This window comes from Peromyscus leucopus, chromosome 9 (assembly GCF_004664715.2).
Source record: "Peromyscus leucopus breed LL Stock chromosome 9, UCI_PerLeu_2.1, whole genome shotgun sequence".
Lineage (NCBI taxonomy): Eukaryota > Metazoa > Chordata > Mammalia > Rodentia > Cricetidae > Peromyscus > Peromyscus leucopus.
In genome coordinates, this window is record NC_051070.1 from 56998471 (window position 1) to 57130700 (window position 132230).

The 132230-nt window shown below is 44.7% G+C and overlaps 2 protein-coding genes across 2 annotated transcripts; both read left to right on the forward strand.

Moving 5' to 3' along the window:
- Positions 1–3516: 3516 nt before the first annotated feature.
- Ephx2 (epoxide hydrolase 2) lies at positions 3517–44073 on the forward strand. The gene is made up of 19 exons (XM_028890021.1): positions 3517–3718; positions 9292–9376; positions 14370–14529; positions 17638–17828; positions 18494–18616; positions 20187–20255; positions 21389–21484; positions 22023–22101; positions 24516–24550; positions 27319–27345; positions 28771–28856; positions 31287–31398; positions 36841–36915; positions 38165–38198; positions 39471–39573; positions 40234–40303; positions 43039–43119; positions 43470–43528; positions 43697–44073. Exons 1-19 carry the CDS (start codon positions 3618–3620, stop codon positions 43773–43775), a joined length of 1665 nt encoding a protein of 554 aa, XP_028745854.1. The 5' UTR covers positions 3517–3617; the 3' UTR covers positions 43776–44073.
- Positions 44074–49171: 5098 nt separating this feature from the next.
- On the forward strand, positions 49172–98846 carry LOC114707322 (disintegrin and metalloproteinase domain-containing protein 2). The gene is made up of 21 exons (XM_028890035.2): positions 49172–49352; positions 49878–49954; positions 54589–54644; positions 56421–56499; positions 61022–61098; positions 61673–61841; positions 64937–64993; positions 65994–66065; positions 66822–66988; positions 68440–68521; positions 71171–71307; positions 76634–76811; positions 79977–80075; positions 81792–81987; positions 84203–84308; positions 86377–86560; positions 90369–90446; positions 90685–90814; positions 96162–96321; positions 97533–97596; positions 98648–98846. Exons 1-20 carry the CDS (start codon positions 49280–49282, stop codon positions 97564–97566), a joined length of 2211 nt encoding a protein of 736 aa, XP_028745868.1. The 5' UTR covers positions 49172–49279; the 3' UTR covers positions 97567–97596; positions 98648–98846.
- Positions 98847–132230: the final 33384 nt, after the last annotated feature.

Below are 132230 nucleotides of genomic sequence, written 5' to 3' on the forward strand. Positions count from 1 at the left end.
CCACCCACATTTTAGGTAGGTCTCCCCACATTAGTTATGAAGATCAAGACAATCCCCCCCCCGGACATGTCCACAGTCCAACCTGATGTAGACAATTCTTCATTGCAACTCTTTTCCAGACGATTCTAAGTTGTGCCAAGTTGACAGTTGAAGCTAACCCTCACACTAACCAAAGATGATTCCCATTTGTAGACAGAAATTCACTTTTCAAGACTTCATATTTTTCTTAAAGAGGTGGTTTGTGGGCCAGGTGGTGGTGGTGGCGCATGCTTTTAATCCCAACACTTGGAAGGCAGAGGCAGATGAATTTCTGTGAGTTCAAGGCCAGCCTGGTCTACAAAGTGAGTTCCAGGACAGGCTCCAAAAGCTACACAGAGAAACCCTGTCTCAAAAAAAAAAAAAAAAAAACCCAAAAAACAAACAAACAAAAAAGAAGTGGTTTGTGAAGCCAATTTTTTTGGTAGCCATGTTTTTCTTCTTTGCTTTGTAACTTTTGTAAACACATTTATGGACTCAGTAACACTCTACCAGTCAGAATGTAGATGTAGGCAACAGAAATCACTGTGCCTCTTTCAAAGAGATGACTTATTAATTATAAGTAACAGGCAGATGTATTAAATATGGATAATGTGTCAGTTGTATTAAATATGGGTGATGGGGCAGGCATATTAAGTATGAGTAATGGGGTGGGCCAACAAAATCTCTGAAAGGATTTGTTTCCAGGCAGCCAAACCTTTAAGAAAGAAACACCACCATGGACCTAGAAGCTACCACCTCCACCCCTGTCAGCTGACCAGTCCCAGAACCAAGTTTCTGAGCACATGGCTCAGTGGGCTGCCAGGGGTCAGCAAGCAACCTGAGGGTCTCTGGATTGAGCAGTTGAGTCAAGGGTTATTGTCACATAGTAACACAGGGACCTCCTGTTTGAGAGCCATCTTTCCACTACCGTAACAAACACCCAAGGTAATTAGCTTAGAAAAGGGAAGGGTCTATTCTGGCTCACAGATTTGGAGGTGTCATTCTATGATTGGTGGGCCCCACTGCCCATAGCAACAGCACATAGCAAAACCAGTCAACTCAGGAACGAGATGCAAAGGAGAGGAAAACTGAGGGGTCAGATTCCCAATATATCCTTGAAGGACATATCTCTAGTGACCAGAAAACCTCTCCTGGGCCTTCAGTTCTTCAAGGTTCTGTCACCTCCTAATAGTGTCATGGATTGGAGACCAAGGCTTTAGAGGAGACTTGACCAAATCATAGGCTCCTGGAAGGAGCAGTTGTTGAAGGTGGGAAGAGAGCAGAGGTCTGCCTTCGTCAGGAGCTGTGGAGGAGCATTACACAGTCAAGCAAAGGTGAGCACTAAGAAGTTAGGTGTGCAAATCTGGAACCCAAAGGGAAGTCTGTCAAGTCAGAGGTTTATGTCTAAGAGTTTGTATACAAGCTGGGCTGCAATCTGATTCATTGGCTTAAAGGAGAAAGTCAACTTTACTTTTGAGATCACTGTATTATTGAGAGTCCTGTATTATAGTCTCTTCATTTTTTTTTTTAATTTTTGTTTTGGGATGTGTGTGTGTGTGTGTGTGTGTGTGTGTGTGTGTGTGTGTGTGTGAGTCTGTGTATGTGTGTCTCTGTGTCTGTCTGTCTGTCTCTTTCTCTGTGTGAATTTATTTCTATATTAGTCAGGCTTCTCTAAAGAAAAAGAATTTAAAGGGGATTTATTAGAATAGCTTACAGACTAGTATTTATCAGAATGACTTATAGGCTAATATTTCTTAGAATGGCTTATAGGGTAGGATTTATTAGAATGGCTTACATTCTAGCTAATCCAACAGTGGCTGCCTATCAATGGAAGGTCCAAGAATCCAATAGTTGTTCAGACCACAAGGCTGGATGTCTCAGTTGGTCTTTGGTATATGCTGGAATCCTGAAGAAGTCGGCTCTAATGCCAGCAAAGGAATGGACTTTATTGGAAAGCAAGGATGCAAAGAGAGCAAGCTTCCTTCTTCCATGTCCTTATACAGAATGCCAGTAGATCAAGATTAAAAAGGTGGAATTTCCCACCTCAAAAGGTCTGGATTAAAGGTTTATCTTCCCACCCCCAAATATCCAGATTAAAAGTCTTCCCACTTCAAATGATTTAATTAAGAAAAAATTCCTCACAGGTATACCCAGGCACTTTGGTTTTATTTAGATGTAGTCAAACTGACACCCGAGAATAACTGTCACTGTCTGTGTGTGTGTGTGTGTGTGTGTGTGTGTGTGTGTGTGTGTTTGTCTTTCTGTCTGTCTCTTTATCTCTCTTTTGTGTGTGTCTGTCTCTCTATATGTCTCTGTGTCTGTTTGTCTCTCTGAATCTCTGTCGGTGTCTGTCTCAGTCCGCATATGTGTTTCCTGTTTGTTTCTTTATCTTGTGAGTCAGGATCTCCTATAACCCTAGTCGGTCTTGAACTTGGTATGTAGCTGAGCCTAATATTGAACCCTGTGTCCAGAATGCTGGGATTACAGGCAGGCAGGACAATACCCAGTTCATATTCTCTTCTTTTTCTGCCTTCAAGCCCAGGTTCATCTCAAATCTTTCTCCAATACTCCACTGCAAGTGCTCCCCAAAGGCCTTTTCTGTTCTCAGGGCAACATCCCACATTTTCAGCCACTTTCTGCTTCTTAAGTATGACTCTCGGAAAATACAAACTGTCCCAGACAAGACCTGAGGCAAGAGGAAGAAGTTCCCGAAGGAATCACGACAATCAACCCACAGAAAGTCAAGGTCCACTATCTAACTGGCAGCCTCTAGAGCAAAGGAAGATGTTAATTTCTCACTGCAATAAGGTAGACAGTGTTTCACAACAGCCTTGGACTAAACGGTGGATTGGTTAATTGAACTCATTAATGGGTGAGGTTTCTGTTTTCCCTCTTAACTAGGGAGAGTACTAGGCCAAGGGGTAGGCAATTTCCAGAAACCTCCAAGAAGCCCAGCTCATTTTTAAGCAGTGTTACTTAAAATACAGTGTACAAAGGGGAAACAGACTGGATTTATTTCTTCTAAGCCTCAAGTGAGAAGGTATTCTGGGTTGGCACACTGTGACTGGAGGGCTGTGTGTATTCTAGAAACACTGCTTGGAGACGCAGGCAAATGCAAGGGCTTTGCAAAGATGTGTACAGCATTCAGAAAAGGGATGTGCCAATCGAGACCAAATACTGGAGGAGAGGAGTTTGCAATGTTCCCTCTCCTTCCCTCCCCCTCTCTCTCCAATCAAGATCAACCCTCTCTCCCCACACCAAGCCTGCCTAAGAAAGGTCAAAGTCTGAGATTGGGGCGGGGCTGGGGGGCAGTGGCGCTTGGCCGTTTAGCTGGGAGGCTTACACACACAGACAGGCAGATCCTAGCTAGGGCTTGGGTTAGGCTAAGACCAGGCTTGACACTTAAGGTGTAACGTCCTGCTGGACTCTACTGGCTAGGCGGGGTGAGTAGGCGGGGCTCGGTCGGTAGTGGGCGTGGCGTGGCGTGGTAGGGGCGGTGCTGAGCCTGTCCCCTGCCACCCTCTCCAGTCCAGGCCGCAGCACTCCAGCTCCTCGTCTCTGTGTGTGCTTGCTTAGCTCTGCAGCCCCGGCCGGTCGCCATGGCGCTGCGTGTGGCAGCATTCGACCTTGACGGAGTGCTGGCCCTTCCCTCTATCGCCAGCGCCCTCGGCCGCACCGAGGAGGCCCTGGCGCTGCCCAGGTAAGAGGGCCCACGCTGGGTCTGTGTCACAGGTTGGGCAGTTCCCAGCCGCCGGGTGCCCTGCCCACACGTCCAGCCCAGGTTTCAAATTGCTTTCCAGGTGAGCCCGGGCAAGATCAAAAATCACTGCCTGGTACTAAAATGCCAGTGGGCACGAGATCCGTTGCCCTTCTAAATGCTAAGTAATTAAACTTTGCTTAAAAACTTCAAAGTTGCCCTTTGCAAAAGGAGGCGATGCTAAGCTATTTGCTACCGAGTTAATTCTATTGAACTGGGCCTTTGAAGAAAGTTCTGTCCAAAGGCCGGCATTACAGGAAAGCTAGTTTAACAGCAATTTAGAGAAATGGCCCACAGCCCGAGGAAATGAGGACCTGGGAGGTAGTCGCTGATACCACCAAGTAGTGGCTCGGCTTCAGATGGGGGAGGGAGGAAGCAGGGACCTGTAGAAAAATGTCTGGAAAAAAATACATCAAAATATCCAGACATCGGGCTGGAGAGTAGGCTGCAGTTTAGCATGTGTTCTTGCAGAGGAACCTACATTTGATTCTCATGTCAGGCAGTTCCAGGGGATCTGACGCCCCTTCCGGCCTCCTAAGGCACCATATGCACAGATACACATACAAACACACATAATATAAAAAGTAATAAAATAAGTATTTTAAAGATCCAGGCGTTACTAATTATATGTGAGCTCATGAATGATTTCCCCTCTATTTTCCCCTTCCCATTTACAAACGTTTTCTAATCAGAAAGGAGGAAAGCGCATTTATTAAAAAAAAAAATTAAAAAGGATGAAAGGCCAGTCTGGAAGGACTCAGGAAAGCAGGAAGGGGTAATTCCAAATTACAACTGAGAGGTAGACTCGTAGTGGCAGCTTGTGATCTGGATATCTGCCGCATCTGAAGATTCTAGTATTCTTATGACTGCAAAGGCCAACAGGGCTTAACCTTTCTTCTATACAAATCATGCAAGCCAACTCAAAGGAGGCGCACAACGTCTAGAATGGCAGTTCTCAACCTGTGGGCCGCGACCATTGGAAAACACAATATTTCCGATGGTCTTAGGACATGAGACACCGCTCAGCAGCAAAATTACAGGTATGAAGTCGCAAAGAAAAGAATTTTATGGTTGGGGGTCACGACCACGTGAAGAACTGTATTAAAGGATTGCAGCCCTCGGAAGGTTGAGAATCACTGCTCTAGAACCAGGCACCTTCTCAGATGGAGAGACTGGGACACGGCGGGGAGATGGCCTTGCTCGATCCCACGGTAGCAGAGGCTCTGAGAGCAGTGTTCCTACACCCAGCGTGGGTTCCTCCCTCTCTGCCTCATTGTGGCTTTGTTCTTCCTCAGCCGCTGCTCTAGAAAAGTATCTGTGCAGGGTAAATCAATAAAATACACCAGCAACCGAGAAACAAAAATAAGACAGTGCCTACGAAGTCCACCATCAAGTGGCCACACTGCAGCTAAGTCGAAGTTGACGGAGAACCGTATTTGAAAATGGAAAGCTGCCTACCTCCCAGCTTGCCCAATAGGAGCCACGAGGAATGAATGATGAGCTTGTTCCAAGAAGTGTGTGTGTCCACTCCATTTTTATGTGAGGGTAGGGATGGATGTGTGGATGTTTATGTGGTGCATGCTTCACCTGTCTTTTTAGTCATCTGTCCTGTAAAGTAAGACATTGCCTTTCACTAGGAATTTTGGGTGAAGATTAAATTAGCTTATATGTAGAGTGGATGGGCAGCCACGTTCTTGATGCATGCCATTCATTGTTTACAGAAGTTCTTCATGTCTCCAGAGTATGCTCATCTGATGGTAGCCTCACCCAGTTCCTTTGTGACCAGGGTTGGAGTTGTTTCCAGGTGCCATCATATAGACTTCGGCAAACTAGCTGAGCACAGGAAGTCAGAGTGCAGACTCTGAGTCTGTCCCCCCTTCAGATGTGTGAGCCCGGAAAGTGACGGGAAAGCATCTTCCAGCACTGGGTGTTTTCAGCACGCTTGCCGGCTGCTAGAACAACTCGACCCGCACAAGGGACCGAAGCTCAGGCTGAAGCAGTGCCCTGAGAAGTACAAAGCTCTTGGAAATTTTCCTGTGTCTCTTGTTATTTGTTCGTGCTTTGTTTTCATTGTGTGTCTGTGGGGGGGGGGGTGTTTTGTTGGTGTGTGTATCTCTGTACCATGTGTATGCCTGGTGCCCATGGAAGCCAGAAGAGGGTGTCAGATCCTTTAGAACTGGATTTCCAGATGGTTCTGAGCCATCGTGTGGGTGCTGAGAATCTAACCCAGGTCCTCTGGAGGAGCAGCTGGTGCTCTCCTGCCCCTCTTGCTTCGCTGGTTTTGTTTTCTGTCACAGCCCTTTCATTCTTCACTGCCTTTATGAAGCATTCTTAAAATACAGTTCTCAGGGGCCAGCAAGAGGACTAAGCTGGCAGACGTGCTTGCTGCCAAACACAGCCTCCTGAATTCCATCTCCAGGGCCCATATGGTGGAGGGAGAGAACTGACCTCCTCGGGTTGCCCTCTGACCCATACGTGTGCACTGTGGCGTGTGTGTGGGTGTGTGTGTGTGTGTGTGTGCATGTGTACACACATATACATAAATAAATATAATAAAATTAGATGCGTGTTTTCCAACAGCGAGAATACTCTTGTTATGTCAAATTGCTTCTCCTTCAAAATAACCCCTGCCTGCTCTTGCTGTATAAATGTAACAATGTCCTCTTGCAACCATGCTATTCCTATGTGTTCTTCTGTCGTCAATCCCCATTTTCCAGGCAGAAACAAGTAATCTCCTTGGTTTCCCCGTCTCACTCTTATACTACAACTATCTGCTTACTTGTCAATGTGAGTCTCCTAAGGATGGGACCATTGTTTCCCCCATCTTTTACACCACAAGTTGTAGCACACAGCCTTGCACACCTTAGGTGTCTAATAAAAGCTTCTGGCATCTAACTGCACCCCCGATTCTTAAAACCTGGGCAGCTTCTAAAGAGCCTGAGGACCCTCACTGAGGAGACAGCAGCGTTCTGTTGTGTACTGTGGTGGCGTTTGCGTGGTTCTGACTTTACTGTGAATTATTGGCTGGCACATTGAAAACATGTGAATTCGATGTCAACCGTACTTTAATAAGATTGTTCAGGAAATACTGAAGGCAAAAATGTAATAAAACCATTACTAACACGAGAAAGCTGGGCAAGGCCACAAATCTCAGGTACATGTCTTTTATAGATGCGCTGAGCTGATGATTTTACTTGAAAGAGGGTTAGTCTGTTTAAAAAAAAAATACTCTACTATAGTCAAAAACAAGATTCCCAAGTAGAAGATAATTGTTCTCATAGATGGGGATGGTAAATAGTTGCAAGGGCTTGGTAGTTGCCGCTGATAATAGGCAAGGCCTGTCCAATAACCAGGGCTGCCAACAGCACAGGCTGGCTGGTTTAGCAGGAGAGTACTCCCGGAAGGTAGAAGGCCAAGATCAAGTTTCAGCAAAGTTGATCTTCCAGTTGCTTGTCTTTTGCTGTGATAAACACCATGGCAACAAGCAACCTGGGGAGGAAAGAGTTTGTTTGACTGATAGGTTACAGCTCCTCAACTAGGAGAGCCAGGGCAGGACTCAAAGCAGGAACCTGGAGGCAGGAACTGGAGCAGAAACAATGGAGGAATGCTGCTTACTGGCTCTCGATTCTCGACTTTCTCAGCTACTGTTATTGTACAACCCAGGGATGGCTCTGCCCACGGTAGGCTGTACTCTCATACATCAATCAATCATCAAGAAAATGTTCCACAGACATGGCTGCAAGTCAGTCTGATGGAGACAATTCCTCAACTGAAATGTTCTCTACCCAAATGTGTCTAGATTTGTGCCAACTTGACAAAAAAAAAATAATTATGACAGGACAGTCTACCCCATGTCAATGTTGATACACAAGCATGTCACTTTAAGTAATACCCATTTCATTGCTTGTACCCAAGATCTCCATGTTTATATTACAGTAGAAAATGTAGTCTGACTTTTAAAAGTCCCATAGTCTATAAGTGGAAGTTTCTGTCCTGCCAGCTGTTCCCAAATAAACACACAGAGGCTTAATATTAATTATAAATGCTTGGCTGATAGCTCAGGCTTATTACTAACTAGCTCTTACAACTTAAATTAACCCATTTCTATTAGTCTACATTCTGCCACATGACTCGTGCCTTTACCTGTTCTCCAGCATGTCCTGCTCCCTCTGTGGCTCCTGACAACTCCTCTTACTCCACCCTTCTTTTTCCCGGCATCCTTAGTTTGTTGTCCCACCTATATTTCCTGCCTAACTACAGGCCAATCAGCTTTTTATTAACAATGAGAGCAACACATTTTCACAGTGTATAGGATTATTCCACAGCAAAGGTCTTTAAAATTTTTCAACACTTAAAAGTTCAAGATCTCTTTAAAAATCAAAAGCTGCTTAACTGTGAGCTCCTGTAAAGTTAAGAACAAGTTACATGTTTTCTTATTCCTGGAGAGAAGAACCAGAGTACAGTAACCATCAGATCAAAGAAAACACAAACCCCAGCAGTGTAAATAGCTTGGTGCCTGACATCTGGGACTCACTCATGATCTTCTGGGCTCCCTAAGGCTTCAGCACTCTACTTTCCCAGTGCCGCCAGCTGCAGCACAGTGTGTCTCATAGACTCAGGTGGCTCCACTCGACCCCTATCACTGTCCTAGGTGGATGTACCATGGTCCTGGTACTTCTATTATGTTGAGGTCTCCGCTACAACAGAGGCTGGTCTCTCTGCTGACCCGGCCACACAGTACTGAGGCTCAGTTGTTTTCTATGACCCCTTTAATCCTGCAGCTTTCATGACATCAAAACTAATACCATCTGGGAGACTCTAACGCATTGCCAAGCTTGGCTGCCAGTTTGAGATGCAGCCTTGACCTTCCTTGCCCCCTACCAAAGCTTCAGAGTGCTGACCCTGATGAAGTACCTTCCCGAAGACTTAACCTAAGTGATTCTGGTCTCTTGTTAACCACATCTGATTCTTCAGTCCCAGCTGACCAGAAACCACCGATTCTTAATCCAAATAGCATACTGTATTTGTGACAGTTGGTTTCCTCCAACAAATCTCTCCTTGACTTGAGGCTAGCACCATCTCGGTGTGTCCAACCATGTCCTGTGCTCTCTGTGTGTCTGTGTCTAAATAGCCTCTTTTTATTAGAGTATCAGTTGTGTTAAATTAGGACCTCATTAACTTCATTATCATTTTAAAGATCCCATCTCCAAATATAGCCCCATTGTGAAGTACTGGAAGGTAGAACTTCAGTGTGGGGATTTTGAAAGAGAGATATTTCAGTCCTTAACATGGGAAATATTTTTAGAAATCAGAGATTAAGATAAAATGGAAATTATGTGCATAATATATATCAGAAAAAAGTGTTCATTTTGAAGAATGTGAGCTCCATGTGGACAAACTTGGTCTTGGCTTACATATTCCTGTCCTTTCCAGCAGCAGTTTGTCTGTCCCTGCCATGGGACATATGATGAAGCCATCAGAAAGCTGGTGATGGTGATGTTCCTTATGTCTTCCAGAGGCTTCCTGACCAGTGCTTTCCAGAAGGAATGTCCAGAGGGACCCAATGAGCAACTCATGAAAGGGAAGATCACATTTTCCCAGGTGAGGAGACACTATGTGGACCCCTTGGGGAGGTTCTCTGCTTTATTACCTTTCCACCCTGACCTTCAACTCGCTGTGGACAAGATCATGTCTTCTTGAGTCATGCACCTTTACCCCCCATAATTTACAAAGCAGCAAGATATTGTATGGTGTGTTTAGGACTGGGTTGTCGTCTGTCTGTGTCAATCTGAGGGACATTTAAGCCCTGAGGAACTGTGACAGTAAACATGACAAGTGTGGCTATTTCAAGACAGGGCCACTGGAACCATTAACTCAATAACTGTAGAGCAGGGGACTTCGGAGTCTGGGACTGGGTTTGAATCTATAGACCCCACTTACATATCAAGAGCACAGCAAGTTACTTAACTTCTCAAAAGCTCCGTTGTGTTATCAGTAAGGTGGGTGATGACACCACCTGTGTCTGAGTGGTTGTGACACCTGGGAACGCTTAGTGCGGTGTTTCACTTAGTCAGTGCTCAGCAAAAGAGTTGGCCCTGGTAATGAACTCTCAATTGCTTTCTAATAAGGTAGTCAGGAGGTAATACCATTTGGATTCTCCATTAGTGTGTCTATAAAGAATCTGGTTATAAGCCCACAGATCTTTTTTTAAATCTACTTTTTGAAAAACTCTATTTTCATAGAAACTTATTCTCCTAACAGAGAATTTGGGGACCACCTTGTTAAAAAGAAAGATCATAAGAGACAGAGGACCAGGGTGTCTGCCGCAAGATAGTGTCGTCTATATACGACAGGGAAGCTGCAGGCATGACGTCTCAACATGGCGGCCTGAACAAGACCATGGCAATGCTATCATTGTTGATGTGCCAATGTGGATGAGGCAAATCTCACAAGACCCCACCCCTAGATGAAAAACTATACACAATGAATAGCTGCCGAGAGAGGGAGAATCAGTTTTTTTCCTGAGAGGAAGCCCCTCATAGATTATCCAATCTCTGGTGGTCAGCCCTAAACATACATACAGATACACACACATATAAACAAGCTATGCTAAATTAGAGGGAATGGAAGAAGCAGGAAGAGTTGGGGGAGTGAGGGGCGTGGAAATGCTGTAAATACAGTACTCTAATATGAAATTTAAAAAATAGAATTTTAGAAAACACACAGAGCATTATGAAAACCCCATAATGAAACCCATGTCTGAGGACTTCCAAATTAATAAAAATAAAAAAGAAAGAAAGAGAGAGAGAAAGAAAATTCTCACCCTTATGTGGTAATCCTGACAACATTGTAGTCACTTTATCACACACACACACACACACACACACACACACACACACACACACCACGACGACAAACAGTGAAGGGCAGTTGTGTCAATGCCGTGGGGAACAACTTTCTCTGAAACATTAACAGTAAAAACCGCCTTTAGCAGCATTGTTCAGGATGAGGAGGGATGCTGTGTATCTCCAGTGACATGGGCTGGTTTTAGAGTGAATTTCTGGTGAGCGGTATGACTGCATGTGAGTCAGACCACCTGAGCAGTTTCTGCTAATCTAGAAAGTCATTGGGTTAGAAGTCTGAGAAAGTGAATTATACTAGGACAAAGACGCCTAAAGCATGAATCGTCTTTTAAAAACTTACCTTTGCAAGCTGTCCTGCTTTGCTTTCTATTACTGGGATAAGCACCATGACTAAAAGCAACTTGGGGAAGAAAGGGTTTATTTGGCTTACGGGTAACAGTCCATCACTGAGGAAAAGTCCAGGGCAGAAACTCAAGCACAGCTGGGAACCGAAGCAGAGACTATGAGGGAGTACTGCTTATGGACTTGTTCTCTGGGCTTACACAGCTACCTTTCCTGCAGACCTAGGACCACCTGTCCAGAGGGGGTGTAGCAGGAATCTTAAAAGTTCTTATTAATAAAATCAAACCTGAGGCCAGTTATTGGGGTGAATGCTGGAAGATCAGAGAGACAGAACAAGCCACAGCTAACCTCACCTGGCCAACTTCTCAGCTGATCCTGTTTCCTCAGACTGGAAGCCTCTGTGTCCTCATATCCGAATGGCTCTCAGCTGAACTGTGCTGCTCAAAACCTAAAAGCTTAACCAGCCAAATGCTTCTAGTTTCTGGTCCTCACGCCTTATATACCTTTCTGCTTTCTACCACCACTTCCTGGGATTAAAGGCGTGAGTCACCATGCCAGGCTGTTTCCAATGTGGCCTTGAATTCACAGAGATCCAGAGGGATTTCTGTCTCTGGAATGCTAGGATTAAAGGTGTGAGTGTCACCATTTTCTAGCCTTTGTGGCTGTTCTGTCTCTGACCCCAGATAAGTTTATTAGGGTGCACAATATCTTGGGGAACACAATACCACCACAAGGGGGCACTGCCTGCAGTAGGCAGGACCCTCTCACATCAATCAAAATATGCCCCACAGATGTGTCCACAGGCGAGCCTGATGGAGGGATTTTCTTACTGAGGTTCCTTCTTCCCAGACCACCTGGTTTGTCTCAAGTTGACCAAAAAACTAACCAACACAGAAGTGAACTTTGACTCTTCACTCCATTTTTGTGCAGGATAAAAACAGAAGGGTGCACACAGTTTGGTCTGGACAAGATTTCCAAACTGAACACACTCGTGTCTGAGCACCAGGTCAAAAAACACGGCGAGCGTGAGGGGACCCTCCCTCCATGTTCCTGTGGACATGACCTTCCCACAAGCAACTGCTGCCTCATCCTTAATCTCCATCATTCTTGCCTGTGTTAGCATTTCTAGAAGGGGAGCTTTGCTGTTTGGCGTCTTGTGCTTGGCTTTGTGTATGTGGTGTTCATAGACGCTATTGCAGGCATTAGCAATAGTTTGTTCTTATGGCTCCTGGGGGTCCATTGTATGAATGCACCATGCTCTGTGTATCTTGAGACTGATGGGCTTCTGGGTAGCTTCTAGTTGGAGAGTCTTATGAATAGTGTTACAGTGGGGTCTGTGTGCTATGATCCATTCTGCAGCGAGCTTTGCTTGGGCTTTGTCATAGCTTAGGCTGCTATTGTAAAGATACTACAGAAGGCTGGGTGACACAAATATCAGGCATTGGTTTCTCACTCTTCTGTAGGCTAGAGAACCCAAGGTGTCTAGGGAGGGTACTCCTCCTGGATTCCAGTCAGCCCTCTTCCTCCTGTATCCTCGTAGGAGACAAATCACGCTCTCCTGTCTTTTTATAAAGATTCTAGTTCCATGCATGGTGACTCCACTCTCATGACTCAGCCATCTCCCAAAGCCCCCGCCTTCAACATAGTCATCTGTAGTGGGATTTAGTCCATTGTAAGCCACCATAGTAAAACACCACAGGCTGAGTAGCTTAAACAGAAACGGCAAGTTCTAGATTACAGTCTCAGAGGGGTTGGTTTCTTCTGAGGTTTCTCTTGCACACAGTCAGTTCTCACTGTGTCAATACATGGTTTTCCCTCTGTCTATGTACATTATGTTGCTAGAATAAAATGTCTGAGGCAATTCATTTATGAAGGGAAGCATTTATTTAGCCGTCCAACTGGACAGCTCCATAGTGTTGGGCATCCTTACCTCTGGAAAGGTAAAGCCTCCTCCCATGGGGAGTCAGCAGAGCCTGGTACATTCAGTTGAGGCAGGTCCGAGCCCCACCCCTTTATCAAGGTTGTGCAAGGTGTCCCACCAGAGGTAATAGGCTCCAAAAGCCAGCTCATGCACCAGGGATAGATCCTGATCCTACTGCCAGGGGGCCCCTTAAGCAGACCAAGCTACAAAACGGTCTTGCTTATGTAGAGCACCTGGTCCAGTCCCATGGAGGCTCCACAGCTGTTGGTTTAAAGTTCACTAGCTTGATGCAGAGACCCATAGAGATTCACAGCCAAGCACCAGGCCGAGGTCCAGGAGTACAGTCGAAGAGAGGAAAGAGGGATTCTATTAGCAAGGGGCATCAAGATCATGATGCAGGCTTTCTTTGGGCCACCAACCAGCTCTCAAATTATGACACAGAGACTTCTTATTAGTTATGAATGCTCGGCCTAGCTTAGGCTTGTTTCTGGCTAGCTCTTCTAAGTTAAATTAACCTATTTCTCTTTAGCTACCGTTTGCCTTGGGGCTTTTTACCTTTCTTTCTGTATGTCCTACTTTCCTTTTATTTCCAGTGTCTGGCTGGCTGGCAGCTGCCTGGTTTCTGGCTCTGGGTGTGTCCCTCTCTTTCTCCCTCAATCTCTTCTTCTTCTTCTTCTTCTTCTTCTTCTTCTTCTCCTCCTCCTCCTCCTCCTCCTCCTCCTCCTCTTCTTCTCTCTCTCTCTCTCTCTTTCTCTCTCTCTCTCTCTCTCTCTCTCTCAAACCTAAATTTCTCCTCCTACTTATTCTATCTGCCTGTCAGCCCCATCTATCCCTTTTCTGCCTAGCTACTGGCCATTCAGCTTTGTATTAGACCAATCAGGTGCCTTAGGCAGGGAAGGTGAAACAGCAACACATCTTTCCATGATTAAATGCGGCATAAACAAATGTAACAGACCTTTACACAGTTAAAGTAATACTCCGAAGCATAGACAAATGTAACACACCTTTGTCTAGTTAATGTAATATTCCACAACAGTAACCCTTCTCCAATTCAAATGTTAACCTTCTGACCCAGGGCCTTAGGCTATGGAGCCTTCAGGAAGGAACTAAGTCAGGAGAGTATAGCCTTTCAGAATGAGATTAGAGTCTTTGGGAAAGGGACCTAGAGGATTAGTTAGGTTCTTCCCTTTGAGGAAAGTGGGTGAGCATTACCATCTACGAAACAGACACCATCCTGTCTGCATCTTGACTTTGACCTTCACAGACTTCAGAATTGTGGGGAAGGGATTCACCCTGCTTCTGAGCTCCCAGCTTCTGTTATTCTAGTGTGGCTCACCTTTACCCTTTTCTCCCAGGGAGCTTGTTCCCAGGGATGGGACACACACATTCAAACTTAGTGATGCTGCTACACCTTCTCCCAGGTTCCAAGCACGGACCCTCTTACCTCCCACATCTGTTTGCTTTATAGTGGGCACCACTCATGGAAGAAAGCTGCAGGAATCACTCCAAAGCCTCTGGAACCAGCCTGCCTGAGGATTTCTCCATAAGCCAAATATTCAGCCAAGCCATGGCAGCAAGAAGCATCAACCGCCCCATGCTCCAGGCAGCTATTGCTCTCAAGAAGAAAGGTAAGGGTCTCTATGCTGCCCATCCCATGTTTGACCTAATACACCAAAGCCCTTGGGAAACTGAGGGCAGAATACAACTAAGTATGTCTCAACGTCACAGATCTGACACACTCTTAAAGCAAGCCCCTAGAACCAGCTTTACTACATGAGAAAACTCTGTACTGTTAGGATCCCCGGGGAATGATATAATTTTGTATAATAAGGCAATTATCAGTAACTGCTTTATGAACAAAATTCTGTCCTTTTATTGGTGCTAATTACTATCAGTAATTATTCAAATGACCAAACTTCTGTCACAGATTTTATTTTTTTCTTATATCTTTTAATGTGGCTAATGTTTCTACATATATTCTAATATTCTTTATCTAAAAGACCATTGCAAATAAGTGGGATTAAGCATTGAAACTGACTGACTGAATGGCATTTTGGATATAATTTGTGATCAGTGTTTTATAAAATTTTAATGAACTACCAATTTTTTTTGGAAGAAAATGGTTTATTTCACTCACACATTCATAAAATCTGGTGGGCCAATGACATTCTAATTTCTATCCCATACAGTGATTTTGTTAAATTCCTTCAGAGTAAAGGTGAAATGTTTTTCATCATCTCCCTTACATGATTAAAAACAAAGTCATCCCAATATCCCATATACATTTATGTCTAAGTAACTTATTGCAGATCAACAGAGCATGAGCAGACAGAAAGCATCTTTTCATAGACAACTTCCTTGCTGACAGGGCATATACCAGACTACCAAGAAAGAATCAATCATTCTACTGTTTAGCTAGAAAGTTAATCTTACAAAGAACCCTAGAAGAACCACAAACCTAAACTTTTGTACATGAAAGACAGTCAGTCAGCTGTACTTTAGATCTTTAGGATGTATATCTGTTTATCACTAGTTTCTTGTATCAGGAGATTGGGAGCAGGAATGGGTACAAGGAGTTAATCATCATCTTTAATCAACAACCAACCTTAACTGTTGGACGGCTTTGTATTTTTTCGCATTTTTTTTAATTAAGAAATTTTCTACTCACCCTACATACCACCCACAGATCCCACCTCCCCCCTCCTCCCACCCCCCAGCCCTCCTTCCCAAGCCACCCCACATCCCACATCCTCCAAATCAAGGTCTCCCATGGGGAGTCAGCAGAGCCCAGCACACTGAGTCTAGGCAGGTCCAAGCCCCTTCCCACTGCACCAAGGCTGCACAAGGTGTCACACTGCAGGCACCGGGCTCCCAAAATCATGCACCAGGGATGGATCCCAATCCCCCCGCCCGGGTGTCCCCCAAACAGTTCGAGCTAAACAACTGTCTCCCATATCCAGAGGGCCTAGTCCAGTCCCATGGGGGCTCCACAGCCACTAGTACACAGTTCATGGGTCTCCACCAGCTGTCACAGATTTTAAAACAAGGGCTTAAGCAACTCTGATTTTTCCAGTCTTCAGGTGTCAAAGTGACGCTATGAGAGCTGGTGTGAGTTGAGATGATGTCATGTGGTCTAAGATACACAGTCACAACCATCCATTGGAAGGCATTTTATTTTAGTGCCTGCCTCTTCTTCATGGGCATCAATGAAACCATCTGCATCAGACACATCATTGTGGTCAATCCATCTAACTTAGTCCATCTATGCTGCTCTAACAAAAGACCTGAGACTAGAGAGTTTATAAAGGAGCACAAGATTGAGAGGCCTTTGTCCGTGAAGGTCTTCATGCTTTATTTCATCATATTGGAAAAGGGCAGGGCAGAATAGAGTGTGGATGCCGGAAAGACAAGATATTCGGCCTGCAGCTCCCATTATTTTACAATAAGCACTGATTTCCTTCATGAAGGCAGAGTTCTCATGGCCCCTCATTTTGCTAGACCTCTGCCCACTAACACTATGATAGTAGGAATTAAGTTTACAGCACAAGCTTTTAGGAAACACATTCAAGCCTTAGCCCATCCCACACCCATAGCTCTTCACTCACCATAAGCTCATCTATCTCATTTCCATTCTCTCCTGTTTCTTGCCGTGGCTGGCCAAGTAGATAGAGCCAGGGGAGAATGTCATCTCTATCGTTGTTTCTCTAGTCTTGAAATGGGAATTCAGTTCTTGATGGTCATGGCAGGTGTTTGGGTTTGTTTGTTTGTTTTTTAAACAGAGGGCACAAGGTCTTGGTGCTCACAGATAAGCATTAGGGGAACCAGGAATGTTAAACACATAAGGTTGTCTTCTCACAGGAAGATGTGTACCTGTTTTCTGCCTGGGAGTGGATGTAGTTAGTAGCCTGGTGACCTGTCTGTAGGGCCAGGACGTACTTGAATCCCCCAGACAACTATGTTTATCTCAGTCATTCTCCCTTGACCCCATTCTCTTGAGCATTGCTTCTGGGTCAACAGAACTCATCTTTAGGGAAGAGGCCATATGTCCTTTGTAAAGAGTTTCAATGTAAATGTCTCTTAAAATTTGTTGTACATACATTGAGTTAATTATCATCAGGAAATCTTTTCCAAAAGTGTGCTTAAATATGACTGAAATAAACTGCCTGGTATCAGACTCTAGAAGTTTGAACCAACACAGGCTACTGAGTCATGTTAAACTGAATTTCCTTCTTGCCCCATGTTACTCTGCCCACCCTGGTGGTTGCAGAGACCCCCACAGTTTTTAAACATAGAGTTTTCAGTATAGAGTTTTAGTATGGACTGTGTGGGAGCACTGAACTCTACTGTGGGTTCTGAGCAGCGTGGGCCATGTCCATCTGTCAATGTCAGATAGGAAGATCTTCCCTGCCTGCCACAGAAGTGGAGAGGGGCACACGTGCTGATGGAATTTAAGACGCCCTTAAAAAATGAACCGACAGTGTCAAAATACTGCTGTTAAGTGGTAAGGGGTGGAGAGTGGTCTTTAGAAGGCTCCATGCTTTGCTTGCTCGCAGGACAGTGCTCATGGTAAGGATGATTCTTTCTCAACTTTCTCTAATGAAATCTCTGTACACAGAGACTAAAGTTAGTGAGCAGGAGCCACGACGGCAGGGACTTCCCCATTCTCAGGGGCCTCGGGAGGCATCCAGAATATGGCTCTCTATAGCTGGTCCTCTCCCTGGCAAACCCCTGCTCAGGATTCACAACATGCATCATCACCAACAACTGGCTGGACGACAGCGACAAGAGAGGCAGCTTGGCGCAGATGATGTGTGACCTGAGCCAGCACTTCGACTTCCTGATTGAGTCCTGTCAGGTGGGGATGATCAAGCCTGAGCCTCAGATCTACAAGTTTGTACTGGAAACCCTGAAGGCCAAACCCAATGAGGTAAGTAGACACTCCCTTTCAGGGCGTCCCAGAGATCTTGCAACAAGGGACTGACCGAGTTTACAGACTGGGGTGCACTTGAGGCCTGGCAGCGTGGTCCTAGGGCCATTCCTCTTGTGTCAAGAGAGATGTTTTTGACCACAGCCCAGTCTAGAATGTTCCGCTGATGTAGCCCGTTGTGTGCCTGTTGATGTCATTAGATGATAGAGTAGCTACCATGTTTACGGATGAAGAAACAGAGGCCCTGGGAGACTTTGTCAAGAACACAAAGCTAGTGAGAGTCACCCCACCAAAGGGTGATCAGGAGTGGGTCTTCTTCGGCCATAGCCTCCCTGTCCAAGCATCATGTCCCCCTTGAACCCTGTCACCGTTCAGTAAGTGTCCTGAGAGTCACTACACTGAAACACTGTGTTATGATCTCCTCTCATCTTAAAGGTTGACTGGACTAAGGTCCCTCTCCTTCATGTCCTGTCCCTTCCTCCTGCTGGACCCACCTTACCACAAGATGCTCAGAACAGAACCTAGACCCCCATCCCTGAGGACCACGTCCTTCATCTCCTCGCCATAGAACTTCCCCTGGTCCTGTTCTCAGGTGTTTCCTTCTAAAAATGTTCTCCTCACACAAGATGCTTCCTCTGGCTGACACTCATACTGTTTGGGTCCAGATTGTTTTTCTAGATGACTTTGGGAGTAATCTGAAGCCAGCCCGTGACATGGGGATGGTCACCATCCTGGTCCGTGACACAGACACTGCTCTGAGGGAATTGGAGAAGGTCACAGGGACACAGGTAACTTGGGTCTGGGTGGGGTCTGGCTTCCTGACATCCCTCTGTGGTGTAGGAGAAGGCAGTGAGGAGGCCAAGGTGCTCCCTGGCTGCTCTGTGAGTGATTCTGGGGCAGAGGGAGTCCATCGCCTGTGGTTCAGGTAGTCCACGCCCCTGACCAGCATCCATCCATTTCTTTCTATGAAGCCAGTGAGCAAGAGTTTAAATTACCTTTTGGTAAGTCAGGAAACTAAGACAAGAGAAAGTCACGTAAAGGCTGGACAGTGGCTCAGTTGGCAAAGTGTCTGTCATGCACATGTGAGGACTGACTGTGATCTCTAGCACTCACATGGAATCTGGGCTCAGTGGCACATGTGTGTGACAGAAAACAGAGTCAGGAGGGACGGCTTTCTTAGGTGGCCCCATCTGCACTAGAGATGGCAAGTAGAGCAGTGAAGGATGGCCAGCCTGCCCAGTCGGGGCTCAGGTATTAGGAGATTTACCAGAGCATGCGCTCAGTAGCTCATCCTCCGCTAGTGATGCTTTGGGAACCAGCACCAGTAAGGTAAAAGAGGGAGTATTCTGAAACTTTCCTCCTCACCTAGATGTTATCCAAAGACAGGTCAGGGGAAGCCTCTTAGCTCTCCAGAGGCCAAGGCCAAGGCCCAAGACACAGGCTATTAAGGGATGGGCTTTCTGAGATTCATACACTGAAACGGCAAGGCCCAGTATCTCAGGATGTGATTGGATTTGAACACGGGGCCTTCAGAGAGGTGATTAAGGCAACAGAAGACCAGAAGGAGGAAATGGCAGCCTGATATGACTGGTCTCCATGTAAGAAGTGGAAACTAAGCCACAAGCACACAGAGGGACACATGGGGACACAGAGGGAGACAGCTATCTATAAACACAGAGCAAGGCCTCAGGAGAAACTGGCCCAATTAACACCTTCATCCAAGACTTCCATCCTCCCAAACTGAAGAGATAGCTGTCTGTTGTTGAAAGCGCCCCGTCTGTGGGACTCTATATAGTGGGAACTTGAACAGCCAAAGACAGCCACAGAGCTGGGCTGCAGCTGACTGAGGGGAGACCTTCTGACAGAGGCATCACAGAGAGGCAGAAGCTGTGCCTGGCCCGAGCCCGGTGGCCATCTGAGGACTTCTGCGGAGGATGGTCTGAAACCACAAAGATTTATAAGTCTTGCGTTTTTATGGCTCATCTGATGTTCATTTGGTAGCCTCAGGGCCTTTGTGGAACACTGTCAATCATTTAGGGACTTGGGATGACAGAGAACCTACTGTCACCTACTGGAGGCTTCCAAAATCACACAGGATGCCCAGTTGAAGGATGGGAGGTGAGGGTCTGTAGAGAGTCACGTGTGAGTTTTTTTTGGCTTAACCAGGGGGCTGTGTACTCCTGTCTGCATTCCAATGGAGAGAACTCAGTCACAAGACTCCATTGGACGGAGACAGCTGATGGAGTCCAGCCATGCCCGAGCAGGAGGGGTTTGGTTCATGAGGACCGTCAGGACTCACTCAGGAGGGGTGGCCAAGGTGATGTCGGGGATCTCACACCGTGCCCATCATTCTTTCAGTTCCCTGAGGCTCCTCTGCCAGTGCCCTGCAACCCAAATGACGTCAGCCATGGGTATGTGACAGTAAAGGTAAGTCAGCCATGTTCTCTCTGGCCACAGTACATAAAATGGTACGTGAAATGACAAGGACCATCGAGCTGGCAGTCCACAGAGAGGAAAACAGAAGATACCAAAGCTCGGCGGGTGGTCAGAGCCCTTGGTGTATGTTTGGCATCGCAATCATTGGGCAGCAGAAACAGATTCCTGGGGCTTGGTGACCAACAAGAATGGCCTACTTTATGAGTTCCAGGCCAATGAGAGATTCGTCTCAAAAAGAAAATTAAAAATAAAAATAAATAAATAAGGTGGACAGCTCCTAGGACATGTATCTTAGTTACTTTACTATTGCTGTGATGAAATACCACGACTAAGGCAGCTTATAGTAGGAAGAGTTTGTTTGGACTTATGGTTCCAGAGGACTAGAGTTTATGATAGTTGAGCAATGGTATGGCAGCAATTGGCTGGAGCGGCAGTTGAGAGCTCACATCTTGATCCACAAGGAGATGGAGAGAGCATGCTGGGAATAGCACAAACCTCAAAGCTCACCCTCTGTAACACACCTCCTCCAACAAGGCCACACCTCTTAATCCTTCCCAAGGAGTTCCACCTTCTGGAGACCAATTAACTAAATGCATGGGCCTATGGGGGTTGTTCTCATTCAGACCACCACAGAATGATACTCAAAGTTGACCTCTGGGCATCATACATGCATACAAGCACATGTTCCCTCACATGCATGACCTCCCCCACATATATATGCACATGCACACATGCACACGAAGCAAACAGGTTTTCACAACATAGACATAGTATTCTACACATCACAATTTGTTTTATACAAAATCAGGGCCCAGCTGAAAATCATGAGATATTGCCAGTACCAAGTCACTTTACAGAGGAAGCTAAATTGTTTTGATTCTGTTTGCTCCCAACTGCATACTCCTTTCACTTTGTAGTGAAAACTGCCTGGTATGTCACCCACATTGGCCACTGACAGTTCCCAGCCATTGTCAGCTAGCCTTTGGGTCTTGAGCTGAGGTGGCTGGGTCAGGCAAGGTCTGGCTGTCCCCTGCAGTGGCTTGTGGAATGCCACCTACAGAAGTGAGCCCAGTTCTGCGTACACTAGCATCAAGATTGCTGTCACTCCCCTCTCTCTCCCACAGCCAGGGATCCGCCTGCATTTTGTAGAGATGGGCTCTGGCCCTGCCGTGTGCCTCTGCCATGGGTTTCCTGAGAGCTGGTTTTCTTGGAGGTACCAGGTAAGAAAAACTGAGGAAGGCACTCCCAAGGCTGGGTGAGGAGAGAGGGAATTTAGATGCTGGGGGCCAGCCTGGGATGTTATAGACAAATCATTTCCAAATTGTTTAGATGCTGGGGGCCAGCCTGGGATGTTATGGATGAATCATTTCCAAATTGTGACCGCAAGGCCTCAATGATGCTGAGTATAGGAAATACCTTGGGGCTATACTGATCCTCAAGACACCCGTACAAATTATAAGGAGCCTCTTGTTGGGAAATCTTAGTAATGAACCCAGAAATATGCAAAGGCTTTATCAGACAAGATGTTCTATTCAATGTGGCTTTGAGGCAGTGTACAACCCCTCCACTGTCCATGGTGGTCTCATGAGGTGGGCTCCTTGTGAGATGGTCTCCATGGGGATGAGACTAACAAGAACCACCTGGCACTTTAGGTGGAGCCATTTACAAGAAAGAGGGAGGAAGGCATACAAACAAGGACCATCAGCTAAGAACTGGTGAGACCACACTGCCATGCCCTTGAACTGTTTTGTTTTCCAGATCCCAGCTCTGGCCCAGGCAGGCTTCCGGGTTCTAGCTATAGACATGAAAGGCTATGGAGACTCATCTTCCCCTCCCGGTGAGTTGGCTGTCCTATAGATGTCCTGTGTGGTCATGCTTCTCTCTGTTCAGCATCTCTAGTACCCCTGAGCTCTCCCGCCCCCTGAGCTTGCCCTGTCCAGGTTGAGCACCTCTGATGAGACCCTGGTCCTTCCCTTCAGTGTTCCGTATCTTAGGGCTTGGGTTGCTCCTGATCTGTACACTCTGAGTGACCCAGGTGGCCCACAGGCTTGCACCAGAGGAGGCCTCTGCTGGTCATCAGGGATGTCGAGTGTAGGATGTACCATCTATTTCTAGAAAGGTTTTCCTATACTGAGTCAGTTGCTCAGTTTTTCCTCTCCTCGGCCCTGGCCACACCTATTCTTTCTGTGAAGGCAGCTGCTCTCGGTACCTCATGTCAATGGGCTCATTCGACAGTTACCCTTTCATGACTGGCTGATCTTATCTAGTATCATGCCTTCAGTGATTATCCCTGTTGGATTGCCGTACCTCCTCTCTTTCAGGATGAATGCTCTCACAGTGTGCAAACCACCAACTGCCTGTGCATCCATGCCATGCACCAAAGAACACTGGGTTTCCCCATCTTTTGGCTACTTTGAATATCACTGCTCTGGATGTGGGTACACACACACACACCTGTGCATCCCCACTTTCCTATCTTTAGAACTGCTGGATTCTGCAGCACTTGTAGGTTGGATCTAAGCCCTAGATCTCCAGAACCCAAAAGTAAGCTATACGCAGCCTCTCAACCCTGAGGCCATTTGTAGGTTCATGAACCTTTTCCTGGTGGGAAGAGTTCTTCATTTTTATTAGGTTCAAGTGAGTCCTCAGTCCAAGGGTCTTCAGAGCCCAGGTGTGGAGGCAGGGACATGATGCAGCCAGGCATGAACACAGCTCCTCCAAAGGACAGTAATGCTGTTGACAGCTGGGTCCCCTAAGCTGCTTTCCATGCCCCTTAACCCCAGTGATCACATCTGGCGTGTCTGACTCCTGTGACTGCTGACCTAGACTGGGACTTTGGCCACTCCCAGGACCCTCCTCCTGGTCCCTTGACATGTCATGCTGGAGTGCGTGGTGGGTCATTCCCTAAGCATGGCAATGTCTGCTCAGTGACTCCTGCCTCCTGAATGACACCAAACTGAACTTTAGACTTAAGGGCAGCTTTCATATATAAAGCCCTAGGAAGTCAGCTTTCCAGTTTGAGTTATGAGAATACTTGCTTTGAATTCACCTCAGAACAGTCTGCTGAGAATTGCCTGGGAAAATGACATGGCCACATCGCATTCTTGATAGAGCTTATGAAAAGTGAAGGGTTAGGACTTTTATTGAATGATTTTGTTGTTTTTCTTACATTTCCACCATGTGGGTTTTTTGACATTTCTTTCTCTTTATGCTCACCGGAATAACTGTAATTGGTTTTTAAAAGAGTCACTTACTCTCCAAAGCAGTAACATTCTTCAGGTACATTGCAGCCCTCATCAAAATGTCAATGACTCCCTCCCCCCCCCCAGACAGGGATTTACTGTGTATCCTGGCCAGCTTTAAATTCACTCCCTGGCTCTGACTCCCAAGTGTTCAATAGCATACTTTTAGACAGAAATAGAGAAATTCTACAATTCATGCAGAACCACACATATCCACAAAGAATTGAATGCATTCTGAAAAAAAACACAAAGATGTAGGGATTTGAAATCAAATGTTGTGATTTCAAACACTATTCGAAGTTCACAATAGTTGAGTGGTATGGTATGATACCAGAAAGAAGACAGAGATCAGGACAAGTAGAACAGACCAAAGAATTCAGAAGTAAACACACACACACAACACACACACACAATACATACACACACACACACACACACACACACACACAGAGTTAACTGGTCTTTGACAAGGGTGCCAGGAATATACTGCAAGAAGGAGCTAGCTCTTCAATAGAGACAGTAAGGAACACCCAACAAAATCAGATTGGGCCTTTGTCTTATAGCATGTTAACATCCAACTCAAAATAGACTTAAAAAGTAAAAAGAATCAATATATTGAGAGGGTTTGGGCTTTTTGTTTGTTTGTTTGTTTATAAATTTAAAATCACATTATATATCTGTGGTGTGTGTGTGTGTGTGTGTGTTTTAAGACAGGATTTCATCCTTCAATCCCAGCACTTGGGAGGAAGAGGCAGGCGGATCTCTGTGAGTTTGAGGCCAGCCTGGGCTACCAAGTGAGTTTTCCAGGAAAGGTGCAAAGCTACACAGAGAAACCCTGTCTCGAAAAACCAAAAAAAAAAAAAAAGACAGAATTTCATTATATAGATCAGGATAGCCTTGAACTCACAGACATCTGCCTGTCTCTGCCTCCTGAATGCTGGGGATTAAAAGCATGTGCAAACATGCCTGAAATTGATTTATTTGTTCATTCATTCATTTCTAATTACAGAAATAGAAGAATATGCCATGGAAGTGTTATGTAAGGTAAGAAGCCTCTTCAGTACCATCTACAATGTTCCATCCTGAGTTTCTCCCTGATGTAAGCCAGAAGCACAGGTGTCCATTTAAACTGTAAGAAAGCACAGTGCACAGCATTTGGGTGTCGATTCTTGCTGAACAGGATGGTGATAGCTCTAAATGACAGCCAGAGTGTATGAAGCATAAAGTGTGATTCCCAAATAAGACTGGGGAGCCTGAGGTTGCTGCCCAAGGTTGACAACTAGTAGATCCATATTGGAAAGCTTCCATAGTCAACCCATTCTGAGAGTCTTCAACCAGCAGCTCTGCATGTAAACTGAGCCTTCTCTGCCACAAAGCTCAGATAAAAGCCCAGCTTCTAGGTGGGACTGTCCTCCTGCCTCAGTTTTCCAGCAGTGATTCTCCCCCTTTTCCGGATCTTGCTCAGGTTTCCCCACCAAATCCCCAGTAATTCATTGTAGGAGCTTCTCCGCCACCATCCACTCACCTTATTTCTGTTGGAATCTATTCTCAGGATGGGTGCTGCCCACTTATTTCTGTTAGGATCTAGTCTCAGGATGGGTGCATTGGGTTACTTCACAGAACCACACTCCTGCATGGGGTCCTGAGGCCAAAACGAACAAGATGAAGAGAACAGTTCCTATCCTCTGTCTTTGAAGGGTCATTAGTATGTCTACTACTAGGAACTAGCCCAAGAGAACTCATGGTAAGAAAATCCAGACTCCAGTGTTCAAAACAACCCCATCCATAGTATCTAAGAGTGGAAACAGCCCAAACACCACCAGCTAACGAGTAGACGGGTGCTATGCCAAAATCCATGCACCGGAAGGTTACTGGGTCATGAAGAGTAGGGAAACATCGGAGTGTGTCCCCCCATGAGCCAATCTGGAAGCTACAATGTTAAGCAGAAGCCAGTTATGAAAGCCACATACCAAGTAATTCCATTCATGTGGAGTTTTCAGAAGAGGCAGTCCAGAGGGAACTGAGGCTGCCAAGATGCAGGGGAACTAGAGAATAAAGTGATGCCTGATGGGTTAAACCTCAAGGGGAAGTTTGCAAAGTTTGTGGCCATGAAGACTTTCTGATACTGGGTGGTGGTGACAGTTTCACAATTCTGATTGTTCTAAACCCACTGAAGTGTGGACTTTAAAGGGGCTAATTATACCATATGTGACATATTCATAATGCTCTTTTAAAAAATCACCACAATAATTTAAACATAAAATCCTGTTTAAAAAGCTGACATTGGCTTCAAATACAGGGTCAGAAAAAAGTGGAATTTAAGACCCATAACACTGCTTGTCTTCAAGTGCCCATAAAACTTTCTCGTCGTAACTCCCCAAATACCTTGCAAAACAATTTACCTCAACTACAACTCCTAAATTTGTGTGTCAGTTCATCACATAACTCTTAGGTTTTTGTAAAGCTGGGCTCTCCTTTCATTTCATTTTTATTTTTAATTGACAAGTAATGCGTTTTGTCATGCATAGCGAAATGTTTAATATCCTCCGTAGCACGGTCACGTCAAGGTAAATGACAGATGCATGACCTCAGATAGATGCGTGTCAAGATGTTTTGATGTTTAATATAAGTTACTGAATGGTCACATCTAGGTCACTGACAGATGCGTGACCTCACATAGTCATCATTGATGCTGACAGCACGACATTCACCTGACATTTTTCAAGAATCCATCACTGCCAATTACAGTCACTTTGCTATAGAGTAGGTCTCTGCAACTTCTCTCTCCCTCTCGGATTGTAATTATTTATCCCTTGACCAGTCTCGTGCTCACCTTCCTCATGCCCACTGGTTCAGCCTCTGCTATTCTTCAGCTCTGCTTCATGGAAAGCTGTTCTAGACCTCATAAGAATGAGCTCCCTGGCCACTTGTCTGTGTTGTCTTATTTCATTTAGTTTCATGTTCTCCATGTTGCTCCAAATAACTTGATGCCCCCCTTTTGTGTCCAACTAGTATCACCTTGTATATGTACCCCTATTTTTTTGCATCTTTCATCAACTGATGGACACTTAGGTCGATGCCATCTTTTGGCTTCCATGGATATGCTGCAATAAACATGCATGATTTTTACTTTAGGCTAGGAGCCTTTATTCTACCCATAAACCTCCTGTATATTTATAGCCTTGGGATTCCAAACTGAAAATTCTGGATGCAGCACAGCAAAACTATCTTTTCAAGTTCAGTCGTGTTTGGAGATGTGTCTACACCCAGCTGACCCTTAAACTGTGTGTGTGGCTTTTGGCATGGGGTTTAACCTTTGCAGGTCATGTTCTCAGCTGTATGATGCAGTGAATGGCTGGGGCTCTATGTTTTACAAGGTTCCTTAGGATCCAAGTATTGTTCTTAGCTCATGGAGTCTAGAGAGGACATGGAACTCACTATAACTTCTATGTTGAACTAGAATGTGGAAAGGTGTTACATGTAGCTCATCAGGGTGTGTCACCCATGCTGTTGTGAGCTCTTGGGGCCTGTGAGTTCCTAGAAGTGATGACAGAATATGAAGAGGTGTTCATGTGCGCTTCCCCAAGACAAAACTCATGGTTTCTATCAGAGACTGCAAGAGGTCTCAGGAGACAGAGGATGCTGTGGTTCAGGAAAGGGGTGGGAGCTCTCATGACATGATCTGCCCACTAGCACTCTGTCATTTTAAAGTGGAGTTTTTCCTGAGACCCGTCCTGACAGTGTGTGGCATGTGGCAGACTGTTTCTGTCCACCTTACCTCTCTGATGCCGAGTCTGTGTGCTTATTTTTAGGAGATGGTATCATTCCTGGATAAGCTGGTGAGTCATTCCTTCGAGCTGATCTCTTTGGAGAATTCTGTGTGGATCTTGGTAATGAAAGGAGAGCTGGATGCCTTGGAGGGTTGGCTGTTGGTGACTATGAGCAGAGAGGACCAGGGCAGGGGAGACACGAGCTTCAGACAGCAGGGAGAGGGGGATGGTCCCCAAATTAAAGATAACCAAGGGTGAGGGTGGATAGGTGTTTTGCCATTCATTCAAGAAAGTGAAGGGAAATGCCTTTGTTGGCATCCATCCAGGGAGGGGAACCTTGAGTATCAGGGAAAGGTGTGGGGAAATAATCTATAAGCTAGTACTTCACAGTTCATTAAATCTTGAATCTCTTCCAACAAATCTCAGCTCAAACTCAGTCACAGGAATGAAAGTGGCCGTGGTCATCTGCAGAGCGCATGTACTAGACCGCTCTGCCACGCCCTCTGCCTCATGGCATTAGTCTAGAATGGAATGCAAACACTGTAGGTCAGACTGGAGAGGAGGAATGTTCTAGGCCAATGGCAATGGAGCCCCCTGGGACCTAGTGAAGGCGCTTTAGGGCGGTGACTGGTGCAGACCACCATGGGAGGCTTGATAGTAGACAGAAAGGGACAGAGCATGGCAGGGACCTGGGACAAGGAGCTATCTTCAGAGGGGGTGGAAAGGCTGAGGCATCTGAAAAGCCTCAGATGACCAACGGGGCAGCACTGGAGAAGGGAAGAGAGCCTGCTTTAACCTATGTTGGGAGACCCAGTTGGAATTATGACTGTCGCTTTCCACATACATGGTACAGGCAGATCACTTCCCACCTGTGTGGCAGCCATTGCAGGCTACCGGGAGGACTCCAGGCGTGGACATGAACGCCTCCACATGGATGTAATAGGTGTTCAGTCAAGGAAAGCTGCTGTCATCAGCAGCTGTAGCCGAAAGGGAGGAAGAGATGGAAGGTGATTTTGGACTTCTTATGACTAAGTAAGGGGGAAAGGGTCCCAGAAGAGTAAGGGAAGAATTGTAATCACACAGTGAGTGATGTGACCTGGGAGCCTGGAGAGGAAAGTTAACGTTTTAAAGAGAGAAGGTGGGGTGAAACAAAGATGATTTGAGAGAAGGGAGACAGACAGACAGACAGACAGGCAGGCAGAGGAGAGAGAGAGAGGGGGGGGGAGAGAGAGAGAGAGAGAGAGAGAGAGAGAGAGAGAGAGAGAGAGAGAGAGAGAGAAGGAACTCGTGGCTACTGGTCCTGTCTTCAAAGCCCAGTCATTTGTGGAGACTGAAGAGGATGGGGATGTGTGAGAGGTGGAGTTTAGAATGATGCACACCTCAGAGGAGTTTCGGGGGTGCCCGATGGACTCACTAGGCTGTCAAGGAGAGGCCTTTGGCTCGTCTGCAGATCCCAGAAATCCACCCTCATCGTGTCTCTTCTTGTTTCTCTAGGGGATCCCTCAAGCAGTGTTCATTGGCCACGACTGGGCTGGTGTGCTGGTGTGGAACATGGCTCTCTTTTACCCTGAGAGAGTGAGGTAAGCAGCCAGGTGCAGTAAGGATTTGCGAGGTTGGACTTAGAGTCTCCTCCCCACTCCAACAACTCCCCCCCGCAAGCCAGGTACCTCAGCTCTGCAAAACTTCTAGAAAACGTTCAATAGGGAAGGTAATCACACTAAGATGGGCCTACTGAGCTCCTAGGAACAGCCTCTGACTGACAATGAGGCGGCGAGTAATTCAGAGTCAGAGTGTCTTGGAGTACAGGGCTGACTCTGAGTGGAGTGGACAAAGAGGTGATAAAGGTTTATAGTGTCACAGTATTAATCAGAAGGAGAGAGTTCACTCTGGACTAAGAACCAGAAAATGTGTCCTTTAAGTGGGTGTTATAGCACATGCCTATAATCCCAGCACATGGGAGGCTGACGCAGGAGGATTGTGAGTTCAAGGTCATCCTGGACTACAGAAAGAGAGAGTGAGAACAAGAGAGGCCTTCAGTTCTGTCCTGCAGTGACAGTGTGACAAGTGTCACCTCCTAGCCCTTGGTCTCTTCAACTACAAAGCTACAACTGAAACTCGTAGCCAGACCGACACCCTGAAATGCTGTGTGGGTCATGGCATGTCACGGTCACCACCGCAGTATCCACGGTCATTATCAAGGCTCTGGTGGAAGTTTCTGGACAGCCTGGAATCTAGTGGGTGAAGTAGACCTCGTGGCCACACACAGTTAGCTAGAAAGCTGTAGTTAACGCCTCTGTCTTGGTAGGAGAGGGGTATAGGCAGCAGGGTCTGCATGCTCCAGATCATGCAGTCGCGTTTTCAACGGCCGTCTTTGGAAGAACAGAGAGCCCTCTTCACACGGTGAGATGACCTCAGAGACTGAAATTAATCAGGAATTTCCTAAAACATTTTTAAAATATATACCTCATTTGTATTTATTTTTAAACCTATTTTTATTTTGTGTGTGCCTATAGTGTGTGTTGTGGATATATATTGTGCATACATGCCAGTGTATGGGAGGGTGCCCATGTACGGAGGCCACAGCAAGACACCAGGCTTCTTTCTCTGTCTCTGTCTTATTACCTTGAAGCAGGGTATCTCACTGGACCGGCAGCTGGCTTTTTTGACTAGGCTGGCTGAGGAGTGGACTGGGGCTCCGCCTCTCTCTGCTCCTGCAATACAGAGGGTTCCCGGCACTTGCTTCCATGCCTGGCTTTTTATAGGGGTGCTGGAAATTTGAACCCAGGTCCTTAGGTCCTTGTGTTTGTAGAGCGAGTGCTCTTACCCACTAAGCTACCTCTCCCGATCCCTCCTAAAACACTTCTAAAGTGTATGTATTACTGCTCTCCTCCCCCATCCTTACTCATTCCTTTCCTCTTTCTCTTGTTTCACTAAAACTGGAAATCAGAGTTTAATTCTTGTCTTAGTTAGGGTTTCTGTTGCTGTGACGAGAGACCATAACCACAGCAACTCTTATAAAGGAAAGCATTTCATTGGGGCTGGCTTACAGTTCAGAAGTTCAGTCCGTTATTATCATGGCAGGAAGCATGGCGGCCTGCAGGCAGACATGGTGCTTGAGAGGTCGCTGAGAGTTCCACATTGGGATCTGTCATCAGCAGGAAGACAAAGTAAGCCACTAGGCCTGGCTTGACCTTCTGAGACCTCAAAGCCAGCCCCCTGTGACACACTTCCTCCAACAAACCCACATCTACTCCAGTAAGGCCACGCTTCCTAATAGTGCCACTCCCTGAGCCTATGAGACCATTTTCAGTCAAAACCACCACAATTCTTAAACAAATTGTACGGTAACCAAAGAGTTACTCTACAAGCAAATTGCATGCTGCTGAAAATTAAACCAATAGGAATATAGCCATGAGCATGATATGTAGCTTAAAGAAGACCATATATATTGTTTTTCTCAACTTAGTCTCTTCCCAGCAAAAATTTAGAAACATTTTACTGGCCAAACTGAGGTTTTGCCTGAATAGCATCAGACCTGAGACATCCCGGCAAGCCCTAGTCTCCAGCTCCTCTCTTGTTCTATCTCAGGCACCCTAACCCTTAGCAATGTAGTGATCACTTCCAATCACTCCCAGAAAGGTATGTGTGTGTCCACAAAGGTGTGTGTGTGTCCACAAAGGTATGTGTGTGTCCACAAATGTATGTGTGTGTCCACAAAGGTATGTGTGTGTCCACAAAGGTATGTATGTGTCCACATAGGTATGTGTGCGTCCACAAACATATGTGTGTGTCTAAGGCAGGTAAGGTTAAAAAAGAAGCTGCAGTTGAGTCGGGGAAACCCTACTAGGTTAAGACTCCAAACACCTGTGTCCCAGGTCCCCACTCACCGACAAAGTGAAACCGTGCACGTAGTTTCCCACTTCGGCTCCAGTTTCGACCTGAAATGTTCTTTCTGGGTCGTGTCTGTCTCAAGAGGCTCTTTGTTTTAATGCTGCTTATTCTTCTCGCAGAGCCGTGGCCAGCCTGAACACGCCGTTCATGCCACCAAATCCTGAGGTGCCCCCCATGGAAGTTATCAAATCTATCCCAGTTTTTAACTATCAGCTGTACTTCCAGGAACCAGTAAGTGGGGGACACCAAGAGCTATGGAGTCAATGGTGTTGCCTCTCTCCCCTCCCCTCTGCTCCCCTCCCCTCCCCTCCTTTTCCCTTCCCTCCTCTCCCTCTTGTCCCTCTCCCCTGCCCCTTAAATATCCTGAGGCATTAGTTAGAAATGTAAAAATGACTTTGCAAACAGGTTGGGGCATACTGGCCACAGATCCAGTGGGTCCTTTGTGAGTAGGTGAACATTTCTCTGTGTCCGTCTGGGTGGCCACCGGCTGAGGAGCAGGGGACGGGGCCAGGCTGGCTTCTGCTGCTTCTGCGATGTGTGCAGCAGGAGCCAAATGCTCACTTAAAGCTGCCGGTCTCAGGCTCTTGCTAGGGACCTTGTCCTCTGCTCACTGACAACTGAGCCTTGTGAAATGTCACCAACAGCCAAAGAGCCCCACAGCAGGCACTCAAGAGTGTTGAAAGGATGTGGGGTTGTGCGAGGTATCAGCACAAGTCCCACAAAGATGCCTTTCAAAGACATCCCTGGAGTGTATGAGCCTTGTGAGGAGGGTCTGATACCACCTTTGACAGGGACTCTCTGAGAACGTTGTGAGTCCCCTGACCAGAAATAACGAGTCCATCCTCAGTGCACTCTAACCAGTGAGCTACACAGCCCAGCATCAGCTGAGCTGGACTGTGGGAAGACTTCTGAATCAAGCAGGCACTTTCTTTGCTTGCCACTTCCATAGTTTAGCAAATCTGGAGCTGTCCCAGAAGCCATGCCTCCTTCAGGAATCCCCACCCCCTGCTCGGGAAGCCCTCCTCCACCACCAAACAGCTCTGCCCCCTTGATCCCACATCACTGTGTATGTGCTCCTGGCTCACCTTGAGGGCCAGGGCTCACCTTGTTCTTGCAGCATCTGTGGATGCCTGGGGTACAGTAGGACTGAACCAATGCTCTCAGAAAGGGGGATCCTACAGCCGCACGCACAAAGCCATGTGGTGACCATGATCCTGAGCCCTTGGATGTGTGGAGAGGTCTCTTTATGTGGTTCTGCACATTTTGCTCTTTGAGGTGGATTGACACTGGATCTGTGCCCATGCAGGGAAGGAGTGATCATCCCCCCCATGCTGAATTTGCAGTTAAAGATTTTTTGATGAGAGCCATGTTGGCTTGTTAATTACGAGCCCACTCATTTGTAAGATTCGATTCCACGGAGAATCAATGCATGTCTTCTTCAAGGTGATGAATGCCAGGCAAGAAATAGCAACGGGAGCCTGTAGATCCGCAGTGATGGATAAGAGCCTGTCCTGCCTGTGAGTCGGGCTCAGTCAGGATTCTTATTTATTGAGAGCCAACCTCACCCCAGAAGCAGCTGCTGTTGATGAGGCACATTTCAGTGTCTGGAGCCCTGCAGAGGCCTCCACAGAGCTCTGATCTCACGTGGTCCTTAGAAGAGTAAACAGACACCAAGAGGCGGTGAGGCTCAGAGAGCGCATGGGTCAATAGTTCTGAAAGTCCATCATGCCGACAGGGAGGGGGTGTAAAGGTGAGGGCCAGAAAGGAGAGGATAAAAGGGATTGTGCTCTTGGGGACTTAGGGAAAGGCTGCATTTCACAGTGGCAAGTGTCCTGACTGCTCCTTCTGTGCTCCTGAGCCCAGCCTTAGCACCTAACACACATGGTTCAAGCCCCAGTACTGACTCATGACCTTAGCTCTCCAAGACCTGGGTTGATTCATCATCTGTCAGATGGGGTTGGTAAGGATGGAAAGGGATTGTGCATGTTTCTTATCGTGCTGACATGGCACGCAGGCTCGGCAGCATGTGGTGATTATTGTACACACAGGCCGGGTGACACAAGGTGATTCTTACCATCAACATTGTCACTGTTCTTAAAGTTACTGAATGGCACCAAGATCGCCTAGCTTTTTTTTTTATTTTCAATATTATCAGGAGATGTAACCCAATATGGCCAGCTGCAGCCTGAGGAGTTGGGTCTTAGAGACCTCTACACAGGTGATGCCAGGATCTTAGAATTTTTTGCCTAGTCAGAATGAAACAGAGTTGGGATTTATCCAAAAGAGAGAGTACACATTTTAGACATTTACACATTTACACATGGAAGTTGAGAGGGAGACCTCTAAACCCGATATATAGTTACAGGTGTAATTTACAACCAGGCTCAAATATTAAGCAAACTTTAAAAATTGAGTTTCAAGCCAGGTATGGTAGCGCAAGCCTTTAATTCCAGCACTCAGGAGGCAGAGGCAAGTGGATCTCTGTGAGTTCAAGACCAGCCTGGTCTATAGAGTGAGTTCCAGGACCACCAGGGCTATGCAGAGAAACCCTGTCTCAAAAAACAAAACAAACAAACAGAAAATTAAGTTTCAAATGCCTTTGTGAAAATGAGTTAGTCTCCTCCTTTCTCTTATCTTTAACAATTTCCTTCTGTCAATGATGCTGTGAGGTGGTTTGTGTAGTGCATAGTTCATGTTTGTGAATGACAGAGACATCAGCATAGTTCATGTTTGTGAATGACAGAGACATCAGCATAGTTCATGTTTGTGAATGACAGAGACATCAATGAGGTTCAACTCGGAGATTGCATTGAGGCCGTAAGTAGGCAGGGTCCTTTAACTGGTCTTGTTTGGGCTGTCTTTGGAAGAGGAGGGCATCTTCACAGTGGGTTCTAGAGGGTGGCATTGTTTTTGTTTTCTCGGGTGACATTCTTGACTCTCAGTCAAAGAGAATAGAAACCAGGACCTGAAGTGAGAGTCTGTTTCTTCTTTCCTAGCCTCTTCATTTTCTCTGTCTCATCCTGCCTCAGACTGCTCCCCACCCCCACATACACCTTGCCTTCCTCCATCCATATTTTTTCTTCCTACTGAGGAAGCAAGGTATTAATAGGTGCCCAGAAAAGGCTCAATGGATGGAAAAGAGGGTAGGTAGGAGTGGAAACTATATAAGGAAGGAATACCAGGGAGGTGTTGACTACAGCTGGGTTTTCAAAATCTCGTTTTTTGTCATGCCTCTGTCTATCTGGTGGGAAGGTCACTTCCTTTTTCCTGTGCCCGCCCTGGTGGGAAAAGCATTTAGTCATAGGAGTGCCCTTGGTGTTGGTCCTGTTTTGTGCTAGTTTTATTCCTGGGCAGCTGTAGGAAACGTATGATGTCATCAACCGTGCTCAGTGTTGGCCAGTGCTGGGCTATGCCTCTCTGGCCCAGTGTGCCATTTCGCTCCTGTTCTACATCAAGTCTAGACTTCATATTGGACTGAAACTCATGGGTGCGTGGAGTGTAAGCATCACAGATGGGATGCAAAGGTTTCCTGGCAGCTGAAAGCCAAGGAATACCACTAAGTCACACTGCACAACAGACCTCACACAAGAGATTTATTGGGAGGGAAAAAACTAGGAGGGTGGCTGCCTCTGTTCAAGCAAGAAACAGCAGCAAACTGAACAGGATAGAGGGCTTATAGAAAGCTTCTTGGGAAAGGGGTGGAACTTTTCAGGGTAGAGCTTTCCAGGGTGGAGATTGGTGGGATTTCTTGTCCAGAGATTGGGCTTTTTGCTCTGCAGGGTGGGGGTAGGGTTCAGCAGTTAGGGCAGTTAGAGTATTCTGTGGGTAGAACCTGGCAGTTAGAGGTCCTCAGGGGATGGTCCTGGCCACTCGTGTGGTTTGAGGGGCTCACATGGAGGAAACAGTGGCCAGTGGGTGCTGGGTGGTATGTGACGTCCTCTGCACTGGGCAGGCACCCTCATTAGTGCCTGGGGTGCAGGTCTATTGGGGGATGTTGTTAAATGAAGTTTTGTTCCGTGGAGCTGCTGGGGACCTGCATTCTAAGCATCTACCCAGAAGGAGATGCTCCCGGTACCCAAGAGCAACAAGGCCTGTAGTCAAATCTCCACTGAATTATTGAGGATTTAGCAAAAGTTACAGTCTCTTTTCCAGAAAATGTCATGTACATACCCAATTCTGTGGCAATCCCAAGATGTTCTAGAACTTCTTCTGAAAGCTACCCTAAGTATACCTGGCTATTTTATTAGGAGCCCCTCCCTCTCTTCTCATTGGCCTGGGGCTTGCTTACCTAGACCCGACTGGCCAGCCAGAAAGCTCCATGGACCCATCCGCTTCCACCTTGTGATAATTGGGCTTGTGAATGTGTGCCACTGCCCTCGGCTTCTTCGCACAGGCTTTCGATGTCAAACTCAGGTCCCCATTCTTGCAAGACAAATAAATGTTTATCAACTAAACGGTCTCTCTGGTCCTCCTAGGAGAGAGACATTTCACGTGCAAGGCATAACCTTTAACATACATACTATCCGGTCTCTAGTCCAGCAAGTCTGTGTATCCCTGCTCTTTCCTCAAGCCAGAAGAGCCGTCCTCCATCTGCAATGCCAAGTCCCACTCATCTCCAGTCCACCTCCAGTGTTCTCCCCTTTGGTAAAAGCAAGCAAAACTGTCACTTGGGCCATCGTGGTGAACTCTTACTCGCTTTACAGTCCTCGATGCTACTTTATTCTCGGGGTGTTTGCCACCTGCGAGACTCCCCAAGAACTCTTTGGTATGTCTTAGAATTAAACAGTATTCACAAGATGAATTAGTGGACATGAACACTTCCCAGGAAACACCAGGCATCATATTTCCAACATTTGACTATCTCTGTGGTGGCCAACCCCTCATCCGCATTACAGGAACATCTCCACTTTGCCATAAATAAACTTGTATTTTATGTATGCTTGTAATGATGTATGCTAAATTTAAAAGGATGATGCAGAAGGAAAGTAAGTGGAGATACTGGGAGGTGTGGACCTCTGTGCTCCTCTCTACCTATTTAGTCCTCATTCCTGCAGCCTGATGTTCAGAGCACGAGGTGTCTGAGTCCCTGCCGTAGCCTATAATAGATGAGCAATTACCTGTAATAACACTCTCTCAAGACAGAAGAACCTGGTAATTTATCACCACCAAGGACGCGTGTCCCAGATCCTAACAAAGGACATTTGCTGCCCTGTCCTTAGGGAGAGAGCCCTGATAGCATTCCAAAGGTCTGTAATGATTAGGGCCAAGTTGAAGAAGATGGTTGAAGTTACTACAGTCAAATTGAGAACCACAAAGGAAACTGTGAACAGAGACATCTCACCGTGCATCTTTTCAGAGCCTGTCCTTAAATCTGTATTGGCCTCCTTGATTATGCAAGTTGTACCTCATAGCGGGATTCTGGGCAACAAAATAAACAGTGTTATCCTCAAATCCACCTACCTGGAAGCACCCCTGTTAGCATCTTATATTCTATTTAATCTTCTTTAACATACATCTCACAATAAAAAAAAAAAATTCCAGGGAATGTAATTCTAACAAAACGTGGGCTGGATGGGACAGATGCTGAGGGCTCTTGGCCTTTGGCAGTGGGTGGGCTACAGTTTCCAGAGCTTCTTAAAGCGATCTTTAATTTTGCTCCCTTGGCTGTTTTAGGGAGTGGCCGAGGCTGAACTGGAAAAGAATATGAGTCGAACTTTCAAAAGCTTTTTCCGAGCAAGTGATGAGATGGTAAGAGGTGGGAGATGGTGTGTGTGTGTGTGTGTGTGTGTGTGTGTGTGTGTGTGTTTGCTTGCATGTATGTGCATGGGTGTGTGTGCATGCATGCGAGTGTGTGTGCATAGTGCATATGTGCACACAAATGTGTTCGTGTTTGTGCGTGCGTGCGTGTGTGTGTGTGTGTGTGTGTGTGTGTGTGTGTGTGCATGTGTGTGTTATAATTTTGGCTTATGAGCTCATCTTTAGTGACATTGAACCTGCACCAGCCTGCTTGTTTGGACTCTGGACCCACTCTCTTGGGTGATTCATCATTATCTCTGTCCTGCATTCTGCTGGCAGTCCCACCCAGGCTCACTTCTTTGTTTGCCTCATACCACCTGAGTCCCCAGATCACCCAATGGCGTAAATTCAAATGCACGGGGACCTCTTTCCCTTTTCTCTTAGTACCAAGCTGAAGCAAATAAATTTCCCACCTGCCTGTCATGGGTAGACTTTTTCATTTTACCTTTTCATGGATGCTTCTGCACACTGAGGAGCCCTGGGTTGCCAGGTTTCCTCTAGGGCAGGGCAGGGAGCGGCTCGTTCTGATTCTCCACCTTCTGTAGGTCTGAGCTCTCCTCTCTCGTGCTCACACTGACAAGCCCGTTACTTAGATCTGCGAGCGCCTGCAGCAGCAGTGGACGGGAACTTCAGCTCTCTCTCCTCTGGCCCTGAGAGCTCCCTTTGCTGCCTTTTGGGGTCAGCGTGACCCGTCCGCTATTTCAATGCTAGGGTTTCAGTTATTCTTGGTTACCCACGATCGATTAATACCAAAAGGGGAAATTCTGCAGGTAAAACCTAAGTTGTAAAGTGTGTGCCACGCTGAGAGGCATAATGAAATCCCACATCATCCCACTGGTGTGAATCTGCTCTGTCTCAGCATGGGGCAGGGGGGGAGTCTCATTATAACATTGCTGTAATTAACTCTTCTATTTTAGTATTGGCTGTCATTTCTGGTTACGTCATGGTAGTGCCTCATTTATGAATCAAACACTATCACGGGTGTCCGGTACAGGGTGTGCACAGAGTACACAGTGTCCAGGGTCCAGTGCTGTCCTTGGTGGCCAGCTTCCATCCCCTGTGTGTTTTAGCCCATATCCCCACATGAAAGGGTTCTCACATGGCCCTCGTGCGCTTAAGGTCTGCTGTAATGGCGATCTGAGTCACAGTCTTCTGACTTTGCTTCACTCACGACATCCTCCCTAAACTTTTCTTCCCACAGGGTTCACTCAGTGTGCATAAAGCTACTGAACTGGGTAAGCGGTGTCCCTGGGAGGGAAGGGACAGCAGGGCCACATCAGCAGAATGTTAATGGAGTCCTGTTCCCTCTGCCCCTGAAGAAGCCCTCAGCTTGCTTTACTGTTCCGGGCTTTGACTTTGCCCAACCAAGGTCCCCTGATGATTAATGTTAGATTAGTATAGTCTGCCCTAGAGGGAGTTGAGTGTCAAAGTCCTAAGAAGCTCTGAGGACTTGGAGAGGGTATCTGAGGCAACCCACCCTCTTCTGGTGAAGACCCCACCTCAGGACGGAGAGATGGCTGCTGTGGAGTCAACAGTGTGCACAAGGCAGGCCGCACTAGGCCCGCCCAAGTCTCCACCGGCCCTTCCACCCCAAGGTCCTCTTCCGGCCACTCTGGTTCCCATACATCTTGGTCACCACGACAAGTAGGATTTAACTGAAGTCAGATCTGGACTCAGCTCTGAGGCCCCAACCTCCCCCAGCCCTGGCCTCACAGATGCTTCCTTCACACCTGGCACTGCCCCCAGCCATCATTCATCCGACCGAGTCTTAGTAACTGTGGCCACTGACACTCCTAGTGCTGGACCTACGACCTCTCGATCACAAACAGAAGAAGTGGATCTCAGAGGTTGACCCGTGTCGACAGGCTGAGCTGGAGTCTGATCCTAGCGGCCTTCACCTCTGAGGATATCTGCCTCCTTACACCCCCACCCCCACCCCCCCCCCACCCCCGCCCGCTTCTTTTCTTTCCAGCCCCTTGTTAGTTTATTGGTTCCATGTTCTGAGTACCTGTCATCGAGGAGTCCAGGGGTAGGATGCTGCCCACAGAGAGCTTGGGGTGGTACAGGGAAGCAGATCAGCAGTAAAGAAGTGCAATTGGGGATGGGATGGGCCTAGGGCCCAGCAGGGCGGGAGCACCAGCTGGGTGTCAGATTCCCTTGACATTGGCCTTGAAGCCTGGAGCGATGGTGCCCTTTACTGTGAGGACTGTAGAATGAAAACAATGTGTTCGTTCCTGATGAGCCTTTAAGGGAACTGCCAGGACGCTGCATGCCTCTGAAGACAATATGGCATTTTATAATGAGAACCCCACAGTAGGGAAGATCCCAGCCCCATGGCTTGGTGCTCCTCCTGGCCAAGAGGAAGTCAATGAGGAGAGGGCAGAGGGACAGACACAAAGTCTCATGGGCCCTTCACTCCAAGTCCAGACGGGGCAACCTCAGGAGGGAAGGCCAGCTTTAGAACCATCCGGCCTGCAGCGGGAGAGCACACAGGTGTCTTTTTGCAGGGGGAATCCTTGTGAACGCCCCAGAAAACCCCAGCCTCAGCAGGATTACGACGGAGGAGGAAATTGAGTTTTATGTACAGCAGTTCAAGAAGTCCGGCTTCAGGTAAAAAAGAAGGGGACCCCAGACAGGGTGGATAGGGTGCTCAGCTGTCGGGGATGGGGACGGTTACTTCCACCACAGCCCCTGTGAGCACCACAGTGACCTGTCTGTGCTTGAATGCCCCCCAGTGCCGAGAGGCTCACTACCTCTGCTGGGCAGCTTCCTTTGGGGTATCCAGCTTGTGCTTTCTGGTGTGTATGGGTCCCCCAAAGGGAGAGGCTTTTAATTAATTTGCGGTCATAACTCCTCCAAGGATCAGGGCAGCTCTTTTGTCTTTGGAGAATCGAAAACCACACAAACCCAAACGTGCGTGCACTTCAGTGCCTTCGCACCATCTCTGACCCACCACGGCACTTCTCACTGAGTTTCCTGGGGCAGGAAGGTGGTTTTTAGGTGTGGATGGGGGTAATCTGTAGGGTCAGCTTCTGTTTGCCCCCAGGTCCTCTCAGGGGCACCAGCCCAGGGGCAGAGAGTTCCTGCCCTAGGCCTCGCTGAGGAAGCAGCAGATGTGGCTAGGAATCGTGTGTCTCGGGGCCACACTCCCATGTCCTGCAGCACTCGCCCTCCCTGGCACACTTGTGTCTGGGTAGCACAGGTCCTTGTGGGCCAACAGTGGTCAACTCCTGGAAGCTCACCCTCGTTACCGTCTGATCCTCTCCACAGAGGCCCTCTGAACTGGTATCGGAACGTAGAAAGGAACTGGAAATGGAGCTGTAAGGGACTGGGACGGAAGGTGAGCACTGTGGCCTCCTGTTACACACACACACACACACACACACACACACACCATACACACATACATGCCAGACACACACAGACTCCAGGCACACAGACACCAGGCACACACACACCAGACACACACACACCAGGCACACACACACCAGGCACACACACACACACACACACACACACACACACACACACACACACCAGGCACACACACATACACACACACACACACTAGGCACATATACATACACACACACACACACACACAGACTCCAGGCACACACACCAGACACACACACACACACACACACACCAGACTTACATATACACCCACACCTCATACCCCACACACACTTATACACCAGACATACACACACGTATGCATACAGCACTTACACACACCAGACATACACGCTGCACACACAGACACCAGACACACACACAGACACCAGACACACACACAGACACTAGACACACACATACCAGACTTATACACACACCAGACGCACACACATACACACACACACACACACACACACACACGTATGCTCACATTCTCTCACACACATCAGACATATATATCTTGCACACAGACACCAAATGCGCACACATATGCACCAGACACACACGTGTACACACATACACACACACACTCATCTCACACAGAGGCACCAGACACACACAGGACTCACAGAGCCGCCTTTAAGGCTTCCTGTTGCTCTCACCTGACAGGACCTGGGTCCTACACAGGGACCCTGGCTTCCTCCTTTCCTCTGAGGTTGGGGTGGACTCCACTCAGGGCTTCTTGTTAGAGCCTCCTGCTGGTGAGACCCCCAGAATGGTGGCTTCTGGTGCTGCAGGGGTCCTGTCCAGGTAACGACAGCATTATACGGGATGTGTTCATCTCCTGGCAGTAGCCCTGGTCAGGGCCACAGATTGGCCAGGGTCACTTGAAGTGGACAATGACACCAAACCACATAGGCATGCTGGCTTCCCAGACAGATGTGACTTTTGCCTCTGCCTCTGTCACCTTGTGGTTTGTCTCTGGGTCTCAGTTTCCTCATTTGTCGGTCAGATGATGGATGGTCTTCAACCTCTGGGTCTATAAAGAGAGTAACGTTGCATCCTAAATGCTAAACATCGAAACTGGCATTTTTTTTTTTTTTTCAAACCATCACAGGAGCAGGCCTTCATCAGCTCCCCTAAGAGCCCAGTCCCCTCCTTCCTTCACTACGGGTAATGCAGGGTTTACAAAGGGGCTTGATCCCACCCCTGTGTGACGCGTGGACGATCACTTCGCCAGGCTGATGCTCTGTTGCCATCTCTGCAGTAAAGACACTGCGGGACCAGTGTCTTCCTCAGAGAGCTGTGTGATCAGGAAGTGACTGGATGAGCTGAAAGCCTTGAGAGAGGGTCCCGGCCGAGCAGTCCTTCAGCTAATGCTCCCCATCACTGTCATTACAGCCGTCTGTGACTGACGCATATGGCAAAGCTACAGTTCCATGAGACCAGAGGGGTCAGGGTGTGGAGGGAAATGAGGAGGACACTGTGGGGTGGACCAGGTCGTGCTAAGGCTGGATTTCTAAGGCTGAAATTAGTTTCAGCCTCGCAATCACTTTTGACCGTCACAGGACCCTGGGGAGATGGGATGAAAAGCATGGTGTTCTCCAGAGTCCTCAGCTAGGTCAGGCTGACATCGCTTAGAAGTGACTTAAAAAGAAATGCCGGGTGTGTGGTGCGTGAATGTAATCCCAGCTACTTCAGAGACTGAGGCAGGGGGGGAGATCGCTACTCAGTAAGACCCTGACTCAGACTAAAGTTAAGAGGGTAGAGGCCACAGTTCCACTTGCCTAGTGTGTATGAGGCTCGGGGTTCTACCCTTTGCTCTGAAAGGAAAGAGACAGGAGAAGAAAAGGAAAAAGACGGAAGAGTGAGGAGAGTGTGGGACTTTCTCCAACTTGCAGCATCCCCGGGATTCCCTTTATTTGTCAGCACACAGACCGGGAGTCATTTCTGTCCCTTCTAGTAACACACAGGTAACTGTCATGGCTGTCCCACTCATGCTCTTGAATCTTGGCTTCTCCTTTAAAAAAAAAAAAAAAGGATTTACTTTCATGTGTGTGAGTGTTTTGCCTGCACGTCTACATGTACAACAAATGTATGCAGTGCTCTCGGAGGCCAGAAGAGATGACACAGCAACTGGAACTGGAGTTACAGATAGTTGCCATGTGGGTGCTGGGAACCAAACCCAAGTCCTTAGAAGAGCACGTGGCTCCTCTGGAAGAGCAGCAAATGCTCTTAACCACTAAGCCATCTCTCCAGCTCTTGGCATATCCTTTTAAATCAAAAGGAATCTTGTCCTTCAATGATCTCTGTCTTCCTTTAAATTGGTTCTGTGAGCTAAGTGAGATACAAGGTCAGCTCCCCACCCACCCTTCTCTCTCTCTCTCTCTCTCTCTCTCTCTCTCTCTCTCTCTCTCTCTCTCTCTCTCTCTCTCACACACACACACACACACACACACACACACACACACACACACACACCACTGCATTGCTAGATCCAAATTCTGACGACCCCTCCCTGAAAAGCTCGGTAGAGGCAGAGCCAGGCAGGGCAAAGGTCTTCTCATGGGGTGAAGGTGAGAGCTGTTAGTGGCAGACACCCAAGGCTACCTTCCCTAGGCACAGATGGCATCAGGGTGGCTGAGTGACAGCTTCCCTTACTGTTCCCCCCGCCAGATCCTGGTCCCAGCCCTGATGGTCACAGCTGAGAAGGACATCGTACTCCGTCCTCAAATGTCCAAGAACATGGAAAACTGGGTGAGAGAATGGCCCTGCCCATGGGAGAGAACACACGGGCCCAGGAGGGAGGCAGCAGAGGAGGTCATCCCTGAGAGGCTGGATGGGGACCAGCTAAAGCTCTACCCTGACCCAGCTTCATTGCTGACATCGCTATCCCCTCCCATGACACTCACTCCCTTTTCCTACACCGATAAGCTCTGCCATTCCTCATTCCTGTCCTAAATGGCACATGGGTCCTCCAAGGATGGCCTATGGGAGTCATAGAGGAAGGGGTCCCCTCCAAGATGGCCTCTGCTGTGCATTACACTGACTCCACCAGCCCGATTAGCATTCTGCTGCTGACCTTCCTGCATGGGATTTTCTTTCAGATCCCTTACCTGAAAAGGGGACACATTGAGGACTGTGGCCACTGGACACAGATAGAGAAGTAAGGAGACTGGGGTCCCTGGGAGGGAAGAGCATGATTCCCTGGTCACTTGTCTTATGAGCAGGCTTAGCTCTGCCAAGCTCACATCTGCCGGGACTTTTCAATCACACTGCCTTAGTGAGGACAGTGGGTTCAGATAGGTCAACATGTCTTTTGTCTTCCTTCTAGACCTGCTGAGGTGAACCAGATTCTTATCAAGTGGCTGGAGACTGAAGTCAAGAACTCGTCATTGACCTCCAAGATTTAGCCAGTAGCGTGTCCTCTGTTTCCGGACATGGCCTTAATCCAGAAGTAGCAGCATTGTTCTTTGGTCAGCCAGTGATTTTCTTGGGAAAATGATCAGATGTGATGTAATTTTAGATCCAGGAGAAAATGTGTGTGATTAATTCTCTGAGGATGACTGCACCATCAAAGAAAAGATCACAGCCCGTCAGGAAGACATGGGGCAGCCCAATTGGTAGCTTTGCAGCCAAATCCATACCTGTTCTTTTTGAAGCAGCTGATTTGGGGTCTTCATTCAATAAAGCTAACACTTTGGTGCTCCAGTTCTGTGTGCTCTGGAGAAGCCGGGCAACTGCTCAGAGAGGGTACTGCTTTCCAATGAAGAGAAGCCTCCGAGGTGCTGTATGACCTAGACCAACTCTGTTCAGGGAGCCTTCCTGAAGGATGCTATGGGTGGTCCATAACCTTTGTTTCTGTTCAGTGTGTACGCAGGTACTGATGTGGACTATATTTGAAACTTGCCATGGAGTCTGAGGAAGTGATTTCAGCCACCACTCTGCCAGGCTTGAGCTGATCTAGTTTCATGCCCCCACCACACACAGACCTCTCCTTCCCCTTGTCACATCTAGGAAGTCTCCAAGTCTCACTGATCTTGTCTTCTGCAGTTGTCAACCCTCTGTCCTGCTTTGGGCAACAGAGTCTCAGTAGCGACCTCCTAACTGCCTGCACCACCCTTCCAATCCTCCAAGCTTCCCCCAAGATAAAATCCATGCTCTGAGACCCACCCAGCCTGGCCCCATCACTTCACGATTTCTATATAGCTGTCCTCCAGTTCTTCTCTCCTTGAATCTGAACCCATATGAGATAGGCTCTACTGACCCTCTCTGCCCGACCTGTGCATGCTCTCGTATGGAGTCTCCCAGCTGCCTCCTTCTTGACCAAGTCTTGGTCTCAATGGATGTCCTCTCCCCTTGCTGCCCCATCTGGGCACACACACACACACACACACACACACACACTCACACACACACACACTCACTCACTCACTCACTGCAGGTGCAGTCCCTCATTCTGTTAACCTGTCCAGAGGAACTTGGCCAGTTGGGGACTTTAGCCTTTGGTTCCAATGGCTGAGGCCTTTGTATTGATAATCTGCTTCCTGCATCTGGAGCCAGGGCCAGCCAGCTTAGATATCAGATGTGCTGCTTCCTTATTGTGATCTTGAGAATGGGTTCCTGCATCTCAGTTCCCTCAGCTTTAAAGAGAACATCGATAGTAGCTAACAATCAGATGGTGATGGTGGTGGTCAGTATCTATATAGCTATATATAATATAGTATATGATACATATACATACATAACTCTAGACTGGGAGCCACACGGAGGGACAGCTACAGACATGTGGTTGCAAGCTTGTTTATACTAAGATAAGACCTTGGATGGCTTTAGATCCCAGTGACATCAGGATCACCTCCACCCGTTTGGACCTTAGAACAGAAGGGCTTGTTTGCCAGACAAACATACGACCTGGTGGAATGCCTAAATGAGCCAGGAAATAGTATTTTCCTAGCTAGCTACAGGCAAGCTCATTTGTAAGGAAGAAGACTCTGAGAAGGTCCTCCAATAGGAACATCAGAAGGCAATCCATTAGCTCAAGTTCACATTGTCAGCAGTCTCTATAAACCAACAGAATGCCTCAAATATTCCAGAGCCTAATAAAGTAGGGTCATCGCATCACAAATAAAAAAGGAAAAGAGTCTTGCAAGGCTGAAGGTCATAAGTGATGCTAGATGGGCAAAGGTCTCTAGGTTATGTAAGAAAATGCCATCATGTCCAGATGGTCAGCTCTGCAGAGCTTTGGGCCACAGTTAAATGGATGCAGCTTTGGCAGCCAAGGGGTTAACTGAGGCAAAGAGTTGTTCGGGTGCCGTGTTTAAGTAGATCTGCTTGGAGTCTTTCCAAAGTTATTGTACTATAAATGATAGTCTTATTTCATTCCTGCTGCAGGTGTAAGCAGCCTGTCCCGTCGCCTTAAAGAAGCAACCCTTTCCAAAGAGGCAGCCCATAGCCATACTGGGGGAGGGAGTGTGACATGAGTGAGCTGAGATTCCTCACAGGATCCAGGATTTCCAGGAAAAATACCCTCTCCAAAGTGGGTCTGTTAGATTGACAGAGAAGAGGCTATTTCTGTTTTTCTTAAAGTGTGATGAACCCATGGTTTTAGGCCTTGAGAATTGATGATGGAATTTACGTCTTGTCCATGCCAATATTATCATCAGCGCATAAGGAAAGAATATACACTGAAACCTAACTATGGGAACCTAAGAAGGGATATATATGGAGGTCTGTGGATCTGGATCTATACTGGCCAAAGGACATAGCATACAACCATGTTCAAAGATTAAAGTAGAATACTTAAAAAAAATTTAAGACAAAACATGCTCACATACAATGGATCAATGAACTAAAGTTGGCTTTTGGTGAAACATAAAATTTACAAGCTCTTAGCTAGAATAAGAGAGAAAACAAAGAACACTCAAAGGACAGACAACTCAGAGACCAGAAAGAAATCAAGTCATTGACAGCACAGAAAGATGATCGTGCGTAAAGGACTGCTAAGAGCGACTCTATACCAACACAGTGGTTAACCTAGGAGCTGTGAGTAAACTGTGCACAGCAAGAACCCAGGTGAGCCCTGAAGAACCAGAAAACCTAAACAGGCTCACAGTAAGTGATGATTTCAAATCAATAGTAAAAAGTTGCCCAGCAAGAAGAGGCCAGGACCAACCGGCTTCCCTGCTGAAGGCTACCCCAATTTTTAAAATATTAATATCAGTCATTAAACGTGGTGATATTTTATTTGTGCTGAAATGTGGTGATATTTTATTTGTATGTTAATAAATAAAGTTTGCCAGAAGATCAGAGGTAAGAGCAAGCCATTAAACAAAAGTCGGGCAGTGGTAGCACACGCCCTTAATCACTTGGCAAGCAAAGTCTCTGTGTGTTCAAGGACACACTAGGGAACAGCCAACCATGGTGACACACGCCTTTAATCCCAGCACCAACCCTAGGGACCTGGAGGATATTATGAGAGAGGGGGATACTTGAACAACTTTTGCAAATATACTTGAAAAGTCAGGGGGAAAAATGGACAAAACCTTTCAGAAATAAACTGACTCACACTAGCCCGAGTGGAAAGAGACTAACTGGATATTTTTAAGAAATGAGATCCACAGTAAAACAAATCCCCGACAAGGAAAATCACAGCTCCTAACCCCTCTATTGATGAATGCTGGGGGAGGAGGAAGGCAAGAAAATCCTTCACAGTATGACACCAAATTTCACGAAGATTATAGGACTGCACCTCCAGAACTTTCCACGGGACCAGCATGGCTCCGATGGTGAGTTCATTGCAGCAGAAGAAAACTGCAAAAACTCTCATTAAATTTGGAGACAGACTCTAAAAGGAATGTAGGCAAATCAATCCAGAAAAATAAAGAAATGGCAAAACATAACAGGATGCATTTCAGGGACATGAGTTTGCTCCAACAGTTTAACTCAGATCATGAACATAAAGTGAAGAAAGTCTTGTGACTAGCTCATGTATGCAGAAAAGGAATTTCAATGAATTTAAGATCCATGATAAAATTTATATGAAAATCCTATATGGATGAAATAAAAGAAAACTTCTGATTATAACTACTGCTATCAACAACAAGAACAACAAAAACTACTGAAACAAAGTATACACTGACAGTTATTACATCCAACAAAGAGATCCTATTTCGAATATATTTCCAGGTTCCATGTAAAATTAAGGAGAGGCAAAGCAGTCCATTCAGAAAAGAGGGGGGCATCTCAAGGAGGCAACTGCCCAAGAGGAGATTATATATATATACACATAATGTTGCCCATAAATACAGAAAAGCATATAAGATGTTAACATTCATTAGCCACCAGGGATATACAAATTCAAACCAAACCAAAACAAACAAATTAAATGCAGACATTTGTTTTTGTTACATTCTGTTGCAGTGACAAACTGCTATGGGCAAACGGAACTTAGTGGGGAAGGGTTTGTTTGGCATACACTTCTAGGTCACAGTTCATAGGGAATGTCGGGGCAGGAACTCAATTAGACACTCAAAGCAGAAACCATGGAGGAATGCTGCTTGCTAGCTCACTCCGAAGCCTATGTTTAGCCAACTTTCCTATACAGCCCAGGACCACCAGCCCAGGGAGTGGTGCCACCCACAGTAGGCTGTGCCCTCCTACATCAACGAACAAAGAAAATCCTGAATAGACACACCTACAGGCCAGTCTCATCTCAGCAACTCCTCAATTGAAACTCCTCAGCTGACTCTAGGCTGTGTTGGATTGACAGAGGTAACAAGAACAGTGCTGACAGAGAATTCAGAATCTTCATACACTTTTGGTAGGATGTCAATTAGTAGTGCAGTCTTGAAGGATTCTTCAGAAGTATGTACAAGACATACTCTTCAACCCAGCAACTTCCCTCTGGGAATAAACTCAGTAGGAATATCTAAGTATTAAACCGAAATCACACACGAGGAAGTTCATGGACAAATATCAAACACACGGTAATACATTCAATGTGCACTATGCAGCAAAACTGCTGCTGTGTGTGGGACTTACAATTTCTCTCTCTCCTAGATGTGAAGAATACACCTGTTTTGCTTGAGACAGACAAAAGTAGTCTGTGATTATGAGAACTGTCAGGGAGCAAGCTGGTTCTGTCTTCGCTGTTGATCTGAGTGGCAGTTACACTGGCTTGTTTTGTCCCCTTGAATATTAGTCAAGACTGTCCACCTATGATTGACAGTATCTGTATTTATATATATACAGATATATATTATATATGTATATATGTATTATAATATATATTATGCATACACATATACATATGTATGTATGTATATATATCTTTACATATATGTATATGTGTGTAAAGTGTTAAATATCATAAAATATTATTGTTGTTAAGAATTAAAAGTTCCCATCTTGAAAAAAAAATTAAAAGTCCACATAAGTGTATATGCACCTTCCAGCTCCTCAGCTGTTCCACAGATTCTGTCTCTCAGTAGTTTATTTGTTTTTGTTTTGCTGCTTTTTTTGGGGGGGGGGTCTTGTTTTTTTTTTTTTTTTTTTTTTCAAGACAGAGCTTCTCTGTGTAGCTTTGGTGCCTTTCCTGGATCTCACCCTCTAGACCAGGCTGGCCTCGAACTCACAGAGATCCACCTGGCTCTGCCTCCCGAGTGCTGGGATTAAAGGCGTGCGCCACCACCGCCCTGCTTTCAGTATTTTTTTGTTCTCTCCACCGACTACCCCCTCCACCCCTTTTCCTCCTTTGGTCTCAGATAAAAGTCAAACCCAGGCAGTCCTTCCAAAGCGGCCAACCTGCAGAGAGCAGCACACAAGCCTGCCCACCCACAGCTGAGCCGCCCACAGCCCTCCCGCGCGCTCCCAACTGCCCTGTAGCGGGCCAACTGCCACTCCCTGGGGCCAGGCCATGTGGCGCATCTTGTTTCTGCTGAGTGGGCTGAGAGGGCTTTGCGGACTTATCGAGCCCCAAACAAAAGACCGTGAGTAACAACCCACCCTGGGGCCTTTGGGTGCCAGCTCTGCAGGCCTTTCCCTCTTGGTTGCCCAGGGTGTCCTGGGATCGCACCTGCACCAGCCCAGGCCACCAGCTCAGCACAGCTCAAATGCGAACAGGATGCACCAGGCTTCCCCACAGGTCCGAGGACCCTGAGAAATGAGAAATGGGGGCGGGCAGACTTGGCTCCTACTAGCCTCCAGTTGTAGACCCTGTTTCAGGTTAGCGATGCTACATTGATGCCCATGAGTTGGAAGGGGAGGAGGAAGTGAGTCTATTTGTACCAAGGACTAGGGTTTGGTCTCAGAATTTACAAATCCTTCCCACTGGGCAAGACTCCCAAAGCAACAGACATATTTCTCTTGAAAAGCTTCCAGTTCGGGAAAGGAAGGAGAAGTGTGGGTATTTGAGTAGATCGCCATGCTAAGAGTTGATGCCTCATGGGATACAAGGTTCTGGGTGTGTGAGGGGTTTGGCTCTCTGAGAAACAAACGCCTTTTGCACCTTGCAGCTCCCGAGAGATTACACGTGCAAATCATTGTGCCAGAGAAAATCCGGTCCATTCCAAGCGGAGGCTACGAATCACACGTAATTAATTACCAATTTGCTTAAGACTTAGAAGTCACCCAAATATATGCTTGTCGAGAAGTTACTTGTTACTTTGATTTTTTTCATCCATGTGCACTCCCTAGTTTTTGTTTGCTTGTTTGTTTGTTTTGTTTTAATTCCCTGTTTTTGCCAACTTTGACAATACTTACGAAAACACTGCTGATGACTTTGGGTGTCTCAGCCGCAGGTCCTTGGGTGGTTTTGAATACTCACTTGTTGACCTGGTCCACCAAAGGTTTTCTTCCCTTCCACCTAGCCCCCTATGTTTGAAGGACTATTCTGGTGAGGGGTGATGGTTGCCTTTTGATACTTTGATATGTGTAGAACTATTTCTCCAGTTTGCAAATATGTTCCTTATTAAGATTATTCTTTTCAAACTATTTTTGCTTCTCCTTAGCATTATTGTCCTTTGCTTCCTATATTTTTAAAGTAAGTTCTAGAACAGTTTGTAAGCTGTGTTCTTGAAGTAGCAAACCTTTATGGCTGGGTCACAGGTGGTCTGGTCATGAAGTGTCCATGTTTCCTTATCATGTGTCCATTTGCAGCTCTGAAGGGTCAAGCTTGTGTATTTTTATACATCTTTTTAAAAGGAATGTGTGTGTTTATGAAACTTGACTCATGTAGTCAAGAGGGGCATCTTAAAAGTGCTTGTTTTCTTTTTAATTGGAAAACAAACAAGGATTCTGCTTGGAGGGGAACAGCTTCCAGGACTCACCAGGTACCGATTTGCAATAAGCAGAGTAGAAATGAAAAAAAAAAAAGCAGTTGTCTTAACTGTAAAATTCAGAACTCAGATTGTCTCTTTTGTTAATGCCTGCATTCTTGTTCCCTTGTAAGGAACCTGCTAGTGCCCTTGAAACAGTGAGGCTGCTGTAGTTAGGGACTCAGGGGACACTATGCACATTTACAAATAGCGTGCTCAGTAGAAAGTAGAAATCCTAAGAGGAAGATACTTCAAGTGTGGGGGGTGCAACTCATGGGAGAGTAAAACACCAAATGCAAATGCGAACGTGGAGGATCTGTAGAGAATGCACAGCGTGGTATATGAACGGCTGGTGGAAAGGAAAACTCAGCTAGAGGAACTGGGAGCCCTGAGAGGAAGGGTAAGGGGCAAGTTTTTATCAATTGAGAAATGGTTTGCTTGTTTGTTTGTTTGTTTTTTAAACAGAATCCTTGGATCAGTTTTACAAACTGACTTGGGAGGTGAGGGGAGTAACTCTTTGACACATCTGACCGTTTTTGATAAATCTGGTTATACAGTCATTTACTCAAATGAAATGTCCTTCAGAAATGGGCCGCGCTAATGTTTCCAGCCTGAGCCAGCATGGCGGTTCACATCTCTACTCACAGTAGCTATGAGGCTGAGGCAAGGAAGGTCACTGTATGTTGAAGTCAGCCTGGCCTTCGTAGTACATACCAGACCAGCTAGGACTACAGTGTGAGAACTTTTCTCAATAAATAAATAAGCCAACAAAGAAGGAGCAAGGAGTTCACATTAAAAGTGGAGAACATTGTTAAAATCATGTACTTCAGGGGCTGAGAGAAGGTTCAGTGTTTAAGAGTTTGGTTTCCAGCAACCTCATCACTGAACTCAACCATCCACGAGTCTGGCTCTCAGGGGTCTGGCGCTCTCTTCTGGCCTCCCCTGGTATCGCACACATATGAACACACCTCTTAACAGATACACAGAAAATGCAAAAAAATTGTTTAACCTTTTTTAAAAAGAAGATAACTAAACAATGTTATTTTCTGACCATGACCATGCAAATATGCACAGCCAATTTGCAAATATTTTTAATTATTTTGTTCATTATGTATTATTTATTTATTTATTTATTTATTTATTTATTTATTTATTTATTTTTGGAGTACTGGTGATTGATCTCACTACCTTGTACATGTGAGACAAGTACTCAACTACTGAACTATACCCCAAGGCTATGTTTAAATTACAAGTGAAATTGAAAAAGCACTTATTTTGTTAACAAAGCTTCCCTCATACACAGTGTGGTGGTTTGAATGTAACTGGCCCCCATAATCTCATAGGGAATGGCACTATTTGGAGGTGTGGCTTTGTTAGAGTAGGTGTGGCCTTCTTGGAGGAAGTGTGTCACTGTGGGGGTGGGATTTGAGGTTTCTTCTGCTCAGGATATGGCACAATGAGTCATTCGACTTCCTGTTGCCTGCAAGATGAAGTCTCTCAGCTACTACTCCAGCACTCTGCCACGCTCCCCATCATGATGATAATGGACTGAACCTCTGAAGCTGTAAGCGAGCCACCCTAATTAAGCGTTTTTTAGTTTTAGAGTTGCCATGGTCATGGTGTCTCTTCACAGCAATAAAAGCCCTAACTAAGACCTATATAATACATTTATATTTATTATCACATTTATTATCACTTTGCTTCTAATTGTAAAACAAATGACAACCAATTTCCAGTACTAGTATAGATGAATAAACTCTGATATAGTCAGAAAGTGAAATATCATACCAGAGGTGGTAGGAAGTGCTGACGATATTGTAGCTGTAGTAATGATGAACACCCGGGGGTTGCAACCATGTCTACTGTGTCTGAGACCACAATTTAAGCATATAGACTATGTACTTATGGGAAAATAAAATTTATGTAAATCAAAATGAATGCAAAAGAAACCACTGTTTAAGTCAATATCATAACCAGGACGAACATGAATGGTAAACGTGAGATTTCGCATGCTGGCTATCTGGGTTATCAGAGAGGACTCAGCTCTCCTGAGTGAGTGTGACACTGCCTTCAACTACTACCGGTGCTTTATGTTTTAGTATAACTGTGGGTGACATGGTATTTTACCTATTTTTAAGTCTAATATGGCTAAAGTACGTGACAATAAAAGTTAGAATCAAAATGTGTCTTACTTAGGATTTCTATCTCTGTGAAAAGACACTATGACCACAGTAACTCTTTTTTTTTTTCTTTTTAATGTAGTTTTTTTGAGATAGGATTTCTCTGTATAGCTTTGGTGCCTTTCCTGGAACTCACTCTGTAGTCTAGGCTGGCCTCAAACTCACAGAGATCCGCCTGCCTCTGCCTCCCAAGTGCTGGGATTAAAGGCGTGTGACATCAATGCCAGGCTACAGCAACTCTTATAAAGGAAAACATTTCATTGGAGTGGCTCATTTACAGTTTCAGAGGTTCAGTCCATTATCACTATGATGAGGAGCGTGGCAGCAGGCAGGCGTGGTGCTGGAGTAGTAACTGAGAATCCTACATCTTGCAGGCAACAGGAGGTGAACTGAGACACTGGACAGTTTTCTGAGCGTAAGAGACCTCAAAGCCCATGCCCACAGTGACACACTTTCTCCAACAAGGCTGTACCAACTCTAATAAAGCCACACCTCCTAACAGTGCCACTCCCTAAGAGATTGTGGGGGCCAATTACATTCAAACCACCACAAAGCAGCTTACAGAGAATTTACAAGGTCCTTTAAAAATAGCATAAAATTGAACTATTGGAAATATCATATAAGAGAACCTGAAGGAAGTAAAGTTGCCTGTGTTATTTTTTATTTACCATTGTCCTGAAAGTACTTATCAACCCGTGCAAAAAGGAGAGAAAAGAGAAACAATAGCTAAGCACAAGAACTGGAGAGGAAGTGGGGGAAACTATCATTATTTACAGATGAGGCAACTATAAACAAAATCTGTCAGTCAGACCAATATCCAACAGCAGAAAATTGTATAAGCACAAACAAAGTACAAAACACAGTGTGTTTTTATTTTGGCAAAGGCAAAAGTACAAAAGCACAATTTTATAAAAAGGATGTAACTTATATGACATATAGATCTGATTGTAAGTAAATCTCACAAATACATAATCTTCTAATGGAACACAGGAAAATGAGAAGGGAGAGACAGAAGACCTTAATATACTGAGGTATGTTATTAATTATACACTTGTGGACTAAGAGACGTCAAGTCTCTGAGAACTGATAACTGCAGGGAATGTCTCTAAATCTTCATGTTAATATAGTGGTTGGTGAGCTCTGGACCCAAACCATGAGTGAATTTTATAAAACCTACAAATACCGCAGGCTATGCTGTTGGCATTTCGCTCTCCTGTTTGTGAAACTGATTTTGCTATCTCCTGCCATATGAACTATAAATTTTATAGTGATCCCAATCTTTAGCAAGCTAACTCGGTTATTGGATAAAAAGTGATCCATTTTTTAGAAGATCTGTCTGATTGGGTAAGTTAATGGATAATAAATTACAGCCATTTGTTTTTCTGTCCTCTTTTTTTTTTTTTTTTTTTTTTTTGGTTTTTCGAGACAGGGTTTCTCATTGTAGCTTTGCGCCTTTCCTGGGACTCACTTGGTAGTCCAGGCTGGCCTCGAACTCACAGAGATCCACCTGGCTCTGCCTCCCGAGTGCTGGGATTAAAGGCGTGCGCCACCACCGCCCGGCTGTCCTCTTATATTTTTAACATTACATTTCATTGAAGTAAGTCAACATTAGATTATATATTTTCTCTTTTTGTTGTATTATAATTTTGGAATGAAGCATCCCTGTTAAAAGAGTGTTTCCCTTTCTAACTCTCTGTTTTCCTTGTTTTTTAAATATGTTCTCCTTCCAGGTGGCCTACAATATCAAATTTGAAGGGAAAACATACACTCTGAACCTAATGCAAAAGTAGGTGGCTGTCCTATCTCGTCAACTGCCTTTATTTCACTAATCACTATTGTTGGTAACTCCCTACAGTGTGGTGATTTTATGTTTGAAAACGTTCTAGTTTCTCTTTGGTTTTTTTGTTTGTTTGTTTGTTTGTTTCCTTTGGAGACACAGTCTTTCCGTGTAGCCAAGGCTGGTCTGGAACTTGTTACCCCTCCCACAGTCTCCCAGATGTTGGAGTGACAGGCACAGGCCACACTCCTTGATGTGTGCTTCATTTTTCTCCAACTTTATGTCTGAACGACTACGAAGTCTCTGGAACAAATTCCCAGACCTTGTGCTTCTGGGGGCTGAAGCCAGCAGCAGCAGCCAGCATCGTTGGTCTGCTTTCAGCCCTTCCAACCCCCTCCAGTTACCTTTGTGGCTGTTTCGTTTCCAACCTGACCACCAGCATATGACTAAAGAGACTGGCGCTATGTTCATGCTTACCACCACAGGACACTTGTGATGTGTACAGAGCCATTACACCATTACGCAAGTGCCCCGTGAAGCCACGGGATAACTCACTCCACCCACCTCTTTGGGAAGCTGGTGGGCATGCAAAGGGGGGGGGGGGTTGGTTTGCCATGAATTTGAGTGACTGACTCATCCATCTGTCCACTGAAGCCATTCTGATGGGCATGTATTGATCCATGCCCATCTTTCCCATTACGCTTCTTGACTCTATGCTCCATGCGTGGTGATTTCCTTGGATTTTAGCTTTCATTTTACTGTTTCTTTTGGTCCAGTTTTAAAGATTGTTTTCAATGAGCATATGACTGTTTTTCATATTTAAACTTCTGTACAAACACACACCTTAGTGCTCTGCAAATATCTTTTATGACTTCACTTCTATCATTTAATTTTTTAATTTTTATTTTAAATGTTTCCAAAAAGATTTTTATTTTCTGCCTGTGTTTTGTCTGTGTGTATGTGTGTACACTATGAGCACACAGGCCCTGCAAGAGACCAAATGAGGGCATCAGAATCCCTGGAATTGGAGTTACAGAGGTATATGAGTCACCATGTGGGTGCTAAGAATGGACAATGCTTATAATTAATTACAGAACCATCTCTCCAGCCCTATTTTTTTTTTAACTTCTCAACATGAGAAGTTTTTCCTTACACTACATTGCTTATTTAACTGTTGTTTCTTCTCTGTGGAAGATTCGAGCTTTGAACCTACCTTTCCATGTGTGTGTAGCCACTGTTCCAAACCCTGTTTTGTCACTGTTCCTTCCTGTGACCCTTTCCCACCTCTCTGTGGGACACGGAGACCTCTCTTTGGAAATGGCTTATTTCCCATGATCCTCTCCCACCTCTCTGTGGGATGCAGAGGCCTTGGGGATGACACAGTGGCTGTTTCTGTCTGATCCCTTGAGGATCTTTGAGTTGGGCTCAGCATTTACCCTTACCCCTCACTCTTGGCCATGCTGGGGCTGCTTGGCAGTCAGCTGTCAACTGACTGTAGGATACTTTGGGTTGCTGTGTATTCATGTCAAAAGTAGCCGGGGATGGACAGACTCCTCCTGTCCACGGTCCAGGCAGAGCAAGCATCTTTGTCTATTTGGTTTCTGATGGGAAGAGGCTAGAGTGGCTTGCAGGCAATAGCAATGGCGATTTGTGGGAAACTTAACATAGAGGTAAAACATCTAGACACTGAAGAAATCTTCTTCAAACTTATAGATAATGTATATGAAAAGTTAATCATGTGGGAAGCAATTTTCTGTTAAATATATTTTCTCTTGGCTTTTGCAGAGCGTTCTTGCCTCCCAACTTCAGAGTTTACAGTTATGACAATGCAGGAATCATGAGGCCTCTTGATCATCATTTTCAGGTATGAGTTCCGTCTCGCTCTGCCTTGGTGGTGTGGTCCTAGGGTGTGCAGCATTGATGTCCTCTTCTGTTGTGACATAAACTTAATAATTTCCTTCTGGTGAGATGTGCTTATCTCATTGGAAGGTGATTACTAAACCAAATCAGACTGTAGTGTTTCCAAGCTATTGATTTCCCCGATGGTGTGTGTGCGCACGTGTGTAAACCATAATTTGAATAGGGGAAGCTGTATCTGGGAAAACAAGGGGACCCCAAGGTGTCCTCTGAAGTTTGCCCAAGGACCAAATGAGAACACATAAAATGTCATGAACAATTAAGAAAATAGGACATTTCACACATTTGAAACACGTGGAGCTTTGTTGAATGATATCTGCACTGGGGTGGGGAGCAACTGAGAAATGTGGGTAGAGCTGCAGAGCTCACCCATGTCTGAAGCGCACTTTGTATTTTTGTCATTGCCCTGCCCTGTGTTTGCTGCTTCCTCGTCCCCTCCTCTCCTCCAACTCTCCCTCCTCCTCTCTCTTTTTTCTCCTTTGAATTTTCATTTTCTAAATAATGATTTTGTAGGGACCAAGATTTGAACAAAATGAAGTAACAGACATGGTCCTTGTGTCTTGATTTCTTTCCCTGTTGCCGGGATAAGAACACCCTGGCAAAGGCAACTTAAGGGAGAAGGAGTCTGTTCTGGTTCCATAGTCTGAGTTCATCATGGTGAGGGAAGCAAGGTGGCTGGAGCTTGAAGCAGCTGTTCACATCGTGCCTATGGTTAGGAACAAAGAGTGATGAATGCATCCTGCAACTCAGCTTCCTTTCTTCATGTATAAAGTCCTGAATCCCAGGCAGGGAGTGGTGCTAACCCACAGCAGATGGCTATTTCCAACTCAATGAACAAAATCATGATAATTCCCAGAGACCCATCTCCCAGGTGATTCTAGATTTTGTCAAGTTGACAACTGACACTATCACACCTTGCTTTAACTGTTGTCCAACAGAGAAAGCAGACACATATGAGTCGATATTAGTATATAAATAATGCATATGGTTTAATGATGTCATAGTGTTACACACACACACACACAGAGAGAGAGAGAGAGAGAGAGAGAGAGAGAGAGAGAGAGAGAGAGATTTGCATGTGTTTATGTATATATGAGAGAAAGAAAGACAGACAAGAGACCACAATAGCCCACACTTGAACATGAAGACATATGCCTGTAATCTCAGCACACAGGAGGTAGAAGCAGGAAGTTTAGGAGTTTAAGGTCACCCTCAGCTACATAGGGAGTTCACCAGCCTGGGCTATATCAAGAAATAAGCAATGAGAACAGCAACAAAATCCTATGAAGCAAAAGCCTACATGGTAACACATATCTATAATCTCAATTCAGGAGGCTGAGGCAGCAGAGTTGGGAGTTCAAGGGCAACCGGGACACAGAGAGTATGGTTAGACTCTGTCTCCTTGTCCCAAAGGTACAACTTTTGCTTTGTTTTGTTTTTCGAGACAGGGTTTCTCTGTGTAGCTTTGAGCCTTTCCTGGAACTCGCTTTGTAGACCAGGCTGTCATTTTCTCTCTCTTATTTTATTTATTTATTTTGGGTTTTTGGTGTTTGAAGACAAGGTTTCTCTGTGTAACAGCTCTAGCTTTCCTGGAACTCACTTTGTAGACCAAACTGGCCTTGAACTCAGAGAGATCTGCCTGCCTTTGCCACCAAACTGCTGGGATTGAAGACATGCACCACCACTGCCTTGGCCCATGCTCCATCTCTTGATCCCATCACATGAGGGATCGGGGGCTCACCAAATGCGTTTTCAGGGAATCTAAGCATGCAGCCTCTAGAAAATGGGGAGATAGTGTTAAGTACCTCCTTTCCCAGTTATGTCATGCTTGTTTGTTTCTTTACAGATCTTGCAATGTTTTGTTTGAAATTAGACATTTTGCATAATGTCGTGTCACCAATCTGAGTATTGTCTCCATCGCTTGACCTTTGTAATTGTTAGAAGTTTTATTAATTGTCTAGTAACTGTCTGGATTATCCTGGCGGTCTGTCCTCTCTTCCTGCCCACCCTGTGTTTAAAGGTTAGGACTATGCCCATGGTCAGCCCTAGAGAAAGTGGACATGCTGGGTTCTTTATGTCCTGTCCCTCTGGTCACATCACCGTCCAACTCTGTTTCCTGTTGGCTGGTTGCTGCCTTTTCTTAAGAATGTCCCAAGACACACGTTGTTTAGTGTACTGCAATCCAGTGTGTCTGCCTTGGAGGGACAGCTCTGGAGGTCAAGTTTCCATGTCTGCTGTGACCCAGGACACATCTTCTATCCATCTGCTTCCTACCTGTCCCTCACAAACTAGCCAGCTACTTGGAAGCTGAACACAGAGTTCACAAATCTAGCACAGCTCTCTCCCTACAATCTGTACCTTTCTTGTTGTTTTTAACACGCCTGTGGGCATGCGCTTCTCTTGTTCTGTTGCAAATAAAATTCCAGAAGAGATTGGTTACTGTCTTCTTGACAGCCTACTTTCTCCAGGGCGACCTGAGTCAGTTCTGTCAATCAGAAAGCACATCCTGCAGACATCAATGTTCACTTTCCGGAGGATGCTCAGCATCCTCATCTTTGCTCTAGGAGGCATCTTCTTGGCTCACTTTGGTCTTTACTAAATGTTGATGCTAATGAAAGGTTTCTGAAGTAAGAGTTGAACCAATTCCTTTGGACTTTTCTACATCAGAGGTGGAGGGATACACCAGTGCTGACTTTGACTTCTGATTACATGAAGCAAGTCCAAACTTTGACACTTCGGAGAATTTGAAGGGGAGGACGATGGCCTCTCAACCTCCATTACTGGGTTGGACAGTCTCCACTTTGCCAAAGTCTCTCTGCTTCTTCCCCCAAGTTGTCCTGTAACTCCACCTCCCGATGTTCTTCTACCATCTCCTCCCACTTCCTAGCCCCTCCCCTGCCGAGTGAGGCCTTCTTGGCAATTCCCATTGGACTGATTTGGAAGGGTTTCTTGACCCTTGCTTGGGCAGTAGAACCTACTTGGTGTATTCTACTTTTTTGTTCTAATTGACTTTTTATGCTCCATAGTTCTCCAGACTTCTTAGTTGATCTTCTATTGTGCCCATTTTTTCCTTGGAATTCTTGATCACGGTTTTAGGATCTGTTTGGGTATTTCGTAATTCAAAATCCTCTCTTTTAAGATTGAATTGTTTTTTAGGTGTGTGTGTGTGTGTGTGTGTGTGTGTGTGTGTGTGTGTGTGTGTTGACTGTGTGCTACTTTTCTCCATTATTTAAGTATCTCTGTGTGTATGTACTTTTTTTGAGATAGGATCTCACTATGTAGACTTGGCTAGCCTAGAACTCTATATGTAGCCTGGATTGGCCTTAAACTCACAGAAATCTGCCTGCCTCTGCCTCCCAATGGCTGGGATTGAAGGCACACAGCACTGTCATCACCACCCGACAAATGTATTTTTAATCATATACTGGCCATGTTCAATGATGCCATCAAAACACTTATGAGCCAGGCAGTGGTGGCGCACGCCTTTAATCCCAGCACTCGGGAGGCAGAGCCAGGCGGATCTCTGTGAGTTTGAAGCCAGCCTGGTCTACAGAGTGAGATCCAGGACAGGCACCAAAACTACACAGAGAAACCCTGTCTCAAAAAAAAAAAAGAAAGAAAGAAAGAAAAAAAGAAAGAAAAAAAGAAAAAAGAAAACAAAACAAAATAAAAAACACTTAAGAAACTTTAAAAAGTTCCCAGCCTTGGGCTGCGGACATAGTTCAGTGGTAGCTAGCACCTTTGCCTAGCATGCAGGAAGTCTTAGGTTCAAGTCCCAGCACTGGAAAAAATCAACTTCAAGCACTTCCAGTCTTGTTTTAGTAACTCATCTGGAGCCAGCATCTGGATTGCCAGCTTTAAGGGTCTTAGTTCCTGCCAGATTCCCCTGTTACCCACAGATTATTGCCCTCGCCCTGGAGAGGTGACTGTTCAGGGCCACAAAGATGGAGCCTAGGCTAAGTTTCACCAGCTCAAGTTTATCAGATAAATTTTCTTATCTACACAGAAAAGCCAGTGCCTGGGTTTTCCCGGAGCCCAGGCACTGGCTCTCTTTGCCCCTTTTATGGTCCAATACTTTCTGTTATGGTGGGTGTGTCACTTAGTACCAAAACTACAGTACTGCTAGAGGTTGTCACGTGGTCGGGCCGGCAGCCATCTTGGATCCAGGTGGATTCAGCCCGCCCTTCCCTGAAAAGGAGCTTCCGGTCTGTAAGCATTCTGTCCTCAAAGGAAAACAAGATGGGAGTGATATAAATACATCCTCCAGAGTTAGGGTAGGTGGGGAGAGGCAGCCACTGGAAAACATTGTCTCTCTGCCATGCCACATCCTGGAGGGGGAGGGGAGGGAGAGAGAGACGGAGACCCTTAGGTCTTATGGATCCACACAAAATAGATAACAGTCCGGGGTATCTGATAATGCTGTCTGTATGACAGGGGATATATTGTGTATTTTATCTTTTGTGTTTCAGAATATCTGCTACTTCCAAGGATCCATTGAAGGTTACCCAAATTCTATGGTGATTGTTAGCACATGTACTGGACTCAGGTTGTAATACATAATTGTATATAAAGTGGTGTGGTTTTCTTTAAATTGTGTGTGTGTGTGTGTGTGTGTGTGTGTGTGTGTGTGTGTGTGTGTGTAAATGTGTGGAACACAATGGATTATAAATGGAAATTATTTTAAATAACAGCTTCTATCCTCATACTGAATTTAAGTTATTCTTAACTTTGGAGTTGATAAAAAGTTTCTCGGGATTTATTATTTTGTTAGTTTTGTGTGTACATGTGTGTGCCCGCATGAGCACTACATGAGCACACTGGAAGTACAGGTGGTTGTGAGCGGCCATACGGAGCTGGGAACCAAACCCTGGTCCTCCACAAGAGCCGGAAGTGATCTCATCCACCCAGCCATTTCGAGGCCCCACAGAAGTCATAAAATATTAATAGCTGGAATATTCCGATTGTATCACTTGTGTGCCTCTCAGTTGGTGGCTCTTCGGTAGCACAGTGGGACTTAGTGAACTTAGGAAAATGCATCAATTACACGGCAATTAACGGACACCTTCATATGCAATGTTTTATTTATAACTTGTATTTTTTGTTTGTTTGTTTCTTGGCAGGGGTTTCCTTCAGATTGGAAATGCTAGCTATGGAATCGAACCTCTAGAATCATCCATTGGTTTTGAACATGTGATCTATAATTTGGAACCCAAGAAAAGTGACGCTTTACTCTATACTGAAAAGGATATTGAACTAAGGAACCTGAAGTACAAGATACAAAGTGTCAAGGTAGGGATTAATTAGATGGTATCAAGTGATTTTCTGATAAACAAATTATTTGTTTACATACTCCCCCCACACACACACACACATAGACATCACAAGGATGTGCCGAAAGTGTATCAGTCACAATCCTAAAAACTAGTTTTGTGATTTTTCCCATTTCTCTCACTTCCTTTATATTGTTAGTGAAGACTCTTCTTTGTTCCTGCTGTTATTCATTTATATAATTTTTATTTTAAATAATTTTATTTATTCTTTGACAACTCCATACGTGTGTGTGTGTGTGTGTGTGTGTGTGTGTGTGTGTGTGTGTGTTTCTCTTTCGAGACAGGGTTTCTCTGTGTAGCTTTCGTGCCTGTTCTGGATCTCGCTCTGTAGACCAGGCTGGCCTCAAACTCACAGAGATCCGCCTGGCTCTGCCTCCTGAGTGCTGGGATTAAAGGAGTGTACCACCACTGCCTGGATTTACATGTATTTTTTAAAAGATTGATTGATTGATTGATTGATTATGCATATAGTGTTCTGCTGGCATGTATGCCTGCATGCCAGAAGAGGGCACCAGATGTCATTACAGACGGTTGGGAGCCACCATGTGGTTGCTGGGAATTGAATTTAGGACCTCTGGAAGAGGTCCATGTCCTTAACCTCTGAGCCATCACTCCAGCGCCATGTTTTCTCTTTTTAAATAACTTTGTTTCTTAATTCCATAATGTATAGAATGTCTGTTGGTCATGTCCACCACCACCCCTCATCTCAGCCCACTCCCACTCCATCTGCAGTCCCTCCCTCTTCCCAATATGTTGCCTCCTCCTTTCATGTCTCTTTTTGGGTGTTTTTGTTTGTTTGTAAGTCACTGAATGTCATCAGAGCTGCTCACATGTGTACAGTGTGAGCATTTTAAAGCTGCAAGTGAAGAACCATGGTTCTTTCAAACAGCATGCTGTTGCTTTTTTTTTGGGTTTTCGAGACAGGGTTTCTCTGTGTAGCTTTGCGCCTTTCCTGGGACTCACTTGGTAGCCCAGGCTGGCCTCGAACTCACAGAGATCCGCCTGCCTCTGCCTCCCGAGTGCTGGGACTAAAGGCGTGCGCCACCACCGCCCGGCTGCTGTTGCTTTTTAATGTGGCAATTTCATATTCCGTCATTCATGGCATCAGTTTTAATGCACACATGTAGAATAATTATGGGTTAAATCTACCACCTTGTCATGTCTCAGTCTTGTTATGTTCTTATTTCTTTATTCTTCCTCTTACGCTCTTATTAATCAAGTGTTTCAAAACAGTCTTATTTTAAAGTTCCCCTAGGGAACTTTAAAATGACATATTGTTTTGTGTATTTTGTATTATATATTATATTAGTCACATTGCGAAATAAATACAAAGCTGACTTGAACAACATAGCAATGTTAGTGGTTGCTAACGAGTGGGTGGCAGACTGCCTGTCCACATCTGTTAGGGTTTACTGAGACACGCACCCCTCGCTGCTGCTCTGTATCGCGTTAGCATTTGCTGTCACAGTTAAATAACAGTGACAGATCTGCCAGCACAGCCTCTATCTCTTCCTGTTTTGCTGCCTTTTCTTGGAAACTACTTACATAATATTTTGTAGCTATAGAATTGCTGACTCGGGACATTATATACAAATGGAATCATCAATTGGGTCTTTTTGTGACATTTTACCCACCAATGTGCTCATAGTTGTAGTATTGTTAAATACCAGTCTCTTTTTATCTTTAAGTAATAGTTCATTTCAGGGATACAGCACATTTAAGTAATCATCAAGTGAGTAACTGGGTGATTCCTACTATTTAAAGAATACAATGCTACCAAGAACGTTTGTAAAGAAATGTCTGTGTTGATACAAGCTTTTTATTTCTCTTCTATATAGTCTAGGACTTGGATTGCCAGGTCATCTGCTAACTGTATTTCACACTTCAAATAGCTCCCCAGATTCTTCTCCAGAGGGGCTGTATTGCCTGCGTTTCCAGTACTCAATCTCTGTCCTGTTTTAGTTACAGATGCCCCAGTCCACTTGGTGTAGTGGGTAGTCAGCCATGAACGTAGAACTCTTTCAAACCTTTACCAGTCTATTTCATGCTGTTAAGATGCTTTTCTTTTCATGTGTATTGCATTCCTCACCTCATGGAACATTACTATGGCTGATACTGCTTTGAAACAGGCAATGTCCATTCTCTTTCTCCTCCTTCCCTTACCCAGTTTTGGTCTATCATCATCTTCAGAAATATAAGTCACAATCATTTAAGGATAAATTTCTACCCTAGTTATAAAATCACAGTTATTCATTTTATAACAATTTAAAAAATTTGTGTAAACCACCCCCCCCCCCCGAATATGCCCCAATGCTTTTAACAGGAGATGTTTACAAAAGTTAGGATGTTCGTCTGGAAGGTGGAACAGTGGAGAATATTCAAAGAAGTGTGTGACAGTGCAGGTGACAGGGGTCATAGGTCTCCACCAGATATGAAGATAGCAGCATGCAGAGCGCAGAACACCACCAGTGCCATAGAAATAAACGTGCAAATGGGACCTTGGGGCCAGAAAGGGAACTTGAAAGGTTTGGAGATGTCTGAATGCTAAATTATTGAATGATAAACTCTAAGTGGAGCAGAGATCTAGTATCTAAAAAACAGTTGAATCAAGAGCAAAATGTGGGCGAATTTTCCTCCACCTGCTCTGGGGAATAACTGTGACTAAATATCCAAGAGAACCACTGCACACACATGGCACACATAGTGCATACAGACACACACGAGTACACATAAGTTGTTTTTATTTAAAAATAAAGATGAAGTTTAAAATGAATACCATTTGGCTGACAGAACTACTTATGAGATCAACCAGAATATGGAGAAAGGGGGAGGGGGATTATCTTCCTGATAAGATAAATGTCTGATAAGGTGCAGAGAAGGAACGGGGAAACAGGTAGAGAAGGGATCTGGAGGATCTGCTTTGGTAATGTTTCTGGTTCTATTTCTGAATATAAAAATCTCACCATATTCATCTCATTAGCAGTAGCGATAAAACTAAAAATATTGAAGTCATTCTTCAATTTTGACATCAAGTCTGTGGATTTTTTTTTTCAGCCACAGCAAAGTGCCCCTCACTTTCTGGAAGTACATGTTGTAGTTGAGAAACAAATGGTAAGTGTATTCCAGTTGTGTTTGTCCTGCTCATTTTTTTTTATGAGCAGTGAAGCATAAGAAAAACAATTCTCTGTCTCACGGAATCAATTTTTGACTTTGCGTAATAACTTGCGGTAGTGGATTTTAATAAACTCTCAATTAGTTGCACTCTTTTTTCCTCTATTATTCCTTTTGTTAAAACCTGGAAGTTTTGGATGCCAGTAGTTTCTCATTTTTTTGTTTACCTACTTATTGAGGCTAGCTAGAGCCTCATACATACTGGCAGGAGAGTGTGCTCATGTAGACACCTGCAATGCTCAGCAGCCTGCACACTGCAGCCCATGCGGTCACGAGACAGGATACTTGAACCCCAACAAGGAACCACAGCATGCTGCTTTCTAGTCTCACACACACCCCTCCCCCAATCCCACTGGCCTTCATAATCCACTAAGGTGTTTATTTCCAAAATGTTGTCTGAATGGAATTGCTCAGTATGTACCATTTGGGGAGCTTTTCACATACAAATTCTGGGAATTTCCCCAGTCTTAAGTGACTTCTTCAGGCTGGAGAGATGACTGTGGTTAAGAGCGCTATCTGTCCTGACAGAGGACCTGAGTTCAGCTCCCAGCACCCACAAGGTGACTCACAACAGCTTCTTAAGTCAAGCCCATGTGATCTGGTGTCCTCTTCTGGCCTCCATGGGCACTGCAATACACACATCACAAGCAAAACACTGAGATTATTCACATCTAAATCATTTAAAGCAAATATTTTCTGTCAGGAACTATTATCCTTAATTTATTAATAGTGGAATTCTATCTTGTAACTTTTTTCAGATCTTTTTATATTTTCCATTTTCACACTATATGGTATGAATAATAAAGTAATGTTGATTAAAATATGTTAGTGATTGAAAACAGTTTGTTATTTTGCTATATTAAACTTATAACAGGAGAGTTGAAGTCATCAATGTCGAGCAAACATATGTGTGTATATATCCGGCAATTTTATTTTACAGTATGAACGTATTGGGGCTGACACAGCCATCGCCACCGAAAAGATTTTCCAGTTGATTGGACTGGCAAATGCTGTGAGTATTTTCTTCTTTGCCTTTTTTAAAACGTTCTTTACACTTATGTCTTAGTCACTTCTCTATCATTGTGATAAAACACCGTATCCAAGGAAACTTATGGAGGGAAGAGTTTATTGAGGCTTATAGTTCCTTTCATGGTAGAGACAGCATGGCCGGGGCAGCAGATAGACCAGCCAGAGCTGGGAGCTGAGAGCACGTGCCTGCGATCCAAAGCACGGAGCAGAGAGTGCACCTGGAGTGGCGTTCAGCTTTGAAACCTCAAAGCCCCACCTCCAGCGACACACTTCCTCCAGCAAGGCCACACCTCCTACCCCTCCCCAAACAGCGCCACCAGCTCGTGACCAGGATCCACATGCCAGTACTTATGAGGGAAATTACCACTCAGGCCATCGCACTTGCTGCTGTTCCTAAGAACCCCCACCCCTTCTTTTGCGGGGCCGCATAAAGATGCCTGCTGAGTGATGGAAGGACCGTTAAGTTGCATTTGAAGCTTCCATTCTCCTACCGGTAAAGTAGGTCATTGTGAGGATTACATCTGAGACTCTCCAGGGGCGGGGAGGGGGCAGTGATTAAGTGCAAGCATTTGACTTTTATGACCAGGGCACTTACTGCTGACTAACCCTTTTAAACACTGAGTCCAGACCCACACTGCAGTTGTTAAATGCACGACCTGAGCTCATTTTCAGAGCTCTTTTGCCCAGTCCCTTTAGATCATGTCATTTGAACAGGTTTTCTGTCTGTGTTCTATTTTAGATTTTTGCCCCCTTTAATCTTACAGTAATTCTGTCTTCCCTGGAATTTTGGGCAGATGAAAACAAAATCTCGACCACTGGCGACGCTAACGAGTTGCTCTACAGGTTCCTGAAGTGGAAACAGTCTTACCTTGTTCTGCGTCCACATGACATGGCATTTTTACTTGTGTATGTACGTTCTCAAGCTACGACAGGTTAGACCAAGAGAAACTGGTCAATCTGACCCCTTTCCCAACAATCCACATGCATTTTAGAGAACAAGCAAGTTCTCTGTGATTTCTGCCCCCTGTACATGCAACAGTATGCAGCTGTTCCTGGAACAGTTGACTTCCGGTGAGAGTATTAAAGTCCCTCACTTGGTCGATCTGTAGTTGTAGTGGGTGCTCAGTTCTTCAGTCTGCTTCCGGGTGCCTTCCTACCACAGTGCACACGTCACTCTACCAAGTGCCCCTGGCTGTACATCACAGGTTCACCACATCTGTTTGGAAGGCCTGTCTGAATTTTATGAATGTAGGCACTTCGTTTTGCTCTTTGAAATAATAATAATGGCAGCAACAACGAGGAGAAACTGAGGAACTGGCCATGTGGGTCACAGCTTGTTGTGCATTTGTGAGAATCCAAGTTCAGAGTCCCAGCACCTGTATCAAAGCCAAGTGGCCAGTGCCCCTGCAACCTGGAGTGGCATTCAGCTTTGAAACCTCAAAGCCCCACCTCCAGGGACACACTTCCTCCAGCAAGGCCATACCTCCTACACCTGTACACAGAAATGAGCACATACACACACTATGCAAAGAAAGAAAAAGAAGAAAAGAGAAAAACCAGAAAGGAGGATACTTCTGAATAGTCTAGCACAGTAGTTCTCAATCTTCTTAATGCTGTGACCCTTTAACACAGTTCCTCATGTTGTGGTGACCCCCAACCATAAAATGATTTTCAATTCTACTTCATAACTGTAATTTTGCTACTGTTAGGAATCGTAATGTAAATAAATATTTTTGGAGATAGAGTTTTGTTAAGGGGTTGCAAAACACAGGTTGAGAACCACTGTTCCAATATACCACGAATGTAGTGTAGCTACACTGGGTTGAAATTTTTAGCATGCAAGCCCTCGTATTTAATAGACTCTTTGCTTTCTGTCATTGGTAATTTGAGAACACGCGTGAACTGCAGCACTTTTAGTGTGCTGTCGCATGCTTGCCTTCGTACGGCTCTGGCAGGCGAACCCCACCAAGGACGAGGAGACGTCACAGCTCTGCCCTGGCCCCACCACTGTGCCAGCTTCATTTTGTCATTTGAAGGGATTTCATTGATTTTCATATTTATTCCAGAGGATATATCCATTTTATTCTAAAATAGTCACTGCACTGAATTAATCTTCATCATGTTTCAGAAACCCATGTGAAAGTATACTTTCTAATGTTTTCTATTTTTTAGTTGGTTTTTATCGTTTTTGGAAAATGCAGGAACATGGGCACATCCTAACCCATGTCACACGAATGTTAGTGGAAAATTTAAGACTCTGAATCAGTGAGCAACACTAAGATCTGTCCTATGAAAATAGAGCATTAAGTATGCTTACTTTTGCAAAATGATATGATTATAATCTGTTTTCAATTTAGTTACAGAGAAACTTCAGACTATGTGGGTGCCACCTATCAAGGGAAGATGTGTGAGCAGAACTATGCAGGAGGCGTCGCTCTGGTATGCTGTGCTTTAATCTGCTTGATTAAAATTCAAAACATGGAGGCTTCTTGTTAGAGAGTGCTTGCTCCTCCTCAGAGGACCTAGGTTCAGTTCCCAGCACCCACCCACATCCTTTAGCTCACAACCAGCTGTGACTCCAGCTCCAGGGGAATCCAATGCCCTCTTGTGGCCTCTGTGGGCACTGCACCCACACAGGCATACACACACACAAGAATAAAAATAAATCTTTAAACAATATATAACATTGCTGTATAAAACAGTAAAAATTAAAGATTCCCTTGATTTATTATCCATTAAAAATTTGCATTATTGTAGGGCTCGTAGGGTATTGACACTGGTGTAGTTCTGACATCATTTCACTTTGGTGCTTCTCACTGTAGAATTTGCTCCTCTCTTTACCTTTGTGTTTATGTGATGTCTGCTGGAGTTTCAGCATTGAATGATCTTACTCTAATAAGCAAAAGGGAGCACAGTGGTGCTGGGAAAGAGAAAATTCATATTTAAAGTTCATTAATCATATTTGGGTAAATGTAGCTTTTATTTTATGGAGAAAGTGATTTCTCTGGTCCCTAAGGATGGGGTGTGGGCCTTAAACATTCATATGCAACACACACACACACACACACACACACACACACACACACACACACACACACCACTAACATGAAGCAAGAACTTTACTGGTTAACAAAGAGGAAGAACCTTCTGTCTAAAGGCAGACTGACTACCAAGGACAGTCCAGCTGTAGAGGATGGGGAAGGCTGAGATGCCTGGGCAGGGAACAGTGGTCCCCCAGGAAGAGCAGTGACTGGCAGAAGCCTTCCCCAGCACTTTCCATTTCCCCCACATTTCTTTAGGACAACCATCACTGATCTTTAGCCAAGAACTGCCAGCAACATCCAGTATCTACAGGAGTGACTGACACATTGAAATGCATAGGTGCAGCTTGGCTCACTAATGTTCCCCCATCACCACCCTCTCTCTCCCATAATCCCTTAGGGCCGTGTAGTGCCAGTAAGGGATTATATCCACTTGTCCTACTTCCTAAAAACCTATATGGAAAAACACAACCCAGCTGTTAGTTGAGAAGCAAGTGAAAATGTTATCCATGTGTAGGCTTTTAAGTTCTAAATATTCAAATGACGAAAATTACATTTATTTATTTATTTAAGCATAGCACTTGCTTTACATGCACAGACTGTGTGATAGTTACTGCAGACAAATTAATGAACAGGGACCAGGAGATGACCCGGTAGAGAAAGTGCCCTCTGTGTGAACATGAGGACCTGATTCCCCAGTCATCATGTAAGAAGGCCAGATATGGTAGTGCACACTGTAACCCCAGTGCTGGGAGGAAGGAGAGGAGAGGGTCTGCAGAGCTCACAGCAGCTAGTCTACCGTCCACCGTGAGCTCCAAGTTGAACTAGAGACCTCATCTCAAAAAACAGAGTGCAAAGAGGAAGCTACCTGAGGTAGACCTCAGGTCTCTGCATGCATGCCCAGATGAGCATGCTCACATATGCATACACACACACACACACACACACACACACACACACACACACACACACACACGGCGTACAGCACAGACACAAAATAATACATGTACACATATGTAAAATGAATGAACGCATTCTTCATCAGACACAGCACTCTGCCCCATGAGTCTGACTATTACAGATTCCATAATGAGTGAAACTGTTTCCTGTGCACACAAAAGTCATTTTTTCCTTCTTGGCCTGTGAGCATTTGTGAGGTAGTTGACTTTAACAACATCGAGTAGAACTGACAAATGGGATGTTTCTGATCTCTGAGAGAAGTGCTCTCTGGCTCTAGTAGATGCTTGCTCTGGGATGTTACTGCCATGAGAAAAGGCTCAGCTCTATTTTGAATTTTCTAATCAGTCATAATTTTAATTGATTTGTTTTATTTATTTATTTATTTATTTATTTATTTATTTATTTATTTATCTATTACATAGCCCCAGCTGTTCTGGAACTCACTCTGTAGACCAGGCTGGCCTTGAACTTACAGAGATCTGCCAGATCCACCTGCCTCTACCTTCCAAGTGCTGGGATTAAAAGCATGAGCCACTACTGCCTGGCTGATTACTTTTTGTTTTATTTTTATTTTGCCTATACGACTGTTTTGCATGCACGGGAGTCTGTACACCACAAGTGCCCTCAGAATCTGGAAGAGGGTGTCAGATCTCCTGAAAGTGGAGTTATAGACAGTTGTGAGAATCTACGTGGGTGCTTGGAATCAAACCTGGATCCTCTGGAAGAGCAGCAAGTGCTCTAAACCAGTAAGCCATCTCTCCAGACCCTACAAATTTATTTTTATTATGCATCTCAATATTCTAACTGGAATTTATCCCATTTAAATTAATTTAAATTATTTTTTTCTGAGTTCTTCACTCACGTTATTAAAAGACACTTATTTTTAGATCACTCCTGTGTTCATAGTGTTGCCTGTAACACAATGTTACAACGTGGGCGGCGCTTCTGTGACTAGCACAATGCCTGCTTCCCCTTTATTTTACTAGGTGGCTATTGTGACTTATCAATCACGTTTTCCTAGCCACGAGTCAGACGGCTCCCACAACGAGTATGCGCACGTTTACGGCCTGATGCGTTTTCTTTTCAGCACTCCAAAGCTGTAAGTCTGGAATCGGTTGCGATTATTTTGGTGCAGCTGCTGAGCCTCAGCATGGGAATAGGGTACGACGATGTGAGCAAGTGCCAGTGCGGAGTTTCCGTCTGTGTGATGAATCCAGAAGCCATGTAAGAGCCTTGGCTTCCGTGCCTCACCTCTAGAGTGTCTGTTAAGCTAATTCCTCCATATTTAGTTAAAGAAAACTAACCCGTTAGAAACTGGGCGTCTTGGGTTTCGATGGCTGTGCTAAAACACCGCGATCAAATGCAACTTGGAGAAGAAAGGGTTTGTTTCATGTCACACTTCCATGTCACAGTCCACCGCTGAGGGGAGGAAGTCTGGGCAGGAGCTGAAGCAGAGGCTGAGGAGGAGTTTGCTTACTGGCCGGCTCCTCATGCCTTTCTCAGCCTGCTTCCTTATTCAGCTCAGGACACACCCCTCAGTGGGCTGGGCCATGCCACACCAACCTGGTTCACAGGCCAAGCTGATGGAGGCATTTTCTGAGTTGAGGTTCCCTCTTCCCAGATGACTCCAGCTTGTGTCAAGTTGGCAAAAACTAATCAACACAGCAGGCAGTCTGCCAACTGAGGCACAGCCCCAAGCCCAATCCAGTATTTCTTAACAATTCAGGGGCCTTAGTGGGAACTCCCTAAGGCCAGTTAGTGGAGAAAAAGAAAATCGTTTTGTGCTGGTGTTTACTTAACATACTGTAGTACAATTACGTTTAGAGCCAAAGACCGTGGGGAATGGTGTGTGTCTCCGTGAGCAGAATTCAACAGTTCCGTAGACTTGGCATCTCTTGTGAGTGGGGTGCCGGGGATCCTGGTGGACACGGATCCCTGTGCTATAACACTGACTTAGGCCTTTGGTCAGGACAGTGACACTGCACATTCAGAGACAAGCAAGCTTCGGGAAGAAGCATCTGGAGTTATTCAGACTGAGCACAAAACCCAGTTGACGCGCTGGGTCACTGAGCCTCAGTCCCACAAATTCAAGCAACACAATTGGATCAAAGTTATTGGGTGGAAATTGTATCCTAGTCCCTACTTCCTGAAGTACAGCATGATGGGTATTTACTCAGCATTGACTTTAGATCTTGAATATCATATAGACGTGATGTCAAGTACACAGAGATGTTCTTAAGTTCATAAGCCCCTCTATCACCCTCTGTGAGGGACCTGAAAACCTGAGAATTTGAATATTCATAGAATATCCTGGAACAGCACCCCCTAGGGCATGAGGAGGCAACTGCATGTGGATGTTTGTGTTTTCATTTCCTACCAGAAAGTACTAAAGATTATTCCAAGGCCTGGCTAACTTTTCAACACATATGAATTCCAACCAGCCTCTTCATCAGGCCACCCATGAAACAAGCCCAAGATGAAAGGCTCATGCTTATCCTCTGCCTACAGGGGGCAATTTTCAGTGCCGTTACCAGGATATGTGCTGACTCAGCAGCTCAGCAGCAGCCAGGGTGCCTGCATTCTCTCTTTGCTCCTGACTACGGGTGTGAAGTGATCGGCTGCACGAGTCCCAGCCATGGCTTCCTTTCACTGACAGACAGTAAACTGGATTGCCCCTTGCTCCCCTGAGTTGCATTTGGTCAAGGCACTTCCTCACCGCACCAGAAATGAAACTGGGAGGCTCCTTGTGGTTGGAAGCCTTCAGAGTACGGTGTTCCCTCATTTTCCCATCCAGAGAAAGTGCTGATGAGAAGAACCATTTGGTCCTCAGCCATGGTCTGTTGCGATGGGACCCCGTGAGGGTTTCCCAACATTGGTGCCATTGCTTTCTAACTTACTTGGTAGAGCTGACCTGTGAGGCCAGCTAGGCTTGGGTTGCTCCTTTTTAGAAAGGAGTTTATTAATTTTGAAATTACAGAGTTGCTGTTTTTTTGGTTTTTTTTTTTTTTTGATCTGGGCTATTTTTCCCAGTATGTATCCATCCTATCAACATTGATGAATTAAAAATCATAAACTTGTTTCTATAAGTGTCATTTATTTGCCCTCTGAGAGATGACAGGATCTGTACAAGGAAATCAACTAAATTCAGAAGCTCTTGAGTGGGAGAAGGAGGAAGAGAGCGCCCGGCGCGTCCATTCAATGATGGGAGCCGTGAAGTGAACCCGCTCACTGCCATTCACACTGTGTTCCAGGAACAGCGTCCATTCCATCCGCACAGAGCAGGCACATACACGACAGCACACTGATGGGGGAAGCCTCCCTTTCATGGCCTGCTCGTGTGTGCATGTGTGCATGCGTGTGTGCGTGCGTGTGTGCGTGCGTGTGTGCATGCATGTGTGTGTGTGCGTGTGTGCGTGTGTGTGCGCACACGGGAGGAGGCACATGCCACGGCATGCATGTGGAGGTCAGAGGACAACTCTTCCTGTCTCCTTTATGTGGGTTGAACTCAGGCTGCCAGGCTTGCGCAGTCAGCAGCTTTAGCCACTGAGCTATCCTGCCAACTCTCTATGGCTTCTTCTCCCTTTGTTCCCTGATGTTTAGATAGAAACCATGCGTGTGAAATGACTCTGTGATAACAGCACTAGCTGTCCCACCTGATGACCTGAGTTCAATCCCTGGATCTGACTCCTGCAAGTTGTCGTCTAAGCTCCTGGGTGCTGTGACCCACATGTGCCCATACACAGACACGAATAGAAATCATGTGACGGTGGTTGGAAATGTAGAACCAATCCCATTATGTGTAGTTAACATACCTGAATGCTGTCCAGCCAGGCAGTGTGCTCACACAAATGTAACACTGGTGATCTGTTCAAAACTCTTCTTTGCTCATCCTCATGTCAATAGTATCTTCATACAGCAACACAGGGGCTAGGCTTTCAGACCATCACGTCTATTGTCTCCCATCTGAATAGCCTTATGTTAGCCATACCCACCACTGAATTATAGATGCTTATGACCATAATAGTGTTATATGGGGTTATTGTTGAGAATAATAAGGAAATATCTAAAAAAAAAAAAAAACACCTATTATTTAAGCAGGTGGCTTCAATCATACTCCCTTTCTGTTTTTCCTCTTTGGTTTATTTATTTATTTAACTATCTTCGAGACAGAGTTTATGCTACCTTCCTGGAACTTGCTGTGTAGACTCAGCTGGTCTTGAACTTGCTGTGATATTCTGCCACTACTTCCCCAAGGTTAGGATGACAGGTAATATGATGCCATGCCTGGCTCGATGCTTCGGTTTTTTTGTTTGTTTGTTTGGTTGGTTGGTTGATTGGTTGATTTTTTTTTTTTTTTTTAGATTTATTTATTTATTATGTGTACAGTGTTCTGTCTGCACATATCCCTGCAGGCCAGAAGAGGGCACCAGATCTCATTACAGATGGTTGTGAGCCACCATGTGGTTGCTGGGAATTGAACTCAGGCAAGCAGTGCTCTTAACCTCTGAGCCATCTCTCCAGCCCACTGCTTCGTTTTTTAAAGACTAATTATAACCCTCTTATCCTGTGCTGGAAGAAAACCAGTTAAACCAGGAGTATTCTGGTTGACAAGTGCCTTAGAGGCAACGTCAGGAAAGAGGGTGAAGACTAGCGAGGGGGTGATATTTGATGTGTGTGCTGAGAAATCATCCCTGCGTTAGCAAGAGAGAGAACCGAGCGTGTACACCCAGCAACAGCTTTTCAGGTCGAGGGTGCGAGCGTTAGGTCTAGGTGTGGCAGAGGAGACAGCAAGGAGGATGTTGAGCAGTGTGAACTGAGTGGGGAGAACAAGGTGACTGGGAAATGTGGGTTGAAGTCACAGAGATTGGGCTCTGATGAGAGACGAGGAGTGATCTATACAAGGGGTCAGACAGAACTGACCGTGTTCCCGGGAAAGCACAGAGGACAAGCATGGACACTCCTGCTCAGCTCGTCTCCTGCCTTAACCTGTAGGAGATGGTGGACTCTGGGAACTAGTGGCCGTCGTGGAGATTGAAAGTATTTCATTACCGACACAGGATTGGTGAGATACAGATGCTTTCAATGTTTTGTCCCGGCCAACTTGAGAGTTGGCACCAAACTTCCATCCCGTTTGGTGCTTTGCATGAGTTATATTTCACAGCCCTAGGAGATAAACGGTGCCTTTGTCTTAGAAAAAGGGATTGAAGCTCCTATTATTTAAGTATCTCTTACTGTCTTACTGTTATCTCTGTTGCTGTGATAAAATTCCCTGAACAAAGCCACTTAAAGGAGAAAGGGCTTATTCAAGCTCACATTTCAGGCTACTGCCTGTCATGGCAGGGAGGTGAAAACAGCCAGAGCTCCAGGCACCGAGCACATCGCATCCACAGTCAAGAGCAGAGAGGAAGTGGTGTCTGTATGCCAGCGCTCAGCTACACTCTCCATTTTACACAGTCCAGGAGCCCTGCTCAGGGGCCAGTCCTGTCCACGATTAAGATGCCATCCCTCATCAGTTAAGACAGCCCTCGTGGATGTGAGGTTTCTCAAGTCCTCAGGTGCCCAGGTCCCTCACAGAGCTGCATATTACTTATGCACATCCCTCTGTGTACCTCACTTCTCCTCTAGATGATGAGTGTGTCAGGACTAAAGTCTGTGTTAGGAAGATGTCTGTTTGGGATGTGCTGTTCAGGAGGCAGGGCCAAGGAAAACGGTCTGTTCTCTTTCGGCAGGTACAAGTTCTCCCCAGTACTTTATTTTGATCCATGGTTGGTCGAATCTAGCAAGGGTGAAGCTCAGTGACCCAGCGCATCAACTGGGTTTTGTGCTCAGTCTAAATAACTCCAGATGCTTCTTCCCGACGCTTGCTTGTCTCTGAATGTGCAGTGTTACTGTTAGAGCATCTACGTCCTGACCAAAGGCCTAAGTCCGTGTTACAGCACAGGAATCCATGTCCACCAGGATCCCTGCCCTGCCTGGCCCCACATAAACCTGAAGTTGACTGCTGTCCTACACACACGCGCACGCACATGCGTGCACGCGCGCTCCTGTATACATATTAATATGCACATACACACATACATGTATACTTGGAGTTGCTTACTAGACTTACGGAGTTCAGATTATAAGGCAGATGATAAGAGATGTAGGAGTTATTTAAAAACTACAAAACCGGCTTGGGGGAAATCACCTCTGACCAAGTGTGGGTAAAGAGAGAGAAAAACTGCTGGCCGTCCTTAAGGTGGGGCTGTTTCAAAGTTCAGCAGTTCTAGGAGCAAAAGGAAGCAACAACTTAAGAAATGAAGTAATATGTAAGGTAGACACTAAACCATGAGACCAACGTCACCCAAAGTTTGCCACATAAACGCCAGTAAAATTTTGTGCTACTTATTCTAATAAAGGATTTAGCAGACGTTCTCGAACAATCGACTTCCTCTGCACAGATCTGAATGCTGCGTGTAGTACTTCCTTCCCGACTAACTGCTGTTATTCTGAGGGTAGATGGCCTGTGGGAGCTCTGAACACGGCCATGTGACACTTGGGCTCTTTCCAGTCATTACAGTGGCATCAAGTCCTTCAGTAACTGCAGCATGGAGGATTTTTCCGATTTTATCTCAAGTCAAAAGTCCCATTGTCTTCAGAACCAGCTGAGGCTCCAACCGACTTACAAGGCGGAAGTCTGTGGGAACGGCGTGTTGGAAGGAGACGAAGTCTGTGACTGTGGAGCGCTGGTTAGTGCTGCTTCAGGAGGGTGTGGCCAGAACCCCGGAAGTGTTCATCTATGTTGTCCCCCTGTCGGGTTGCGTCATTTCTCACAGTCTCTCTTCTACAGAGGCCTTGGCAAGGGACATTCGGACAGGCTCAAGGGTGAACCAATGTCTTGGCATATGGTTCACTGATTGGTAGATTATCCACGCAAATACATTTGCTTTCTAGTCCACCCTTATTGGTATACAGTTGACAGTGAAGAAATGGTGCACAGTTACCATGTGCATGGCATATGAAAGCCACCACAGCCAAGCCTGTCAACTCACATCAGCAGGCTTCCCCCCCCCCCAATACAGGATCTATGTGTAGCACATGCTGGCCTCAAACTCAAAACAACTCTCCCCCTGTTTCAGCTTCCTGAGTGCTGGGATTGCAGGCTTGAGCCATCTTGCCTGGCTTATGAGCTCACTATCTCCCCCCTGCCCCTCCTCACACCCCTCCCCTCCCCTTGTTCCCCGTTCCCTCATCTCCTATTAAGAATTGGGATGTAACTGCTAAGCAATTTTCGAGTGCTTGGCCTGAACATAATTTCTTGCAACAGTACAAAGTAAACAGTCCCTGAAATTCATATTAAGTATCTCTTACAAGGATTTTGTCTTTATTTAATTTCCATTGCTAAGATAAAATGCCCTGACGAAAAGCAACTTAAGGGAGAAAGGGTGAGCTAAAATAAACCCTTCATCTGCAAACCCTCCTAGAGTGGAAAGACTCTCAGAGAGTGGTAAGACTATAATTCCTGCCACACAATCTCTCTTTTCTGTCTCTTCTGTAAGAATTAGGGTGCCACCTCTTAGCAAACTGCAAATGTGCAATACAATCTGTTGACGACAGTCACACTCCTGAACATTAGACCTCCAGAGCATATTCATCGGGCTTATCGGCACGTTACATCCCTGGACCCCTGTGTCTCCATCCCTCCTTCCATGCCCTCTCCATTCTCATTTTTCAAATGAGCCATTTTGAAGGTCATTAAGTTCCATCTTTGAGTGACTTCCCAAGAGGAAGTCCTTCTCTTCCTCCTGGGCACGCCCTTGCCCAGCCTTTCCCTTAAACTCATTTGCTGTTCAGAAAGACAGACTTGAAGCTTTCACTGTGAAGTAAAAAAATATGGGAGGCACATTTGGAGTTTGGTCATGGAATCTTATTGGCTTCTTACCAATATTTAATCACCAATTTAAATTCAATATTTAAATCAAATTTTTTTAAATATACCTATAACCCACAGGGAGTTTTTTTCCAAACCAAATAACTCTTACATAAAACTGTGGGGCTAGAGGGGAAAAGAAAGCTAGAATGAGGGTAAATGAGATAAAATACAGAGATACGTGAAAGGGAAATAAGTTGTTGTCGCGGCTGCTGTGGAACCTGGAAGCAAGTGTTGGCGATTTTCTGTGTATTGGCTGCGGTCACCGGAATGTGCCCCTCGCAATAGAAAACTTGCATTTCTGATGCTTAAATGTGTCCAGTTTCCTCTCCTGGTGCTGTGATAATGTACACTGACGAAGTAACTTAGAAGAGAAGGGTTATTTCCGAGTTAGTCCATCACTGCAGGGAAGTCCATCAAGGCAGCAGGAACCTGCAGGGGCTGGTCATATTCATGGAGAGCAATTGCTCACATGCTTACTCATGCAGTACAGGACCCACACCTCGGGAATGGTGCCACCCACAATGAACAGGTCCTCCCACAATTGAGGTAATCAAGACATTCCTCTACAGATATGCCCACAGGCCAAACTGATCTAGACAATACTTCACTGACACTTTTTTCCCCAGAAGAGTGTGTTTTTAAGAAATCGTTGCCTGATACCTGAGTTTTTGCTTCATTTGGCTTGAGTGGAAACACATTGAAACTCCCCACTCAAATTTGACAACAGTGTGTCTTAGCTTCATGATGTTATGTAATTGAGATCTAACCACTGTGCTATTCCCCTCCATGTAGATGTCAATGTAGTGCAGTACAGGACCCATACCTTGGGATGGTGCAATGTGTGCAAGACACAGAAACATTCCCTTGCCCTAATGAGTGTCTTGCTGGAAGTCATTCCAGACAACTGACCTCCACAGCTGATTCTTGTCTGCTTAAGGAACGTTTTCCCAACTTAACCATTTCAAATCCCTAGGGTTTAAAACTGTGTGTGCGTGTATGTGTGTGTGTATCGTCTAAAAAGACCTCTCCTTTCTTATGTTTACTTACTAACCCTAATTGTCAAAGCTATTAAAACAGACCCATAGAGCATAAAATAGAAGCCATGAGTAAATGACACAAAAGGAACAACTTTAGTCATGTTCAGATACTAATTTTTAAAAATTAAAAATGAAGTAAACTGCTAGATGTGGTGGTATGTGCCTACAATCCCAATACTCCAGGAGGCAGGGATGGAAGCTGCAATATCAGGCATTCAAGGCCAACTTTAGCTGAATGCCTTTGAGGCCAGCATGGACTAATGAGAGTAAGTCTCAAATGAAAAAAATGAAGGGGCCAGAAGAATGGCTCAGCAATTAAGAGTGTTTGCTGCTCTTTGGGGCCCTAAGTTCAGTTCCCAGCACCCACATGGTGACTCACAACCATCTAATTCCAGCTCAAGGGATCTGATGCCCTCTTCTGGCCTCTGTGGGCACTTACACTCATGTGTCATAGGCACAGGCACATGCACACTCTTGTGCAAACATACAGAAACACAGACACACACAGAGAATTTTTTAAAAAAGAAAAAAGTCTTTAAAATGCCTATAATCTATTATTGAGACATGTATTATTAAGGCTCAAACATGTCACATAAGACCTAACCATAGCTTCTGTTTATCCTACATCTGCTATTTATTTAGCCTTTGTCTACAAGAGCCAGAGCCCACCTCACTGACTTCACTGTGATGGACCCTATGGTATCAGAGGATTATATCCCCGACATAGCAAGCTCTGTCCTAGGAATAGAAACAAGTAGGATGTAACGTTAGTCAGCGGATCAATGTCTGCGGGGTTGGAAAGACGTGACTCGGTTTCTTTTTGCTGTTTGTGGATGAGAAAGACAAGCATCTATCTGCAGGCTATATGATATGTTGCCATTAAAATGTCTGTCCAGTGTGAATGGATTCAGGAAGACTTTTCAGGCATGTGGTTTGCCTTTCAGGGCTGTGACGATAACCCTCCACCATGCTGTAATCCTAAGACCTGTGGCCTGTCAGACAATTCAGCTTGTGCTAAGGGACCGTGCTGTGATAATTGTCATGTAAGAGCCTTTTCTTTCTTTTTACTTTTTTAAAAAGATTTTTTTTTCTTAATTTTTATGTGTATAGGTGTTTTGTCTGGGTACCATATGTGTACCTGGTCCCACAGAGGCCAGAAAAGAGTGTAGAATCTCCTGAGACTGGATAACAGATGGTTGTAAGCTGTCCTGTGGGTGCTGGGCTCTGAACTTGGGTTCTCTGGACAAACAGCCAGTGCTCTTAACCATAACCACTGAGCCATCTCTTCAGACCCAAGCTTTTTCTTTTAAAGAGTGTTGACATTAGTATTCTTTTTTTTTACATTTGTCAATGGTTTGTTTTTATATTACAAGTGTTACCTATTATCATTTTCAAAATTAACTTGCAATTTTTTTCCAAATTTACTATATTTCTTTTTTTTATTCTTCTCTCATGCAATACACCCTGCCCGAAGTTTCCCCTCCCTCCATTCCTCCCAGTCCCCTCCCAACACACACACACACACACACACACACACACACACACACACACACACACTTCCCCTCCCCCCAGATCTGCTCCTCTTCCATTTCCCTTCAGAAAAGGGCAGGTTTCATGGGGATCTCAACCAAATACGGCATAACAAGATACAATAAGACCAGGCCCAAACCCTCATATCAGCGTAGGGCAAGGCAACCCAGCGGGAAGAAAGGGGTCCCAAGAGCAGGCAAAACAGTCAGAGACCCCCCTACTCCCACCAAAGCTAACAACCGTGACGTATATGCAAAGGACCCAGTGCAGACCCACGCGGTCTGTGATTACAGCTTCAGTCTCCATGAGCCCACAGGAGCCATGCTTAGTTGAGCCCCGATTGATTCCATGGGCCATGCTCTTCTGGTGCCCTCCACCCCTCTGGCTCCTACAATCCTCCCTCTCTGTCTTCTCGGGGATTCCTTGAGCTCCAAGGGGAGGGACCCAATGGAAGTCTCCAGACATTTCCATTCTTAAGAAAACAATTTTAAGTCTTTCATTCTATTTGCATACATTTTCCACCAGAAATGTCAGAAAATTCTTAGCAAAATCTTTCAACCATGAAATTTTAAGTTTTAATATTTCTATAGTATTCCAAACATTCATTCCTTAAAAATTAAAACAAGAATGTATGGGTTGTATGAAATGGCTGAAATAGAAATATTGTTTCTATTACATGTCATTTATAGTGAAAATGTGCTACAAGCAGCACATTTTAGTTTAATAGTGTGTTTTTATTATTTTTACATTTCATATATATATATATATATATATATATATATATATAAAATATATTTAGATCATTTCTCCCTCCTCTCTCCAACTCCCCCCACAACCATCCCACCCTCTTTCTAATTCATGGCTTCTTTTATTTAATTATTGTTGTTACATCTATATTTACATGTAAATTAATAAATATATACACGCAACATGCTGAGTTCATTTATTGTTGTTTGTATGTATATTGTCAGGGCAGACCACTTGGCGTTGGACAATCCGTTAGGTGGCACATCCATCCCTGGGGCAGGCTGACTCCCCCTCTCTCAGCTGCCATTAGTTGCCTGCAGCTCTTCATCTGGGGCGGCTCCTTAAGAGGTCACCTATCCGTGCTGGTGGGTCAGTAAGAGCATGCATGTCTGCATGACCTCCGCCATGCACAGGAACAGTTTGTAGAGCGCCTCTCTGCTTCTCTGCTGCCTCATTGAGTGTGATTCCCTTCGCCCCATCAGGTGAAGACGAAAGGGCAAGTGTGCAGGCCTGCCACCGGGGAGTGTGACCTCCCGGAGTACTGCAACGGCACGTCGGAGCTGTGTGAGGAAGACTTCTTCGTTCACAACGGGTACCCGTGTGCAAACAGCCGGTGGATCTGTGTCAACGGCTCGTGTCAGAATGGAGCAAAACAGTGCCGCGATATTTTCGGCAGTGGTACTTTCAACCGTTTGGCTTTCCTGCTCAAGCCTTTTCTGGGTGCTGGGAAGAAGTAGATGGGTTTGTGTGGTTTTGTCTGCGGTCCTGAGAATTGCGTTCAGGGCCACGCCTGCCACACATGGTCTCTGCTCTCCACCACTGGCACCCCCAGCCCCCCACTCCCCTTTCTGCTCATTATTTCTGAAGTCGTTGCTTGCTAAGTTTCCTGGGCTAGCCTTGAACTCACTCTACATCCCAGAGAGGCACTGACTTTGTGATTCTCCTGCCTCAGCTCCCCAAGTAGCTGAGGTTACAAATCTGAACCCCCAGACCCAGTTAAGAAATAGATGACAGGTGATACATTTCAAAGTCCAAGGAAGAACACTGAGCAATTCATTCAAGAAATGCCCTCCCTGGACCCAGAATACTTGAAAGGATCCTGAGTGAAAATCCCTCTTCTGAGTAGAGAAAGGAGAGTGATTTTATTGCCAGTTACTAGTGACTCCACAGCCATGGGGTTTCCGTGTTTTCTGAGAAACCAGAACCCACAATGCACTGCTTTTCTCTTTCTTTAGTTTTTGTTTGTTTGGTTGGCTGGTTAGTTGATTTTTTTTTTTTTTGGTTTTGTTTTTCTGTCATCATAGTGTGCGTGAGTACGTGCGTGCATGTGTGCGTGCGTGTGGTGTATTCATACAGGTGTGCGTGTGTCACGTGGGGTTCAGAGAACAGCTTTCAGGATCCAGTTCCCTCTTCCCACTGCAGGTAGGTTCTGAGGATTGAGCTCAGGTCTGATTTGCATGGCCCAACCGTGAACTTCTGTTTAGTGTTCTCTGAGTTTCTTAGAACAATGAACTAAGTGGTGCATTATCACACAGACCTCAAAACTCAAATACATACTTATATCTATTCATCTAGGATCACTTCCATTTCTATTTTTGGTGCTTTTGGGGGACTTATGTATTTTTATTTTATGTGCATGAGTGTTGGGAATCAAACCAAATTCTTTACTATCTCTCCTGCCCGTCTATTTCTGGTACTTTTTTTTTTCTTGTAGATTGCATCCTTTGTGATATTTCCCATGTGTATGTCAAGACACTTGCACTGTTAGGTTAAGACAGCCAGCCGTCTTTGTTCTGTTATTCCTAGTGAAATCGCAGAGTCGTAGCTTTGGTTGAAGGTTGCTGCCCCTGCCTTCCCTCCTCCAGGGCTGCTGTTGAAAAGGCCTGTCTCTGCACTGTGCAGCCTGCAGAGGCCACCAGAGGTTGTACTCCACCAGACCTCAAAGGCGAGGCCCGCTGTCTGGATTCCTTTGCTGTTTGTTAATAATTGATATTCACTGGGCTTCAGTTAGAATTTGGAGAAGGTTGTTCCCATGTGTCTCACCCGTGGGCGTCCCGGGTTTTTCAGCTGTGTGCTTTGAGGTGGCAGATGTGGAGCCATGACGCAACCAAAGCCATCTCTCCATACGCTCATCTCCTATCTTGCCCGGGTTTACTCTCAGGAGGAAGCTGGGAAGAAGCCAACAGTGTGTGTGGAGGATCTAATGGTGTCCCTGCAGCTATGAGATACTCAGATTCTGCCTGCTCTCTGGTCCATAAGCAACAGTTTGCTGCCCCCACCAAGCTCAAAATCCGCATTTCTTACCCACAACAAACTTGGCAAATGACTTCTGAGATAGAATAAACCATTAACTTTGGTTCGGTGGCGTCTCTAGGCAACTCCGATTGAGTGCCTAGTGACCGCACCGGCTGCTGTTGTGACGGGCCACTTTCCTCCCACCAGGCAATGCGGTTGTCAAAAGTCCCAGTCAGAGGTTTCAAAAGAGTAGAGTGGATGGAGGTTGAAAATAGAAACTGTTGTCTAGGTAGTTTGGGTCTTAGGAGAATTGAAGCTAGAAAAATCAGAGGTGAAAGTAGTCGGTGAATAGTTTGGTGAGAAGACATTTATGCAAATAAAAAGCCCACCTTTATCCAGCAGTAAGTCAATTATTTGTTTAAAAAAAAACTGCCTTTCTTGCTTACATGTATGGGGATATTAGCATTACATATTAGGCATCATGTTTGAAATGGTTTTGTGCCTTCGTCCATATGCCTTTACTTTCAGTTTTATGTGATGCTTGTATTTTGTGTGGTATACTCTGAACCATTTCAGAATTTTGAAAGCATTCATGACCCATTCTAATGCAAAGGACTGAACATTCAATGCAGCTAGCACTTTTTTGTTTAACTTCCAGACTCAGACTTCGGCACAAGCGAATGCTACAACGAGCTGAATTCCAAAACGGACATATCTGGGAACTGCGGTATCAGCCCTTCGGGATACAAGGCCTGCGCACCTAAGTATGCCTTAAGACATGTGACCAGACCCTGCCACTTTACCCTTGAAAATGTCACTAGTTACTTTCATATGGAAGCAAAATAACGCCTGACCTGTTTCATCCAGTGACAGATGTCAGGAATGCAGAAAGAGCTCCCTGCCGTTTCCCACACACCCGGGCTCTTGTCACAGTTGAACTAATTTGGCTGTGCCTGAATTGTTCTCTGTCTTTTGCCACTCAGTGTTTTATTTCTATGAAGGTCCACTCATCAGCCATAAGCATTCAACTTTTAAAACTTTGGATGCTGTCTCCTTAATTTTACAAAGAATGGACATGGCATACTTTTGTTACTCTGGTACTGGAGAGCAGTGACAGATGGACCTCAGGGACTCCCTAGGTGAGCTCCAGGTTCATTGGGCAGCCCTGTCTCACAGAACGAGGTGGAGAGGGATAGATAAAAAAAACACCTGTCATTGACCTATGGTCTACTATACACATGCGCACACACAGCTAGACCATCACACACACCAGGTACAAACGCTTATACAACACACGCACAAAGTGGACATTCTTCTTTGGACTTCCCTGTTTGTTTGTTTGATGTGTATGGATATTTTGCCTGCATATGTGTCTGTGCACCACTTGCATGCCTGATGCCTGGGCAGGCTAGAACAGGGGTTACCGTTGTGAGTTACCCATGTGGGTGCTGGGAATCAAACTGAGGTCCTCTGGAGTGCTCGTAACAATTGAGCCATCTCTCCAGCCCCAGGAATGGACATCCTCTATAGAGTTAAAATTAAAATACAAGGAAGGGAAACATCAGTGAAGAACCTCTAAGGCTGGGACCAGGGGCTCACCAGGAATTTAATACACGGTGTTCCTGACATACGGTGACACACGGCAGTAAGCTAGACATCGTACCTCAGGGCCGCCTGAAAGCACCTGGGTTTAGGCACCCTGGAGACTTCCCAAGGATTTGGGCTTGTGGGCGTTTTGTTTTGTTTTGTTTGAAAGACTATCATGAGAAGATCTTTGCTGGAAAAAAAAAAAAAAAAGAATGTTTGCATGAAGTGGTGGTAATTCCGTGTCTATGTGTTTTAATAAATCCTATATGTGAAGAGGGAACATTAAAATGTTAAGGCTAAGGCTGTGATTGGCAGAGAAGCAATGGTCTGTCACACTAGCTGGGTGATGGAGTGATTACTGAATGTGTGGCTTAAACAGTATGCATGCTGTATGTGTGTGTGATTTGCTGGAAGTGCCAGTCTTGATTCCGTCTTTTGTAGTTACAGATTTGCTCTGTAGACCCATGTCTCCCTGTGCTTTTTATCATAGTTGTGCTTCTTCCTGAAGAACTCAACCTAGATCATTTGGGTGACCCCCCTCAGTTATTAGCACCCTCTGCCTCACTGAGATTGCTGGTCTCAAAGTGGTGCCAGCCGAGGCACCATTCCATAGTTCTCTGTCTACATTCTTACTTGTCTGACCAACAATCCTCATTTTTATTATTATTCTTCTGTACCTAATGTCTCTTTATTTATTTATTTTGGGGGGGGAGCTGAGGACGGAACCCAGGGCCTTGCACTTGCTAGGCAAGCGCTCTACCACTGAGCTAAATCCCCAGCCCCTAGTGTCTCATATTGTTTCATTGTGTTTGTGTTTTTCCCTGGGTTTTTCTGCACTGCCATTAGGGTATTATATGCTTTTATTATTTTATTGCAATAATATGCATGACGGACGATGCTTTTTGGATGTGGATTTCATTATCTTATCAGTTGTTAAACCGAAATAGGAAATCCAATTGGACTGGTAAGCAGGCCAATCGCTCATTTTTAAAAGTTAGAATAAGTTTGGATTTGACTGTGTTTAAGGGCCAAATACAGGTGAAGAAATCACAAATGGTAATCTAGCTTCCTGAAGAGTTCATAATTAATTTGTTCATTATTGTTAATAATTCAAGAAAGACTCTGTGTGTATTAGTCAAAATTGATTGCCAACTCCAATGTTTAATTTAAATCTACTTATATCTGAAATGATATTAAAATATTTCTCTATTAAAATAATGGCTTTCATTTATCTGTAAATTATAGTGACCGGAAGTGTGGGAAATTAATATGTAAATACAGAAGTGACAATTTACTTAGAATAAGATCTGCCACTATAATTTATGCCAATATAAGTGGGCAAATCTGCGTTTCCCTGGAATATGCCCCTCATCATAAAGAGAGCCATAATATGTGGGTGAAAGACGGAACTGTCTGCGGCTCCAACAAGGTAGGTGACCTCTCCCCAGCAGCTCCACTGCTGTGTGGTGTGATCTCCTCTCCCCAGCATTCCCAGGGTGGTGTGGTGTGATCTCCTCTCCCCAGCATTCCCAGGGTGGTGTGGTGTGATCTCCTCTCCCCAGCATTCCCAGGGTGGTGTGGTGTGATCTCCTCTCCCCAGCACCCCCACTGTTGTGTGGTATGATCTTTCCTCAGGAACTCCTCAGTGTTGTGTAGTGTGTCCTTATTGATATGTATGCCTGGTAATGTGTTCTCTCAAAATGTAAGTATGCAGTCAACAATGAAGTTTGGAAAATAAGGACAAAACTCAAAGAATGAAATAGAAAAAAGCCACCAATCCTGTGCAGCAGCTGCTGCTATGGATTCTCATTGACTGCTTTGTGCTTTTGTGGAAGTCACACAGATTCCCAGAAGAGACCATCAGGTGGTTCACCCACTGAATTTTGTTACATTTTCAGAATGTTACAGAAAGAGAGCACTTCTGATGTGGTGAATTATCTTTCACTATAATTATCCTTAAATAATGGTGAAAATAAAGATTCCACAGAGTTAAAAAAAAAAAAACAACCTAGGCAAATCTAATTTTTGTTTTGTTTATCTTTATTCATTCATTTATTTATTTATTTATTTATTTATTTATTTATTTATTTATTTATTTGATTTTTCGAGACAGGGTTTCTCTGTGTAGCTTTGCGCCTTTCCTGGGACTCACTTGGTAGCCCAGGCTGGCCTTGAACTCACAGAGATCCGCCTGCCTCTGCCTCCCGAGTACTGGGATTAAAAGTGTGCGCCACCACCGCCCGGCGACCTAGGCAAATCTAATTAGCATGTGATAGTTAGTTTTAACTGTCAACTTGCTACCTGGGAAGAGAGTCTCAGCTGAGGAATTATCTAGACTCTGTCAGTCCAAAGATGTCTGTGGGGGATTGTTTTGATTGTTAATCGATGTAGGAAGGCCCAGCCCTCTGTGGGCAGCATCATTCCCTAGGCAGGGGATCCTGAGCAGTGTAAGAGACGAGAACTCTATCTAGCTGAGAGTAGAGAAGCTATTAAGCAAGTAGGCCTGCATGCATTCATTTCTCCCTGTTCTTGATTATGAGTGGGATGTGACTAGCTACCTGAGTTCCTGCCCTCAGGGATGGATTGTAACAAGAGGCCATAAGTCTGGTAAATTCTTTCTGTTTCTAAGTTGCTTTTGGTCAGGGCATTTTATTACAACAGAAATGAAGCTAGAATATCACGTATCTAACACACACTTAGGATTTCCATTCTCATGTACATTACCCTGTGCATACGATAAAAAGATCTCAGGCTGGATCTCTCATCATGCCTTAGGCATACATTATCAACTGCAGTACCCAGGTTGTTCATTATATCCATAGATTTACTCATCCTCCATCATCCTTCACATCTGCAAGCTTACATGACTTCTCTGCATCTTCTTCTCATCACCACTGGCCTCCTGTCAGCTTCTACAGCCCTCCTTGTTTCCACACATAAGGTCACAAAGTATATGCCCCTCTATGTCTGTGTGATGTCACTTAAGTTGTGATGCATCCGAATTGTCTAAGTCAGAATTGCCTGACTAATATCCCATTTTATGGGTAGAATGAAGACAGACACAGGCATAGATAGACCCACAATTTTGTTTTCCAAATGAAATATCTCCAATTCTATCTGTATATAAAAATAGTATGTTGTGCACTGTATGTATACCATTAATTCCAAAGAAAACACGAGAGAAACAAATCCAGCAGCAGGGATGTTGCAGGAGCTCAGTTCACCTGTGCGAACAGGCTGTTGTGTGGCTGCTGTTGCCCTGATCGTGAGTTCTGCAGGTGGACTGTCCAGTTGGGATTTGAGGTCATGAGGTTTGGGTCATAATATTTTTATGGCAGTGTCTGAGGAAATGGGAGACCAAAATGTCAAAACAGGCTTTCCTCTGTCTGAGATTATGCGAACAGTCAAGCGGGTCACAGTCCCTCATTTAGTGGCAAGGATGACAAAATGAATGAAAGAAAAATAATGCTGCAAAATCACAGCCCAGACACTGGACAGCTCGATGGCACTCCTCCCAGTCTCTTAGACTTTGTTCGCTTTCCTGGTTTGTTTTTCTCCGTTCCTTAGACTCTTTAGCCTCAAACCCCCTGTCTGCAGGTTCATCCATGTCCCGACATCTGCTGCTCAGCCCATGCAGTGAAGTTTTCCATCCCCTTAGTCTGTTCTCTAGAAGTTCTGTGTGGTGCCCTTTACCATTTGACCTTTGTTCATAGTCTTCCATTCTCACGTCACTGCCCTGCTTTACTCTGGTCCGTCATCTGTATTTCCCCTAGGGGTCTTTGAGAATGCTAACATATCCATGTGACGCTCAATTGGTGTCCTTCCAGTGACAGGGCCGTGTTTTCTCATTCCTTATGACTTTTGTTGTTGCTGCAAATGAGGTATCTGAAAAAATCTCCTGCCTCTTCTGGTGTTTGAAGATTGGCTCAGTATTGAGAACGCTTCTGTTAGTCGTTTTTATCTCATTCTTACATAATAATTATCTATATTACAGGCACAATGTGATATTTTTGAAACATTGTAAATACTTCTGCAGTGATCGCATCAGAGTAGTCAGCATATCTATCTTTCAAGCATTCATCACTTATTCATTTATCTATTTGTTTATTTTGGTTTTTTTTTTTTTTTTTTTGAGACAGGGTTTCTCTGTGTAGCTTTGTGCCTTTCCTGGAACTCACTCTGTAGACCAGGCTGGCCTCGAACTCACAGAGATCCGCCTGCCTCTGCCTCCCCAGTGCTGGGATTAAAGGCATGTGCCACCACCACCGGGCGTATTTATCACTTTTTATTTGACATTTGTAACATGTCATACATAGCTCACTAGTCACCATTTTGTTCTGCACTACAGCACCCTTTCCTTTTTTTTTTTTTTTTTTTTTTTTTTTTTTAGTTTTTTTGGTTTTTCGAGACAGGGTCTCTCTATGTAACAGCTCACTCTATAGACCAGCTGGCCTCGAACTCACTAAGATACTGTAACATTTTACCTGTTAGTAAACCTTTCTTCAGCTGCCTTGCCCCCACCCATACTGCATCCAGTCCCTCAGAACCCCAGAACTCTCTAATTCTGTTTGGATTCACATAATGATGACCTCACAAAATACCCTATAAGCTCTTCCGTGTTCCGTGTTGGCAAGGTTGCATTCTTTTTTTTTTCTGTGGCCAAATAATCATTTCAATATGCATTTTTAAGTATTATTTGCGATAATTTATAATTGGTTGATTTTTAATAATTTGTAATAATTACATTGATATATTTTTCTTATGCAGCATATATACCACATTTTTTCCACCTATCTATTGGTGGCAGTAAATCAGCGATATCACTTGGCCATTATGAATAATAATGCAATAAACAGGACAAGACAGTGCAGGTGTCTCTTCAGCAGCCTGACTTTATTTTCTTGGGGTGTGTACCCAGCTGTGGGACTATTGGAGCCCAGAATAGCTCTAAATCTTTCTCTTATCGATTTATTTTGAGGGCTTCCCACACACTTTGCATAAGAACTATACTGATTTACGTTTCCACCAGTGGTGCTGAGGGTCCCCCTCTTTGTCACACCCTTGCTGGTGTGTGTTTTGGGGGTGTCGTTTTTTTTGGTTTTCTGTCATTTTGTCAATAGCCAGTTTAACTGGGATAAGATGGTATTTCAAGGTGGTTTTTAATCTTAAGAGAGTATGGAATGCTTTTAATTAAGTAGTGACTCTAGCTGGCGTATCAGTTACCTTGTCCATTCCAGGTTTGCCTGAATAAGGAATGTGTAGAAGATACCATCCTGCAATACAATTGTACACCAGCACAGTGCAACAATCATGGGGTAAGTATCAGAGGAGAGTGAGGAAGGGAGCCATTGAAACCGCTCAGGAAAAGCAGGGGCTGAGTCCCTCTCCTCCCCCCCCCCCCGCCTGCCGCGCCCCCCGCCTGCTTCCCTCCTTCCCAAATAATAAGCCACACAGGGAAATGGACAGTATCTTACGTAAACATTAGTTTGCAGATCTCCTGGTGTAAGCGAACCTGGCTGGCTGTCTTAGCCTGTGACTTTATGCTGTTTTCAGGTATGTAATAACAAGAAGAATTGCCACTGTGACCCCACATACTTACCTCCAGATTGTGTAAATACACAGGATCAATGGCCCGGTGGGAGCATTGATAGTGGCAATCAGCAGCGAGCTGAGCCGATCCCTGGTGAGTCTTCCTAACAAGGAGAAAACGTAATTAACACACTGTGGGACAGAGGAGGCGAAGCGCTTGCCTCACAAACACAAGGACTGGAGTTGGGTCCCAGAACTCACATAGAAATGCTGGGTGTGGTGGTACGAGCTTGGAATTCTGCCACTCGGGAGGCAGAGACAGGAGCCACTCTAGATTAATTGGTAACCTTCAGGCGAATGAGAGACACGGAAGGTAAGGTATTGAGAAACTGAGGAAGACACTCAGTTCCATCCACCTCTGGAACACACACACACACACACACACACACACACACACACACACACAAACTGAGAAGGTTACTAGGAATGTTAAGTAGGTCAGTTTACAGTAACCATGACAAGGTCCAAAACAGAAAAGTCTGCCAAAAAGACCCATGGGTGTGGTCTTAGTGTATTTTTTTTTAAAATCTAACACTCAGAAACTCACATTGAAAGAATCCTGTCTTGTGAACTGGACGTGGTCAGAAGAAGTACATATGTTTTTGGCTCCTGTCTACTACCAACAAGAAACAGGCTGACAAAGCCACCCAGGTGCGACCAGGAATTGTCAACCAAAGGGCAGTACCAAGAAAACAGAGTCAAAAGTTCTCTGGAATTTTGTGGTTATGGCTAAAAAACCCATTACAAAAACAAAACAACAACAACAACAAAGAAAAAGCAGGAAAACAAAATGTAGATCCAGATGCTTTCCAGGGTAAATTGAGACACATTTTTACAAGGAAGAAATTACACTTCGAACAGTAGAAGGGAAGTCCTGTGAACTGCTTTATCATCTGAGGAAAAGATAACCCTGCTAACAAATTCATGTGTGCAAACTAGAAACAACAACAAAATCACCGAAGATCATCTTTATAAATGCACATATAAAAACCTTTAACCAGAAGCTAGTTCGTAGTGTATTGTTATCTGTATTCAAAAGACAGTGGTGGCGCACGCCTTGTATCCAGGCACTTGGGAGGCAGAGGCAGGTGGGTCTCAGTGAATTCGAGGCCAGCCTGTTCTACATAGTGAGCTCTGGGACAGCCAGGACTGTTACACAGAGAAACCCTATTTCAAAAAACCAAAAAGAAAGAAAGAAAGAAAAAGAAAGAAAGAAAGAAAGAAAGAAAGAAAGAAAGAAAGAAAGAAAGAAAGAAAGAAAAAGAAAGAAAGAAAAAGAGAGAGAGAGAAAGAAAGAAAGAGAGGGGGAGAGAAAGAAAGAAAGAGAGGGGGAGAGAGAAAGAAAGAAAGAAAGAAAGAAAGAAAGAAAGAAAGAAAGAAAGAAAGAAAGAAAGAAAGGGGGAGAGAGAAAGAAAGAAAGAAAGAAAGAGAGAGAGAGAGAAAGAAAGGGGGAGAGAAAGAAAGAAAGAAAGAAAGAAAGAAAGAAAGAAAGAAAGAAAGAAAGAAAGAAAGAAGAAAGAAAGAAAAAGAAAGAGAAAGAAAAAAAGAAAGAAAAAGTTAAAATTCCAGATCAGGGTTAAGGATATAGTTTAGTGGTAGATAGCTTAGACAGCATGTAATAAGACCCTAAATTCAATCCCAAGTACCACCATGAAGGTAAAAATCCATACCAATGGGTATCTACTATAAGATTGTCAGTCAATTCACTATAGCAACAAAACACACCAGAAAAAACGGCACTCATTGCTATGGTGATATTTTATTTGTACTGAAATGTGATTTTACTTATATGTTAATAAATAAAGTTACCTGGGGGTCAGAGCTAATAGCAAGCCATAGCAGAAGTCTGGCAGTGGTAGCACACACGCCTTTAATCCCAATCACATGACAGGCAGATCTCTCTGTGTGTTCAAGGATACAGCCAGCATGGAGACACACGCCTTTAATCTCAATACCAACCATTGAGACCTAGAGGTCTGTATAGACAGGCTGTGATGAGGAGGTCATGTGGTTGGGTTTACAACCAATGAGAAGGCAGAACAGAAAGTCAACAAAAAGACAGATACACAGGAAGTAGGTCTCTTTCTCAGGGGAAGGACAGCAGCGGCAGCGAAGGGTAAGAAAGGGTTTTAGTCTCAGCTCTTAGCTACTGCTCTGACCTCTTGGGCTTTTAACTATGCATTTGGCTCTGTGTTTCTTATTTAATAAGACTGTTACATCTACACATTGCAAGGTATTTGACACTTACTTACTCCTGAGGATTTTGTTGTTATTGTTGCTATTTTGTCTTGAGACACTCTTTAAAGTAATCCAGAAGGATTTAAGTTTGAGTAAGGCATGGCTTTCTCACTGTTCCAAATGACCAGCCTTTCCTGGAAAAGCATGGTTTCTTTTCCAATAAACTTCATGCTCATGAAAGTTGTACAACAGGACTGTATTTCAGTTTTCCCATCTTGTTTTTCAGTTTGTTTACAGCAGGTCCAACAAACAACCATGTGTCACTGTGAATTCTCAGATGGAGAAGCGTGGCTGCCCGTGTGTGGTGGTTTGTATAAGAATGGCCCCCACAGACTCCTGTGTTTGAATGCCTGGCCTATAGGGAATGGCACTAATAGGAGGTGTGGCCTTACTGGAGGAAGTGTGTCACTGTGGAGGCAGGATTTGGGATCTCAGAAGCTCATGTCAGTCTCCTACTGCCTTCAGATCAAGATGTAGACCTCTCAGCTCTTTCTCTAGCACCATGTCTGCCTACACGCTGCCATTCTTCAAGCCGTGACAATAATGGACTGAACCTCTGAACTGGAAGCCAGCCCCAATTAAATGCTTTCCTTTATAAAAGTTGCTGTGGTCATAGTGACTCTCCACAGCAATAAAAACTCTAAGATACTGTACTTTCTAGAATGACTTAAACTCGAAAGTGAGGCTTTTGTCCTGATGTTTTGATGGAGCTATATAAAGACCAACAGACTTGAAGAAGTTTCTGAAAGTGTTCAAAGCCACTTTTAGAAGGACACAGCACCATATACAGGCCATATAAAGGTGCTGTGAAGGAAACACTATAATGTAATCACATACCTTTAAAAGCAAATTGTCCCTCAATAAAGCCAATTGTGTAACCAGAGTTATCATGCCATGCTGTCTTTTAATACCAATTCTGTGACTTCCATGGCTGACTGGGAACATGCGAAGAAGGTTTCTTCCTCTAACCACACCAACCTAACCTGAAGAATTCAGTGGAGTCACTGCAACCATGATGGCCTCCCAGCAGCAGGTGCCAGCCTTTTGCATGAAGCACAAGAGAGCACAGGATCCCACAATCCTTTGTCATTTTTAATCATGTTGTCCTTTCAGCAACTTGTTATGGACTCTATCAGTGGGTACCAGACCAGCTTGGCTATGGCCCTTTGAGAGACCCCAGCCTCTCAAACTAAGGACCCTATCAGCAATGAGGACTCTCAAAAGAAAGTTACCACCCCAGCTCAATGTGTACAGTGCTGGACCACCAACAAAGACCTCAGGGATTTGCTTCCTCAAGGGCAGTTGCCCCTGACTGCCCAAGTTCAGGTGCCCAGAGTCATATGTGGACTAGGAGCCAGACCAGAAATATAGAGGAGTCAAGATCCTTGACTCTGGTGGTGCGGACTGCTGGTGTCATTGCACAGGTTTTGAGGAGACAGCAGGCAGGAAGGAGACCCCAGACCCCGAGAAGAAGCTAAGGTGGGACAAGGGGGTCCCTGAGGACAGGACAGGGAAGCCAGATTCTCTGCCTTTCACCCAGCCATCAGAAAAGGAATGACCTCACCCTTTGTGCCCAGACCCAGAAAGGGGAAAGGGAACTGGGAGATGTCTGTCTATGCTGTTGGAAGAGTGTGTGGCTTGCTTGGACTCCTAGTTTTCTCTGCCTCCTACTGCTGGATCACAGATGTCCTCCACCATGAGTCGGTCCATGAGGTGTTCTTAAAACAGCGACTAGTACAATCCTCGATGCTGCAAAGAGAGAAAGAGACAAAGAGACAGAGAGACAGAGAGGGAGAAAAGAGAGACTGAGATTGAGATTCCTCACCTGCCACAAAGCAGTGAATAAACTACAGAGAATGATCTGGTCAGTTTGATAAAAGATATCAAAAAATTGAAAACGACACATTATATGATTAGCAATATTTGTTTTCCCATAAAATTAGGAGCAAAACAGTGAACTCTGACTTACTATATGTATTCAGTATGTCCTAGGCTTTAAACTAAGGAAAGAATAAGACAGGAACAAAGGACTAGAAAAGATGACGTAATGTTGCTTTTATGTGTGTGATACAATTAATCACAGAGAAAATCTTAACAGATTTGAAGAAAATAAGGCACTTCTCAAAGGTCTCACTGTGTAGCCTCTGGCTGGCCTGGAACTACAATGTGCCAGGTTGGCCCCAAACTCCAGGGGATCCTCCTGACTCTGCTTACCAATGTTGCAATTAAGGCATGCAGCACCATGCCCAGTATATATTTTTTTCTAAACAACTTGCTCTTTTTTATTTTAAATTCTGTGTATGTGTGTATGTTGGGGCAGGGGGTATATGCATGTGAGTACACGTGCTTTCAGAGACCAGAGTGTTGGATCCCCTAGCTGTTGTGAGCCAAACAATATTGATGCTGTATGAAGTAGACCATTGATCTAAATATGAAATCTAAAACTATGAATATTCTGTAAGGACTCTTTGAAAAAACAGCTTGTAAGAAAGGGCATGAAAACATGTTGATTTTTTTTAAAAACATAATTTAGACCTAAAATATTATGTACAGCAATTTTGTTTTTTTACCAGAATAAGAGTTTGAGAAGTCCTCACTGGTAACAAGGATCAGACTTCAATTCCTTCTGTCTATATCACCAGACAGAGACTACCTGGAATAGAAAAGTCTCCAAGGCAAAACAAAGAGCATGGGCTGGAGCGATGGCCCAGCTGTTAGTTAACAGCACTGTTGCTCTTTCAGAGGACCCAAGTTCGGTACCCAGTAACCACATGGTGGCTCACAACCATCTGTAAATTCCAGTTCCAGAAGATCCAACACCCTCTTCTGGCCTCCTCAGCCACCAAGTCACACACATGGTGCACAAACATACATGCAGATAAACACTCATGGACATGAAATTTTTTTTAAAAAAAATCCCTTAGAAAGATACATACAAGAAGAAAAACAAGGGGCAGGACGTTCTCACAAGGATTTGGAGAAGCTTAAAGGTGGGTGCTCTGATGCCATTATGTTGTTTACATTATATACAATTGATCATATGTAATTATAAAGTTTGTATATGAAATTGTAACTATAAAGTTAAAGTCTTTTAAGTAGTGTAGTGCATTTGTTGCAATGGTCACAGCAGCAGCAGCACACAGCAATCTTGTCGCTGTAGTCCTAACCGTTGCCTTCTAACCCCTGGCACTTTTCTTTGCTAGCACGGTTCCGCGTTGTAAGCCCTTATATCCACAAGCCTGTGCGGTGGCCATTCTTCTTGATCATCCCTGCCTACATTGTGATCTGTATCCTGATCGCCATAGTGGTGAAAGCCTGTACCCAGAGGAAAAGATGGAGGACCGAGGACTACTCAAGTGATGAGTGTGTGGATTTTGCATCTGTTTCCTTACCTTCATAATTAGTTGGTGTCATGGATTATTAACGGCATCGAGGCAGATATAGCTAGTAACCCAGATTTAATATTTGTTCTTTGTGTGGCAATTGAGTACTTAATACATTAATGATTAATAGAATGAATAATCAGGTTTTTTTCAAACATCGGTTTTTAGTCCTATAAAAATTTAGTGGGTATGAAAGTGCCACAGCAATATCTGTTGCTGTTTGTGCTACTGAGAAAAAACAAAACAAAACACAACCTTGGGCCTCTTTAGGGTTGAAAGCGAATGAAAATTACTGTCTCACACTTACTAATATTAATTATTAAATATATATAAAATGTTGCTTAATTTTTACGTTTCTCCATTGTAAAAAGTTTTTATATGTTATTTTGAAAAAAATGACAAAAAATTTCAGGGAAGTAGTTTTTCCTTTTATTCAGTTTTAGCTTTTTTTTTTTTTTTTTTTTTTTTTTTTACATAAATGAAGAACTAAGCAGCCAAAGGTGAAAGATAACAAATTACCTAGACTAATATGACTAAAAGACATGACACCAGGCTGGTAGCAAGAAGATCAGGAGTTCAAGGCCAGCCTGGTCTACATAGCAAGTTCCAGCCCAGCCCTGAACGGCATAGTGAGACTCTGTCTCAGAAAGAAAGCACAGGAGGGTGGTATGACTGGGGAGATAGTCCAGTGGCTTAGGTGCGTCCACACAAGCTGGAGTTGAGCCCCCAGCACCCACATGAAAACTGGGCAGCCAGCATGCACCTGACACCCCGCCCTGTGGGACGGAGACTGGCTCCCTCTCTAGTCCACGCTTGGCTGTCTTTCTTACACAGCCCAAGCTCACCTGCCTAGAGATGGTGCTGCCCGCAGTGACCTGGGCCCTCCCATATCAAGACACTCTCACAGGATGGCTATAGACCAATCTGGTGGGATTCCCTCTTTCTATGTGACTCTAGGTTGTACCAAGTTGACACAATAAAAAAACCAAACAGGCCATGGGGGTGGGGCAATAAAGCAGTAAATTAAACAGCCATGAATGAAGGTGAAGATGAACAGCCACAAAGGCTTACAGGCAATTTAGCCATTTAGAAATGTTAAGAAAAAAAAATGTTAAGAATGTGAGACTAGGCTCAGCCTGGAAATGTTGCATCACTGTCTCTAAGGGATTGTCTCTGTCTCTAACCATTTAGGCAATTTGAAAGTGAAACTGAATCCAGAGACTAGTCTGACAGCAAGGATTTCTACAATGTCAAGGTAAGTCTCCAACATTCCAACGGAAAGAGGGAGGGAGGAAGAGAAATGAATGAGACATAAAGAGTAGTAGTCATATAGTTCTGTAGAACACAAACAACTACTGACTACTTTGCAGTGTTATAATTTGTATCAATAACATGAGAATGTTATACATGATATCACAATTTATCACTGAAAAAAATAACTCAGTCTTGAAGGCATAAAGTCCTGAGTTCTGTTGGCAGGACCCAAACTGAAAGCTGGAGGTGACAGCAGGGCCTGTAATTCCAGTACCGGAGGGACAGAGACAGGCAGACTGATGAGCCGAGGCTTGTGGCCAGGCCAGTCTGGCTGACAAGGTGGACAGCACTTGGGAGACAAGAGCCAAGGTTGATCTCTGGGCTCCTCATGCCTGTGCACATGTGTGCATGGGTACACACACACACACACACACACACACGAGTACACAAGCACACACACACACACGCACACACACGAGTACACACACACACACATACACACATGAGTACACAAGCGCGCGCGCGCGCGCGCACACACACACACACACACACACACGAGTACACACACACACACACACACACACACACACACACACACACACACACACACACGAGTACACACACACACATGAGTATACAAGCACACATGCACACACACACACACACACACACACACACACACACACACACACGAGTACACAAGCACACATATGCACACAATTTCTCACAAGAGCCAGACCTGGCGGTGCCAGCCTGTAATCCCAGCTTTTGGGTGGTGCAGGCAGGAGGATCAAGAGTTGGAGTTCATTCTCTGCTACATAGAGTTCAAAGCCAGCCTAGGCTACATTAGACTCTGTCTCAAAAAAAAAAAAAAAAAAAAAAAAAAACATTGTTTTTACATCCTTTAGAATTCTTGAGTTCAAATGTTGGTCAGAGTTAAAGAGGCTTGGGTCCTCCATCATCATGGGGCCTTCCTAGGGCCTTTGTTGACCCACCATGGTTTAATCTGGTTAGCTCTATGGGTGACTCTTCTCCTTTATGTGATCTTTCAGAGTAATTCTCTTCAGTGGACAGAAAAAAAAGTGGAAAAGAAAAAAATGTGCATTATCTAATTGCCTGGAAGTCAAGCCTGCATATTATGGTTTCCATCTGGCCAGAAATCATCTCTCTCCATACACATGTATGATACATATATGTGTATATAATTCCATAAATGATCTACTTGTAAGAAATATATGATTATGAACTGTGTATTATACTTTGATATTTTACCCTATTTCTGGTAGCCAGTAGGCATAAGTCGTACTATCTAGTAAGCATGTTACAGGGGAGGTTATAATAAAATAAATGTGGTACCCTGACTCAGGTGTGCCTACCCTCTGGGTTCAGAGCACAGCGGTCATGCTGTCATGGTGTGGTCGATGGTTCATAACCAGCCCAAAGACACTGCTCCTAAGATTCAGAAGACACTCTAACATGGTGTTTGTAAAAGACACATGCTGAAGTTCGTGCAGTTCAAAGGGAGAGACAAAAACACACCAGCAGGAGCCTACACAAGGGAGGACAATGGACTTGAACTCTGGGAGCCTTTGTGGAGACAAAGGACAAAAACACCAGAGTTCAAAGGTCAGTTTAAGAGGAAAATACAATAATAGAAAGTGTATTTTCAACTCTTCCTGCAATCCTAGGAACGGAGCCCAAGGCATCACACAAGCCAGACAAACACTATGTCACTCAGCCCCTATGAATTTTAATGCACCTTCAAATTTAGTAAGACATTCAAATAATGTAATTAACAAAAGTAGTCTACTTGACCTATGGGACTCTGACAACAGGAAAATCTATACTACGTATATATGTATGTATGTATGTATTGTATGTATTACAAAAAAGTAAGTTTGCTCTATCGTGTAGAATATTCCAGATCATGCTTTTTAACAAAACTTAAGATAAATTCCCGGGGATGCCCATCAGCTGGTAAGAGCTGATCTAGCATGCCTTTGTGACTCAATCCCAACACAGAAATAACTGAACAGAGTTGCACATGCCCTTAGTCCAAACACCGGGGAGGCAGAGGCAGGAGGTAGAAGCTCACAGTCATTATTTTGGTGAGTTCAAAGCTAGCCTGAGTTACGTGAAATCCTGCCCCCAACAAAAAAGAAAAGAAAAGAAAGAAAAAAAAGATAAATATAAGGTAAATATCTGATAAAATGCTTAACTCCCCTAAGTGTTTGAGAAAGCAATACACTCATAAATATATGAATTAAGAAGAACATTTAGTGGGACTTTAAATGCATTTTGAACTGTACCTTTTTAAATATTATTGAAAAATGTGTGAAAAAAGACTGCTTTTGTTAATTACATTATTTGAATGTCATACTAAATTTGAATGTGCATTAAAATTCATAGGGGCTGAGTGGCATAGTGTTTGTCTGGCTTGTGTGATGCCTTGGGCTCCATTCCTAGGATTGCAGGTCTTGAGCTTAGACAGTACCTAAACTATTTGAAGATGCTAAAAGAAAATTTTTAAAGTTTACTATTTTGCACACATATAAGTGTGTAATATATACCCATATATGTATGTATGTTCACCTGCATGGACACGTGTGTTAGGTGCACATATATGCACATATGTATGGAAGCCGGAGACTGACCTGGGTGGGTGTCTTCCTTGATCACTTTCTGCTTTATTGCTGTGCAGGGTCTCTCACCGAACCCTGAGCCAGTCAGTTTAGCTAGTCTGGCTCCTGAGTGCTGGGATTCCAGGTGAGCTGTTGTGCCCACATGGCTTTTATGTGGGTGCTGGGGACCCACATTCTGGTCTGCGTGCTTGCAAAACAAGTACTTTATCCACTGAAACTCATTCCCAGTCCCTGATCTACTGTTGCTTTGTTGTTGGTTTTTGTTGTTGTTTTTGAGGAAACAATGTAGAAATTAACAAAAAACTAAGAAAATTAAACCATTGAAAGTGAAGCCAAAATGGTTTATTCAAAATGTGAAATTAACAACCCTGTTCTTCTGAAGATCGAGGAAAACTTCAAAGGCAGATATTATTATTATGTAGAATAAGACATGTGCAGTCATGACCGATAAGAAAGTTGCATTTTTTTTTAGGTGAAATAGAAATCTTTTACTTAAAATAACACTTTGCAAAACCGATCAAAGCAGAATGTTAATATCTGCAAAGGGCTATTACATTTTTCAAAACATACTCATAACAAGAAGACACATGAAGTGTCGGGTCTGGACAGCTCCCTCAGAAGCCTCACACATCCTGGTTGCTTTCAGGAGGTCAGCAAACACTGAGGGCAGAAGTCTGCAAGCATCACCCAGTCCCTGGAATCTTCCCAGCAGAGCCAACAAGCTCTGAGCTACATGACCCAGGGCAGGCGTGTGACTGAGTCACAGTATGGACCCAAACTTATAAACTCCAAAGCCCACATAATCCAGCCAAGCCATGCTAAGGGGAAGCATGGCCTTTATTCTGAGCACTGCCGAGGAGAAAAATGGAGGCAGACAAGACAAGCTCCCAGCCCTCTTGGGAAAGTGACCTTAGAGGAGAGACACCTACTAATAACTGTCCTGGAAGGACAAAGGTTCTGTCTTGGAGGTTGTTCCAGTTGATGGGAAAGAATCAGAGTCTGTTGTTCTGGTGCAGCAGCTGGCTTATCTGCAGTGAGAGCTGGGAGAGGGCTTGTTCTCAGGCACAAAGCATCCCGGCAGGGGCTTCGTTAGATGCTCAAATGAGTGACCTGACCACAGAAAGGAGACTAGGGTGAGTCCACTCCCCAGCTGAGAGTGGTCCTGTGGGCTTATAACTGGGCTGGGGGGAGCCTACCCACAAGGCTTACTGCTGGCCTGCCCATTACTCTGTCACTGAAGAAACCAGTGGGTAAAGAGACAGACTTCTTATCCGCAGCTGTTCCCTTACCTGCAAAAGTTTGATGTCCCAGGATAGTCTCAAACAGGTGATAAGCGACAACTCTCAGGTCCCTCCTTCATACCTCCCTCCTTCCAGCCATCCCCACGGGCCGTCTGGACATGATGAGTTGTTTTGAGGTGTCCACTACCCTCAAAGGAGACTCAAAGCTCAGTGCTGAAGGCAGTCTCCATCCGCATGGCCTGCTGCCATTTGCTGGGACAAGAGTGAGATCAGGCTCCAACCCAGCTCAGTCATTGCCCTAGAGTCCTACCCGGAGAATTTACTGTCTTAGCCTACAGATTTGCTTCATCCGATAAACATAAAAAATGGGACCCCTTTTCTTCTCAAGAAGAGAAAAGCCAACTTTTTGCACATACCGTGTCAGGAAGGGAAGCGGCGGCCAGGTCCCTGGCTGCAAAGCAAGGAGACCGCCTGTGTCACTTCTGGCGTAGCAGGTTCTGTTGCTGAAGTGTTAAGATGCTCAATGTCCTCGCTTAGCCTGGGGACAGCTTCAGGTCCCCCCCTCTACCTCCCAACGCTAGCTCCTCTTCGCCTGTTGGTAACATTTCATGTATGTGTATTTTTAGTTCTTTGAGGAAGAATGGGTGGCACGTCTGAATGAAAAAAAGAAATAAGAAAGGACCTGGCTGCTCCTAGCTGTGGTGGAGGAGAAAGTCTATTACAGATGTATGAGAGGACATAGCCCGAGGGAAGGAACAGGGATATCTGGGAGAATCCAGAGTAGACACTGTTAGCATTCAGGCATCTGTACTGGCCTGCCCTTAGGGTCCTGACAGGGTACATCCTCAGCTGCAGCCACTAAGAGCACCCCCTGTGCGCATTCGCTGCAGTTCCTTAGAAAAGGCGGGCCTTGCCCACCCCTGTCTCTTTCTCTTGCTTCCCTTTCGTCCCCAGGGACCGGTCTCTGCCCCCTTCTCTGCCCCTTCTCTCCCCTCCCCTCAATAAACCTCCCACACGGGCCCTGTTGTATGGCGTGACTCCTTCCTGCCACTTTTAAAATACAACCTACGGTGCTATGACGCGGATAGGCTCTCCCGGCAGTCTGAGACCTGCCGGGCCCCTGAAACCTGGTCCACACATGAGAGCCCTACTTTCCCACCTAAGGGATCCCTGGGACTCTCCACCCAACACCGACTATTGGTACGCCCCCCTTCTTACTTCTGGCCATTTCCCACGAGTGAGGCTTCGTTTCTCGAGCGCAGTCCTCACCTTCTGGCTTTTTCTCTAAGTCCTGGTAGCAGGCGACTGTGTCTCACTCGGGCTCTTAACCCATCCGCCCCTGCTTTTTTTGATGATGATCCATTGAGCAGCCTGTGCCTCCCTCTCAGTCCTCACTGAATTTCTAGGACGCTAGTGATTCCAGCCCTTGGATCTTCTCTACCCAACTCATAGAAAATTGGCCTACCACCATACCTACCACCTGACTTAAGGGCTAAACCTGACTTATCCGCCTTTGCTCCAATACCCCTTAGATAACAACTCAAATGGCCACTTACCCGCACCCCATATCCCGGTATTTCACAGGACCTTTCCAACTTCTGCCAGCAATCCGATAGATGGACGGGGTACCCTGTTCTCAAGCTTTCTCCAAGCCCTTCTCTCTGTTCCTTCTTCCTGCTCTACTCAGTTCCTGCTAGCTACGAAGCCTGCGTCTATGCCTCCCTGTTAAGCAGCGTTTCCCCTGCCCAGCCTCTGCTAAAACAGTTACATCCTCACCTGTCACCCGATCCTTTTCCACCGCATGTGCACCCTTCAAAAGTGCCCGCCAGGCAGAGCCCAACATTCTCTTTGCCTGGTCTCTTGCCTCTTATTCCTCTCCTCACCTCCAATTCCCTCTCTTGCCTCTTCTTTTCTCTTTTGCTTCTCTTCCCTCTCATCTGCCTGCCTCTCCACTCCAACGCGGTCTTTCACTCCTTCACTCTCAAACTCTTTCGCTCTGCCCTTCCTGATAAAACGTCTTGCACCAACTCTGTTGTGTGTGTGGCATGTTTGTTTAGCGGCATACCTTGACAAGTCATCCATTTCATGCTGGGACCTCGCCCGCCTGCTCCACCCCACAGCAGATCTGCTCTCTTCCACTCATAACTAATCTGCCTTCTTATTCACCAACAGATTTGCCTTCCATTCAGTACCAACAATTGGGTCTCTGGTGGGGCTACCTGCCTCTGACTGTTCCCCTGGATGTGAGACTGGCCTCAGTATTCCTTGGACCAGGCAGTTGGGGAATCAAGAAAGAATTCTCCACTTTCTTTTTCTTTGCTGAGAGCTGCTTGTGTCTGTCTACTCTCTCTCTCTCTCTCTCTCTCTCTCTCTCTCTCTCTCTCTCTCTCTCTCTGTGTGTGTGTGTGTGTGTGTGTCTCTCTCTCTCTCTCTCTCAATGTCCTGTCTGTTTGCTGCAACATGCGGGTGAGTCAGAGATGGAGAAGCCAGCCTCATCTGACTTAGCACATACCAGTTTTCCTTTTCTTTTAATTTGTTCAACTCTTTTTTAATATATGTGTGTGTGTGTGTGTGTGTGTGTGTGTGTGTGTGTGTGTGCATGATTTGGATTTAACCTTGTATGTGTAAATATAAGCTGGGTTTAATTCTGTGTGTATGTGTATGCAACTATTGTCTAGAAAAACATGTTTTATAGAGCAACCATGTGGCTCTCCTCCATCTTGGCTGGTGACCTCATTATGATGTCTTGTGAGCTCCAGAGTCGACTTGGATCCACCTCAAACAACATCTTGTCAGGGCCAAGCAGGTGCCGGATGGTTCCACAGAGCCTGGACAGCAAAGTGAAACATCCAGCTACCCAAGGGGCATGGCCAGTACCCTAGTTTTCTCAGGTCCCCCAAAAATGATTGACACACACACCCCAGGCCAGCAGGAAGCAGTCTTGAGAACACGGTATCCTCATCCGCGCCTCACCTGCTACCCTTTCTAACTCCTCACCTTTTTATAATAAACAAAAGGTAGGGATGCTGGCATTTAGGCATCTGTACTGGTCTGCCCTTAAGAGCGCCCCCTGTGTACATTCGCTATGTTCCTTATAAAAAGCAGGCCTTACCCACCTCTTTCTCTTTCTTTCTCTTCCTTCGCTCTCATCCCGAAAGACAGGTCTCTGCCCCCTTCTCTGCCCCTTCCCTCAATAAACCTCCCACTGGGGCTCTGTTGTATGGTGTGACTCCTTCCTGCTGCTTTTAAAATACAACAGACACAACCAGACTGAGCTGGGCCATGTGAGGAGAGGGGAGGGGGAGGAAAGAGGGGAGAGAAGGGAACCAGGTGCAGCCACCAGGAGGCCAAAGTTACAAGAGGGGCTGCTAACCAAATGGTTGAATTATATAGGGAAGAGCCTCTGGGGGAAGGGCAGCTCAGCCCCTGGGCTGGAGAGTTCAGGGTAGCGACTGAGGGATGCTGGGAGAACCCGGCAGCCAGGTCCACGTGGGTGATAAATAGGCACCTCAGCCATTTGTCCTGGGTTTGAAACTTAACATCCCAAACTTTTGTTGATAACAAATGAATGATAAGGGGCAACATAATCATCTATGACTACCTCCTGCTGACATTGGGCGTTGTGGTTGGGAACCTAAAATGTTGGCCCAGTCCGGTAAGAGCAGACTATTTATCTTGCTGTCTAGGCTCTGCAGGACTTTCTGGGGCTAAGAAAGTGCTGGCAGCAGTCAGAGCAGTTTGAAGTCTTTGACTGGAAATCTGCGGGAATATATGTACGCTAAGGGCAGAAGGTAAAGCTAAGGAGTTTAGGGGGAAATTTTTTTCTTGGTTGTGCAATTGATAGTTTTAGGCCCATGGTGCTGGTAGCTGAGAGTAGAATCCCTGAAACTTACAAAAATTGTTTTTTGTTTGACTGTTTTTGTTTTTGGAGACAGGGTTTCTCTGTGTAGCCCTGGCTGTCCTAGAACTCACTCTGTAGACCAGGCTGGCCTCCAACTCAGAGATCCACCTGCCTCTGCCTCCCGAGTTCTAGGATAAAGGCGTGCGCCCCCACTACCACCAGGCAAGAATTACAAAAAGATTGTTTTAGATATGTTAGCATCACCATTGTTTGTAATGTGTACTGAAATCCACATCGTAGAAAAGGCAACAGACTCATGCCTTTGAGTCATAGTAAAAAGCTTGGGAACCGAAAAATGACTGGTTAAAAGCATGAACACGTTTTCCTTTATCCAGAAGACTTGATGTGCATAGATTAGATGTTTTTAGCACAATGAAAAGCACTTTTAAATCTACACTTAGAAGACAACCAGAGCCGGGCGGTGATGGCGCACGCCTTTAATCCCAGCACTCGAGAGCCAGAGCCAGGAAGATCTCTGTGAGTTTGAGGCCAGCCTGGTCTACAGAGCGAGATCCAGGACAGGCACCAAAACCACACAGAGAAACCCTGTCTCACAAAATCAAAAAACAACAACAAAAAGAAGACAACCAGTGGGCAGTGGTGGCAGCGCACGCCTTTAATCCCAGCACTTGGGAGGCAGAGGCAGGCGGATTTCTATGAGTTCAAGGCCAGCCTGGGCTACAGAGCAAGTTTCAGGACAGCCAGAGCTGCTACACAAAGAAACCCTGTCTGGAAAAACAAAACAACAAAAAAAGACAACCAGAGGAAATGTAAAATCTTGAGCTTGTGACTATGATAATAGCAGTCAGTGCTTACCAGAGCTAGATTAATAGCTTATCAAAACCCCATTGATTAATGCTAAAACTCTGAACTTTTGAAGTCTTATTATAACAATAGCGTGGTGAATGAAAGAAATCTGAAGCATTTTTTCCCCAATTATTTACCATGAGACACAAGTCAAGTGGTTGATTACTGACAGCACTCATTGTAAAGCAAGTTACTTTAAAGAAAGGAATAGTCAAGCTACTTTGAAACTTCTTTTGTGAGTCATTCTCTCTCTCTCTCTCTCTCTCTCCCCAGTAGTAAGGTAAACTATGTCTAGACCTAGTAGTAGCTCTAGGAAAGTGAGGCCTGTGCCCTGATTTATATATATATATATAATTTTACAATACCATTCAGTTCTACATATCAGTCATGGGTTCCCCTATTCTCCCCCCTCCCGCCCCCTCCCCTTACCCCAGCCTACCCCCCATTCCCACCTCCTCCAGGACAAGTCCTCCCCCGAGGACTGCGATCAACCTGGTAGACTCAGTCCAGGCAGGTCCAGTCCCTTCCTCCCAGACTGAGCCAAGTGTCCCTGCATAAGCTCCAGGTTTCAAACAGCCAACTCATGCAATGAATGTGCCCTGATTTTTACACATGACGAGAACTGAGAAGGCAGCTGAAGCCTTGGTTGCCGCTGTTACATTGACAAAGCTCTCACTAACCCAGTCATTAGTGCCGGAGATCAGAGAAGGATACGTTCCACCTGAGTAAGACCGAGCAGCTTCCAAATCTATTAAAAATGAGAGACTTACCACTACCTGGACAATCACTGTAGGTCCCTCCGTGGTCCTTGGGGGCAGCATCCATCTTCGGCTGCCAGGTCCAGACGATCGGGCAGACTTTCCTGTGGAGTAGAAACTTGAATGGGACCCACCTACCTTGTCTAGGCAAAGCAGGGCAGTCAACTCCCCAGTGTCCTGCTTGTCCACAGTCTGGACAGGGTCCTGGCAGACATGAAGGACAGTTTTTCACCCAGTAGCTCGCTTTGCCTCATTTTAAACAAGCACCAGGTGGAATTCTCTGCACATCATCTTCTCTGGAAGAGATGGGGGTGCCGCCAGGAGCTGTCATGTCTCTCTATCATAAAAAGCCTTAAAAAATTTCAGCCATATATATATATATATGTGTGTATCTATATTTTTAAAGTTATTTACTATGTATACAGTGTTCTGTCTGCATGTCTGCCTGAAGACCAGAAGAGGGCACCAGATCTCATTACAGATGGTTGTGAGCCACCATGTGGTTGCCGGTAATTGAACTCAGGACCTCTGGAAGACCAGCCAGATGCTCTTAACTGCTGAGCCATCTCTCCAGCCCTATCTATAATATTTATAAAATGTCGCAGGAGCGATACCACAGAGGGGCACAAGTTCTCACCAACATCACATCTGGATGTGTCAGCTCACCACTACAACAGACTAAGTCGCAGATGAAGGGGACAGGCTTTGGGGCTGGGGGAGCCCATGTCAAGTCACAGAACAGCTGTCCAGGCAGACTTGGTATGGGAGGTCTCCGAGGAGTAGGAGGAATCTGGTTAGAGGTCGAAGCGGGGCCTGGGGCTCTCAGGACGGGACGGACTTGCCTGACCCTATCGGCTGGCAGTTGGAGAGAAAGCCAAGAACGAACCAGAGAGAGAAAAGGAAGGAGAGCTGGTAAGGAAGAGCAGCCAGCCCCAGCAGAGGCAGCGGGATGAAGCATGTGTGGATGTGGGCAAGGCTCCTGGAAAAGAGGCAGACAGGAGAATGAAAAAGGGGAGATGGGAGGTGCTGGGCCATAACTAGCAGGCAGTCTGGGCGGAGGCTGGATGGCCCTCTCTTGCCACGTATACGGCCTCTCACACACCACCCAGGCAATGCGCCCACAGGGCCTCCCTCTTCTCTGGTCACTGTTTCTCCCATCCCACCGGCCCAGGGCCACCCCAAGCCTCGGGGAGTCCCACGTAACAGCCATGAGGCCAGAAGTGCTTGAACCAGGAGAGCGAAGCCAAAGGGAATGACTGGAAGGAGCACTACAGGGAGCACTAAAGGCCTCTCAGGTGTTCAGAAAGCCCAGGAGTCCTCCGAGGGGATCCTGGGGAGGCTGGGAGGCAAGCAGCCCGTGTCTGTGGCCATAGACTTACAAATCTAAGAGGGGAGCCTGCGCTGGACAGGGGGCTGCAGGTCGCGTCGGTGAGGCTGGGCCCTTCCATAGCCGACACTCCTCAGGGGTCACTGGTAGTGATTCTGGGAACCCCCCAGGTGGGGGCAGTTGGGGCGCCAGAGCACCTGGGGAGGGGAGCCAAAGGGATCCCGGGAAGCCCCTGGCCTGGAGGGCACCTGGGGCGGGAGGGGGGGTGCGCTGGGAGCTTGGGGCGGCAGCGTGGGGCTAGAGGTGGGCAATCTATGAGCAACAAGGGCCAAAGGAACAAAGCCTTAAAGGTTTTTTAAATGCCAAATAACCAGCTTCCATATCCAGAGGGCCTAGTCCAGGCCCATGGGGGCACCACAGCCACCAGTCCACAATTCATGGGCTTCCTCTAGTGTGGCCTCCCATCATGATCTCGACATCCCTTGCCTGCAGTATCTCTCCTCTCTCTCATTAATTGGATTCTGGGAGCTCATCCGAGACCTCGATTTGGGGGATGTAGGGATGCAGGGTGGCTTGGGAAAGAGGGCTGGGGGTGGAAGGAGAGAGGAGGGGGGAATCTGTGGATAGTATATGGAGTAGAAAATTTCTTAATAAAGAAAAATGAAAGAAAAAAAGTTTTTAAATGCCATTTCAGCAGATCTCTGAAGAGTTTGAGGAGTACCTATCTATTAAGTATACCTGATTCAGTTATTTGCTTTAGGCTTAACTTTGAAAACATATACAGGAGGCTAAATAAACCTTATTCCTGTAGTTAATTACATTAGTACTTAGGATGACTACAAGTATAGTTCTGAACACATTAAAGAATTTGATCATTTATAAGGTGACTGACCATTAACTTGCTGTCTTAATTATGCTTAACAGTTGGTTAGCAGCTTATATAAGGTTAGAGTTTTGCAGCTTTCTCCCTTAAAAATAACAAATTTTGAATTGAAGCTCTTTTAGCATCAAAGTAAAACTTTAAATCATAGATACAGTCCATAAGGAAACTGACTACTGATCCTTTTAAAGTGTGCTATGAATGATAATGGGCTCGCGTAAAGAAACAAAACCAGCCACTTCATGGGTGAAAAGGGAAAAAGTTTATTCCAAACTGCCAAGGCTGTCTCCTGGGAAATCAAGAAGTGACAAGGCAAAGATGATCAGGGTTCACTGAGAATGGGAGAAGGGGTATTGTGAGCTGGGGTAGGGTAGTTGTGAAAAAGGACTGGGGGAGCCTAGAGACTAGCATTGACCTTCACAAGTAAATAGGAACCACAGTCATATGTTCATGAAAGAGTTACAAGTTCCTCTTGCCAGAGACGAGAAGATGAGTCTTTAGCAAGAAGAAGCTTTCAAGGCCCTGGGGGAATGGGGATGTTTGTCTAAATGCCTCACCTTGGGGAAAGGGCTTTCTTGGAGAACCAGACATATGATTATAGAATATTGCAGGGTTTTGTTTTGTTTTTATTTTTTATGGGTTTTTTGGGCTTTTTTTTTGGGGGGGGAGCTTATGTCTTAGTTTTTCCAAATAGCCAAAGCTTAAAGTGAGCAAAGACAAAGCTAGACAAATAGTACTGTGAACCAGAGTAAACCTTAGAAATTTATAAATCTTGATTATCAAACATACCTTATTTATCAAACATATGTTACTTATCTAAATTTTCTAGCAGCTTGGTGTTAAACATTTAGCAAAGACATAAGTAGTTATCCATCCTAAACCATCTTTTGTTAATCTGAATAGACCTTTATAACCTTAGAAGTTTATCATCATATAGAGGACATTGTACACCAAAGTTGAATCATACTGTATAACATATATTATAATATAGTATATATATTATATTGTAGCAAATATAACCTTAAATTTTTATCATCATACAAAAATCCATACTAATCCAAAATATTTGAGACTTGTTGGGGCTACTGTAGTCTAGAAAAAGATACAATGATAAACAGGGAGCTCATTAGGATTAAGAAGTTTTACAGTTGTTGCATCATGTGGCATGTGAAGCCACGTGGTATGTACTATTTAACCTTAGTAAAGAGGAAATGAAAAACTCCATTAAAGAGGAAATAAAAAACTCCCTTAAAGAAATGGAAGAAAAAATGAACAAAAAATGGGAAGAAATCAAATCAAGCCAAGAAAAAGCAATTAAACAGATGAAAGAAACATTCCAAGATCTGAAAAATGAATTTGAGATAATAAAGAAAACACATGCTGAGGGAATGCTGGAAATAGAAATCCTGACTAAACGAACAGGAACTACAGAAACAAGCATAACCAACAGATTGCAAGAGATGGAACAGAGAATCTCTGACGCTGAAGACACGATAGAGAAAATAGATTCGTCAGTCAAAGAAAACAATAAAGACAAAAAAGTCCTAACACAAAACGTCCAGGAAATTTGGGACACCATGAAAAGACCAAACCTAAGAATAATAGGGATAGAAGAAGGAAAAGAATACCAACTCAAAGGCACAGAAAATATATTCAACAAAATCATAGAAGAAAACTTTCCTAACCTAAAGAAAGAAATACCTATGAAGATACAAGAAGCTTACAGAACACCGAATAGGCTGGATCCAAAAAAAACGTCCCCTCGCCACATAATAATCAAAACACTAAACACACAGAATAAAGAAAAAATATTAAGAGCTGCAAAGGAAAAGGACCAAGTAACATATAAAGGCAAACCCATCAGAATAACACCAGACTACTCAATAGAGACTATGAAAGCTAGAAGATCATGGACAAACCTCATGCAGACACTAAGAGACCACGGATGCCAACCCAGACTATTATACCCAGCAAAACTCTCAATCACCATAGGCGGAGTAAACAAAATATTCCAGGATAAAACCAGATTTAATCAATACCTGTCCACAAACCCAGCTCTACAGAAAGCACTAGAAGGGAAAATTCAACCCAAAGAAGTTAAACACATCCATGAAAAATCAAGCAATAGATAATCCTACACCAACATACACCACAGAAGGACAACACAACACAACCAAAAAAATAACAGGAATTAACAATCACTGGTCATTAATATCCATCAATATCAATGGTCTCAACTCACCTATAAAAAGACACAGGCTAACAGAATGGATAAGAAAACAGGACCCATCCATATGCTGCATACAAGAAACACACCTTAACTCCAAAGACAGACACTACCTCCGAGTAAAGGGCTGGGAAAAGGTTTTCCAAGCAAATGGACCTAAGAAACAAGCTGGTGTAGCTATCCTAATATCTAATAAAATAGACTTCAAACTAAAATCAATCAAAAGAGACCAGGATGGACATTACATATTCATCACGGGAAAAATCCACCAAGATGAAGTCTCGATTCTAAACATTTATGCTCCAAATACAAAAGCACCCACATTCATAAAAGAAACACTACTAAAATTTAAAACGCACATCAAACCCCACACATTAGTAGTGGGAGATTTTAACACACCACTCTCACCAAAAGATAGATCTACCAGACTGAAACTTAACAAAGAAATAAAGGACCTAACAGATGTTATGACTCAAATGGACCTAATAGATATCTACAGAATATTCCATCCTAACACAAAAGAATATACCTTCTTCTCAGCACCCCATGGAACCTTCTCAAAAATTGACCACATGCTTGGACACAAAACAAATCTCAACAGATACAAAAAAATTGGAATAACCTCCTGTATCTTATCAGACCACCATGCCTTAAAGTTAGAACTCAATAACAACAAAAATTATAGAAAACCCACAAACTCATGGAAACTGAATAATGCCCACCTGAAACATCAATGGGTCAAGGAAGAAATAAAAACAGAAATTAAAGAGTTCCTAGAATTCAATGAAAATGAAAGTACAACATACCCAAACTTATGGGACACTATGAAAGCAGTGCTAAGAGGAAAATTCATAGCTCTAAATGCACACATAAAGAAGATGGAGCAATCCCATACCAATGAATTAACAGCACAACTGAAAGCTCTAGAACAAAAAGAAACAAACTCACCCAGGAGAAATAGACGCCAGGAAATAATCAAATTGAGGGCTGAAATCAACGAAATAGAAAACAAGAGAACAATACAAAAAATCAATGAAACAAAGAGTTGGTTCTTTGAAAAAATCAACAAGATAGACAAACCACTAGCCAAATTAACCAAAAGGCAAAGAGAGAGCACCCAAATTCACAAAATCAGAAATGAAAAGGGAGACATAACAACAGACAATGAGGAAATCCAGAGAATCATCAGATCATACTTCAAAAACCTGTACTCCACAAAAATGGAAAACCAGGAAGAAATGGACAATTTTCTGTATAAATACCACATACCAAAATTAAATCAAGACCAGATAAACCATTTAAATAGACCAATAACCCCTAAAGAAATAGAAACAGTCATCAAAAGTCTCCCAACCAAAAAAAGCCCAGGACCAGATGGTTTCAGTGCAGAATTCTACCAGACTTTCAAAGAAGAACTAATACCAATCCTCTTCAAAGTGTTCCACACAATAGAAACAGAAGGAACACTACCAAACTCTTTTTATGAGGCTACAATTACCCTGATACCCAAACCACACAAAGATGCAACAAAGAAAGAGAACTACAGACCAATCTCCCTCATGAACATTGATGCAAAAATACTCAATAAAATATTGACAAACCGAATCCAAGAATACATCAAAACAATCATCCATCACGACCAAGTAGGATTCATCCCAGGGATGCAAGGATGGTTCAACATACGGAAATCAGTCAATGTAATACACCATATAAACAAACTGAAAGAAAAAAACCACATGATCATCTCCTTAGATGCTGAAAAAGCCTTTGACAAAATCCAACACCCCTTCATGATAAAGGTCTTAGAAAGATTAGGAATACAAGGATCATTTCTAAACATAATAAAAGCAATTTATAGCAAACCAACAGCAAACATCAAATTAAATGGAGAGAAACTCAAAGCGATACCACTAAATTCAGGAACAAGACAAGGCTGTCCACTCTCCCCATATTTATTCAATATAGTACTAGAAGTTCTAGCTAGAGCAATAAGACAACAAAAGGAGATCAAAGGGATACAAATTGGCAAGGAAGAAGTCAAACTTTCACTATTTGCAGATGATATGATAGTATACATAAGTGACCCCAAAAACTCTACCAGGGAACTTCTACAGCTGATAAACTCCTTCAGTAAAGTGGCAGGATACAAGATCAACTCAAAAAAATCAGTAGCCCTTCTATACACAAATGATAAAAGGGCTGAGAAAGAAGTCAGAGAAACATCACCCTTTACAATAGCCACAAATAATATAAAATACCTTGGGATAACACTAACTAAACAAGTGAAAGACCTTTTTGATAAGAACTTTAAATCTCTAAAGAAAGAAATTGAAGAAGATATCAGAAAATGGAAGGATCTCCCATGCTCATGGATAGGTAGGATTAACATAGTAAAAATGGCAATCTTACCAAAAGCAATCTACAGATTCAATGCAATCCCCATCAAAATCCCAACACAATTCTTCACAGACTTGGAAAGAAAAATACTCAACTTTATAAGGAAAAACAAAAGACCCAGGATAGCTAAAAGAATCCTATACGATAAAGCAACCCTTGGAGGCATCACCATCCCGGACCTCAAACTCTACTATAGAGCTATAGTAATAAAAACAGCTTGGTACTGGTATAAAAACCGACATACAGACCAATGGAATCGAATTGAAGACCCTGACATTAATCCATGCACATATGAACACCTGGTTTTTGACAAAGGAGCCAAAACTATACAATGGAACAAAGAAAGTATCTTCAACAAATGGTGCTGGCATAACTGGATGTCAATATGTAAAAGATTACAAATAGATCCATATCTGTCATCATGCACAAAACTCAAGTCCAAGTGGATCAAAGACCTAAACATAAATCCAGTTACACTAAACTTAATAGAAAAGAAAATAGGAAGCACTCTTGAACGCATTGGCATCGGAGACCATTTCCTAAATAAAACACCGACAGCACAGACCCTGAGCACAACCATTAATAAATGGGACCTCTCGAAACTGAGAAGCTTTTGCAGGGCAAAAGACATAGTCAATAAGACAAAAAGACAGCCAACAGATTGGGAAAAGATCTTCACCAACCCCACATCTGACAGAGGATTGATCTCCACAATATATAAAGAACTCAAGAAACTAGACATCAAAGCACTGAACAGTCCAATTAAAAAATGGGCTAAAGAGCTAAACAGAGAATTCACAAAACAAGAACTACAAATGACTGAAAGACATTTAAAGAAATGCTCAACATCCTTAATCATCAGAGAAATGCAAATCAAAACGACTCTGAGATACCACCTTACACCTGTTAGAATGGCTACGATCAAAAACACCAATGACAACCAATGTTGGAGAGGATGTGGAGCAAAGGGAACACTCCTCCACTGTTGGTGGGGATGTAAACTTGTACAACCACTGTGGAAATCAGTATGGCGGTTTCTCAGAAAATTAGGAATCGAACTACCTCAAGACCCAGCCATCCCACTCTTGGGCATATACCCAAGGAATGCTGATTTATACCATAAAGATACATGCTCAGCTATGTTCATAGCAGCACTATTTGTAATAGCCAGAACCTGGAAACAACCTAGATGCCCATCAACGGAAGAATGGATGAAAAAAATGTGGTACATATACACAATGGAGTACTACTCAGCAGAGAAAAACAATGAAAGCATGAAATTTGCAGGCAAATGGATGGAACTAGAAAAAAATCATCCTGAGTGAGGTAACCCAAACCCAGAAAGACAGTTATGGTATGTACTCACTCATTGGTGGATTCTAGATATAAAATAAAGAACAATCAGACCACAACCCATAGAACCATAGAGGCTATATATATAGCATGGAGGTCCCTAGGACGACTGTGGCATATAATAAATTTCAGTTTTACTCAATTATTGAAAAAAAATAGCCAAATGAATGGAAACACATGAACTATGAACCAAAGGCTGAGGGGCTCCCAGCTGGATCAGGCCCTCTGAATAGGTGAGACAGTTGATTGGCTTGATCAGTTTGGGAGGCATCTAGGCAGTGGGACCAAGTCCTGTGCTCATTGCATGAGTTGGCTGTCTGAAACCTGGAACTTATGCAGGGACACTTGGCTCAGTCTGGGAGGAAGGGACTGGACCTCCCTAGACTGAGTCTACCAAGTTGATCACAGTCCTCGGGGGAGGACTTGTCCTGGAGGAGGTGGGAATGGAGGGTGGACTGGGGGTAAGGGGAGGGCGTGGGAGGGGGGAGAATAGGGGAACCCATGGCTGATATGTAGAACTGAATGATATTGTAAAATAAAAAATATATATCACAAAAAAAAATCCATACTAATCCAAAATATTTGAGACTTGTTGGGGCTACTGTAGTCTAGAAAAAGATACAATGATAAACAGGGAGCTCATTAGGATTAAGAAGTTTTACAGTTGTTGCATCATGTGGAATGTGAAGCCACGTGGTATGTACTATTTAACCTTAGTAAAGATTGTTGTCAGACATGTGGCTGCTTACATCTTGAAGGTCATCAACCAAGATGGAGGAGAGCCACACGGTTGCTATTTAAATTATCTGTTTTCCTAAACGAGTTGAATCTAAGTTACATATTCAGTATATTCTCGATAAGAGTTCAGTCACATATATGGGATGTTGTAGCAAATTTAAATTCCCACTCTAGGTTTTAACTATAAGCTTTTTGTTATAAGTTTAAAGCCAAATTTTGTTACAGATTTTATAGATTCTTTAACCACACCTAATGAATTTACAAATTAATTCTGAGATAAAGACTATTTACAGTCTTAAAAGATTTCTTGAAGTCCGGTGGTGGTGGTGGTGGTGGTGGTGGTGGTGGTGGTGGTGGTGGTGGTGGTGGTAGTGCACGCCTTTAATCCCAGCACTGGGAGGCAGAGCCAGGTGGATCTCTGTGAGTTCAAGGCCAGCCTAGCCTACAGAGTGAGTTCCAGGACAGGTTCCAAAGCTACACAGAGAAATCTTGTCTCAAAAAAAAAAAAAAAAAAAAAAAAAAAAAACAAACAAACTTGAGAGCAGAGCACCAAGAAATCATAGAGATAAAAGACTTAAGAGTGGAAAGTTGTAAAACCTTAGAGATAAGAGAATCTGGGATCATTTGTTTATGCTGTGGCAAAAGTTGTTACAATCTGTGAGAATTTGGAATCCTGTCATCTCTGGCCATCAAGCTATACCAAGCCATTTTCAGTAAGACAGCAAGGCTTTAAGAAAATCTGAGTCAGCAGAGAAAAGCAATGACATCATAAACTTTGCAGGCAAATGGATGGAACTAGAAAATATCATCCTGAGTGAGGTAACCCAGACTCGGAAAGACAAACATGGTATGTACTCACTCATAAGTGGATACTAGATATAAAGCAAAGGACAACCAGACTGCAACCCACACATCCAGGGAGGCTACCTAGCAGGGGGCACCCTAGGATGACTGTGGCTTATAATAATAAGTTTTGGTTTTGCCCAATCACTGGGCAAGATTTACTGAAACATTTCACTATTAGGTAAGAATATTACCGTATCAAGCTGATGGAAAGAATATGCTGGCTGTACTTTCAGGAGGGAAGGCTATAGAAAAATATCTGCTGTAAATCAAACAGTGAAGGGGAATTTGAATAAGAATTTCGCTTACACAACTTAAGTAAAACATAGCTCTCTGAACCAGATGAAGATAGGTTTCTTCTGTATCCCAGAATCTAATCAATATTTATATTTGTAATTCAGCTATTATTTGGCTTAAAAGGGCTTATTGGGAAATGTTATCATTTTCACCAGAGAAAATATTTTCCAGTTTCAAATAACCCTGGACTTTTGAAATATAACCTGTTTTTATGTTTAAGTTATCAGTGTATTATTTTTCCTGCAGCTGTGCATAAAATGTTTTTACATTTAAAAAAAAGGACAGGGTTTGGAGATTTAGCTCAGTGGTAGTGCGCTTGCCTAGCAAGCACAAGGCCCTGGGTTTGATCCTCAGCTGGGGGGGGGGGCATGAGCCACACCACTTCCCCGATTAAAGGTGTGTGCCACTGCCGCTCGGCCAAAAAAGGACAAATACTATAGAGTTGTATTATATGAAATATATAGAATATACAATTCATAAAGACAGAAAGATTAGACATTATCTCATGATGGAGAAGAAAGGAATATAGAGCAATGATTTCTTTTTTGTTGTTGTTGTTGGATTTTTTTTTATTAAGAAAAATTTTTCATTCATTTTACACACCAATTAAAGGTCCCCCTCTTCCCTCCTTCCACCCCCCCAGCCTCCCTCCCAACCCATCCCCCATTCCCAACACACACAAGAAGGCAAGGCCTCCCATGGGGAGGCACATGAGTTTTGAATTTTTTTTTTTTTTTTTGGTTTTTGTTTTGTTTTATTTAATGCCGAATGTCGTTTATTGAAGGAGGGAGGAGGTCTTAAATACAGGCTTACAGCACAATGGGAGGACCCCGGAGGGCAGAAGTTTGCTACTGATGTTTTACAATCTTGCATCTAAGCTGTTAATGCCCATTATGCAGGATACACAGACAAGGAACTTCCTTTAAGCATTCAGGAGGGTGGAACCTGGCAGGGAATTAGCATAGGGAGGATATCAAGTTCAAGGTCAGCAAGCAAGGCAACAGTTACCCAAAACGGGGGCCAGGGCCCTACAGGTCCCCCTTTTACTAAAAAATGAGCTTCTGACTTAGGTGAGCAATGATTTCTTAAGTACAGAATTTCTGTTTTGTGTGATGGAAAAGCCCCACAAATGGACAGTAGTATTAGGATGTAATATCATGAATGTAATAAATCAATACAGTTAATGTAATTAATGAATATTATAAATATAGTTATTAAATGAATACTGCAAATGTAATCAATAAATACCACAAATGTAATTAATATCATCAGTGTAATTAATGAATATCATGAGTGTAATTAATATCTTTAATGTAATTCATGCCACTGAATTGTGAACTTAAAAATGGTTACAATTGCAAATATTATGTTTATTAAAAAAAAATAAAGTGGAATGTAATTACCATTAAAAAAAAAATCTGAGTCAAGGAAGGAATTGAATCCAAGGAGGAAGAGTCGCAAAGGAACTCCACCATAGGGAGGGTTAGGCAGGAAAGACACAGAGAACAATGTAGCTATAAGGGACAAGGAGGAACAAGCAGGAACTCCACCCACTGGAGGGTTCCAATATCGAAGAAGCCAGGAGGGCGCAGAGAACCTTCAGGACTTAGCAGGTAGCTCCAAGGGGAAGGGGCAAGGAAAGGTCACAGACCTAGGAGCCTATAGGCAGCTCCTAAGAGGAGGCGAGGAAGTTCCAGAGAGGTGCTGAGGAGTCACGAGGGAGCAAACTGGGTAAGTGTCGTGGTAATAAGAATTTCCGTCTGGGGTATCCCAAGTGGACTGAGACTTGCCAGAGAGAAATGTTCCAAACCACAGAGGAGAGGTGTCCCTCTCCACGTGATAGGAGCCCAGTAGGGAGAGGAGGCTTCCTGACACACTGACGTGGCTTTCATAGTCAAACAGGACAAAGCAGGGTGCTCCATAGTGACACCCACCCAGCAGAAGGGGAGAGGCAAGCGGCTACATCAGGTAGAGGACAGAACGGCTGGAGAGGTGCAAGTGTCGCCCACATAATAGGGCCCCAAAGGGCATTGTTAGGATTCTGCCTCACGCTAGCTGAATGACCGCACATGCGCAGATCAGGAGTTAAGCAAAGGGTCTTGCGCACGTGCGGCGGCGGCGTGGTCACACAAACTGCGTATGCGTGGTGTGGCTCTGTAAATCCATCTGTGCCTTAAAGAGCTGTGACTCAGACCCCCCCCCCACTGTTGTGCTCTCCCCCCCCCCGCCCTCCGCAATCTTCCCTCTCTCTGCACATGTTTTCCTCCCCAGGCCTGGTTCTCTTGTCCCTGTTCCCCCCACCAATAAAGCTCTAAAACTAATCCTGGGTCCTGTTGTGACCTGTGCACTGCCACCAGCACCACTTATCATTCATCTCAGGCACTGCAGGGAGCATGCTCATGTGGCAGGCAGCCCAAAGGGGCTTAGCAGGGAGAAAGGACACTGAGTAGGAGAGGAGGGAGAGACGGGCATAGATAAGGTGGAGGGAAAAAGTGCCTGAAGAGGCAGACTCTGGAATCAAATTTGGTGGGTGGCAGAATGAAATGATCCGTACGTACCTTAGGAGAGTCAGATCATGGGCTTGGTTCAGAGTTCCTTGGAGAGGAAACTCATTTAAGCCACTTCTGGGTTTCAGCACCGGATGAATGAAAAAGAAAAGGAGGAGAAGAAGGAAGAAGCTGGGCGGTGGTGGTGCACGCCTTTAATCCTAGCACTTGGGAGGCAGAGCCAGGTGGATCTCTCTGAGTTCGAGGCCAGCCTGGTCTACAGAGTGAGATCCAGGAAAGGCGTAAAACTACACAGAGAAACCTTGTCTCGGAAAAAAAAAAAAAAAAAAAAAAAAAAAAAGGAAGGAAAGGACATGACTGCTCCTAGGTATGGCAGAAGAGAAAGTTTATTGTAGATAAAGGAAGAGCATAGCCAGAAGGAGAGATATATGGGAGAGTTCAGCATGGACATGACCCTGAGCCCTGTGAGGAGCTGGTGGGGAGGGAAAGGGAGAATGGGAATGGGGGAGAGGGGAACGAGGTGCAGCAGCCAGGAGGCCAAAGGTACAAAAGGGGTGGGTAACCAAGATGGTTGGATTATATAGGAAAGAGCCTGGGGGTGGGGGGGACAACCCAGTCCCTGGGCTGGAGAGTTTAGGGTAGAGGGCAGGTATGTGAGCCAGCCATACCCTGTAACAGGTAGGGACTGAGGGATGCTGGAAGAACCTGGTGGCCAGGTCCACTTTAATATGTTAAATAGATTCCACAGCAGTTTGTCCCAGGTTTGACACTTAGCCATTTTCATGTGCAGGTGTATCAGGGTGTGTGTGTGAGTGTGTGTGTGTGTGTGTGTGTGTGTGAGAGAGAGAGAGAGAGAGAGAGAGAGTGTGTGTATAAGTGTGTGTTTGCATGTGTGAGTGTGTGTGTGTGCATAAGTGTGTGTGTGTGTGTGTGTGTGTGTGTGTGTGTGAAGTCACAAAGTACTTAAGGCAGATTTCAAGCCTGTAAGGCCACTTCTGTTTTAAAAATTAACCAGACGGCCCAAGTGTGTGTGGTGGAACCTCCTCACATCTTGGAACCCTCAGAATGTGATCCACCCCTATCTGACAGGTACCACCTCCCCAAGACTCCTCAAACCTCTCAAAAACAATTCTGTCAGCAAGGAATCAAGTGTTCAAACACAGAAGTCTAGGGGTGAGGGGCATTTCACATTCCCACTGTAACCATCATTTCAAAGGCAAGGCCCAGCGGACTTCTGGTGTAACTTGACATCAGTGTTTATGTACTACCATTAAATATGTGTTGCACAGTGTTGTAAATAAATAAATAAATAAATAAATAGATTTAACCAGAAACTAAAGACTAGATAAACAAGGCTAGCCGGGCAGTGATGGCGCACACCTTTCATCCCAGCACTCGGGAGGCAGAGGCAGGCAGATCTCTGTGAGTTCAAGGCCAGCCTGAACTACAGAATGAGTTCCAGGAAAGGTGCAAAGCTACACAGAGAAGCTTTGTCTCAAAACAAACAAACAAACAAACAAACAAACAAAAACATGGCGACATGAGAAAGGATGTAGGTAGTGGTCAGGGGAGGATGTTCTGCCTGCCTGATAAGAATTCCTCCCACCTTGAAGTGTTAAACCTTTCCTAACCTCTAGAACACAACAGCTCCTGCAGGGATAGCTGGATGTTAAATATGGCTTATGGCTTATTTTATAGAGGTTTTGTTTGTTTTTATTTTTCATTATGAAGGAAAGGAGGGAGAAAGGAGGAAAGGGAGAGGAAGCTGAGCTTCAAAAGGTACAAGGTGAAATCTCTGCCCACCCATCTCAGAGCTCCTCATAGCTAGCTGCCAGGCATAGTTGGGCGTTTTCCAGCATTTTCTCAAATTTGCTTTTAACTGAATATGTGTACTGACATGGATGTACACCTCTCTGCCTATAACGCAAATTGGCTCACACTGTTTTTTCATCTGATGGCTTTCATTCTTCTGAAAGGCCACCCAGCACTTCAGGACAGAGATGGACCGTGGTTTGCTGTGCTGATCTTCTGTTGAGGGTCATTTATTCCTATTGCATTGTACAGCGAAGAACACATTTTTAAAGTGCTTCTCTGCGCTTCCATGGTCACCAAGCTTTCATTATCCTTAGTCTCATCTTTGTTCTGTGTGTTTAGTGTTTTGATTATTATGTGGCAAGGGGACTTTTTTTTTTTGATCCAGCCTATTTGGTGTTCTGTGAGCTTCCTGTATCTTCATAGGTTTCATAGGTATTTCTTTCTTTAGGTTGGTAAAGTTTTCTTCTATGATTTTGTTGAATATATTTTCTGTGCCTTTGAGTTGGTATTCTTCTCCTTCTTCTATCCCTATTATTCTTTTGTTTGGTTGTTTGATTGGTTTTTTTTTGTTTTTGTTTTTTGTTTTTTCCTTTTATTTTATTTTACAATCCCTATTATTCTTACGTTTGGTCTTTTCATGGTGTCCCAAATTTCCTGGACATTTTTGTGTTATGACTTTTTTGGCTTTAATTTTTTTTGACTGACGAATCTATTTTCTCTATTGTATCTTCAACATCAGAGATTCTGTTCCATCTCTTGCATTCTGTTGGTTATGCTTGCATCTGATATTCCTGTTCGTTTAGTCAAATTTTCTATTTCCAGCATTTCCTCAGTTTGTGTCTTTTTTATTGTCTCAATTTCAATTTTCAAATCTTGAACTGTTTCCTTCATCTGTTTAGTTGCTTTTTCTTGGCTTTCTTTGATTTCTTGCAATTTTTTGTTTGTTTTTTCTTCCATTTCTTTAAGGGAATTTTTTATTTCCTATTTAAGGGCCTCTATCATCTTCTTAAATTCATTTTTAGGATTGATTTCTTCTGCTTCTTCATTGGTATGTTCAGGTCTTGCAGGTGTAGAATCGCTAGGTTCTGATGTTGTCATGTAGATCTTTATGTTGTCTACATTTTTGCACTGGTGTCTACTCATCTCTTCCTCTGCTTGGTGCAGTCAGTGTCTGTGTCTGAAAGTGCCTGTCTTATTCCAATTGATAGTCTTCGTCCCCTGGGAGTTCTTGGTCAAATCGGCGCTGTTGGGCTCTGTTTCTCTGGGAGCAGCTTAGTCCAATCGGTGTTAGTGGGTTCTGTCTCAGGGAGCAGCTGTTACTAATCAGTGCAGGGTGGGCTTATGGCTCCTCCAGTGGTTGTTGGGTTCATTCACAGGGGCTGGGTTTTTTTTTTTTTTTGCGAGGTAGCTGCCTGGTCCCTGGGCCTCCAATGGCTAGGGGGAGAGGCACATAATGTGTCCCCAGGACCTAGGGGCTAGAGACCTGGTCTGCCATCCAGAGATGGGGCCTTATCTATTCCCAGTCAATGTGGGGTGGGCTTATGTCTCTGGTGATCTGGTTCGGTGGCTGGATGGCTCCTTCTTTTGCATTCTTCTTTTGCTCACTCGCCAACTCCTCAGCTGATCTTGTTTCCTCTGACTGTAGGCTTCAGGGTTCTGAAACCTCTCCCAAATGGATCTCAGCTGAACAGGTTGATCAGTAGGGCAATCTCACCAACACCTCCAAGTTGTTGGGCTTTGCATGATCAATTGGCATCTGGGTCTCAGATCAGCCTCGGGCAGGATGCTGTTCTGGTCATGTCCCAGGGCTGGGAATAAATCCCCGAGTGCTGGGATCAAAGGTGTACGGTCAGTCCTCGATGCTCCTCACTCTCGTTCACATGGCTTCTTCTTTCTCTTTCATTCTGTATGTCCAACTCCCTCTGCGTCTCACTGGCCGCAGCTCCCTATTTTGAGCACTCTAGTCTCATCTTTGTACCTTCGTGGAAAAACATCTTTAGCATCTTATTTTCATTTTTTTTTTAAACTGGTGTGGTTACATTATGGAGAAAAGAACCAAATTCCATGAGTTTGACATCTGGCATTTTCACACCCAGGATTGCCATTTATAATGGACCTGACCGTGACAGAGGCATTTGACACCTCTCAGCTTGAGAGACTTGGCTGGGGAAATGGTGTGGTCAGTTCAGTGTGGCTGTGATGAGCAAGAGGCAGCGCATCCAGAAAGTGGCAGGTGGCCGCTGACACCATGGGTCCTTTCAGAGCCACGCTGAGCCTGACTCCCCATGCCTCTCCCTCTGATTGGCTGAACAGCAGAGAGTCACGATGGCATGCAAATACTAAGACCTCCATTGGGTGGTATCCCCTCAGCTGTGCCAGAGGAACCCCAGAGAGGCCATGCCATAGAGGCGGTAGGGCATGCTCATTGTGGGCGGCACCATTCCCTAAGTTTGGGTGCTAGACTGCATAGGAGTGGAGAAGGCCAGCAGAGCACTAAAAAGCATGCGTGCGTTTTTTCTCTCTGCCCTTGACTGTGATGCGACTGTTTCCAGTTTCCAGTTCTTACATTCTTGACTTCCCTGCAATGTTGGAGTATAACCTAGAATTGTGAGCCAAATAAACCTCCATCCATTCAGCTACTTTTTGTAGATCACAAGGGGAAACAAAACTAGAGAAGGCATCTCCTCCTGGAGTCTGTAGTTTCAAGCTGAAGAGAGAGCCAGAAGAGAGGTGGTTGGAAAGGACACTCATCATTCTGATGATTCCTGCTGAGGGGTTCCCTTCATGTCACTCCCATCTGAAGTTGTAGCTTAGGGCTCTCATTCTGCCAACACCAGAGAACACTTGGAGGAAAAAAACCCCAACAGTCTTGGAATCCTTCCACCCCGACTCCCACTACCCAGGGATGGCTTTGGGGACAGCAAAGCAAACCTGTTCCACAGGCTGTATGCCAAAGCTCACTTCTCTGCTCGTCTCCGAAGTGAGTCCACCAGGCTGGTGGGTATGTGTCCTCATTGTGAGCAGAAAAATACAAGTCCCGGCCGGGCGGTGGTGGCGCACGCCTTTAATCCCAGCACTCGGGAGGCAGAGCCAGGCGGATCTCTGTGAGTTCGAGGCCAGCCTGGGCTACCAAGTGAGTTCCAGGAAAAGGCGCAAAGCTACACAGAGAAACCCTGTCTCGAAAAACCAAAAAAAAAAAAAAAAAAAAAAAAATACAGGTCCCGAACCATGTGGTCATTCAGAGGCATGTCTCACAGTCTTTGCCTCATCTTCCTTCCTTCTTTTCCTCTTCTTCCTCTTCCCTTCACCAGCTACCCAGCCTCTACTGAGCACCTTCCTTCACCCTACTTTGGCAGTGAGAATCAAAATGGAAATGAGATACAGCTTGATTCCTTGAGAGGCGCACAGGGTAGTGAGGGCATCGGACCCGAACTAGACAGTTATGATACAGTGTGACAGTTTGAAGAACAGTGACAACTAGGATGATCACTGCCAGGTGTTCATCCAAAATAGGTGAACCACGATACGAGACATGCAGAAGCCCTTTCCGTCCTTCCAAAGTCCCATATGACAGATGACGAACCAACCCAGGCCTTGGAGAGCTAAGATCACGACCTTAGCTAGGGCTTGAACCATGTGTGTTAGGTGCTAATGCTGGGCTCAGGAATACAGAAGGAGCAGTCAGGACACTCGCCGTTGCGTTGCGAAATGCAGCCTTCCCCTTTGATAACTTGAATCAGATAACACAGCTGGCAGATAACCAGCCCTTTTATCCTCTCCTTTCTGGCCCTCACCGTTACACCCCCTCCCTGTCTGTCGGCATGATGGACTTTCATGTGAGGGGGCAGAACTATTGACCCATGCGCTCTCTGAGCCTCACCGCCTCTTGGTGTCTGTTTACTCTTCTAAGGACCACGGGAGATCAGAGCTCTGTGGAGGCCTCTGCAGGGCTCCAGACACTGAAATGTGCCTCATCAACAGCAGCTGCTTCTGGGGTGAGGTTGGCTCTCAATAAATAAGAATCCTGACTGAGCCCGACTCACAGGCAGGGCAGGCTCTTATCCATCACTGCAGATCTACAGGCTCCCGTGGCTATTTCTTGCCTGGCATTCATCACCTTGAAGAAGACATGCATTGATTCTCCATGGAATCGAATCTTACAAATGAGTGGGCTCGTAATTAACAAGCCAACATGGCTCTCATCAAAAATCTTCAACTGCAAATTCAGCATGGGAGGATGATCAATGCCCCCTCTCCTTCCCTGCTCCCATGGCACCAAACCAAAGCTCCCAAGAGGCACAAGCTACAGAACTAAATAAAATTACCTCTGTAGGTGCCCAAGGGCTTAACTACTGTTACTGCATAGCTTTGTGCGTGTGGCTGTACTTTGCATCTCCAATGTCCCCACTTGTGTATTAAAATCTTAGTCTCTAAGTTGGTGTCCTTTGGAAGAGGTGGAAAATTAAGATGTGGACCCTAATGGAAGGTCTTCTGATCACAGGGTACAGTCCCTTAATGGCAACCTACCTCCAACACTGTATTGTCACCACAGACCCAAAGCAAAGGGACCAACTGGTTATGAAGCAGTCATGGCTTACAACCTCCAAAACTGTGAGCTGGAAGTAATCTTTCCTCTCTTTAAGACGATTGTCTGGTGCATTTTTTTTATAGTGGAATGTTTTTAGGATGCCCCTCTCTATCCCAGGGTCAGCTGAGGATACTTGCCTTAAAATCCCCCGCCCTCCAAAGACACACTCATTTTTCTCACCCCGTTAAGCATGGCTTGAGCATCTCTAACAAAAGGCAGTCAGAGGAAAGTATGCCAGAGTTGTTTTATAAACTGACAATGAAACAACAACAGGACGATCACCTGAAAGAGACTAAGAGATAGTTTATTCAGAAGCTAAATATGAGTGACCCTAGCCTGGGAACACAGACTCAAGTTACCTCAAACACCAAGTTCCAAATGGTTACAGTCTTGTCTTGGTTTTTGGGGTTTTGTTGTTGTTGTTTGTTTGTTTGTTTTGACAAAGTCTGGCTTTGTAACCTTGAATGGCCTGGAACTCATCATGTAGATCAAGCCAGCCCAGAACTCACAGAGATTCACCTGCCTCTACCTCCTGAGTACTGGGATTAAAGGCATGCGCCATCATGCTCATCTGAGTTTTGTGAAGGTTCATAGTAACAGAATAAAGAAAATCAACAATTAGGACACTTTGTAAATACATCAGTGATAAGATTGGGTAGGTGGTTACAGTAAAGACAGAAGGTCTCTGTCCCAGGCTTCAAAGGATGTCTGATGACATTTTAAGTCTTTGGGTCGGTAGAGAATGAGGAGTATGTTCGTACATTTCAAAATAACTTTATAGCCATAAGGACAGAGGTGAACGATAAATGGATATTCAGAGGGCCAAAACTAGCCCAAGATCTCAGAATATGGCTGATTAAGTGAAGTGTTTGCCTTGGAAACATGAAGACCTGAATTTGATCCCCAGTACCCAATGTAAAATGCCAGATACGGTGGTGTGTTCTTGTAATCCCAGCCTTGGGTGATAAAGGTGTTTCTAGGACAAGCTTGGAGAAGGAAATTGTGATTTTTGTGCCTCAGTAAGAGGCGGGGGGGGGGGGGGGGGAGCAGGCAGGTGAGAGAGCCAACCCATTGTCCATCAGTTCAAAAGACTCAGCCTGCCAAGGATGGTACTTTGGAGTGCTGTGTCCTGAGTCCCAAGAACAGTAGATTTTCTAATTAACTGAAAAATAATGCCTTGTTTTTAATTACTGGGTTAGGATTCGAGTCCTTTTTCAGGAGCTTCTTTACCCTGATGCTGTTGGCAAAGTAGGAGGGCAAAGCACCTTGGCATCCAGTGTGGTTGTTTGGAACTCTCTCAAAACTTCAAAGTCAGAAGCAATTCACAGAAAGAGCATTTCTGGGAAGCTCTGCATGTGTTCTTTACAATTTGGAGGCTTCAAGGGATGCACGTGCTCATGGTCTTCATCTGGTGTCCTAGATTCAGATGGAAATCAACTCTGAATGGCATGGAATACTGTAGGAGCCTCCTTCCTACCTTAGCCTGGGTAATCGTACAATGCCCGAGGTGTTGGGGTCAAAGCATTTCTGCTTTTAGGAGCTAAGTCACCGATCTCTGATGCTCTGCTGAGGGCCTACTGTGTTGTTTATAAGTCCCTCACGGTGCAGCTACCCTCCCTCCTCAAAATGGCGCTAACTGTTCCTTACAAGACAGTTACCAGAGCAAGGCACAACCTGAAAACCTGTGCCAGACCATGTGGAGTAACAACCGTGTTTCAAGAACAGTGGACTGGCGAGCTGGCAAGACTCATTCTGGGAGAGAAGGTCCTTCTCTGGTGGGCACCTGAACTTCAGCCTTTCCTGTCCCTCATCATGGGACTCCCGGAGGAATTCCAGTTCCTTGGGGTCCATTGTCCCAATCGCCTGACTGTCAAAGAGACGGGGTACAAGTGTCTCTCTTTAGAATAGCCTTCCTCCTGCCGGGAGTGCTGCACCCAGACCCCAAAGCAGACTAAACTCCCTTCAGAATGCGCACGGCGAGAGCATGGTTGTTCCAACAAGATGTGTTCTGCCGCAGAGTGCCCATGATACGGAAGATTTTCTTCTCCTGGGTAAGCAAGTCTAAGAGACAGAGGTCATGACCCCAGCCCTCTGGTGAACTCTGGACCATTGACATTGATTTTCTTGTCAATGAATGTTTTTTGGGGAAAAACTAGGTCGCAGCTGTTATTTAACAAGCTGAGTCTCTCCTACAGGAAGAAATATACAATAAACCCTGGCCCTCGGTCATACAGTGAGAACAACGCACATTAAGCAACATTTTTGCTGATTTTTATTTCTTTCAATGTACTTTTATTTTCTTGTTCAATAAAAGAAATTTATACCATTACTGTGACTGTCTTCAGTTGGGGAGGGAGTATCCCACTGTGGACCAAATAGCCAGAAAGCCTCTGCCCTGAAGCCAGGTCCCAAGAACCTGGGCAGAGGAGGGGGGGAGTCCACACACAGGTCCAGGCTGTGAGACTTCCCAGGCCTGTGCCACGGCACAGGTCATCGAAAAGAGGATTTCAGCCTAACTCCAGCTGAGAGAGAAACTGTGGAAGAGGAAGCAGGGCAAAGCTGGCTTGAAGTTGGAGGGACTGGGTTTGGGGGAGGTAAATGATGTAACCGGGCCTTTTAGGAACAAGGCAACGATCTGGTTTGTCTGACCATCCTCAGGACCCCCCTTCCTCAGCAGCAGCAGCTTGGAAAACTGCAGGTCATTGATAACTGGTCAAAGGATGGGGCATGAGTGTCTCTCTGGTTCTGGGTGGTAACACAACATTCTGAACTGCCTAAGAGGCCATGAGATGCCTATCTAGCCAGGGCTTCCCAGTAAATAACAAAGGTGTATGTAGTGGGTAGCTGCTCTGGCTTTGACCTTGAAGCACGGCCCCTAGAGAGGAAGCAAGTAACTGTTCTCCCTGCCTATGACCTTGAAGTACATCCCTTCCCCTAGGGCATGGCCTCCTGGGACCCTTAAGAACTGAGATGCTGAGATGGACCAGGCAGAAGAACAGCATGGACCATGGCTTGGCTTTCCAGGATCCTATGATAACTCTCCTGTGCTGTAGAGAGTTTTTGTTCCCTAATACATTCCTTGCCATTTAAGCAGACTCCATTGTAGCAGGAATCTTAAAAGTTCTCATTAATAAAATCAAACCTAGTGCCAGTTATTGGGGTGAACGCTGGAAGATCCGAGAAGCAGAACAAGCCACAGTTTCCTCACCTCGCCAGTTCCTCAGCTGATCCTGTTTCCTCAGACTGGAAGCTTCTATGTCCTCATCCAAATGGATCTCAGCTGAACTGTTGCTAAAACCTAAAAGCTTAACCAACCTCTAGTTCCTCGTTCTCATGCCTTAAATAACTTTCTGCTTCCTGCCATCACTTCCTGGGATTAAAGGCTCTTGTTACCATGCCTAGCTGTTTCCAGTGTGGCTTTGAACTCACAGAGATCCAGATGAATCTCTGCCTCTGGAATGCCAGGATTAAAGATGTGTGTGCCATCATTTTCTGGCCTCTATATCTAGTGACCCCAGATAAGTTTATTAGGATGCACAATATTTTGGGGAACACAATATCACCACACTCCATGGATTTCTTGCTTTAGGTATACCATTGCCTCTGCCCTTAAGAGTTGATCCAAATGGTCCTGTCAATCACCTGGGCAAAAAACTGTCTCTCTGGAAAGCTGTCTATCCCAGAAAACTTAAGAAATAATATCAACTACCTAAATATGATGGTCAGCCTTTGGCCACTGTCCATCACCCTAAGAGGTAATGGTTCTTTATCCTTTGCCCAATCTCACCCTCAAGACTTCTAGTTATTTATGTCTGTCTTCTGCATTTTGTTCTGTGGATCTTGTCTGAATTCACTTAACAGAAATCATGAGGACTGGGGATTCTTAGACTAGAGGACGATCCTGGGGTCACAGGGGTCCCAAACCTGTCTCCCGGGTAACCTTGAAAACGTATAGAGAAGTCCAAAGCTTGTCTCTTTAAATAAAATTATATTCATACTTCATATGACTACAAATTTAGTTTTGAGAACTTTAAAAAATTTGATCATTTATAAGGTGACCACTCATTTGCACGTCTTAATTATCTTTAACAGTTTACAGCAAGTTACTCGTTTGTATAAAATTAGGATTTTACAGTTTTAGACATACATCTCTAAGTCAATTCTTGTTAACCTGAATATACTTTTATAACCTTAGAAATTTGCCGTACAAAAATCCACTCTAATCCCAAATATCTTGGAGACCTTCCCTTGTCTCCTTAGTCTAAAAAGAAGACAGAAATAATAAGCAGAGGGGTCATTAGGACTAAGAAATTTCACGGGTGCTGCCTTTACCAATGGCAGCCACAGCTCTTCCTGGCTTTCCTTCCAGCAGGTTTTCCCTGCTAGTGTCCTCTAGAGACAAAGAGGTCGGCAGTTCAGTATGACTGCCTTGTTTCAATAAGATTGGCTTTCCTTGTTTACTATTACTAGTTTTAAAGCAAGGAAGCCCAGCTGAAGGAGCACATTGAGCCTTTTCTTCAGGCTCGTCTCCTTTCTATTTCTAAACTATTCGTGTCCCACCTGTTCCAACTTTCCGTTAACGAGACTCCATCCTTAAGTACCCCATTCCAAACGTTTCCTTCCACTATACCCTTTCTACATTCACAATCCTCCTGCAACATTCCTTTTTCTCTCAAGTTAGGTCTGTTTCCATTCTGTGTCTCTATCCTTCACGTGCTGATTTTGCTATGAGGTTTAGTTGACCTCAGTTAATGCTTAGCCTCCATCTTCCTTCAGGAGAGCCATTTGGGGTGAGGGTGTGCAAACTGGGGTTCCAAAGCTATCCATCATGACTGGAAAACTCTGATTCTTCCTTAGTCTGTCCAATACACTACCATCCAAATTTAAATAAACAGCAGAGTCAGTGACATTGTTCAAAGGCTGAGAAACAGCTAATAAAAGCTGATTGAGCCTCGCGGCGGCGGTGGCGCACACCTTTAATCCCAGCACTGGAGGCAGAGACAGGCGGATCTTTGTGAGTTCGAGGCCAGCCTGGTCTACAGAGTGAGACCCAGGACAGGCACCCTCCCCCGCAAGAAAAAGCTGATTGACTGTAGCAGGCTTAGACTTTGGAGTTGTATCACCTGGGATGGGTACAATCTTTGTGGAACATGTGGAATTTGTGTTTGGAGTATATGTTCATGTTCCTTGTCCTTTTAAAGAGTCATCTACAAAAGCATTAAAAGCAATCTTTTTTGGATTGAAAAATAATAATCTACAGAATTTTTAGATGTAACTTTAGGCAAAATCCATAGGATATCTTTAAAAATCTTAAGAGGGAATGTGATGGCTATTCTTGGTTGTCAACATAACTGTATCTAGAATGAGTTACAATCCAGAAATGGAGGTCCTACCTGTGATCTGGATCTTGAGGTGAAAAGACAACCTGCCTTTGATCCCAGTCTTGAGGCTGGAAGACACACACTTCTGCTCCAGATCTTGCCATGGGAGACACACGCCTTTAATCCAGACCTTGAGGCTGGAAGGCACATCTTTAATCTGGGCCACACCTTCTGCTGGATGCTATCTAAGGGCAACGGAAGAAGGAAAGGTTCATTCTTCGCCTGCTTGCCACAGCCTTGCCAGCACATCCATCCATTCCTTCACTGCCTTTGCCTTGACTTCTCCGGGACTCCAGCACATCCAGAAGACCAGCGGGGACAGCCAGCCTCGTGGGACCGAGCAACTGCTCAGACTTTCCATTCGCAGCCAGCCATTGTCGGATTAGTTGACTGCAGCCTGTAAGTCATTCCAATAAATTCCATATATGGGGAGAGAGAGAGAGAGAGAGAGAGAGAGAGAGAGAGAGAGAGAGAGAGGGAGAGAGGGAGAGAGATAGATAGATTCATTCTGTACGTCTTGTGACTCTAGAGAACCCTGACTAATACAGGGAATATTTTGGATCCCATGATAATGCAACCTGCCACTTAATATCAATGAAAAATAATGCTCTTTACCAGTAAGGGATTATTTCTATGAATTATTGCTCTAACAACTGAATTATTTAATAAATTAATAACTCGCTCTACTTTAGATGTTGCATTTGTTGTAGAATTTAACTGAGAGCTTCCAGAACACAGCTTAAAGAAGCAGAGCCAACTCCTTAGTGACAAACAGCTAAGAGCATACCCAATGGTGACCTAAACTTTTTAATTTTGCTCTTACCATGAAAGCTGAGCATTTATTTAAGCATTGATTAGATGAGCAGTGGAAGAGACCATCCTCCATATAATGAATTACTAATACTTTTTTGGCTTTTTGAAAACAGGGTTTCT

Excerpts from the sequence above, each read along its gene's own strand:
- Ephx2 (XM_028890021.1), top strand. The coding sequence starts at position 3,618 with ATGGCGCTGCGTGTGGCAGCATTCGACCTTGACGGAGTGCTGGCCCTT. Across the intron at positions 14,530-17,637 it reads TATTGCTCTCAAGAAGAAAG|GATTCACAACATGCATCATC; the intron begins GTAAGGGTCTCT and ends ACCCCTGCTCAG. Across the intron at positions 18,617-20,186 it reads AGAAGGTCACAGGGACACAG|TTCCCTGAGGCTCCTCTGCC; the intron begins GTAACTTGGGTC and ends TCATTCTTTCAG.
- LOC114707322 (XM_028890035.2), top strand. The coding sequence starts at position 49,280 with ATGTGGCGCATCTTGTTTCTGCTGAGTGGGCTGAGAGGGCTTTGCGGA. Across the intron at positions 49,955-54,588 it reads GCGGAGGCTACGAATCACAC|GTGGCCTACAATATCAAATT; the intron begins GTAATTAATTAC and ends TTCTCCTTCCAG. Across the intron at positions 81,988-84,202 it reads CCGCGATATTTTCGGCAGTG|ACTCAGACTTCGGCACAAGC; the intron begins GTACTTTCAACC and ends TTTAACTTCCAG.